Genomic DNA, 144,179 nt, shown 5'->3' on the forward strand with positions numbered 1-144,179 from the left:
TTTGCGAAAATGCCCGCGATGACGTCAGTTCTCGCGGGATCGCGACGTCTCGCGGTAATTCGCGATGACGTCGCGCAAATGACCGCGAGACTTCGCGATCCCGCGAGAACGGACGTCATCGCGAGCATTTTCGCAAAGGACTACTGGGAACGAGAGCATGAAGAGAAGCGGGAAGGCTGCGCGGGACGCCGGAGGGTGATAATAATAATATTTTTTATTTTTAAATTCTTTTTTTTACAGGGATATGGTACCCAAAGCCCGGAGGACAGTCTCCTCTCCTCCGGACCGTGGGTACCATCCGCAAATGTTCTGCTTACTTTCCGCATGGTGTGCACAGCCACATGCGGGAAATAAGCGGAACAATGCATTCCTATGGGTGCGGGATCGCCGCGATTCCGCAAATTAATGAGCATGCTGCGGTTTTTACCGCGAAGCGATTCCGCCGCGGTAAAAACCGCAGCATTAGCACAGCATTGCGGAATCCCATAGGAATGCATGGGATGCTTATATTTCGCGTTTTCGCGGCAAAATCGCGCGGTTAAAACCGCCGCGGAAACGCAAAAAAAACGCTACGTGTGAACTCAGCCTTACTCATCTCCATCAAATTGTGATCACAGGGAGAGATGTACCCATGGTCCTCACTGCCTATCATGATGTGTCTGGTCATTTTGGAGTGAAAAAGACAGAAGCCACAGGCCGTAGGCGATTCTATTGGATTGGCATGAGAGGAGACATTGAAAAATGGTGGCAGGAATGTCACACGTCTGTGACTATCACAACTGTGAAAGGTGATCATAAACCACCACTGCATCCGCTTGTAAGTTGATGTCCATTTGAAATGATAGCCACTGATCATCTGAAGGTAGAGGCCAGCAGGACAGGCCATAGCTACATCTTAACCATCATTGATCAATACACCAAATTTCTAGTGGTCGTCCCTTTGAAGGATTTAACTGCCCAGATTACACAGCGGTGGAGTAGGGAGAGGTAAGTAGTGCAACTTTCAAGTGCTGTGGCCATGACCAAGCAGGGGGGGGCACAATCGTGGTCGACGGTACTGGCACAGGGCCCCTCATAGTACGCTGGTGTGTCTGATGGCGAGTGGGCCCTCCCACAGTCTGAGACACTGTATTGTACTATGAGGGGCCCTGTGCCATTGCCGTCGGCCATCAGTGGGCCCATCCACCTGTTCAGAGCAACGGCACTTGCCCGGGTGCGCAAGGTCTTGACCCCAGCCATTGGGGGAGGGGTGAGCAGCCCAGTTATGGAGGTTTAAGAATTGGCATATGTAGATGTGTTGGCTGGACATACAGCTGCTGCAAAGGGCGTAATTGGGCAAGTCCAAGGAAGAGGAGGAAAAAACAGAGGCACTTTTCTGACCTATGTGTCATCAGGGGAAGGTGGGACAAAATCCTTTGAAACCCATGCATGGTTCATTTTAATGAAGGTTAGATGAACATTTTGGGTTGACAGATGGGTCCGTTTTTCTGTCAGGATTGATCCAGCAGCACAGTTGTCATGTCTTTCAGATTATCTAATGCACCTGCTGTGTTTCAACATTTTATGAATTATATTTTTTCTGATTGCATTGTAACATTTGAGGTGATTTACCGCGATGACATTCTAATTTTCTCACCAGACTTGGACACTCACCAGAAACATAAACGAAAAAATGGCTGACAGCAATTTCTTGATCCAAGAGAGGCACGTTCAAAGTCCAAAGACCCAGTTGGACACAAAATCCAAGTAATGAAGAAGAACAGCATCTCATCCAGGTGAAGAATATATAAACATTTATTGTGCCATGACAAAATGCGATGTTTCGACCATCACATGGTCTTTATCAAGCATAGCATATAGCAAGATATGGCAGTCTTAAATAGGCCAATGTGGCCAATCAGTAACAGATATCCGCCCACATTGTATGAAATAGAATTAAATAATACAAATAAGACATATAAAATACATTATACATACATAGTAATATGGTGCACAGATAGACATATAACATTAAACAAAAATTATACAATAAATTACCACATGGTGATGATAAAAATAAACGGCAACCAGAGGGATGTCCACCTTCCTGTATCGCCTAGCAACCCCCCACCAATAAACAACATTCATACATAGGGTGTTAGCAACCAACCACCTCAGCCAATGATTACAACTTTTTATCAGGCGCCAAAAATCAATAGCCTATCAAACTTATCAACAGACCTGAACACTGAACTTCACTTCACTAGCGTTCCATGTCATCGCCCCATGAGCAATCGGATGACGTCACCCGCTGTCGCATAGAGAATGGTATAACTCACCCACGTGATACCGCAACTGGGGATCGCGCATGCGCACCAGAGCTCCATAGTACCAAATGGTATATACTCAAGGTGCCCACAATCCACTGCAAACGGTCACGTGACAAGTCACATGATCATAACTCCACCAACCACATCATAGAGTGGTCTCATGGAGAGAACACATGACCGCAATCGCCGAATTTTAAACATATGCATCCACATAAATAAAGAAGTTATATCAAGCGGGTTTATAGCGATTCTGAAGGGCATACAGTGTACCTAATAAATGACTGGTGAGGGAAGCAATATATAAGAGACCCAAAACAATTTAGATATATAGTCAGTCAAGTTACCAAAATAATGGCAGCAACATAATTCTAAACAGGGAGGGACTAACAATCCCCATCTTCTAATAATGTCAATCAGTATTCCACAAAATAAGTGGGGACCGATATTGACTCATATAGCAATGTGTCCATAGCCACATATATATATTTTGGTACGTGACTCTCATAAAAGGAGATCTTATACTAGTGTCCACAAAGGGAGAGTTCAGCTACCATAGTCCAATGGTCTAAAACCCGGTCAATCATATATTGATACTTATAAAAAATACACTCAAGTGTCAGAGACCTATATAAAAAATATGTAAACAAAGCAACAGAAAAAAGAGGAAACTTTATTATAACACCACAGTGTACAGACAAGAGGGCACGGGGAATGAGCCAAAAAAGCGTATATGTCGATTCAATCAAAATCCACAGAATTTCAGGACTGTTCAGTCCCCATGTCCCCCGGTCATGTCAACGCACCAACCTAAAAAAGAAATAAAAAATCAAAAAATCAAAAACGCTATCAAAAAACCAAAAGAATGATGCTGTTGAGGCTACTATGGATTAGTTAATACAAATTTGCAAGTTATACTCAAGGTTCAAGCCCTTCGGCTGCAAAGTATCTAGAGTTGAAATCCACTTCAACTCCTTTCTTTTCAACAACAACGTCCTATCTCCACCTCGTCTCAACATAGGGACCCCATCGATCACCCTGAATCGCAACTGATTCACAGAATGTCTGAATTCTACAAAATGCTTTGGTATCGGTAAATCAAGAAGTTGAGTTCTAATTGTACTTTTATGTTTACTAATACGGGCTTTGACCTCCATAGTTGTCTCGCCCACATAAAACAATCCACATGGACAAGTGATCACATAAATAACAAAACTAGAGGTACAAGTGTAATATTCCTTTATTGAAAATCTCTTACCAGTATGCGGGTGATAAAAACTATCACCCTTGATCATATTACCGCAGCATGCACAACCAAGGCATGGAAAACTGCCACCCCTCAACGGGCCTAATGTCAACTGTCGTGGAATCTTACCAGGACCCACATCCGCTCTCACCAATTTGTCCTTCAAGTTAGCTCCACGTCTATAAGATAAAATAGGTCTATTAGTGAATTCAGAGACCTCTGGTAACCCTTTCTGTAATAGACCCCAGTGCTTATTCAAAATACCACCGATCTTATTACTAATGGGGCAAAAAGTTGATACAAACGGTACCCGTTTAGTAGCAGTTTTATCACTTTTACGGTAAAGATCCCCACCGGTCAAATTGATAGCCCTCTCCTTGAATTGTGTAACTTTTCCCACAGGATAGCCCCTATTAGTAAATCTATGGCACATTTCATCAAGTCTGCTAACCAATTTGTTCTCATCTTTAACTATCCTCCGCACTCTCAACATCTGACTACAGGGTAATGATTCCACCATCTTCCTGGGATGGTTGCTGTTGTATAGCAAAAGACTATTTCTGTCTGTTTCCTTCACATAAAGGTCTGTATTAAGCATATTTCCTTCTTTATATACCAATGTGTCTAAAAATTGAACTTGAGTTAAAGATTCCATTAAAGTAAATTTTTTGATAAACAACAGGTCTCGAGTATATTATCGGTGGTATTTTGAATAAGCACTGGGGTCTATTACAGAAAGGGTTACCAGAGGTCTCTGAATTCACTAATAGACCTATTTTATCTTATAGACGTGGAGCTAACTTGAAGGACAAATTGGTGAGAGCGGATGTGGGTCCTGGTAAGATTCCACGACAGTTGACATTAGGCCCGTTGAGGGGTGGCAGTTTTCCATGCCTTGGTTGTGCATGCTGCGGTAATATGATCAAGGGTGATAGTTTTTATCACCCGCATACTGGTAAGAGATTTTCAATAAAGGAATATTACACTTGTACCTCTAGTTTTGTTATTTATGTGATCACTTGTCCATGTGGATTGTTTTATGTGGGCGAGACAACTATGGAGGTCAAAGCCCGTATTAGTAAACATAAAAGTACAATTAGAACTCAACTTCTTGATTTACCGATACCAAAGCATTTTGTAGAATTCAGACATTCTGTGAATCAGTTGCGATTCAGGGTGATCGATGGGGTCCCTATGTTGAGACGAGGTGGAGATAGGACGTTGTTGTTGAAAAGAAAGGAGTTGAAGTGGATTTCAACTCTAGATACATTGCAGCCGAAGGGCTTGAACCTTGAGTATAACTTGCAAATTTGTATTAACTAATCCATAGTAGCCTCAACAGCATCATTCTTTTGGTTTTTTGATAGCGTTTTTGATTTTTTGATTTTTTATTTCTTTTTTAGGTTGGTGCGTTGACATGACCGGGGGACATGGGGACTGAACAGTCCTGAAATTCTGTGGATTTTGATTGAATCGACATATACGCTTTTTTGGCTCATTCCCCGTGCCCTCTTGTCTGTACACTGTGGTGTTATAATAAAGTTTCCTCTTTTTTCTGTTGCTTTGTTTACATATTTTTTATATAGGTCTCTGACACTTGAGTGTATTTTTTATAAGTATCAATATATGATTGACCGGATTTTAGACCATTGGACTATGGTAGCTGAACTCTCCCTTTGTGGACACTAGTATAAGATCTCCCTTTATGAGAGTCATGTACCAAAATATATATATGTGGCTATGGACACATTGCTATATGAGTCAATATCGGTCCCCACTTATTTTGTGGAATACTGATTGACATTATTAGAAGATGGGGATTGTTAGTCCCTCCCTGTTTAGAATTATGTTGCTGCCATTATTTTGGTAACTTGACTGACTATATATCTAAATTGTTTTGGGTCTCTTATATATTGCTTCCCTCACCAGTCATTTATTAGGTACACTGTATGCCCTTCTGAATCGCTATAAACCCGCTTGATATAACTTCTTTATTTATGTGGATGCATATGTTTAAAATTCGGCGATTGCGGTCATGTGTTCTCTCCATGAGACCACTCTATGATGTGGTTGGTGGAGTTATGATCATGTGACTTGTCACGTGACCGTTTGCAGTGGATTGTGGGCACCTTGAGTATATACCATTTGGTACTATGGAGCTCTGGTGCGCATGCACGATCCCCAGTTGCGGTATCACGTGGGTGAGTTATACCATTCTCTATGCGACAGCGGGTGACGTCATCCGATTGCTCATGGGGCGATGACATGGAACGCTAGTGAAGTGAAGTTCAGTGTTCAGGTCTGTTGATAAGTTTGATAGGCTATTGATTTTTGGCGCCTGATAAAAAGTTGTAATCATTGGCTGAGGTGGTTGGTTGCTAACACCCTATGTATGAATGTTGTTTATTGGTGGGGGGTTGCTAGGCGATACAGGAAGGTGGACATCCCTCTGGTTGCCGTTTATTTTTATCATCACCATGTGGTAATTTATTGTATAATTTTTGTTTAATGTTATATGTCTATCTGTGCACCATATTACTATGTATGTATAATGTATTTTATATGTCTTATTTGTATTATTTAATGCTATTTCATACAATGTGGGCGGATATCTGTTACTGATTGGCCACATTGGCCTATTTAAGACTGCCATATCTTGCTATATGCTATGCTTGATAAAGACCATGTGATGGTCGAAACGTCGCATTTTGTCATGGCACAATAAATGTTTATATATTCTTCACCTGGATGAGATGCTGTTCTTCTTCATTACTCACCAGAAACATGTCCGTGTTGTGTTACAGAGATTGAGGGAGAACTCTCTGTTTGCTAAATTAGAGAAACATGCTTTTTCTGCGCAGGAAATCTCTTTCTTCGGGTTTATCTTGTCAACAGAAGGGTTTAAGATGGACCCTGGAAAGGTGCAGGTCATAATTTATTGGGTTCAACCTCGTGATCTTAAGGCTTTGCAGCGTTTTCTGGGATTCACCAACTATCATAGAAAATTTATCAATGGTTTATCACTGTTTGGTAAACCGCTTACTGGCCTTACATATAAGGGGCGAATCTCAAAGTTTGGTCGCTGGGTGCTATCAGGGCTTTGAAAGATTAAAAGAGTGTTTAATGTCAGCACCCATTCTGATCCAACCTGATCTCCAAGAACCGTTCATTGTGGAAGTGGATGCTTCGGAGATCGAAGTGGAGGAAGTCTTATCGCAGGGACCAAAACTCTGACTAACCTGCATCCATGTGTTTTTCTTCCTAAAAATTTTCACCGCCAAAGAGAAATTATGGTGTTGGGAATCGGAAGTTACTTGCTGTCAAATTGGCCTTTGAGGAATGGAGGCATTTTTTTGGAGGGGGCGGTTTATCCAGTTACAGTGATCACGGATCACAAGAATTTAGCTTACATTGAATCGGCTAAAAGGTTAACTCCTAGACAGGCCAGATGGTCCTTGTTTTTCTCTTGGTTTCATTTTCTATTACATTCAGGCCAGAGTCTAAGAATGTGAAAGCTGATAGTTTATCTCATAGTCTAGATTCCATTTCTCCTCCAGAACCTCCATCCTCCATTATTCGTCAGGGTATTGTGTCTATGGTAACTTCGGAGCTGGAAGAGGAGATTCGTAAAGCCCAGTTGTTGGCTCCTTCCACTTCTACAGGGTCCAAATTATTTGTGCATGTTTTACATGAATTTCATAATTCGATTTTAAGTGGTTATCCTGGGGCTACTGCCACAAGGAAAGCCATTGCTAGAATTTTTCAAGGCCATCCATGTATAATGATATTAAAGATTTTTTATCTGCTTGTGAAGTCTGCGCACGTGCCAAAGTCAGTCATAGCCGGCAGAGGAACTGGCTTCATTGCCTATTCGAAAGACTATGGACTCATTTTTCCATGGATTTCATTACAGATTTGCCTCTGTCTGATGGGAAGACTACTATTTGGGTGGTAGTTTATCGATTCAGCAAGCAAGCTCATTTTGTTCCTTTGTCAGGATTACCTAATGCAGAGACACGCTCCAGATTGTTTATTTCTTATATTGTAAGGTTACATGGGATCCCTCTGAACATTGTTTCTTTTAGGGGAGTACAATTTGGCTCTAAATTTTGGTGAGATTTTTGCAGTAAACTAGGGATTGACTTGTCATTTTCAATTGCTTATCATCCTGAAACCAATGGACAGACTGAGAGGACAAATCAATCATTGGAACAAATTTTAAGGTGCTTTGTGGCAGCACGACAGGAGGACTGGTCTTCATTTTTATCTCTCACTGAGATTGCTTTTAACAATCGAGTAAATAAATCTACCAGAACCTCGCCATTCTTCTGTAATTATTGTTTTCATCCCCATTTTGGTGAATTTTCTAGAATTAGTTCTGAATGCCCTTGGGTGGAAGTCACCATGCAGAGACTTGGGAATGTCTGGAGGGAGGTTCAAAAGAATATTGGGACAGCCCAGATTCAACAAAAACAGCACATAGATGACCGAAATAGTGATGCTGATGATGGCTACACCAGCGCTAACCATCTATCCATTTGAACACTGTGCAGAAGGGTGTAGAGGTCCTTCACCTGTGCCCATTCTGCAAGCATGATTTGCACCATGTCCGGACTGCATTAGCCCAGGCTATGCAAAAGCACATACTGCACCAGGGCTTGTCGTTGCTGTCACAGCCACTGCAACATGTGCAGAGTGGAATTCCACCATGTCAGAACATCGCTAATCAAAATGTTATCCGGTAAGCCCACTGTAGCAATGCAAGTTGATGACCTGCGGGTTGCGATCGTCAGAAGTGAGAACACAGCGACCATGCTTTCTGCTGCAGTGCATCCAGACTGGGATAGAAATTGCTGTACCACCAGGTTGAGGACGTGAGCCATGCAAATCATGTGTGGGAGGTTGCCACTGCGTAGGACTGCCACCAGGTTTGTACTGTTATTGCACACGATCTTCCCTGGCTCCACGTTTAGGTTTAGTGGAGACAGCCTGAATACCTGTCCACAACTCTTGAGCTGTTTGACTGCGATCTACAAGGAATTTTAGTTTAAACACTGCCTGATTGTGTTGAGCCATGGCTGCACAGTATGGAGGTGGGGGAGATTCTACCTGCACTGTTAGAACACGTGTCTGATTTAGGGAGATGTTGAGGGCACAGGTGGAGGCCCTAGAGGAGATGGAGGGGGCAGAAGCAGTGGAGGAACTTTTAGATACAGAGGTTTGTCTTGCAAGCCTAGGGCATTCAAAACTTGTGGAGCAGCCCCTTGACCGCCTACCTCTACAGCCAACAGAGTCACCCAGTGCCCAGTCAGTGAGATGTAACGCCCATGCCCATTTTTTTTCGTCCAGGTGTCAGTGATGAAATGCACCCTGGCAGACAAAGATTTTTTCAGGGAATGGGTGATGTTGTCGGCAACATGCTGGTGTAGCGCAGGCATAGCTTTCTTAGCGATGTAATGGGGACTAGGCAACTGGTACTGGCGGACTGCGACAGCCATCAACTATTGGAAATCATCTGTATCCACCAGGCAGAAAGGCAGCATTTCTGTGGAAAACAGATTGGAGATGGTGGAGTTCAAGCTCTTAGCTTTGCCATGTGTAGGAGGAAACATTCTTTTTGATGTCCACCACTTCGGGATCGAGGGCAGGTTGCTGTGCTGAGAGAGGGCAGAGTATGAAGAACAGAACAAACTGCTGGACTGTGTGTGAGGTGCATGCGGAGATGTTAAGGCAGATTGAGAAAGATATGTTGTGCTAGGTGACACAAAAGCCATAGTAATGTCTACTTCCAAAACAGCTGCCTCGCTCTCACTATGACTGTGGTGGGTAAATAATTTTAGTTTCTGCGGCTGGAGTCCTGTGTGTGAGAAGACTTGGTTATGGAGGAGGAAGAAGCAGCAGATGGGGTTGATGGGATGGCCGGTGGATGGCAGGGCCAGCTAGTCCGCATTTAAGTACAGTAAGATTCCCACACTAAGGCATGTTGATCGTGCATGTGCTTCTTCATACACGTCGTTGTCAAATTATTGCAATTTTTGCCTCTACTAAGGTTTTCTTTTGCAAACTTGACAGATAACATGTGATGGGTCATCCTTTGCTGTCTCCAAAAGAGCCCAAGCTAGGCTACCCTTGCCACTCCTGTGAACTGCATACTCGCGACTTTGCTTGCCACAGCCAGAGTTGAGGTTGAGGATTCAGTATTTGTCGTGGTTGCATCACTTTGTGTCTGTGTGGGAAGCCGCAATGTAACCTCCTAATCTTCCTCCTCCTCCACCTCATCTGCTGAGCTACTCAGCTGTGTACCACTGGGTTGACACCAAGTGGGATCTATAACCACATTGTCATCATCTTTGTTCTCATATGCCTCACCCTGAGAGTCGCCCTCCCCTTCTTTTGCTCTGACACCTCAGTACAGTCTGCGTGCACCTCTGTTATCTGAGTCTCATCAGGATCACCTCCACCCTTAGTGGTTAACGTTTGGTGACGAGGGTCTGGATTCTGCTTGGACCCTACTTTGTCAGGCCCCGGATCCAACATGAAAAAGTGTTGGGCACTTGTGAAGATGCTTTCCTCCTCTGGATTCTGTGATTCTTCAGAGTAGACTTCTGATGCCCATGGAATAGAATGTGTGAACAGCTCTTCAGAATGACCCATCTTAGGTTCCCCACAGTCACGTGAGCATGTGGAAATTTTTGACACGGGGAGAAACGAGGGTGATTGGGTTGCCACCTCTGAGGACTGTACTATGTGATGTTAAGGTCGAGGAAGAGGTCACTTGATGTGGCGCTTGCCATTCACTGGAGCACATGCTCTTTCTGAGCCTCATCTACAAGGCGTAGAGCTGTGCGACTGCCAAAAAAAGGGAGTCGAGTAAGCCGGCCAGTAACAGATGTTGTCAGTGGTATTTAGATAGAATGAGATGGTGTTTGTTCAGTTGAGATTTCATTCACATTAATACCTAACTCATGTATACGTTGAACACCAAGCCTATTCCCCCTTACTCCACAACCTCACTTTTTCCCACTCATGTTGTAAGTAGCCTTCCCCTTGTGTACCCTGCTGTTTCACAAACTTAGGCCTACAACTGTCAGTCATCTATCACTAAATGAACAATCGCTATATATTTTCTTAGATAGTGCGCCTGAACAACACTGCTATGCCTAATGATTTTTCAGTGGAAATCTGGCCTTCTGATTTGCCACTGAAACACAGTTTTAGCACAAGCTATTTGGACCAGCTAATTTGGCCTGGTGGCTGCACCACTATATTAGGCCTAACCATTTTTAAGTGGAAATTTGGCCTTCTGATTTGCCACTGGAACATACATTTAGCACAAGCGATTTGGAGTAGGTAATTACGATACGATACACTTTATTGATCCCAAGGGAAATTATGGTATGACAGTAGCGTTACAACAGCATTACAACAAAACATTATGAACAGCATTAATACATTACATTACAAACAGCATTACATAGAGTAATTACTAGACACAGATCCTGTGCACGACTAACCACAATACGTAACAAACAAAGGTATACAAGTCTCTGATCCTTTACATTAGTGCGCCGGCCCTAGGTCATAGCCATCTTTCACCCTTAGTGAATTGTTATACATCCCCATAGCAGTAGGCACAAACAATTTCCTGAATTTCTCTTTCTTGCACCTTAGTAGGAATAGACGGCTGCTGAATGTGCTCTTCTGATTCAAGAACAGCCGTATAGTGGGTGTGTATTATTGTTCATTATAGCCCTGCACTTCTTTTCAGTCCTATCTTCCACTACCTCCTCAAAAGAGTCAAGATGGAGGCCAACAGCCAGACTTGCCTTCTTGATAAGTTTGTTGAGCTTATTGGCGTCAGCTACTCACACAGTACTGCCCCAGCAAATGATGGCAAAAAAGATGTCACTTGCTACAACGGACTGGTAGAACATTTCCAGCATTTTACTGCACACATTGAACGACCTGAGCTTCCGCAGAAAGTACAGTCTGCTCATTCCCGTCTTGTGAATCTTCTCTGTATGACACCTTCAATCAAGTTTGCTGTCAAGGTGAACCCCCAAATAATTGGACCTCATGGCTGCACCACTATATAAGGCCTAATGATTTTTAAGTGGAAATCTGACCTTCTAATTTGCCACTGAAACACAGTTTTAGTACAAACAATTTGGAGTAGCTAATTGGGTCTCATGGCTACAACCCAATATTAGTCATAATGATTTTTAGGTGGAAATCTGCATGCACAAACGATTTGGAGTAGCTAATTGGGCCTCGTGGCTGTATAAGGGGGTGAGATAGAATTACCTCCTTGCTTCCTTTCCTTTAATTTTCTTCCATCTGTTGATGTTTACATATGCTAATGTTGATAATATCTTTGATAAATATTTGTAATACTGCAACTATGATGCAGTGACCACTGTGACAGCTAGGGGGCGCTGTATGGGCTGCCTGGGAAATGCATGCAGGCTTTCCCTTTGTTGTGACGGGAAAATGGTGAGCGGCAGGATTATAAATGGGCGATATGTATCACAGGGGTGGGTGCCCTGTGATGGAAGCTTGAACATGTGTTGATCAGCAGTTCTACTGCTTAGCGTTTGTTACTGTGTATTAGGGAAGCTTCCAGGTGACTTTGTGAGATGGGTGGGACCAGTCACCTACAAACCCACCCAGGGGCACGTGTCTGAACGCCCAATGTAAAGCCTGTGTGTGTATGGCTGGGTTTGTTGAAAGGACCTGCAATGAGGTCATGAGCCATGTGATCCATACCTGACCTGTGGGTGTGGCTACGGACCATATAATGTGCCTGAGGTCTGGTCACAGGAGAGAGAGTGTGTACCTGAATGGTTCAGGGAGCAAGGTCCTGGAGGGTCAGTGTTGGGAGATTCTGGGAGAAGGATCGGATCCCTGGAGCATGTGCTGCAACCTTGGACCTGGTGAGGCGTGAGTGTTTGACAGTCTCAGGAGGGAACGGACGTCCTGAATAGCACCCGCTGAGGCCCTGGATCTGGTGTGGCCGGTGTGTTGGGAGACCAGGGGAGTAGGGTCGGATCCCTGAATAGCACCCGGTGAGGCCTGTGTGTTGGATGGCTCTGAAGTGGGGCGGACGTCCTGAATAGCACACAGACAGGCCATGTGTGTTTGCAGAGTCAGTGATGGCACTGCATTGGGGGAGCTACCGTCCGTCTGTGGACCTGGACTGTCAGGTGGCCTGGTGAGCAAGGCGTTGTCCAGGACGGTGATCCCAGTTCGGCAGCTTCCCTGGGAAAGAAAGGACTGACAAAGAGTCGGCATCTGGAGCCGGAGCTCCTGCGAGGTAACCCCAGACATGGGGATATAACTGTTGGTGCCCGTGATGTTCTATGGACACTAATGAACTGTTCGGTGTGCGGTCACCCATGGTAACTGGACAAAGAGGTCCAGCGTGTTTAGTGACAGCGTGATAAAGCTGTGTACCAAGGATTGTGATGGACTCTGTGCAAGCATATGACGTGTAACATGTTCCTCAGAGGTTTATGAAGGCATAATAAACTGCACTAGACTGTTTAAGTGGAAAGTGTTCCTATATGCATCAATATCACAGCCAAGTGTGTGTCCCCCTTGTTGCTAGGGGCAATGGATGAGGTCTACAAATTTGGTTGTTAGGGGCAACGGTCCAGGAGGCACGTGTGGGGTGTTTTGCTGTGACTCGGTGGGGTCACAAAGTTTTTTTTCTTCAAGTCAGCTTGCGGTGGCTCGGTGGGGTCACGAAGGTGACAAGCGTCTTGCTGTAACTCGGCGGGGTTACGAAAGTTGCTGTGGATCGGCGGGTCCACCAAGATGGCGCAGCAGAAGCATGCACGATCTTGTGGCAGCGGGAGCTGCAGTTGCAAGTTGCAGCAAGAGGTTCTGCAGCAGGAGCTACAGTGACACCAGCAGCTGCTTGTGAGCGGCAGCCGGAGGTGCCGGTGGTTTGTGGCTACAGCGGGAGCTGTGGCGGTGCCAGCAGGAGCTGGTGGGGTGTTATAAAAAGACATCAGAGGTTCAGACTGTGCAACCTCTTAAAGGGCCAGTACAAGCCCAAAAGACATAAACTGTACGGTGTGAACTTGGACCTGAGACTGCCGTGGGGGAGTCCACGGAGTGTACCCCGGAGAGGTAGTGTGCATCAATATCACAGCCAAGTGAGTTTCTCCCAATGCACTCAGTGAGCGCTACCTTACACTACATAGTCAGATGTATTATCGCTTACATTTATGGTATTGCCACATTTATACTTGTGTTACCATTCTTTAGAGAACTGTATTATATTGTGTTGTGTTCCTTTATTGTGATGTGTACTAATGTTCGTGTACATTTTATGGAAAGTAAGGTGCATCCTTTTGTGACATTAGAAGAGGGCACCTTAGTATATAGTTCTTATAGATAAGGGTAGATGTAGTTCCTTTTTGGGCCACTAGATGGAGGCATACTAGTGTGCACTGTAGAAAGCAAAAAGCAAAAAACACAAATATCCTGAACTAAAAAGTAAAAAATAAACTGCAAATAATGCATAAAGGTGATGATAATAATAAGGGTATTTAGTAAACATAATTTTGATCCAAATAATGTACAAGCCATCCCGTCACGTCACGGCAACCCTTGTGGGACAGTCCCTACTCTAGCATTTAAAACCTTTTCACTTGCCAAGTGACGTGAATATGAACAAGGATCGAGCGGCTGAACCACTAGTAAAAGCTTAGGCCAGACAGGATGGATTTCCCAGCTCAGAAAGAGGGCGGTCACACCCATATATGCACAGAATGCACAATAAAATGAATAAAAAACTGGAGTCTGAACTGAGAAAGTAAGTTAATATGTATGCACAATGTAAGTGCATATTAACACATGACCATTAACCAGAGAAAGCAAAAAACACAAATATCCTAAACTAAAAAGTAAAAAATAAACTGCAAATAATACATAAAGGTAATAATAATAATAAGAGTATTTAGTAAACATAATTTTGATCAAAACAATATACAAGCCATCCCGCCACGTCACGGCAACCCTTGTGGGACAGTCCTAACTACTCTATTATTTAAAACCTCGAGCGACTGAACCACTAGTAAAAGCTTAGGCCAGACAGGATGGTTTTTACTAAATACCCTTATTATTATTACCTTTATGCATTATTTGCAGTTTATTTTTTTACTTTTTGGTTCAGGATATTTGTCAAACCTGGTGACTGCTTATTTCAAGTCTGGGGCGAAACAGGCAGAAGGAATTGTCATCATGGCGAGGTTAGGCCAGGAAGGAACTGGGGAGCAGTCTAGTACAGTCCAGTCCGGGCATGTACTGCACAGAAGCAACAGCAAAGCAGGGAAAGATAAGGAAATAAGTGAATACCATGATGTGCCAACCGTGGATGTAATGTGTAAAGTATCAAGTAAAGAGAATGTTCAAATTATCCTGGACTGTATCTCCATTACTTGGGGTCACCTGAAAGAGAGACTGTCATCGCCTGGGAGGTGCCCAGGGAGATCTGAACCTGGAGATGTAAGTATGCTGAGAAGAAGAATACAGTTTTCTGTGAGGGAAGGTCGGGACACAGATGCTGCAGTATCTTGGGTCACAACTACAGTCCTGGCCTTCCCTTACAGTTGCATCACAATATTAAGCCTAACAATTTTTAAGTGGAAATCTGGCCTTCTGATTTGCCACTGAAACACAGTTGTAGCACAAACAATTTGAAGTAACAAATGCGGCTTCCAGAGACTGCCACACAGTTTTTGCACATACTTGATGCTGGAAGATCAATTTCACACAAGACAAGTTTGCTTTCAGCAGCACCAGCACTAGCGCAGGAGCACTGTGACATTGAGCAAATGGTGCCAGCAAAACAAGATGTCCGCTTTTGATATGGTCAAGGACATATGACTTCCGAAGCCAACACAGAAGACCTTGGGCCATGATGTTGTGGATGGGTTCTGAGCCCTGATTGGTTGCCAGAACCAACACACATAAAGTTAAGGGGAAAAAAGCACTGCCCAACCCCTCTCCACACACAATCCGCTCATCAAACACAAACCGATCATACAGCAGCACTATCATTGACAAAGTAATACAAAAGCATTAGTGAAACATGATGATTTACCGAACTGAGACCGACTTTTTTCCACTTTGAGTAAAAATGCTCATGAAAGCGAACACGAATCCGAATGTGCTACATTTGTGCGAATTTGAGGTTGCTGAAAGTTTTGTGAACACGTTCACTCATCTCTAGTGTGGTCTTCCCCATTTTTGGCAACCAGCCAAGCTAAAGTGGACAGCTTGTATTCTCTTGTTCTTTTTCTCAGATTATTATCTTCTCTGCGGATAGGTGAGGAATACTGTTGTTTATTATTTTAATTCTGTTACAAGAGATAAATTAAAAAAGTCTGTGTTACTCTTTCAATTAAAGGACTTTATTTTGGCTTTTGATTTTTTTTACACAATATGACTATGGGGTTAGTAATGTGGGCATTTTATAGATGCTTTATATTAATATCAGTTCACAGCTATATACTTAGCCTTTCCTGTTCATTAAAATGGGCCCCCCCCGCAAAAAATTATGTGTGGTCCCCCTTTATATAATAACCAGCAATAGCTAGTCAGACAGCTGTGGGCTGAAATTTATAGACTAGGAAAGGGCCATAGATATTGGCCCATGCCAGACTAAAAACATCAATTCTCAGCCGCCCCAGAAATGGTGTATCCACAAGATGTGCCAAATTTAGCACTTAGCCTCGCCCTTCCCACTTGTCATTGTGTGGTGGCAAGTGGGGTGACAGATGAGGGGTTGATGTCACCTTTGCATCGTAAATAGAGATGAGCAACTTTGCCTCCGGGAGGGTCGAGTCGAGTTTCGGACCACCCAACTTTACCAAAAGTCGAGTCGAACGAAATCGGCCGACTATCAGCAAAAGTCGGAGTTCCGACCGAAACCCGACGCCAATGCAAGTCAATGGGGAATAAAAGTCGGCAGTGAGTGGAGGACAGAAAACACACCTACAGTGCCCATTTCAATGGCAACGACATCAATTCTTATTACTTAAGCCTGTCAACCTTAATTTACTTCATAATAATAGTTACGCATTGAAAACTGGGAGTTATTTGGCTAAAGTTGTGGGGGGTACAGCCCAGTTAGCGAGGTGGAAAAACTGGCATAAGTTGAGGTGTAGGCTGGATGTTGAGCAGCTGCAAATGGAGGAATTGGAGAACAAAGCGAGCCATTTTGCTGGCAACCTATGTGTCATCAGGGGAAAGTGGTACAAAATCCTTTGAAACCCAGGCATGGTTCATTTTAATGAAGGTGAGATCACCTACATTTTGGGTCGACAGCCGTGTTCTTCTTTCTGTCATGATTGATCCAGCAGCGCTGAAGTCTTTTTCTGATAGCACACTACCAGTAGGGCAAGCGAGCTCCTGTAAGGCATATTGTGTCAATTCAGGACAGGTGTCCAATTTACAGGCTCAGTAGTCAAAGGGGAATGAACTGTGAGGGAGAACATCGATATGGGAGGAGATGTAATTTTGAACCATAGTTGACAACTGCTGTCTCCTGTCTGTTGCAATTGATTCAGTATTACCAGTCGTGTGAGTAGTACTCGAGAAATCAGTCCACAACATGGTCATGAAACCCCTGTCTCCAACGCCACTTTGGCTGTGTGCACCACGAACACCTCTTCCATGTTGCCCAGTACGGCTCGTGGTAGAACCTGCACCGCTGCTGTGTGCTGGGAATGCCTCTAACAAACTGTTTACCAGAGTTACTTGTTTGTTAGCCAATATTATCTCTAGGTTCTCCTGTGGCATGATGTTGTGTAATTTGCCATTATAGCGTGGATCAAGGATGCTGGCCAACCAATAGTCGTCATCCTTCATAATTTTGGCAATGCGGGGGTTCCTTTTTAGGATCCGCAAGAGATAATCACACATGTGGGCCAATGTTCCAGGTGTCAATGATGCACTGCCAGTGGTGGGTGGAGGAGCACTTTCTGCCAAATCCACATCCCTCCAGTCACATACAAACCCTGTACCTGACCTTGGAAAGCCAACATTTTCTCTTGCTCCCTGAGAAGCATCCTCCTCTCCAAAATATTCATCCTCCTCCTCCTCTTCCTCTTCTTCTGCCACCTCGTCCAGAACAGTTCCCTGAGCAGACAATGCCTGACTGTCATCAAGACTTCCCTCCTCCTCCGCCTGTTCCTTATGTGCGTCAAAGTTTGCATGAGCAGACGCATAAGTGGGATGCTCATGCTTATGATGGCGTCGTCTGCGCTTACCAGCCATGTGCATTCCTCAAAACACTGAAGGACTTTACAGAGGGCTTTCAGCTTTGACAACTGCACAGCCGACAACACTATGTCTGCCATCAAACTGCCAGCCCGTGTATCCTCCCACAAATGCATTATAGCCTGCCTCTGTTCGCACAGCCTCTCAACCATGTGCATGGTGGAGTTCCATCTTGTTGCAACGTCTATGATTAGGCAGTGCTTGGGGAGGTGGAGCGATCGCTGCAGCCTCTGCATGCGACTGGAGTAAACAGGCAAGCGACGGATGTGCGAGCACAGTCTTTGTACCTTATGGAGCAGGGCTGGTAACTCCGGATAATTATTTATGAATCACTGCACCACCAGGTTCAAGGTGTGTGTCTGAGTTTTGCCAGTGCTATGGCCGCCACAAAATTACGTCCGTTATCACTGACTACCTTGCCTGGCTCAAGATGTAGACTGCCCAGCCATGACTCAGTTTCTTGCTGCAATTAGTCGGCCAGTACCTCCGTGGTGTGTCTGTTATTGCCCAAAGACATCATCTTTAAAACAGCCTGCTGACGCTTACCACTAGCTGTTCGACAGCGGGACACCTCGTGTGCAACACTGGCAGCTGCGGATGGAGTGCTCGTGCGACTGCGCTCTGTCGACGAGCTTTCGCTTCTGGAGGAGGAGGCGGAGGGTCGAACGCCTACAGCCTACTGTTGCCTATACCATGGGCTAGGCAGCACTGTCCCACTGCCGCTGTCCCCTGTGGACCCTGCATCCACCACATTCACGCAGTGCGCAGTGATGGACACGTAACAGCCCTGGCCATGCTTACTGGCCCATGCATCTGTTGTGAGGTGTACCTTTCCACTCACTGATTGCTTGAGTGCATCGACAATGCGGTCTTTCACATGCAGGTGGAGGGCAGGGATGGCTTTTCTAGAAATGAAGTGCCGACTGGGTAGGTCATAGCGTGGGACAGCGTAGGCCATGAGCTCTCGGAACGCTGCGCTTTCAACCAAGCGGAAGGGCATCATCTCTAATGAGATCAGTTTGGCAATGTAGGCATTCAAAGCCAGTGTACGCGGATGAAAGGATGAGTACTTTCTTTTCCTACTCAGAGTCTCTGCTAGGGTGAGCTGGACTTGAGAGCTGCATATGGTGGAACTAGCAGTGGACATGGCAGACTGAGAGGGGGTTGGTGATGGTGATGGTGGTGGTGATGGCCTAGATGCAGTCTTTCGTTGGAAAAACATTGTGATTCCCTGACTGCTTTGGCTTTGCGACGACACCTCAACATTTCTTGCTGGTGGTGTGCTAACCGGTGGGCTTACAGTGGTGGAAGCGATGTAGCATTGCTCACTACCTTCAGTCGGGGCAGGTGCATGTGTGCTACCTGAGGTTTTGTAGTCCGTCCACGCTTGTAAGTGCATGGTGTTTACATGTCTAAGCATGCAACTGGTATTCAAATTTCGGAGATTTTTCCCTCGGCTAAAGGTCCTTCCGCACTTCTTACAAATAACCTTTGCCTCATCAATAGGATTTTGGTCAAAAAAGTGCCACAATGCACTCTTCCTACTATGGGAAAAATTTTCAGGGTTTGCACGCTGTGCTAATTTGACCATCTGGCCAAGCTGTCCTGCAACTCTTTTTGTTTTTTAAACACATTTTTGGACTGCTACGGGCCTGCCAGATAACCGCAGCTGCGATGTTGATGCCTGCTGCGGATCCTCCTCCTCTTCTGAGCTATTGCCAGCGGCACCCTCTTCCCCCAATGGATGCCAATCCAGCTCAACAACTGGGTCATCCATCACCTCCTCTTCAATTTCATCTGCACCTTCCTCTGTGTCACCGTGTAAGGTGGTATAGTATGTGGGTGTTAGGAGTGGCAGAAGGCACTAAATAAAAATATAAATAAAGTGCCTTTGCCACTCGGGGTCCACCATGCAGAGGATGTAATAACTGCTGCTAGGTGACGACAGAGCTGAGTCTGTTTAGGACACAGAACTACAGCGCTGCACCCGCGGTATCTGTTCACAGGAGTAGCACTAGATGGCGGTACTTACTCCATCTAGACCTACCGACAAGGATCGGGTGTAGTGCACATGCAGGGCTGCAACTTCAGCGTGGCAAGAACGGAGCCGCTGCAATGACACTGCTAACTAGCAGACGCAATGCTGACGCTAGGCTGCTGAGGCAATGGAGCAATAGCGCGGTGGCGCTGATACTGGCAATTACTCAGGCACTCTCACAGACGTAGTATCAGAGGGTAGGGGTTTCCAATGAGTCATTCACCAGTCCATGCATCCATCAACAAGCATACAGCAGCAGTATGGCTATACTAGCGCAAAGCGGAACAGCCATCTGCACTTTTTATAGCGAACAGGACCTTCCGGAAATCTCCAGGTCTCCAAGAGGAGCCAATGGGATCCGACACAGGACCTGAACACCTGACTACCGAACTCCAATGGGAGTTCGTCCCATGAGCATGCTCAGACGCAGGGGTAGAGGACTTAGCCTCTGGAGAGAGTTGCCGCAAGGCAATCTCCTCTGCAGTCTCCTCTACAGCAGATGAAGAGCAGGAGACTGCAGAATGTGAGGATCTAAATTTCAGCAAAGGAGTGGCAGAAATCTGACTCCTAACAGCGGGAAGGGGCACCTGAGTTTCATCAGGGTCAGAATCTGGCTCAGTAGACTGCGAGGGCAATGCAGTGCTCTGGGTGAATGTACCAGCAGAATCATATAGCACTGGCTGTGCATCAGTGCACTCCTTGTCATATTCATCTTGGACTGGGGAATTCAGGATTTCACTTGATAACTTAGGCATGGTATGTGAAAAGAGCTCCAGGGAGTAATCTGAAGTGTGGCCTGCCGCATCCTTCACTTTTGGTTTGGGTGAAGAACATAAGGAAAGGTGTTGTTCCTGACCAGGAGCCTACACTGACAACTCAGTGCTTGCAGTTTTGGAAACTTCAGAAGAGGAGGCGATAGAGCTGGAGGCTGTTTTGGCAATGTAAGCCAAAACCTGTTCCTGATGCTCCTGCTTTAAAAGTGGTTTACCTACTCCCAGAAAAGGGAGCCTTCCAGGCCTTCTGGAGCCAGATCATGGCACAGGCTCAACACCTCCTGCCTTTGGTGCTATTGTGCTTTTGGCACTACCAGCAGATGTACCACCACCACCACCATCAGTACCAGATGCCCTCCCGGCCACATCAGTGACCTCTTCCGCCATACTTCCTCATGTTTGGGAAAATGTACCAAAAATACCAGCAGATATATGGTACTGTATGAGGAGCGCACAGCTGTATATGGTGTAGGGAAAAATGTAAATCTCTGTATAAATTTCCAGAGTCACACACAGATGCTCACTCAGTATGGATTTGACCATAATACAAACAGCAGATATACGGTACTGTATGAGGAGCGTACAGCTGTATACGGTGTAGGGGAAAATTTAAATCTCCGTATTTATTTCCGGAGTCACACACAGACGCACTCTCAGTATGGATTTCACCGTAATACAAACAGCAGATGTACGGTACTGTATGAGAAGCATACAGCTGTAAACGGTGTAGGGAAAAATTTAAATCTATGGATATATTTCCGTAGTCACACACAGACGCTCACTCAGTATGTATTTGACCGTAATACAAACAGCAGATATATGGTACTGTATGATGAGTGTACAGCTGTATACGGTGTAGGGGAAAATTTAAATCTCCGTATTTATTTCCGGAGTCACACACAGATAGTCAGCATGTATCTGTCCGTGATACCAGCCGGTACACGGTAGTGTGTGAGGAGTGTACAGCTCTATACAGTGAGGGAAAAAATGAACAGTCGGTAACTGTGCAGAAAAAAAGAATAAAAGTATTAATGCTGTGTAAAAAGCAGTCTGCACAGCAGTGTGCACACAGCAATGCAGCAATCAGGCAGCCTAATAACCAGCGCTGCTGCACACAAGAAAATCCTCCCCTGTCACTGCACACTAACTGTACAGCACAATTGCTATCAGCACAAGCAAATAAAAACTTCTTATATCTTTACAGCCCTAACTCTCTCCCTACTGATAAACAGCAACCTCTCCCTACTGTTAAGATTGGCAGAAGTAAAATGGAGGTCTGTGGTCAGGGCTTTTATAGACACTATGACGCCCCCCAAAGCAAGCCAATCACTACAATGCCTTTATCTACGATGGTGGTGGACGCTGCACATGTCATCTCGTTGCCCACAGTGTACGTCCCTGCTCATTGGCTGAAAAAAAGGCACTTGCAAGCATTCTGAGAAATCCGACTTTGACGCTCATTTTGCCGACCGCATGGCCGACTTCATGCTATGGTCGGGTTTCGGTCGGCGAAACCCGACTTTGGCATAAGTCGGCGACTTATGAATCTGGCTGACCTGTTTCGCTCAACTCTAATCGTCAAGTGACATCTAGCCAAGAGGTTAGTAATGGAGAGGCATCTATCCAATTACTAACCCCACAGTCATATTGTATAAAAAAACACCCACCGAGAATAAATTCTTTTAAATTGAAAGAATGACAAAGACTCCGTTAATGAATATAAATTATACCATACTCATGTCATCACCCATTCCATTGGTCTCCTGTAATAAAACAAAAAATAAAAAATAACCATATCCCTCACCTGTTCATTGCTCTGTCCCACTCTATAATCCATGCCTGGGGATAAGATTTCAGCTTGGATGGTGCCAAGATGCGAACGTCCAGGATGAGAACCACTGGGGAATTAGCTGCTGTGAGTGCAGCATCAGTGACCAGCGGTGATGTCATCAAGGTTTCCACCAGTCACTGAGGATGCATTCCCAGCTGGGTCACTGAACTGCGGTGACCTCGGTGAAATCAGCGCTGCACAGTGAGACTTTTTCTTACTATGCTAATAGATTTACCTTTTCTGGGGTTGCTGCTGGCTGTTGTTTTTAGGCAGGGGTGACAATATCCATGGCCTTTTACCAGCCTGAGAATTCCAGCCCCTAGCTGGAAACTTTATCTTGGCAGGGTGTCAAAAGTGGGAGGGGCACCTCTATTCTTGATAGCCAGTCTTGCGAAAATTGACAGTACAAACAGAGAGCACAGAATGACAATTGTGCAGAAATATCCTGCAGTAAAACATATACCAGTAGTCAGCAAGTGCTGATAAAAAGATGGTAACAAATACAGGGTATTTAGTCGATACTTTTTTTGCAAAAAAAAATGTATACCAAGCTGCTCCACCGCGTCAAGGTAACCCCTATTGAAGCAGTCCCTATCTAATTTATTTAAAACCTGAACATGTGAACAGTGTCTAAATGAACAGGATGAAGACAGGCGCTTCCTGGTATGGGCATGTGGTGTAAGCCAGCTCTTTATGTGCATGTCACACAAGAGAGGGGTGGGGTCTCTCAAATCATGCATAGGCACGGAAAAAAACTGGATTAAAAACACATGTGACATGCACACATATGAACAAGTTGGTACGACACTGTTCATACCACCCACTGACTCAAACACAAACAGAGAGCACAGAGGATTGCAGCCTGCAACTGTCAACTTTGCCTGGCTGGTTACACTGTGTTACCAAGGTTTTGTCCCTCAGACAATTTTGAGTGTTCCTGATAGATTTTTTCATGCTGATTTCAGAAATGACCAGATGTTTCCTATCACGTAAGGTTTTCAAGAAATGATATGAAACATAATATTCTGTTATGATTCTAAAAACTCATATATGAACTTTTTCTGAAACAATATATTCTGAATTTTACACTGAAATAACATAAATCGCTGATCTACACCTATGCAAGCACTTATTATGTGAATTCCGCACAGGTGCAGTGAATCATCTCCTGGGCAGGGGAGAAATCAAAAGACAATACTGACATACTTAGAGCATGGCTGAATGGATCACGACTAGAGTTGAGCGAAACGGGTCGAACAATTTCAAAAGTCGCCGACTTTTGGCAAAGTCGGGTTTCATGAAACGAAACCCGACCCTAGGATGAGGTCGGCCACGAGGTCGGCGACTTACGCGCCAAAGTCGCGTTTCAAAAGTTTGTTTTGCACTCTTTTTCAGCCAATCAGGATCCACGGACACTGTGGGCAACGTGATGACATAGGCAGGGGTCACCACCATCTTTCAGAAGGGCATGCAAGTGATTGGCTTGCTTTGGTGGGCGTCACAGGGGGTATAAAAGGGCGTGCACGCCGACCGCCATCTTACTTCTGCCGATCTCAGTATAGGGAGAGGTTGCTGATTCTGTAGGGAGAGCGTTAGGCACTGTGTGTGCAGTGCAAGGGGAGGCTATATAGTGGTGTATCAGTGGTGTTGGTTGTTGGGCTGCCTTCTAAGGCTTCCTGACATTCCTGCATTGCTGTTTACCCACTGCTCCGCAAACTGCTTTTTTAAAAGCAATCCCAATTTTTTTTTTTTGTCCTGCTGAGAAGAAAAAAAAACTGCTTCTGCTGCTAGCAATTTGGCCTGCACAACACACCAGTCACTGTGTGTGCAGTGCAAGGGGAGGCTATATTGTGGTGTATCAGTGGTGCTGGTTGTTGGGCTGCCTTTTAAGGCTTCCTGACAGGCTGGCATTGCTGTTTACCCACTGCTCTGCAAACTGCTTTTTTAAAAGCAATCCAATCTCCCTTATCCTCTAGTCACTTTTGTCACAGCTGTGCCATCGAGCCTGTGACATAGCGCTCAGATATCAGTGGGCCTCACACAATCCAAAAGTGTCCAGTGTCCAAAAGTGTGTGCAGAGATTCAAAATCTCCCTTATCCTCTAGTCACTTTGGTCACAGCTGTGCCATCGAGCCTGTCATATAGCGCTCAGATATTCATTGGGCCTCACACAATCCAAAAGTGTCCAGTGTCCAAAAGTGTGTGCAGAGATTCAAAATCTCCCTTATCCTCTAGTCACTTTGGTCACAGCTGTGCCATCGAGCCTGTCACATAGCGCTCAGATATTCATTGGGCCTCACACAATCCAAAAGTGTCCAGTGTCCAAAAGTGTGTGCAGAGATTCAAAATCTCCCTTATCCTCTAGTCACTTTGGTCACAGCTGTGCCATCGAGCCTGTCACATAGCGCTCAGATATTCATTGGGCCTCACACAATCCAAAAGTGTCCAGTGTCCAAAAGTGTGTGCAGAGATTCAAAATCTCCCTTATCCTCTAGTCACTTTGGTCACAGCTGTGCCATCGAGCCTGTCACATAGTGCTCAGATATCAGTGGGCCTCACACAATCCAAAAGTGTCCAGTGTCCACAAGTGTCTGCAGAAATTCAAAATCTCCCCTGTCCTATAGACACCTTGTACCTTGTTTTACATTACTATATAGTTTGTTGGATTTTGTCTACATTTCTACCAAAAATGAGAAAGGCTGGTGGAAGAGGCCGTGGAATTGGGCGGGGGTTGGCAGCTGGTAATGATGGTGTTGGTGGTGGATCTGATGGTAGTGGCAAGAGCAAAATAGGACCGAATGCAGGAGGTGTTGAGCCTGCGTCATTGTCTGGCTACATAAGGCCTCGAACGCTTAGTTTTCTAGGAGTTGGCAAACCGCTTTTAAAGCCAGAGCATCAGGAAAAAGTTTTGTCTTACATTGCTGACTCAGCCTCCAGCTCTATCGCCTCCTCTTCTTCAGTTGTAAAAAGTAAAAGCACTGAGTCGTCATTGGAGGCTCATTTTCATGAACCACACCTTTCCTTGTGTCCTTCACCCCAACCAAGATTGAAAGATGACGCAGGCCATACTACTGATTACTCCATGGAGCTGTTTTCACATACCATGCCTGGATTATCAAGTCAAATGGTGAATTACCCAGGCCAAGATGAATCTGACATGGAGTGCACTGATGCACAGCCGCTGATGGATGATTCTGCTGGTACATTCACTCAGAGCACTACATTGTCCTCGCAGTGTACAGAGCCAGATTCTGACCCTGATGAGACTCAGGTGCCCCTTCCCGCACACTATACCACCATACACGGTGACACAGCGGAAGGTGCACATGACATAGAAGAGGAGGTGATGGATGACCCAGTTGTTGACCCAGATTGGCATCCATTGGGGGAAGAGGGTGCTGCTTCCAATAGCTCAGATGAGGAGCATCCACAGCAGACATCGACATCGCAACAGCTGTTATCTGGCAGGCCCGTAGCACTCCAAAGACAGGTTCCAAACATCAAAAGAGTTGCTGGACAGCTTGTCCAGAGGGTCAAAAGATCACAGCGTGCTAGGCCGCAAAATGTCTGCCAAAGTAGGAAGAGTGCAGTGTGGCACTTTTTTGAACAAAATTCTCATGATCAGGCCAAGGTTATCTGTAAGAAGTGCGCAAAGACCTTTAGCCGAGGGAAAAATCTGAAAAATTTGAATACCAGTTGCATGCTTAGACATTTAACCAGCATGCACTTGCAAGCGTGGACACAACACCAAACCTCAAGTGCCACATGTGCAACTGATCACAACGAAGGTAGTCAGCAGCGCTACATTGTTTCCCCCACTGTAAGCCCACCGGTTAGCACAGCAGCAAATGTTGAGGTGTCGTTGCAAGGCCACAGCAGTCAGGGAATCCCACTGTTATATCAACGAAAGACTGATTCTAGGCCATCAGAAAGAACACCAACTCCATCACCATCATCAACCCTCTCTCAGTCCGCCCTGTCCACCGCTACTTCCACCATATGCAGCTCTCAAGTCCAGCTCACCCTCCCAGACACTATGAGTAGGTCAAGAAAGTACTCAGTCTCTCATCCGCATACACTGGGTTTGAACGCCCACATTGCCAAACTAATCTCGTTTGAGATGATGCCCTTTCGGTTGGTGGAAAGCACAGCTTTCCGCGAACTCATGGCCTATGCAGTACCACGCTATGACCTACCCAGTCGCCACTTCTTCTCTCGCAAAGCCATCCCAGCCCTCCACCATCATGTGAAAGACCGCATTGTCCATGCACTCAAGCAGTCAGTGAGCGGAAAGGTGCACCTCACAACTGATGCATGGTCCAGTCGCCATGGCCAGGGCCGTTACGTGTCCATCACTGCGCACTGGGTTAATGTGGTGGATGCAGGGTCCACAGGGGACAGTGGTGGTGGGACAGTGCTGCCTAGCCCACGGTATAGGAAACAGTTGGCTGTAGGCGTTCGACCCTCCTCCTCCTCCTCCTCCAGAAGCGAAAGCTCGTCCACAGAGCGCAGTCGTATGAGCACTCCATCTGCAGCTGCCACTGTTGCACACGATGTGTCCCCCTATCGAGCAGCTAGTGGAAAGCGTCAGCAGGCTGTGTTGCAGATGATGTGTTTGGGCAACAGACACACCGCCGAGGTGCTGGCCGAGTACTTGAAGCGACAAACTGAGTCATGGCTGGGCAGTCTACATCTTGAAGCAGGCAAGGTAGTTAGTGATAACGGCCGTAATTTTGTGGCAGCCATAGCCCTTTCAAAACTCAGCCACATACCTTGCTTGGCTCACACCTTGAACCTGGTGGTGCAGTGCTTCCTCAAAAATTATCCGGAGTTAACAGCCCTGCTCCAGAAGGTGCGAAGACTGTGCGCGCACATCCGCCGGTCGCCTGTACACTCCGTTCGTATGCAGAAGCTGCAGCGATTGCTCCACCTTCCCAACCACCGCCTCATTATCGACATTGCAACAAGGTGGAACTCCACCCTGCACATGGTGGAGCGGCTGTGCGCGCAGAGGCAGGCCATAATGCATTTGTGGGAGGATACACGGCCAGGCACTTTGAGAGCAGACATGGAGTTGACAGGTGTGCAGTGGTCGAAGCTGAAAGACCTCTGTAAAGTCCTTCAGTGTTTTGAGGAATGCACACGGCTGGTAAGCGCAGACGACGCCATCCTAAGCATGAGCATCCCACTTATGCGTCTGCTCATGCAAACTTTGACGCACCTTAAGGAGCAGGCGTCTGCAGCCAATGTTGATGAGGAGGAAGAGGAGGAGGGAATCCCTGATGACATTCAGCCATTGTCTGCTCAGGGACCTCTCCTGGACGAGGTGGAGTAAGAAGAGGAGGAGGAGGATGATGATGGGGATGATTACTTAGGGGAGGAGGATGCATCTCGTGGGGCAAGTGAAAATGTTGGCGTGGCAAGGTCTGGTACAGGGTTTATGCGTGACTGGAGGGATTTGGATTTGCCAGAAAGTGCTCCTCCACCCAGCACTCGCAGTGCATCATTGACACCGGGAACATTGGCCCACATGTCAGATTATGCCTTGCAGATCCTAAAAAGGGACCCCCGCATTGCCAAAATGATGAACGATGACGACTACTGGTTGGCCAGCATCCTGGATCCACGCTATAAAGGCAAATTACAAAACATCATGCCACAGGAGAACCTTGACCTAATATTGGCTAATAAACAAGCAACTCTGGTAAATCGGTTGCTTGAGGCATTCCCAGCACACAGCAGCGGTGATGGTTCTCACACGAGCCGTACGGGCCGGGGGCAGCTTGGCAGAGGTGTTCGTGGTGCACACAGCAGAAGTGGCGTTGGAGACAGGGGTTTCATGACAATGTTGTGGACTGATTTTTCAAGTACCGCTCACACAACTGGTAATACTGCATCGATGGAAAGTGACAGGAGACAGCAGTTGTCAACTATGGTTACAAACTAGTTTTCCTCCCATATCGATGTTCTCCCACACAGGTCATTCCCCTTTGACTATTGGGCCGCTAAACTGGACACCTGGCCTGAATTGGACCAATATGCGTTACAGGAGCTCGCTTGCCCAGCTGCAAGTGTGCTATCAGAAAGAGTCTTCAGTGCAGCTGGATCAATCCTGACAGAAAAAAGGACCCGTCTGTCAACCCAAAATGTGGATGATCTAACCTTCATTAAAATGAACCATGCATGGGTTTCCAAGGATTTTGTCCCACCTTCCCCTGATGACACATAGGGTGACAGAAAAATGGCTTGCTTTGGTCCACCTCTTCCTGGGACTTCACCTATTTCGCCTTTTGCATCAGCTGAATGTCCAACATCAACATATGCCACTTTCTAAAACTCCCTAACTGTGCTGCCCCCCCCCCATGGCCGGGGTCACCACCTAGCGCACGACACCGTGCGAGTGCCGTTGCCCTGGACAGGTGGGTAGGCCGACTCTTGGGCGCGGGCACTGGCACAGGGTCCCTCATAGTGCAATCAAGTGTCTCTGACGGTGGTGGTGCACACCCGCCATCAGACACACCGCTGTACTATGAGGGGCCCAGTGCCAGTACCGACGCCCACGAGTGGGCCCCCCTTGCTTGGGCAGGGCCCCAGCATTTGCAATCTTTACCTCTCCCTGCTCCTCCGCTGTGTAATCTGGGCCGTCAAATCCATACTGTGCCTGACACCGTCTGAGCCTGCCTCCTGATGTATAGACATATATTTTGAATGTGTACGCTATCCATACATGTTATCTGGGGATACGGTACCCTTTCTAACCTTTGTGCAGTCACGTGCAATCCATACTGGGCCTAACACCGTCTGAGCCTGCCTCCTGAGACATATATTTTGAATGTGTACGCTATCCATACATGTTATCCGGGGATACGGTACCCTTTCTAACCTTTGTGCAATCACGTGCAATCCATACTGGGCCTAACACTGTCTGAGCCTGCCTCCTGAGACATATATTTTGAATGTGTACGCTATCCATACATGTTATCTGGGGATACGGTACCCTTTCTAACCTTTGTGCAATCACGTGCAATCCATACTGGGCCTAACACCGTCTGAGCCTGCCTCCTGAGACATATATTTTGAATGTGTACGCTATCCATACATGTTATCCGGGGATACGGTACCCTTTCTAACCTTTGTGCAATCACGTGCAATCCATACTGGGCCTAACACCATCTGAGCCTGCCTCCTGAGACATATATTTTGAATGTGTACGCTATCCATACATGTTATCCGGGGAAACGGTACCCTTTCTAACCTTTGTGCAATCACGTGCAATCCATACTGGGCCTAACACCGTCTGAGCCTGCCTCCTGAGACATATATTTTGAATGTGTACGCTATCCATACATGTTATCCGGGGATACGGTACCCTTTATAACCTTTGTGCAATCACGTGCAATCCATACTGGGCCTAACACCGTCTGAGCCTGCCTCCTGAGACATATATTTTGAATGTGTACGCTATCCATACATGTTATCTGGGGATACGGTACCCTTTCTAACCTTTGTGCAATCACGTGCAATCCATACTGGGCCTAACACCGTCTGAGCCTGCCTCCTGAGACATATATTTTGAATGTGTACGCTATCCATACATGTTATCCGGGGATACAGTACCCTTTCTAACCTTTGTGCAATCACGTGCAATCCATACTGGGCCTAACACCGTCTGAGCCTGCCTCCTGAGACATATATTTTGAATGTGTACGCTATCCATACATGTTATCCGGGGAAACGGTACCCTTTCTAACCTTTGTGCAATCGCGTGCAATCCATACTGGGCCTAACACCGTCTGAGCCTGCCTCCTGATGTATAGACATATATTTTGAATGTGTATGCTATCCATACATGTTATCCGGGGAAACGGTACCCTTTCTAACCTTTGTGCAATCACGTGCAATCCATACTGTGCCTGACACCGTCTGAGCCTGCCTCCTGATGTATAGACATATATTTTGAATGTGTACGCTATCCATACATGTTATCTGGGGATACGGTACCCTTTCTAACCTTAGTGCAATCACGTGCAATCCATACTGGGCCTAACACCGTCTGAGCCTGCCTCCTGAGACATATATTTTGAATGTGTACGCTATCCATACATGTTATCTGGGGATACGGTACCCTTTCTAACCTTTGTGCAATCACGTGCAATCCATACTGGGCCTAACACCGTCTGAGCCTGCCTCCTGAGACATATATTTTGAATGTGTACGCTATCCATACATGTTATCCGGGGATACGGTACCCTTTCTAACCTTTGTGCAATCACGTGCAATCCATACTGGGCCTAACACCATCTGAGCCTGCCTCCTGAGACATATATTTTGAATGTGTACGCTATCCATACATGTTATCCGGGGATACGGTACCCTTTCTAACCTTTGTGCAATCACGTGCAATCCATACTGGGCCTAACACCGTCTGAGCCTGCCTCCTGAGACATATATTTTGAATGTGTACGCTATCCATACATGTTATCTGGGGATACGGTACCCTTTCTAACCTTTGTGCAATCACGTGCAAACCATACTGGGCCTAACACCGTCTGAGCCTGCCTCCTGAGACATATATTTTGAATGTGTACGCTATCCATACATGTTATCTGGGGATACGGTACCCTTTCTAACCTTTGTGCAATCACGTGCAATCCATACTGGGCCTAACACTGTCTGAGCCTGCCTCCTGAGACATATATTTTGAATGTGTACGCTATCCATACATGTTATCTGGGATACGGTACCCTTTCTAACCTTTGTGCAATCACGTGCAATCCATACTGGGCCTAACACCGTCTGAGCCTGCCTCCTGAGACATATATTTTGAATGTGTACGCTATCCATACATGTTATCTGGGGATACGGTACCCTTTCTAACCTTTGTGCAATCACGTGCAATCCATACTGGGCCTAACACCGTCTGAGCCTGCCTCCTGAGACATATATTTTGAATGTGTACGCTATCCATACATGTTATCCGGGTAAACGGTACCCTTTCTAACCTTTGTGCAATCACGTGCAATCCATACTGGGCCTAACACCGTCTGAGCCTGCCTCCTGATGTATAGACATATATTTTGAATGTGTACGCTATCCATACATGTTATCTGGGGATACGGTACCCTTTCTAACCTTTGTGCAATCACGTGCAATCCATACTGGGCCTAACACCGTCTGAGCCTGCCTCCTGAGACATATATTTTGAATGTGTACGCTATCCATACATGTTATCCGGGGATACGGTACCCTTTCTCACCTTTGTGCAATCACGTGTAATCCATACTGGGCGTGAGAATGGCTGGCGAGCTGTTAAGCAAGCTACAGCACCTGTGGTTTGCACACGTAAGTTTTTCATTTTTTCAGGAATGACGGTTAGGCCTAATTCCGGAACTGCGGTTGACCTGCACTTACTGGGAAATCATTGTTCGCGGGTAATAATTGTAATCAGTGATCCCCATCACTAACGTTGTTCAGCGGGTTATCTGCACCTGTAAGCGACAAACGCTGGCCTTTTCAGTGTAGCGCACATGCAGCCACGGACATGTAAGGGCATGACACACCAGTTATTGGCCAATCTCATGTGCCAGAGCCTCACGTGTCCCTCTAGTAAGCCGGACTTGGACCGCGGGGCATGACGGAGTCTCGTTCGTTAATGGAATTAAGCTTGCAATGTGTGCATTTGTTCTGTAGCTGGCATGGTTGAGGTTTCCCAGGTGGAGTCGAATTTAACCGTAGGCTCCACTCCTGGTGGTGCCCTTCTGGACATTCCTTTAAGGTTCAGCTTTGCAACCATACTGCCCACGTAAAACAAACACTTTGCCTTCATGAACGCTGTTTGGAGGGTCATGACTCGTGGGAATAACGCCGCCCAATCAGTTAACCTGCTAGAGAGATCCTTCGTTGCTCCCAAGCATGACATCACACTCCCTAGGAAGAAGGTAATGCCACTGTGGCGACCGTACTCCTGGGGGCGACACAAGTGCACTGATGCCCAGCCACTGCTCGATGAATCTGCTGGTACATTGACCCAGACCACTACATTCCCCTCGCACGCTACTCGGCCTCAATCTGACCCTGATGAAACTCAGGTTACCCTTCCCATATACAGTTCCATCTTACACGGTGACAAAGAGGAAGCTGCAGATGAAAGTGCAGGTTCGGCCCACCCGCCATCAGACACACCACCGTACTATCAGGGGCCCTGTGCCAGTGCCGTCGCCAATGAGTGGGCCCCCCCTGCTTGCCCAGGATCACAGCACTTGCAAAGTTGAAATACTGTGCAGTGAGATGGAAGATGGGGACGACGAGGAGTCTAGACTAGTACAGGGATTCCCTAGCGAGGAGACTTATTTGATTGTTTTCAATGTTGGGACAGCAATTTTTGGGGAGCACTATACTCTGGAGAATGATAGATGGGGCCCACCATACACTGGAACATTCCAAAGGTGGACATCAGACACTGGAGCAGCATTTACAGGGTCCATTATACACTAGAGCATTAGAAATGGGGCCCATTATGTTTGGAGCATTATTTGGGCCCATAAGACAGTGGAGCTTCATCCATGGGGACCAACATATACTGTAGCATTATGTGGAGCTCATCATATACTGTTTCAAACATTATATGGGACCAATGATTCTGTATGGAGAAATAGATGGGCCTCGTCATGAGATGTAAAAAGTGAGGTATTTTTCATTGTACTATACCGCTATTTCTCTGCCGTATCGGAGCATGATGAGTTGTGGTATGTGTTAAAGGGGTGCTCTTTCGCCCAGGGCACATGAAAACGTGCAGCCAGCCCTCCCCCCCCACAACTTTAGCCAAATAACCCCCATTTTTCAGTGCGTAACTTGTATTATGAAGTTAATTAAGGTTGACAAGCTTAAGTAAGAAGAATTGATGCTTTTGGCATTCAAATGGGCACTGTAGGTGTGTTTCCTGTCCTCCTCTCACTGCCGACTTTTATTCCCCATTGACATACATTGGGTTTCGTGTTTCGGGACGACCCCGACTTTTCCCTATAATCGGACGATCTTGCTCGACCCGACTTTTGGAAAAGTCGGGTTTCACGAAACGAAACGCGACCCTAAAAAACCAAAAGTCGCTCAACTCTAATCACGACCTTCAATGCCATTCGCTGTCCCAATGATATGGAGAGAGCAGAGAGATCATGTAACAGATTGCTACTTCTGCCTTACAAATGTAACAGCATATTCAGCAAAGAACAAGAAATCAAAAGAATATCCTAATCTTCCTTCTGTAATAAGACCAGTGGCACACAATGAAAGTCTTCAGGTTCCAAAGCCGCCAAAACTATGGACAATGGAGGATGATGAAGATGAACTAAGGCTGGTTTCACATTAGCATTTTTTAGCGCAATGCACCGTGCATGTCCATGCACCCCTATGTTTAACATGGCGGGCGCATGGTCTAGCGTTTGCACGTATGCGTTTTCGTGTGCATGCTTTTTTTTGTAGTGTGCGCCTAGGTGCGCCCGACGCAACCTGTTGCATTTTTGGGTCCTTCCAACGGCGTCAAAAAAATGCATGCGCACGCTAGCGCACAGAATGCGCAAAAATAACACATTGCAGTCTATGGGAACACAGGCATGTGCATGGACATGCGCACGCCTGCGTTTGAAATCGCATGCGTTTTAAGCGTTAACATGGCTACAAACTGGTTAAAATGCATGCGCCTAAAAAACGCAAATGCATGCAAAACACATGATGCATTTTTTGCCTGCGTTTCGATTGCGCACGAAGCGCAGCGCTGAAAAATGCTGATGTGAAACTAGCCTTACAAGGTGAGTGGAAAATGAAACTGCTGCAGACCCAGACTTTGAGCCTTCTACATCTAATCCACATCTGTTCAGTCAAGCTGATCTAAGTGACTTGGTCAGAGGTTTGAAATTGTCAAAGAGGCAGGCAGAATTATTGGGATCAATGCTACAAGAACGGAAACTTTTATTACCAGGAACAAGAGTTTCTGTTTTTCGCAGTCGTCAAGAAGACCTTAATCAATTTTTCAACCATGTCGACAGTTTAACCTTTTGCAACGACGTCTTGGGGTTGTTTGGTGCTCTTGGATGCGAACATGACCCGAAGGAATAGTGATTGTTCATTGCATTGACTCGTCAGTTTTAAGTCTGAAGGCTGTTTTACTACACAACGGAAATATCTATCCTTCTATACCTATTGAATAAAAACGAATCTGAACTGAGAAAGTAAGTTAATGTGTATGCACAATGTAAGTGCATATTAACACATGACCAATAATGAGAGAAAACAAAAAGCAAAAAACACAAATATCCTGAACTAAAAAGTAAAAAATAAACTGTAAATAATGTCTAAAGGTAATAATAATAAGGGTATTTAGTAAACATAATTTTGATCAAAATAATGTACAAGCCATCCCGCCACATCATGGCAACCCTTGTGGGACAGTGCCTACTCTAGTATTTGCCAAGTGACAAGAATGTGAACAAGGATCGAGCAGCTGAACCACTAGTAAAAGCTTAGGCGAGACAGGATGGTTTTCCCAGCTCAGAAAGAGGGCGGTCACACCCATATATGCACTGAATGCACAATGAAATGAATAAAAAACAAATCTGAACTGAGAAAGTAAGTTAATGTGTATCCACAATGTACAGTAAGTGCATTTTAACACATGACCATTAATCAGAGAAAACAAATTATTATTATTACCTTTATGCATTATTTGCAGTTTATGTTTCACTTTTTAGTTCATGATATTTGTGTTTTTTGCTTTTTGTTTTCTCTGATTAATGGTCATGTGTTAATATGCACTTACATTGTGCATACACATTAACTTACTTTCTCAGTTCAGATTTGTTTTTTATTCATTTCATTGTGCATACAGTGCATATATGGGTGTGACCGCCCTCTTTCTGAGCTGGGAAAACCATCCTGTCTGGCCTAAGCTTTTACTAGTGGTTCAGCTGCTCAATCCTTGTTCACATTCACGTCACTTGGCAAGTGAAAAGGTTTTAAATACTAGAGTAGGGACTGTCCCACAAGGGTTGCCGTGACATGGCAGGATGGCTTGTACATTATTTTGATCAAAATTATGTTTACTAAATACCCTTATTATTATTATTATTACCATTATGCATTATTTGCAGTTTATTTTTTACTTTTTAGTTCAGGATATTTGTGTTTTTTGCTTTTTGTTTTTTCTATACCTATTGGACATGCCATATACATGAAAGAAACGTATAAGAATTTGGAGTTACTGTTGACCCACAATAATAGAAATTATAACTGGAACATATGTGGTGATCTAAAAGTTGTTGCATTTCTTCTTGGATTGCAGCTTTGATATACCAAGTATTGTTTTATTTGTGAGTGGGACAGTCGTGCACGAGAAATGCACTATTTCAGAAAGGACTGGCCACTCTGCAAAAACCTGTTTGCTGGACAGAAGAATGTTAAACATAATCCTCTCCTTGATCCAGCAAAGATATTTCTCCCTCCTTTGCATATTAAACTTGGGCTTTTGAAGAATTTTGTCAAAGCAATGAACAAAGAATCTGAAGCCTTTTCTTAAGGCCCCGTTACATTTAGCGATGCACCAGCGATCCAGACCAAGATATGACCCGGTCAGGATCGCTGGTGCATGGCTAAATGGTCGCTAGTGAGCTGCCAAACAGGCAGATCTCACCAGTGATGCAGCAGCGGTCGGCGGTTGTACTCACCTGTCAGAGGGTGACCGTCTTCCGCCTGCGTCCATGGCTCGCTCATCAGCGCCAGCAGGAAGCCAACGACTAGAAAAGGACCAGGCTGATATCGCGCGATCAGCGATATCCAGCGGAGGAGCCGGTCGGGGGTGAGTATCACATGTAGTGATATCGCTAGTGATCTCGCTGCTGCATCACAAAATCGGTGACGCTTTAGCGATATCGCTAGTGATATCGCTATGTGTAAAGGGCCCTTTACTTGTGACAGAAATTTCCAAGAATAAGTGATTAAGATAAGATTAAAGAAGGTTTTTTATTGGCCCACAGATCAGAGATATAAATGAATGAAAGTAGCTTTGATGGTTTTTTGCAAGGTGCTGAACAAGTGACATGGAGAGCCTTTAAAGATGTGACCTTCAACTTCCCTGGCAACAGCAGGGCTCTGAACTTTGAACAACTCCTGGACAACATGCTCACAATTTCACAACATATCACTTGATGAAATGCAATATGTCACTAAAAATGCATTTTCTACATTCTCACTTGGACTTTTTTCCAGCCAATCTTGGTGCTGTTAGCGATGAACACGGTGAAAGATTTCACCAACACATTGCGTTGATGGAGAAAAGGTACCAGGGAAAGTGGAGGACATCAATGCTGGCTGACTATTGCTGGAATCTTATTCAAGAAGCATATGACACGGATTATAAACGAAAGTCATCTCCAAAACACTTTTGAGCAATTGCTTTGCAACTGACATCGATGCACATGTACAGTGCCTTGCGAAAGTATTCGGCCCCCTGGAACTTTTCAACCTTTTTCGACATATCATGCATCAAGCATAAAGATACCAAATGTAAATTTTTTATGAAGAATCAACAAGTGGAACACAATTGTGAAGTTGAACGAAATGTATTGGTTATTTTACATTTTTCTGGAAAGTCAAAAACTGAAAAGTGGGGCGTGCAATATTATTCGGCCCCTTTACTTTCAGTGCAGCAAACTCAATCCAGAAGTTCATTGTGGATCTCTGAATGATCCAATATTGTCCTAAATGACTAATGATGATAAATATAATCCACCTGTGTGTAATCAAGTCTCTGTATAAATGCACCTGCTCTGTGATAGTCTCAGGGTTCTGTTTGAAGCACAGAGAGCATCATGAAGACCAAGGAACACAACAGGCAGGTTCGTGATACTGTTGTGGAGAAGTTTAAAGCCGGATTTGGATACAAAATGATTTCCAAAACTTTAAACATCCCAAGGAGCACTGTGCAAGTGATCATATTGAAATGGAAGGAGTTTCATACCACTGCAAATCTACCAAGACCCAGCCATCCCTCTAAACTTTCATCTCAAACAAGGACTAGACTGATCACGGATGCAGCCAAGAGGTCCATAATCACTCTGAATGAACTGCAGAGATCTAAAGCTGAGGTGGGACAGTCTGTTCATAGCACAACAATCAGTCATACACTGCACAAATCTGGCCTTTAAGGAAGAGTGGCAAGAAAAAAGCCATTTCTCAAAGATATCCATAAAAAGTGTCATTTAAAGTTTGCACCAAGCCACCTGGGAGACATACCAAACATGTGGAAGAAGGTGCTCTGGTCAGATGAAACCAAAATCGAACTTTTTGGCAACAATGCCAAACGATATGTTTGGCGTAAAGTCAACACAGCTCATCACCCTGAACACACCATCCACACTGTCAAACATGGTGTCACGTCAGTGGCGGTAGCCACCGCCCCAGCAGCAGCGGGGCCTGCCTCCGCCTATACTCACCGGCGCTCGCCTCCCCGCTCTGTGCCCGCCTCCTCCTTTTCCTCTGTCCGGTGTGTGCCTGCTTCCTGCGGGCGCCTTAGGCCGCGGGCGCGCGCTCTCCAGGTCTCTTAACCCTTGAGCGCCCGCCCAGAAGCCTAGGCATCCAACCAGCCAGCAGCACCGGGTATATCAGGCGTCTCCAACATGGTAGAGACGCCTGATTATCGTGTGCCTTTCCTACGGTATCCTGGCTCAGTGTTTAGGGGTTTCCCCTTCTCACTCTCTGTCTCTGTCCTGTACTCCATGTCTCTGTCCTGTACTCCAGTGCCCCGTCCAGTTCTCCATCCTGTACTCCAGTGCCCAGTCCTGTACTCCGTGTCGCTGTCCTGTACTCCAGTGCCCCGTCCAGTACTCCGTGTCTCCGTCCTGTACGCCAGTGCCCAGTCCTGTACTCTGTGTCTCTGTGCTGTACTCCAGTGCCCCGTCCAGTACTCCGTGTCTCCATCCTATACTCCAGTACCCAGTCCTGTACTCCGTGTCTCTGTCCTGTACTACAAGTGCCGCGTCCAGTACTCCGTGTCTCCGTCCTGTACTCCAGTACCCAGTCCTGTACTCCGTGTCTCTGTCCTGTACTCCTGTGCCCCGTCCAGTACTCCGTGTCTCCGTCCTGCACCCCAGTGCCCAGTCCTATACTCCGTGTTACCGTCCTGCGCCTACTCTGTGCTTCCTAATCCCTTCTTCATTCCGTGCTCAGTCCTGCACCCCTCACTCAGTCTTTTGAGCCACCCCTCTTGGGTCTAGCAGTCGCGGCATCTGTCTTCCGAGGGCCTGCCCCTAACGGCCCCTGTATAGGGGTCAGCACCACCTGGCACGCTTGCCCCTGGGAGCTCCAGTGCCGCGATCCAGAGGGTCCACTCTTGGACGTAGCCTACCCGTGGTCAGTATACGTCACAGTATAATCAGGCCATGGACCCTGCTAGCGCCTCGGCGGCCACCCAGAAAGAATTGCTCTTCTTGCGTGAAAATCAAACTAGGATAATGTCCTTTATGAAGTCCATGGACACCCGCCTTTCCGCCTTGCAAACTACCGATCTGGGGAACGCCCCGTTACTAGCAGGACTCCAGCAGGAGCTCGCGCAGCAGCGGGACGCCCAGTCCCATATTCTGAGCTACATGGCGTCCATGGACAACCGACTCCAATCCCTACAGTCCTCTGCGGCCGCCTCAGCCCTACCTCGGGACCCCCAATCCCATCCGCCACCACGCCTAGGGAAACCTCCCAGGTTTAGTGGTGACCCCAAGTTGTGTCGGGGGTTTTTAAACCAGTGTCGATTGCACTTTGAGCTCCTGCCTCAGCAATACCCCTCTGATCGGGCCAAGGTAGCTTTCATTGTGTCCCATCTTGAGGGGGAGGCCTTAGCGTGGGTGAATCCCCTGTGGGAGAGAGATGACCCAGTGGTATCAAGTATCCATAACTTCTTGGATACTTTCCGCAGGGTATTTGATGAGCCTGGCCGTGTGGCCTCTACCACTGAAGCTCTTTTCAATCTTCGCCAGGCTCCTTCACCGTGGGACAGTATGCTATTCGCTTCCGGACACTATCCTCTGAACTGGGGTGGAATAATGAGGCTTTGGTTGGGGCGTTTTGGAGGGGCCTCTCCGGTAAAATACAGGACGAGCTTGCCGGCCGAGACACTCCTACCACTCTGGAAGATCTCATATCTCTAGCTAACCATATAGATTTACGGTTTCAGGAACGCACCCGGGAGTCAGTTAGGGAGAAGAGGTCTTTTAGGCTATACCAAGCGCCCATCCCCCGCTCCCTGGCAACTTCTAGTAATTCCACCCCTGAGCCCATGCAAGTAGACCGAGTAAGGTTGTCTAAGCAAGAACGCAGGGAGAGAAGGACGCAGGGCCTATGCCTTTATTGTGGTGGGGCTAATCATTTTGTGCGTACTTGCCCAGTGCGGCCGGGAAACGCCTCCGCCTAGGCCAGGTAAGAGAGGCCTTCCTAGGTGACACTGATTCCTCTCTGCCCCTTACTATTTCGGCTCTAATTGTTTTAGGTCGGGAGCGCAGTTCTGTGGAGGCGTATGTGGACTCGGGTGCGGCTGGTAACTTCATCCGGCTCAAAGAAGTGGACCAGCTCCGAATTCCGGTTGTTACGTTAGAGAATCCACGCTCTATCGCCTCCGTGGATGGCAAACCACTACCTGAACCCATCACCATGGTCACTGCCGAGGTGGAGATACAAGTTGGAGCTCTTCACCGAGAAAAAATCGCCTTTTATGTTTTGCCCAGTTTGTCCCACGTCGTGCTCCTCGGCATACCCTGGCTTCGTCTTCATGAGCCCGTTCTAGATTGGTGGTCCAGGGAGATCCTCCGCTGGGGACGCTCTTGCCATGAACACTGCCTGTTGCCTGTATCTCGCCCAAGTCCGCAGCAAGCTCCTATCAATCTTCCTGGGCTTCCTATGGCTTACTACTTGTACGCCGACGTCTTCAGTAAGATAGAGGCTGAAACTCTATACCGCTGCATCGTGCCTACGACTGCCCAATTGAGCTTCTTCCAGGAGCGACTGCCCCCAGGGGAAGAATTTATCCTTTGTCTCCGGCAGAAACCGCGGCCATGTCCGAATATGTCCAGGAGAACTTGGCTCGGGGTTTTATTCGGAAGTCATCTTCGCCTGCTGGGGAAGGATTCTTTTTTGTCCAGAAGAAAGACGGGTCCCTTCAGCCATGTATTGACTACCGAGGCCTGAACAGCATCACGGTCAAAAATAGGTACCCCCTTCCGCTGATCCCAGAACTCTTTGACCGCTTGAGAGGGGCCCGGATCTTTAACGAATTGGATCTGCGAGGAACCTATAACTTGATCCGGTTCCGCGCCGGGGATGAGTGGAAGACGGCCTTCAATACTTGGGACGGCCATTATGAGTATTTGGTTATGCCTTTTGGTCTCTGTAATGCTCCGGCGGTTTTTCAGGAGTTCGTTAACGAGATCTTTCGAGACCTACTATACTCATGTGTCGTCGTATACCTAGATGACATTCTCATCTTTTCCCCTGACTTATCCACTCACAGAAGGAGTGTTCGTCTGGTTCTGCAACATCTACGAGAGAACAGACTCTACGCTAAACTAGAGAAATGTCTGTTCGAGCAAACCTCTTTGCCCTTCCTAGGGTATATCATCACGGACTCCGGAGTAAAGATGGACCCCGAAAAGTTGTCTGCTGTGCTCAAATGGCCACGTCCGGTTGGAGTCAAAGCCATCCAACGGTTCCTGGGGTTCGCGAATTACTACCGACAGTTCGTTCCCTTCTTCTCTTCGGTGGCTATGCCCATCTCTGCGTTGACCCGAAAAGGGACCAAACCAAATGCCTGGACTCCAGAGGCTGAAGAGGCCTTTCTCGCCTTGAAACAGTCCTTTGCTTCCGCTCCGATTTTACAACGGCCGTTAGTCAATAGGCCCTTCATCCTAGAGGTGGATGCCTCTTCTACTGGTGCAGGAGCGGTCCTTTCTCAGCGGACAACTTCGGGTCAAGTGGTACCTTGTGGGTACTTCTCTAAATCATTCTCTCCCGCAGAATGTAAATATGCAATTGGAGACAGGGAATTACTGGCCATTAAGATGGCTCTGGAGGAGTGGCGGTATCTTTTAGAAGGGGCAGTTCATCCCTTCTATGACGGTATCACTGATTGGGTGGATCAAGGAAATGCTGTAGATATAGTATATCTTGACTTCAGCAAAGCATTTGACAAAGTCTCTCATACAATCCTTATTGAAAAAATGACTAAGTATGGAATGGACAAGGCAACTGTTAGGTGGATTCATAACTGGCTTAGTGATCGGACCCAAAGATTGGTCGTAAATGGCTGCACATCCAGTTGGAAGAATGTCTCAAGTGGGGTACCACAGGGCTCTGTCCTGGGCCCTGTATTGTTCAACATCTTTATCAACGATTTAGATGAAGGAATTGAGGGTAAACTGATTAAATTTGCTGATGACACAAAGCTAGGAGGGATAGCTAATACTAGAGAAGAGAGAGAGAGGATTCAAAAAGATTTAAATAAACTGGAGAAGTGGGCAGCAACTAACAGAATGGTTTTTAACAGGGAGAAATGCAAAGTACTACATCTGGGCAATAAAAATGAAAAAAGCATATATAGAATGGGAGGAATAGGGCTAAGTGACAGCACATGTGAAAAAGACTTGGGTATACTAATAGATCACAGACTGAATATGAGTCAACAGTGTGATGCAGCAGCAAAAAAGGCAAATGCAATTCTAGGATGTATTAACAGAAGCATACAGTCTAGATCACGTGAAGTCATTATTTCCCTCTACTCCTCTTTGGTCAGACCTCATCTGGAATATTGTGTCCAGTTTTGGGCACCACATTTTAAAAAAGACATCAACAAACTGGAGCAAGTTCAGAAAAGAGCGACCAGAATGGTGACCGGTCTGCAAACCCTGTCTTATGAGGAAAGGTTGCAGGATTTGGGAATGTTTAGTTTGCAAAAGAGAAGACTGAGAGGAGACTTAATAGCTGTCTACAAATATCTAAAGGGCTGTCACATTGTAGAAGGATCAACTTTATTCTCATTTGCACAAGGAAAGACTAGAAGCAATGGGATGAAACTGAATGGGAGGAGACACAGATTAGATATTAGAAAAAACTTTTTGACAGTTAGAGTGATCAATGAGTGGAACAGGCTGCCACAAGAAGTTGTGAGTTCTCCTTCAATGGAAGTCTTTAAACAGAGGCTGGACAGACATCTGACTGGGATGATTTAGCGAATCCTGCTTTGAGCAGGGGGTTGGACCAGATGGCCCAGGAGGTCCCTTCCAACTCTACGATTCTATGATTCTATGATTCCTTCGTAATCTTCACGGACCACAAGAATTTGGCGTATCTTCAGTCCGCGCAAAGACTCAACTCCAGGAAAGCCAGGTGGTCACTATATTTCTCCCGGTTTGACTTCAAACTTCATTTTCGGCCTGGGGACAGAAACATCAAGGCAGACGCTCTGTCCAGATCCCTACAGTCACCTGAAGTTGAGGAGGGTTCGTCTCACATCATTGACCCTGCCAAAGTTATCACCGTGGCGCCCGTGACGCTCTCTCCCATTCCGCCAGGCAAAACCTTCGTCCCGCAGAATAAGAGGTCGGAGGTCCTGGATTGAGGGCATTCCTCCAAGGTTGCGGGTCACGTTGGGGGTCAAGAAAACCCTCAGCCTCCTTTCATGCTACTACTGGTGGCCATCCCTTCACCAAGATGTGACCGATTATATAGCCTCCTGCACGACTTGTGCCCTGAACAAGGTACCAAGAAGTCTGCCGTCCGGGCTGCTCCACCCTCTGCCTCTTCCTGAAGCCCCTTGGCGACAGATTGTTATGGATTTCATCACCGATCTACCATGCTCTTCCGGGTGCAATACCATCTTAGTAGTGGTCGATCGCTTCTCCAAGATGGCCCATTTCATCCCGCTGTCCGGGTTGCCTAGGGCCTCGGAGCTAGCCAAGGTCTTCATACACCAGATCTTTAGGCTTCACGGGCTTCCTCAACGAATTGTCTCCGATCGAGGGGTTCAATTTACCTCCCGCTTCTGGAGGGCACTCAGCAAGCTCATGGGTATATCTCTGGACTTCTCCTCCGCTTATCACCCTCAGTCCAATGGGCAAGTGGAACGGATCAATCAGGTATTAACAGCCTACCTGCGTCACTTCTCTAACGCCCATCACGACAACTGGGTGTCTCTTCTGCTATGGGCAGAGTTAGCCCACAACAATCATCCTAATCTGTCCACCACTAAAACGCCGTTCTTTGTGGTTTCTGGCCAGAAACCTGGTGTTCCACTACCTCTCTCTACGCCCTCTGGTGTTCCCGCAGCAGATTCCCTCGCTACTGAATTTTCTCAAGTCTGGAAGGAGACCAGAGAGGCACTTGAAAGATCCAGTATCCGGATTAAGAGACATGCAGATAAGAGGCGCAGGGATCTTCCGCCATACCAACCTGGCGACAAAGTTTGGCTGTCAACTAAGTATATCTGTTTGAAGATACCTTCTTACAAACTAGGTCCTCGGTACACCGGTCCGTTCGAGGTTTTGGGACGCATTAACAACGTGGCTTATAAATTGAAGTTGCCGGCTTCGCTTCGGGTCCCTAACGCCTTCCATGTCTCGCTCCTTAAGCCTGTTGTTCTGAATCGGTTTCACTCAGTCCCACCTCCTTCTCCTCAGCCAGTAGGGGCCGATGACGTCTTTGAGGTGAAAGAAATTCTTGCCGTGAAAAGAGTTCGGGGGCGCACTCCCTACCTCATTGTTTGTAAGGGTTTTGGTCCCGAAGAGAGATCCTGGCAACCCAGGAAGAATGTTAATGCTCCTCTTCTATTAAAGAAATTTTTATCTAACCTCAGGAGAGGGAGACGTAAAGGGGGGGTACTGTCACGTCGGTGGCAGCAGCGGGGCCTGCCGCCGCCTATACTCACCAGCGCTCGCCTCCCCGCTCTGTGCCCGCCTCCTCCTCCTTTTCCTCCATCCGGCGTGTGCCTGCTTCTTGCGGGGCCTTAGGCCGCGGGCGCGCGCTCTCCAGGTCTCTTAACCCTTGAGCGCACGCCCAGAAGCCTAGGCGTCCAATCAGCCGGCAGCACCGGGTATATCAGGCATCTCCAACATGGTGGAGACGCCTGATTATCCTGTGCCTTTCCTACGGTATCCTGGCCCAGTGTTTAGGGGTTTCCCCTTCTCACTCTCTGTCTCTGTCCTGTACTCTGTGTCTCTGTCCTGTACTCCAGTGCCCCGTCCAGTACTCCGTGTCTCCGTCCTGTACTCCAGTGCCCAGTCCTGTACTCCGTGTCTCTGTCCTGTACTCCAGTGCCCCGTCCAGTACTCCGTGTCTCCGTCCTGTACTCCAGTGCCCAGTCCTGTACTCCATGTCTCTGTGCTGTACTCCAGTGCCCCGTCCAGTACTCCGTGTCTCCGTCGTGTACTCCAGTACCCAGTCCTGTACTCCGTGTTACCGTCCTGCGCCTACTCTGTGCTTCCTACTCCCTTCTTCATTCCGTGCTCAGTCCTGCACCCCTCACTCAGTCTTTTGAGCTGCCCCTCTTGGGTCTAGTAGTCGCGGCATCTGTCTTCTGAGGGCCTGCCCCTAAAGGCCCCTGTATAGAGGTCGGCACCACCTGGCGCGCTCGCCCCTGGGAGCTCCAGTGCCGCGATCCAGAGGATCCACTCTCGGACGTAGCCTACCCGTGGTCAGTATACGTCACACATGGTGGCAGCAACATCATGGTTTGGGCCTGCTTTTTTTCAGCAGGGACAGGGAAGATGGTAAAAATTGATGGGAAGATGGATGGAGTCAAATACAGGACTATTCTTGAAGAAAACCTGTTGGAGTCTGCAAAAGACCTGATACTGGGACGGAGATTTGTCTTCCAACAAGACAATGATCCCAAACATAAAGCAAAATCTACAATAGAATGGTTCACAAATAAACATATCCAGGTGTTTGAATGGCCAAGTCAAAGTCGAGACCTGAATCCAATTGAGAATCTGTGGAAAGAGCTGAAAACTGCTGTTCACAAACGATCTCCATCAAACCTCACTGAGCTCGAGCTGTTTGCCAAGGAAGAATGGGCAAAAATTTCAGTCTCTCGATGTACAAAACTGATAGAGACATACCCCAAGCGACTTGCAGCTGTAATCGCAGCAAAAGGTGGCGCAACAAAGTATTAAGTTAAAGGGGCCGAATAATATTGCACGCCCCACTTTTCAGTTTTTGAATTTCCAAAAAATTTGAAATAACCAATAAATTTCGTTCAACTTCACAATTGTGTCCCACTTGTTGTTGATTCTTCACCAAAAATTTACATTTGGTATATTTATGTTTGAAGCATGATATGTGGCAAAAGGTTGAAAATTTCCAGGGGGCCGAATACTTTTGCAAGGCACTGTATGCAGTGTCTCGGACGTCATAATGTAGACTATAAACTGTTGTTTCTTAGCCCCTTACTGCCAGCTGACAAAGTAGTACGTCAGCTGGCAGTATCTCCCGCTTTAATGAGAGCTTCGGCAGGACATGTTTTCAACAGCTGGCATGTGTCGCCAATAGGCACAGGTGGAATCGCGATCCACCCATGCCAACTAACTAGTTAAGTCCCGCTGTCAAACACTGACAGTGGGATTTAACCAGCACTTCCGGCCGCCGGGCCGGAAATACGCACATTGCCGACCCCCGTCACGTGATCGGGGGTCAGCGATGCGTTGCCATCCCAACCAGAAGTCTCCTCGAGACCTCTATGGTTGTTGATGCGGGATTGCTATGAGCACCACCCGGTGGTCGGCGCTCATAGCAATGCTGTAATTCTGCTACACATAGGCGATCTGCTCATCGCCTATATGTAGCAGAGCCGATCAAGTAATGGATGCTTCTAACCTCCCATGGAGGCTATTGAAGGGTGCCAAAATAAATAAAAATGTTTTAAAAAATATGAAAAAAATAAAAGTTTAAATCACCCCCCTTTCAAAATAAAACAATAAAAAGCCCCACACATCCACATATTAGGTATCGCCACATACAGAATTGCCCGATCAATCAAAAAAAGGGTTACCCCGTAGCGGGAAAAAAATCAAAACGCCAGAATTACTTTTTTTGGTCGCAGCAACATTGCATTAAAATGCAATAACGGGCGATCAAAAGATTGTATGTGCACATAAATGGTATCCTTAAAAATCTCAACTCAGCACGCAAAAAATAACCTCTCGCCCAACCCCAGATCAAGAAATTTGGAGACGCTACGGGTGTCGGAAAATGGCACAATTTTTTTTTTTTTTTTAGCAAACTTTGGAATTTTTTTCACCACTTAGATAAAAAAGAACCTAGACATGTTCGGTGTCTATGAACTTGTAAGAAGAGAATCATAATGGCAGCTATGTTATAGCATTTAGTGAACCTAGCAAAATAGCCAAACAAAAAATAAGTGTGGGATTACACTTTTTTGCAATTTCACCGCACTTGGAATTTTTTTCCCGTTTTAAAGTACCCAATATGCTAAAACCAATGATGTCGTTCAAAAGTACAACTCGTTCCACAAAACCTAAGCCCTCACATGGCCATATTGATGGAAAAATAAAAAAGTTATGGCTCTGGGAAGAAGGGGAGCGAAAAATGAAAAAGAAAAACTGAAAAAAGCTCTGGTCATTAAGGGGTTAAAAATAGGGATGGGCGAATCCTGAAATACTCGGAATCGCTAGACTCTAACGAGTCCGACTCGGAAACTCGCTATTTGTTGCGAGTCTAGCGAGTCCAATGTTAATGAATGGGGATGCGAGTATTGCAGCGATTCCTGTGCTGCCATTTTTTTTACTCTTTAGGAATGCATTGTTCCGCTTACTTCCCGCATGTGGCTGTGCACACCATGCGGAAAGTAAGCAGAACAATTGCGGATGGTACCCACGGTCCGGAGGAGAGGAGGAGACTGTCCTCCGGGCTTTGGGTACCATATCCCTGTAAAAAATAGAATTTAAAAATAAAAAATATTGTTATTCTCACCCTCCGGCGTCCCACGCAGCCTTCCCGCCTCTCCACGCATCCGTTCCCAGTAGTCCTTTGCGAAAATGCCCGCGATGGCGTCCGTTCTCGCGGGATCGCGAAGTCTCGCGGTCATTCGCGCGACGTCATCGCGAATTACCGCAAGACATCGCGATCCCGTGAGAACGGACGTCATCGCGGGCATTTTCGCAAAGGATTACTGGGAACGGATGCGTGGAGAGGCGGGAAGGCTGCGCGGGACGTCGGAGGGTAAGAATAACACCATTTTTTATTTTTCTTTACATTTTATCTTTAACTACTGATGCCGCATAGGCAGCCTCAGTAGTAAAAAGTTGGTCACACTTGTCAAACACTATGTTTGACGAGTGTGACCAACCTGTCAATCAGTTCTCCAAGCGATGCTACAGATCGCTTGGAAAACGCTAGCATTTTGCAAGCTAATTACGCTTGCAAAATGCTAGTTTTTCCGGGGGGAAATCGCGGGAATTTAAAATGCGATTTTCCCGCGGAATGGAATTCCGGAATTCTCGCGGTAATTTCCGCGGGAGTTCCGGTACGTGTGCACTTAGCCTTATTTGCATTGGACTCGTTACTGTGCGAGTAATCGCTTGGAAACTCGCAGAGTACCGACTCCTGCGAGTCCCCTACTACTCGCAGAGTAACGAGTCCTAACGAGTAGATTCGCCCATCCCTAGTTAAAAACCATACGTGATACAGACTTTTGGAGCACATACTCATGTTGAGCATATCAAAATCTATAAGGCTAGTTTCACACTAGCGTATGGGGGAGCTGCGGAGGGATGCGGATGCAACATGTAGCATTTTGGTGCGGACGCCGCACGGTCAAAACAACGCATGCGGAGGCAAGCACATACATCGGCCCGGCCTGCGTACCTAATGCTAAAAGTAGGGTACGCAGGCCGCATGCCGATGGAGGCGGAGTTGACCAGAGTTGGTGAGGCCGTGGGTGTAGCTTCATGGAGGAAGTCCGCATCCCTCCGCAGCTCCTCCATATGCTAGTGTGAAACTAGCCTAAGATAAAATAAAATTTTCTCAGGGGACAAGAACTTCCCTGAAATTTGTGGTGCAGTGTTATCAAAAATACAGTGGAACCCATGTCAATTTTTTTTTCAATTATTTATTTATAGCGTAATTGATGGTTCAATTGATGACATTTTTCCTGGTGTCTGCCCCAACTTTAGCTCTTTTGGCAGCTTTTTGTCCCCATTAAATGTGTTGTCTACGTGTTTGGTTTTGCCTCCCATTGAAGTCAATGGTGTTTTGGTATGTTTGTTGAACCGTTCGGCGAACATAGGGATGTTCTGTGATCCAAACCGAAACGAACCTTGAGAAATTTGTTCACCTCTACTTAGGCTATGCGCACACGTTGCGGATTCTGCTGCGTTTCCAAAGCGTTTTTGGCCCTGTGGAAACGCAGCAGTTCCGCAGACATGGTACAGTACCATGTTAGCCTATGGCATTTCAAATCCGCTGTGCTCATGCTGCGTTTTTTTCCGCGCGGTTTTGCTGCGGTTTACAAACCGCAGCATGTCATTTGTTTGTGCGGATTCCGCAGCGGTTTCACACCTTTAACATAGTAGAGGTGAAGGTGGAGGTACTGCAATGGGTTGATAATATACTAAAGATAAGCTAGTTGGACTTTTTTGGGTTGATGGACTCAAAATAAAGTCTCAAACCTACTAACAATTTTTAGAAGAAATGTTTTGACACACTGCAGTCAGGATGATAATCTTAAATTAAAAGTAAAAGCTCTTGGATTCTTATGGAAATGCTAATTGTAATTAATAAACTATAATTAAATGCATGTTCTTGATGTTCTTGAAGCTCCCCACTAGGAGGCACTATTTTCAACCTCAATACCTAGCAGTATACGTTTTTAGGAATCAGAGTATATTTTAATGAATGCTTTGCCTTTAACCTCTTAATGAAAATCTGCTGTTTGAAATATATGATCCAAAAATCAAAATTAATATATTATATATAGAGTAGTTATTTCTTTTAACTTATTTCCATGCTTGGAGACTAAGACCCCTGGATGATTTTGCGTGTTGGGAAGGGCATAAATAGTACTTTTCCAAAGTCATTCTTTTTCCTTAAAATTTACAGAATATTTACAGAGATTAGAAAACAATGTTTGTTCTCTTTCAAAAACAATGCCAAACTTGTCCATGGCTGTGCTTGGTTTCGCATCTTATCCCTGTGCACATAAATTGGGTTTAACTGCAAGGACGCAGCCTATGGACAAGAGTGACCCTATTTCAGGAGCAAAAACAAACTTCATTTTATCTCAGACAACTTCCTTCCATTTTAGAAATCCAACAAAAGAGCCATCACCAGGGGTGTGCCACCCATTGCAGCAGACCAGCTCAGCATCTGCCTTCCCTTTCGCCAGTCACCATGATTTCAGCGGCATTCCCCAATTCCGGATGCAGATACCATTGAATAGAATGTTAGATCCGGGAGAAGAAGGCACAAACCAGAGCAGCACACTGGGAGACCAGAGCATGGTGAGTAGTGTTCTTTTATTTTCTTTTATGTCAGTAGCTCTGGGGACCTTCATATTGAGTAGCAGGTGGGCTCAGGAGTAGAGATGAGCAACTTTGCCTTTTTTCGGGTCGAGTCGGGTTTCGTGAAACCCGGTTTTCGCAAAAGTCGGGTCGAACAAAATCGGCCGATTATCGTGAAAAGTCGAAGGCCGACTGAAACACAAAACCCAATGTAAGTCAATGGGGAATAAAAGTCGGCAGTGAAAGGAGGACAGGAAACACACCTACAATGCCCATTTTAATGCCAAAAATATCAATAATAATAATAATAATAATAATAATCTTTATTTATATAGCGCCAACATATTCCGCAGCGCTTTACAGTTGAACAGTTTCAAACACAACAGTCATAAGTAACAACGTTAACAATACAATAATTAAAGCGAAATAAGATGACCCTGCTCGTGGGAGCTTACAATCTACAATGAGGTGGGGGAGATACAAAGCACAGGTTTATATTTACAATGATGTATTTACAATGATGGTCCAGCCATCTTCAGGGGGTGGGGGTTAGATAGAGATAGTGCATGGGCTACACACACACACACAAACATAACATGACTTTGATTACTGAATGTGATAGGCCGCTCTGAACAAATGTGTTTTGAGCGAGTGCCTAAAACTATGCAAATTGTGGATGGTCCTAATATCTTGGGGTAGAGCATTCCAGAGAATTGGAGCAGCACGGGAGAAGTCTTGGAGTCGGGAGTGGGAGGTACGGATTAGGGCAGAGGTTAGTCGAAAGTCATTTGCAGAGCGCAGCGGTCGGTTAGGCCGATAGACAGAAATGAGGGAGGAGATGTAAGGGGGTGCTGCACTGTGGAGAGCTTTGTGGGTGAGAACAAGTACTTTGAATTGTACCCTGTAATGAATTGGCAGCTAGTGTAATGACTGGCGAAGAGCGGACGCGTCTGAGTAACGATTAGCCAGATGGACAACCCTGGCTGCTGCATTAAGGATAGACTGGAGAGGGGAGAGTCGAGTGAGAGGGAGGCCAATTAATAGAGCATTACAGTAGTCCAGGCGGGAGTGGATCAGGGCGACAGTGAGAGTTTTTGTTGTTTCCATGGTGAGAAAAGGGCAGATTCTAGAGATGTTCTTTAGGTATAAGCGGCACGAGCGGGCAAGAGATTGTATATGGGAGGTGAAGGAGAGATCGGAGTCAAACATAACACCCAGACAGCGCGCCTGCTGTCGGGGTGTTATTATGGTGCCACCCACAGAGAGGGAAATGTCAGATTTAGGGAGGTTGGTAGATGGTGGGAGCAGAAGAAGTTCAGTTTTGGAGAGGTTGAGTTTCAGATAGAGAGCAGACATGATGTTGTAGACTGCAGACAGACAGTCAGTGGCGTTCTGTAGTACAGCGGAGGTAAGGTCAGGGGATGATGTGTACAGTTGTGTGTCATCAGCATAAAGATGGTACTGAAAGCCAAATCTGCTGATGGTCTGTCCAATTGGGGCCGTGTAGAGAGAGAAGAGAAGGGGGCCAAGGACTGAGCCCTGAGGTACCCCAACAGCGAGAGGAAGAGGAGATGAAGTGGAGCCAGAAAACAGAACACTGAAGGAGCGGTCGGAAAGATAGGAGGAGAACCAGGAAAGAGCAGTGTCCTTAATGCCTAGTGACTGGAGCCTAGAGAGTAGGAGAGGATGGTCAACAGTGTCGAAAGCTGCAGAAAGGTCGAGAAGAATGAGCAGAGAGTGGTCACCATTACGTTTTGCTGTCAGAAGGTCATTGGTCACTTTGATGAGCGCAGTTTCTGTCGAATGTAGGGGGCGGAAACCGGACTGTGAAGGGTCTAGGAGGGAGTGAGTGGAGAGGTAACGGGTAAGGCGGGAGTATATCAGGCGCTCCAAGAGTTTAGAGATGAAGGGGAGATTGGAGACTGGTCTGTAGTTGTTTGTGCAGGATGGGTCGAGGGTGGGTTTCTTTAGTAATGGAGTAATGATAGAGTGTTTGAAGGAGGAGGGGGAAGATGCCAGAGGAGAGGGAGAGATTAAAGATTGTAGTTAGGTGAGTTGTGACGACTGGAGAGAGAGACTGGAGGAGATGTGAGGGAATGGGGTCGGTTGTGCATGTAGTCATCAATTCTTATTACTTAAGCTTGACAACCTTAATTTACTTCCTAATAATAGTTAGGCATTGAAAACTGGGGGTTATTTGGCTAAAGTTGTGGGGGGGGTAGGGCTGGCTCCAGATTTTCGTGGGCCCTGGGCCAAAGAGTGTCAATGGGCTCCTTTAACACATGCCACAATTCATGATCCACTGATACGGCATAGAATTAGTGGTATAGTACAATGAAAAATACTTCACTTCTTACATCTTATGACTGATATCCATTTTAAATCCTCCAATAGCTCCAAAAACAGACTGTATATTCCTCCATACAGTATAATGGGCACCGCATAGTGCTCCATACAGAGTAATGAGGCCCATATACTGTATTTCTCCATACAGAATCATTGGTCTCATATAATGTTCAATACAGTATATGATGAGCTCCACATAATGCTACAGTATATGTTGGTCCCCATGGATGAAGCTCCACTGTCTTACGGGCCCAAATAATGCTCCATATATAATGGGCCCCATATCTAATGCTCCAGTTTATAATGGGCCGTGTCAATGCAGCTCCAGTGACTGATGTCTACCTTTCGAATGCTCCAGTGTATGTTGGGCCCCAGAGATCATTCTCCAGAGTATCATGCTCCCCAAAAATTGCTCCCAACCTTTAAAACAATAAAATAAGTCTCCTCGCTAGGGAATCCCTGTACTAGTTTGGACTCCTCGTCGTCCCCATCTTCCCTCTCTCTGCACTTGGACTGTTTAGGCAGAGGGCGTACAGACATGATGTTATCGCGCTCTTTGACCAGAATGTCACTGTCAGGAAACGCGCAAGACGTCACGGCGGAGGAGCAAGGAGAGGTAAGTATTTCAACTTTGTAAGTGTTGTGATCCTTACCAAGCAGGGGGGGCCCACTCGTTGGCGATGGCACTGGCACAGGGCCCCTCATAGTACGGTGGTGTGTCTGACGGCGGGTGGGCCGAACCTGCACTTTCATCTGCACCTTCCTCTTTGTCACCGTGTAAGGTGGTATAGTATGTGGGAAGGGTAACCTGAGTTTCATCAGGGTCAGATTCTGGCTGTGTAGAGTGCGAGGGGAATGTAGTGGTCTGGGTCAATGTTCCAGCAGAATCATCTAGCATTGGCTGGGCATCTGCACTTGTGGCGCCCCAAGGAGTACGTTTGCCACAGTGGCATTAGCTTCCTCCTAGGGAGTGCAATGTCATGCTTGTGAGCAACGAAGGATCTCTCTAGCAGGTAAACCGATTGGGCGGCGTTATTCCCACGAGTCATGACCCTCCAAACTGCGTCCATGAAGGCAAAGTGTTTGTTTTCCGGGGGCAGTATGGTTGCAAAGCTGAACCTTAAAGGAATGTCCAGAAGGGCACCACCAGGAGTGGAGCCTGCGGCTTAATTTGACTCAACACGGGCAACCTAAACCATCCAGCCCCAGAAAAGATGCCCATATTGCAAGCTTAATTCCGCTAACAAACGAGACTCCGTCATGCCCCCGCGGTCCGCGTCCAGCTTACTAGAGGGACACGCGAGGCTCTGGCACGCGAGATCGGCCAATAACAGGTCTGTCATGCCCTTACCTGTCTGTGGCTGCATGCGCGCTACACTGAAAGGACCAGCGTGTGTCACTTACAGGTGCAGATAACCCGCTGAACACCGTTAGTGATGGGGATCTGTGATTACAATTCTTCCCCACGAACGAGGATTTCCCAGTAAGTGCAGGTCAACCGGAATTCCAGAAAAAAGGAAAAAATTAAGTGTCCAAACCAGAGGTGCTGTAGCTTGCTTAACTGCTGGGCTCTTCTGCTGAGTAGCACACAGTTCTTACCTAAACAGGCGGCATAGCTTTGTGGCCAACTCTGCTGAGTAGCATACACAGTTACTAGGCCCAAAGTATTAAGTGGTGTAAATGCAGTCAAAAACTGGTTCTTTTATAAACAGGCGGCATAGCACAGTTCACGGGTGGGCTCCTCTGCTGAGTAGCAGACACAGTTACTACGCCAAAAAGGATTTTCATGACAATATGCGCTATAAAATTATTAGGAGCACACACGGTGTTGCTCCTTCACAGGTGTACTACACCTCTGGCTACCAGACACCGCTACTATGGCCTGAAACTGTCTTTTATCTTTGAAAACCATTATCAATGTGAACATATAGTTACGTGTTTGTTTGATGAAACTTTCTGGAACGGAAACTCAAACAGCGGAATTGTAATCAAAGTTTTGTTGTTCGACGAACGGATCTAACACCGCCCAAAACAGCTAGAATTTGAACTTGGCTAACAGTTCCACTCAAACACCACTCAGCTGTAATCAGGAGGCAGACTCAGATGGTCTCAGGCACAGTATGGATTCGACAAGATTGCAGTAAGGTAAGTAGAGAAAGGGTACAGTATCACCGGATTACAGGTATATATAGCATAGTTTACACATTGCAAATATATGCCTATAGATCAAGAGGCAGACTCAGACGTTCTCAGGCCCAGTATGGATTTGACCAGATAGTACAAAGTTGAGAAAGGGTACATTATCACTGGATAACATATATATGTAGCATAGTTTAAACATTTAAAATCTCTGTGTTCTCAGTATGGATTAGACAACAATCTAAAAAGTAGGAAAAAGGAAATGTATTTGAAGCGTACACCAGTATACACTTTTAGTGGTATTTTTAAATCTTCATATATATTTCTGTCTCAGTAAGACAGTCCAGACTCTCCGCAATAGGAAAATGAGATGCATAAAAGTACAGACATAAAGTCTAGTGATGGCAGAAATGTAGGAATTACTAATCACGGGAAAAACTTCTGGGAGAATTCTCATAGGCGATGCTGACCCTCAATTACTTTTTGTGTGTGGAGACAGCGAAAACAGTTCTTTGTGAAGAAAGGGTTGCTGTATCGCAGTACCGTTGATCCCATCACCGTTACTCATCTCCATCAAATTTTGATCACAGGGAGAGATGTAGACATGGTGCTAACTGCCTATCATGATCTGTCACTTAGCTTTGGAGTGCAAAAGACAGAAGCCACAGGCCATAGGCGATTCTAGTGGATTGGCATGAGAGGGCACATTTAATAATGTGCACAGGAATGTCACATGTCTGTGAGTAGGAAAACTGTGAAAGCTGATGATAAACCACCACTGCATCTCATTGTGAGTCGACGTCCATAAGAAATGGAAGCCATTGATCATCTGAAGCTAGAGCCCGGCCAGCAGGACAGGGCATTAGCTACGTCTTAACCATCATGTATCAGTTCACCAAATTTGTAGTGGCAGTCGCAGTGAAGGATTTGACAGCCCAGAATACACAGCGGAGGAGCAGGGAGAGGTAAACATTGCAAATGCTTGGGCCCTGCCCAAGCAAGGGGGGCCCACTCGTGGGCATCGGTACTGGCACTGGGCCCCTCATAGTACGGCGGTGTGTCTGACGGCGGGTGCGCACACCCACCGTCAGAGACACTTGATTGCACTATGAGGGACCCTGTGCCAGTGCCCGCGCCCAAGAGTCAGCCCACCCACCTGTCCAGGGCAACGGCACTCGCACGGTTGGGTGTGCTAGGTGGTGACCCCGGCCATGGGGGGGAGGCAGCCCAGTTAGGGAGGTTTACAAAATGGCATATGTTGATGTTGGACACTCAGCTGCTGGAAAAGGCGAAATTGGGCAAGTGCGAGGAAGAGGAGGACCAAAGCAAGTCATTTTTCTGGCAACCTAGGTGTCATCAGGGGAAGGTGGGACAAAATCCTTGGAAACCAATGCATGGTTCATTTTAATGAAGGTTAGATCATCCACATTTTGGGTCGAGAGACGGGTCCTTTTTTCTGTCAGGATTGATCCAGCAGCACTGAAGACTCTTTCCGATAGCACACTTGCAGCTGGGCAAGCGAGCTCCTGAAAGGCATATTGTGCCAATTCAAGCCAGGTGTCCAGTTTAGCGGCCCAATAGTCAAAGGGGAATGACCTGTGAGGGAGAACATCGATATGGGAGGAAAAGTAGTTTGTAACCATAGTTGACAACTGCTGTCTCCTGTCACTTTCAATCGATGCAGTATTACCAGTCGTGTGAGCGGGACTTAAAAAATCAGTCCACAACATGGTCATGAAACCCCTGTCTCCAACGCCACTTCTGATGTGTGCACCAACGAACACCTCTTCCAAGTTGCCCCCGGCCCCTACGGCTCGTGTGAGAACCATCACCGCTGCTGTGTGCTGGGAATGCCTCAACCAACCGGTTTACCAGAGTTATTAGGTCAAGGTTCTCCTGTGGCATGATGTTTTGGAATTTGCCTTTACAGTGTGGATCCAGGATGCTGGCCAACCAGTAGTCGTCATCGTTCATCATTTTGGCAATGCGGGGGTCCCTTTTTAGGATCTGCAAGGCATAATCTGACATGTAGGCCAATGTTCCCGGTGTCAATGATGCACTGCGAGTGCTGGGTGGAGAAGCACTTTCTGGCAAATCCACATCCCTCCAGTCACGCACAAAGCCTGTAACAGACTTTGCAATGCCAACATTTTCTCTTGCCCCACGAGAAGCATCCTCCTCCCCTAAATAATCATCCCCATCATCATCCTCCTCCTCTTCCTCTTCTTCCTCCACCTCGTCCAGGAGAGGTCACGGAGCAGATAATGGCTGGCTGTTATCAAGGCTTCCCTCCTCCTCTTCCTCATCATCCTCGGCTGCAGACGCCTGCTCCTTAATGTGCGTCAAAATTTGCATGAGCAGACGCATAAGTGGGATGCTCATGCTTAGGATGGCGTCATCTGCGCTTACCAGCTGTGTGCATTCCTCAAAACACTGAAGGACTTTACAGAGGTCTTTCAGCTTCGACCACTGCACACCTGACAACTCCATGTCTGCCCTCAAAGTGGCTGCCCGTGTATCCTCCCACAAATGCATTACAGCCTGCCTCTGTTCGCACAGCCGCTCAACCATGTGCAGGGTGGAGTTCCACCTTGTTGCAATGTCGATAATTAGGCGGTGCTTGGGAAGGTGGAGCAATCGCTGCAGCTTCTGCATACGACTGGAGTGTACGGGCGACTGGCGGATGTGCGAGCACAGTCTTCGAACCTTCTGGAGCAGCCCTGTTAACTCCAGATAATTATTGAGGAAGCACTGCACCACCAGGTTCAAGGTGTGAGCCAAGCAAAGTATGTGTCTGAGTTTTGAAAGGGCTACGGCTGCCACAAAATTCCGGCCATTATCACTAACTACCTTGCCTGCCTCAAGATGTAGACTGCCCAGCCATGACTCAGTTTGTTGCTGAAAGTAGTCGGCCAGTACCTCCGCGGTGTGTCTGTCACCCAAACACATCATCTTTAACACAGCCTGCTGACGCTTTCCACTAGCTGATCGATAGTGGGACACCTCGTGTGCAACACTGGCAGCTGCAGATGGAGTGCTCATGCGACTGCGCTCTGTGGACGAGCTTTCGCTTCTGGAGGAGGACAGGAGGAGGGTCGAACGCCTACAACCAACTGTTTCCTATACCGTGGGCTAGGCAGCACTGTCCCACCACCGCTGTCCCCTGTGGACCCTGCATCCACCACATTAACTCAGTGCGCAGTGATGGACACGTAACGGCCCTGGCCATGCCTACTGGACCATGCATCTGTGGTGAGGTGCACATTTCCACTCACTGATTGCTTGAGTGCATGGACAATGCGGTCTTTCACATGCACGTGGAGGGCTGGGATGGCTTTGCGAGAAATGAAGTGCCGACTGGGCAGGTCATAGCGTGGTACTGCGGAGGCCATGAGTTCGCGGAAAGCTGCGCTTTCAACCAACTGGTAGGGCATCATCTCTAACGAGATTAGTTTGGCAATGTGGGCGTTCAAACCCAGTGTACGCGGATGAGAGGATGAGTACTTTCTTGTCCTACTCATAGTCTCTGGTAGGGTGAGCTGGACTTGAGAGCTGCATACATTATGGTGGAACTAGCGGTGGACATGGTGGACTGAGAGAGGGTTGATGATGGTGATGGAGTTGGTGTTCTTTCTGATGGCCTAGATTCAGTCTTTCATAGCAATAACATTGTGTTACCCTGACTGCTTTGGCCTTGCGCCGACACCTCAACATTTGCTGCTGGTGGTGTGCTAACCGGTGGGCTTACAGTGGGGGAAACAATGTAGCGTTGCTGACTACCTTCATTGGGAGCAGTTGCACATGTGGTACGTGAGGTTTGGTAGTCCGTCCACGCTTGCAAGTGCATGGTGGTTAAATGTCTAAGCATGCAACTGGTATTCAAATTTCTCAGATTTTTCCCTTGGCTAAAGGTCTTTGCTCACTTCTTACAGATAACCTTTGCCTGATCATTAGGATTTTGTTCAAAAAAGTGCCACACTGCACTCTTCCTACTAGGGAAGACATTTTGAGGCCTTGCACGCTGTGCTAATTTGACCGTCTGGCCAAGCTGTCCAGCAACTCTTTTGGTTTTTGTAACCTGTTTTTGGACTGCTCCGGGCCTGCCAGATAACAGCTGTTGCTATGTCGATGCCTGCTGCGGATGCTCCTCCTCCTCTTCTGAGCTATTGGCAGCGGCACCCACTTCCCCAATGGATGCCAATCTGGGTCAACAACTGGGTCATCCATCACCTCCTCTTCAATGTCATGTGCACCTTCCTCTGTGTCACCGTGTATGGTGGTATAGTATGTGGGAAGGGGCACCTGAGTTTCATCAGGGTCATATTCTGCCTCAGTACACTGCGAGGACAATGTAGTGCTCTGAGTGAATGTACCAGCAGAATCATCTATCAGTGGCTGTGCATCAGTGCACTCCATGTCAGATTCATCTTGGCCTGGGTAATTCACGATTTGACTTGATAACCCAGGCATGGTATGTGAAAACAGCTCCATGAAGTAATCTGTAGTGTGGCCTGCCGCATCCTTCAATTTTGGTTGGGGTGAAGGACACAAGGAAAGGTGTGGTTCATGACCATGAGCCTCCAATGACAAAGTTCTTTTATCTTTTAAAACTTCAGAAGAGGAGGCGATAGAGCTGGAGGCTGAGTCAGCAATGTAAGCCAAAACTTGTTCTTGAAGCTCCGGCTTTAAAAGCGGTTTACCTACTCCCAGAAAAGGGAGCCTTCGAGGCCTTGTGGAGCCAGACGATGACACAGGCTCAACACCTCCTGCATTAGGTGCTATTTTGCTTTTGCCTCTACCAGCAGATCCACCGCCAACACCATCATTACCAACTGCCAACCCCCGACCACTTCCATGGACTCTTCCACCACACTTCCTCATTTTTGGGGAAAATGTACCCAAAAAATCACCAACTATATGGTACTGTAAAACAAGGTACAAGGTGTATATAGAAGTGGAGAGAATTTGAAACTCTCTAGACTTCAGGACACAGTTGGATTCTGTCAGGCCCTGTTTAAATTACACCGCAATGTGACAGGCAGATTCTGGATGGTGTAAGAAAGGTGTATAGAGGACTGTGGAGAATTTGAATCTCTCTAGACTTCAGGACACAGTTGGATTCTGTGAGGCCCTGTTTATATTACACCGCAATGTGACAGGCAGATTCTGGATGGTGTAAGAAAGGTGTATAGATGACTGTGTAGAATTTGAATCTCTGTAGACTTCAGGACACAGTTGGATTCTGTCAGGCCCTGTTTATATTACACCGCAATGTGACAGGCAGATTCTGAATGGTGTAAGAAAGGTGTATAGAGGACTGTGGAGAATTGGAATCTCTCTAGACTTCAGGACACAGTTGGATTCTGTCAGGCCCTGTTTATATTACACCACAATGTGACAGGCAGAAATTGCCTAGTGTATGACAAACTACAAGGTGTATATAGAATTGGGCAGAATTGGAATCTCCCTAGAGTGTAGGTCTGTAAGAATGGACAAACTCCTCGACTTTTCCTTACAGAGTCACACACGTAGATAGCTTCAATTTGGCTGTGATAACAGCCGTTACACGGTACTGAGAGAGGAGCGTGCACGTACACCGCTGTACGGTGTATGTAAAATTGTCAAGCTCCGTGTTTTTGTATACAGACTGACACACGCTGTCTCTCTCTAGTTTTGAATGTAATAAAATAGCAAATATACTAAACTGTTTGAAAAACGGACAAAACTATAAGGTGTAGGTCTGTAAGAACGGACAAACTCCTCGACTTTTCCTTACAGAGTCACACACGTAGATAGCTTCAATTTGGCCGTGATAACAGCCGTTACACGGTACTGTGTGAGGAGCGTACACCGCTGTATGGTGTCTGAAAAAATGAACGCTCACTACCTCATCAGGACAAAACAATACAATTTGGATTGCTTTTAAAAAAGCAGTTTGAACACCAGTGTGCACACAGCAATGCAGCTAGCCTTAAAAGGCAGGCTAATCACCACCAGCGCTGCTGCACAAAAGCAAAATCTTCACCTTTCACTGCACAGTAACTACTTTGAAAAGCGCTAGCAGCAGAAGCAGTTTTTTTTTTCTTTTTGCCCTCTTAACGCTCTCCCTACAGAATCAGCAGCTGCAGCAGCTCTCCCTATTCTGAGATCAGCATGAGTAACATGGCGGTCGGCGTCCCCGCCCTTTTATACACCCTGTGACGCCACCAATCACTTGCATGCCCTTCTCCAAGATGGTGGTGACCGCTGCCTATGTCATCACGTTGCCCACAGTGTCCGTTCTTCATGATTGGCTGAAAAAGGGCGCTAAAGCATCTTTTGAAACGCTACTTTGGTGCTAAAGTCGCCGACCTCGTGGCCGACCTCACGCTAAGGTCGGGTTTCATTTCATGAAACCAGACTTTGGTGAAAGTCGGCGACATTTGAATTTTTTCGACCCGTTTCGCTCAACTCTAGTTTTGATCTTAGTGCAGACCCTTACCTGCACACCTGGGACTTATTATGGTGGCCTCTCATTGGTTCTGGGAAAGCTTATTATAGCCTCAGGAAGCTCCCATCCCCGTCAGTTATACTTTCGCCCTTGGCATAGTGTGGTGACCCGAGTGTGTTTGTGCTGTGTTCTGGTTGCTTGATACTCTGTGTACGACTCGGTCTGTTCTCTGGATATTGCTTGTTGGATTCTGCTTGGTACCTTGTATGTCTGTTTGGTTTTGACCCCTGCTTGGCCCCGACTATCCATTCTGTCTCATCCCTGGTACTTTACTGCTATCTCTGTGTATGACCTCCGTTTTGCCTGACTCTGAGTATTTCTGTTTAGTGTCCTGCCATCTCTGGAAGCAGGACACTAAGCCCCGCCCCTTGCAGTCACATAACCGTAGGTCCTTCACTGCTTGCTAAACTTCAGCGTCCCCAGGTCCTGTTTGTACTTTTCGGCTGTACATGACCCCCGGGCCCTTCTACAGTGCGGGTGAGTCCCTGCTCAGCGGAGGCTACACGCCGGCGCTGACAGGACCCTGACATTATAACTGACCATTAAGTTTTTGGGTTTTTTTTGTGCAGAGAATTATCGCTCCCATACAGTCTCTGGCTGACCAGATGAAAAATCTGAGTCAGATGTTTCAGGATTTATCCCTGGAGCAGCAAGCTCTGGCTCGTTCTCAGCAGCAGGTTTCTGAGACAGTGCGGGGGGATTTATCTGCTTGGTCTCTGGGGCTGGGATGTTGTTCTGGTGTCCCCGAAACCACCTGTTAAAGTGCCTGACTTCTTTTCTGGGAACAAAAAGGGGTTCAGGATCTTCATGGAGGGTTGCAAACTTTTTTTTTAGTTTGAGACCACGTTCCTCTGGGGACGAAGACCAGAAGGTAGGGGTTATTATGTCCTTATTAAGAGGGTCCCCACAAGCTTGGGCTTTCTCCCTTCCTCCCACTGTCTGTGAATGCATTCTTTGAGGCCCTACGGGACATTTATGATGAGCCTGACCGAGTGCGATTGGCAGAGGACATGGTGATGAGCGTCTGTCAGGGGAAACACTTGGCTGAGTGGTTTTGTACTGAATTCTGCCACTGGGCTGCAGAGATCTCTTGGGGCGACGCTGTGCTTCGAGGTCTCTTTCGCAGAGGCTTGTCCGAGCGGCTGCAGGATGTCTTGGCATTACATCCCCCACCTAACTCTCTCGAGGATGCCATGACCCAGGCAGTCCGGATGGACTGCAGGCTGCGGGCCAGAGGGGTGATGCAGGTGGAGACTCCATTGTTCCCCAGTGGAAAAGAGAGTGCCCCTGAGCTCATGGATGTAGGCGTCCTATCCCTGAAGGATACGGAGAGGAAACGCCGGAAGGACAAGCAGTTATGCTTTTACTGCTGTAAAATGGGACATTGGAAAAGGGAGTGTCCTGATTGCCCGTCTTCGACCCGATTGGCGGGAAACAACTAGGTCTGGGTAGTCAGCGGGGAGACTACTCAGACCCTCAGGCACCCTTTTCCTCGTTTTCTAAGGTTTTGCTTCATGTGGAACTGTTTGTGGACTGTAGTTCTTTTCCCTCTACAGCCTTCGTGGACTGCGGATCATGGATTAATCTCATTGACTCCCAATTGGTCACACGCTGCAAGATAGGGACAGTTAGGCTCAAGGTTCCGATCAAGGTGGTGGCCATTGACTCTCCCCTCACTAAGGAATGAATTCTCTTTGTGTCTGACTTGTTTTCACTCAGAGTGGGCGCTACTCATGTGGAAAACCTAAGTTGTTTGGTTCTGGACAATCTACCTTCAGGGTTGGTGTTGGGCATGCCCTGGTTACAATGCCATAACCCAGTTATTAACTGGAAAACGGGGGAGATTGTTCAATGGGGGTTTAATGATTTTAAGTTGTGTGATAAATCTGCACTGCTGGTTGAACCTGTTAAATCTGTGTCTGTATCATCTGTCAAGCTGGAAGGTATTCCAGCATGCCTGAAGGACTTCGAAGATGTATTCTCTGAAAGCGAGGCTGAGACGTTACCGCCACATAGACCCTTTGACTGCGCTATCGAGCTGGTCCCGGGGGCTAAATTACCTAAAGCCCGCCTGTTTAATTTATCCAGCCCTGAGCGCTTGTCTATGAAGGACTACATTGCTGAAAGTCTGCGCAAGGGACACATGCGTCCTTCAGTCTCACCTGTGGCGTCAAGTTTCTTTTTTGTAAAGAAAAAAAGATGGCGGGTTACGTCCCTGGCTCGATTTATGGGAGCTTAATCAGATTACTGTACGGAATACATACCCCCTTCCGTTGATTCCCGATTTGTGCAACCAACAATCAGGGGCAAAATGGTACTCTAAACTGGATCTTCGGGGGGCATATAATTTGATAAGAGTCCGAGAGGGGGATGAATGGAAAACTGCGTTCCTCACGTCCGTGGGACTGTTTGAAAATTTAGTCATGCTGTTTGGTCTTACCAATGCCCCCGCCATATTTCAGAATTTCATCAACGTGCTATTCTCGGATCTCATTAGTCATTTTGTTGTTATCTACTTAGATAATATTTTGATATACTCCTCCGACAGGCATTCTCATCTGGAACATGTACAAACTGTTCTCCAAAGACTGAGAGAAAATCATCTGTTTGCCAAATTGGAGAAATGTGTATTTTGTGTTCAAGAATTGTCTTTTTTGGGATTAATTGTATCTTCTGAGGGTTTTCGCATGGACCCCAAGAAGGTGCAGGCCATTGCGGATTGGGTGCAACCCCAAGATCTTAAGAGTCTTCAGCGCTTCTTGTGGTTCACCAATTATTACCGCAAATTTAACCGGGGGTTTTCGCAGGTGGTCAAACCACTCACGGATCTAACATGCAAAGGTGCGGATGTGAGAAATTGGTCCTTGCTCGCAAAAGAGGCCTTTGCGACTCTGAAAAAATGTTTTATGTCTGCCCCTGTGTTGGTACAGCCAGATCCGTCCAAACAATTTGTGGTGGAGGTGGATGCCTCCGAGGTAGGGGTGGGGACAGTATTGTCCCAAGGGCCTGCCACTCTTTCCAACCTCAGGCCATGTGCTTTCTTTTCCAGGAGGTTCTCTGCAGCTGAAAGAAATTATGATGTAGGCAATAGAGAGCTTCTTGCGGTCAAGTTGGCATTTGAGGAGTGGAGGCACTTTTTGGAGGGGGCCAGTCACCCGGTTACTGTGATCACTGATCACAAAAATTTGTCATACATTGAGTCTGTTAAAAGACTAACACCCAGACAGGCCCGTTGGTCGTTTTTTTTTTCTCGTTTCCAGTTTACTATTACATTCCGTCCAGGGTCAAAGAATGTCAAGGCTGACGCCTTATGTCGCAGTTTTCATCCTGTGTCTGCCCCGGGAGTTGGAAGTTTCGCCCCCAGCAGTTCGCCCCCAGCATTTCGCCCCCAGCAGTTCGCCCCCACAGTTCGCCCCCAGGTACACTTCGCCCCCGAACATTTCGCCCCCAGGATTTCGCCCCCAGGTTGTTTCGCCCCCGCACATTTCGCCCCCGCACATTTCGCCCCCAGCAGTTCGCCCCCGCACATTTCGCTCCCGCACATTTCGCCCCCAGCAGTTCGCCCCCGGATGTTTCGCCCCCAGCAGTTCGCCCCCGGATGTTTCGCCCCCGGATGTTTCGCCCCCAGCAGTTCGCCCCGGATGTTTCGCCCCCGGATGTTTCGCCCCCAGCAGTTCGCCCCCGGATGTTTCGCCCCCAGCAGTTCGCCCCCGGATGTTTCACCCCCAGCAGTTCGCCCCCGGATGTTTCGCCCCCAGCAGTTCGCCCCCAGCAGTTCACCCCCGGATGTTTCGCCCCCAGCAGTTCGCCCCCGGATGTTTCACCCCCAGCAGTTCGCCTCCAGCAGTTCACCCCCGGATGTTTTGCCCCCAGCAGTTCGCCCCCAGCAGTTCGTACCCGGATGTTTCGCCCCCAGCAGTTCGCCCCCGGATGTTTCGCCCCCAGCAGTTCACCCCCGGATGTTTCGCCCCCAGCAGTTCGCCTCCAGCAGTTCACCCCCGGATGTTTCGCCCCCAGCAGTTCGCCCCCAGCAGTTCGTACCCGGATGTTTTGCCCCCAGCAGTTCGCCCCCGGATGTTTCGCCCCCAGCAGTTCGCCCCCGGATGTTTCACCCCCGGATGTTTCGCCCCCTGTCAGTTCGCCCCCAGCAGTTCATCCCTGCTGTTTTGATCTTAGTGCAGACCCTTACCTGCACACCTGGGACTTATTATGGTGGCCTCTCATTGGTTCTGGGAAAGCTTATTATAGCCTCAGGAAGCTCCCATCCCCGTCAGTTATACTTTCGCCCTTGGCATAGTGTGGTGACCCCTGAGTGTGTTTGTGCTGTGTTCTGGTTGCTTGATACTCTGTGTACGACTCGGTCTGTTCTCTGGATATTGCTTGTTGGATTCTGCTTGGTACCTTGTATGTCTGTTTGGTTTTGACCCCTGCTTGGCCCCGACTATCCATTCTGTCTCATCCCTGGTACTTTACTGCTATCTCTGTGTATGACCTCCGTTTTGCCTGACTCTGAGTATTTCTGTTTAGTGTCCTGCCATCTCTGGAAGCAGGACACTAAGCCCCACCCCTTGCAGTCACATAACCGTAGGTCCTTCACTGCTTGCTAAACTTCAGCGTCCCCAGGTCCTGTTTGTACTTTTCGGCTGTACATGACCCCCGGGCCCTTCTACAGTGCGGGTGAGTCCCTGCTCAGCGGAGGCTACACGCCGGCGCTGACAGGACCCTGACATTATAACTGACCATTAAGTTTTTGGGTTTTTTTTGTGCAGAGAATTATCGTTCCCATACAGTCTCTGGCTGACCAGATGAAAAATCTGAGTCAGATGTTTCAGGATTTATCCCTGGAGCAGCAAGCTCTGGCTCGTTCTCAGCAGCAGGTTTCTGAGACAGTGCGGGGGGATTTATCTGCTTGGTCTCTGGGGCTGGGATGTTGTTCTGGTGTCCCCGAAACCACCTGTTAAAGTGCCTGACTTCTTTTCTGGGAACAAAAAGGGGTTCAGGATCTTCATGGAGGGTTGCAAACTTTTTTTTTAGTTTGAGACCACGTTCCTCTGGGGACGAAGACCAGAAGGTAGGGGTTATTATGTCCTTATTAAGAGGGTCCCCACAAGCTTGGGCTTTCTCCCTTCCTCCCACTGTCTGTGAATGCATTCTTTGAGGCCCTACGGGACATTTATGATGAGCCTGACCGAGTGCGATTGGCAGAGGACATGGTGATGAGCGTCTGTCAGGGGAAACACTTGGCTGAGTGGTTTTGTACTGAATTCTGCCACTGGGCTGCAGAGATCTCTTGGGGCGACGCTGTGCTTCGAGGTCTCTTTCGCAGAGGCTTGTCCGAGCGGCTGCAGGATGTCTTGGCATTACATCCCCCACCTAACTCTCTCGAGGATGCCATGACCCAGGCAGTCCGGATGGACCGCAGGCTGCGGGCCAGAGGGGTGATGCAGGTGGAGACTCCATTGTTCCCCAGTGGAAAAGAGAGTGCCCCTGAGCTCATGGATGTAGGCGTCCTATCCCTGAAGGATACGGAGAGGAAACGCCGGAAGGACAAGCAGTTATGCTTTTACTGCTGTAAAATGGGACATTGGAAAAGGGAGTGTCCTGATTGCCCGTCTTCGACCCGATTGGCGGGAAACAACTAGGTCTGGGTAGTCAGCGGGGAGACTACTTAGACCCTCAGGCACCCTTTTCCTCGTTTTCTAAGGTTTTGCTTCATGTGGAACTGTTTGTGGACTGTAGTTCTTTTCCCTCTACAGCCTTCGTGGACTGCGGATCATGGATTAATCTCATTGACTCCCAATTGGTCACACGCTGCAAGATAGGGACAGTTAGGCTCAAGGTTCCGATCAAGGTGGTGGCCATTGACTCTCCCCTCACTAAGGAAGGAATTCTCTTTGTGTCTGACTTGTTTTCACTCAGAGTGGGCGCTACTCATGTGGAAAACCTAAGTTGTTTGGTTCTGGACAATCTACCTACAGGGTTGGTGTTGGGCATGCCCTGGTTACAATGCCATAACCCAGTTATTAACTGGAAAACGGGGGAGATTGTTCAATGGGGGATTAATGATTTTAAGTTGTGTGATAAATCTGCACTGCTGGTTGAACCTGTTAAATCTGTGTCTGTATCATCTGTCAAGCTGGAAGGTATTCCAGCATGCCTGAAGGACTTCGAAGATGTATTCTCTGAAAGCGAGGCCGAGATGTTACCGCCACATAGACCCTTTGACTGCGCTATCGAGCTGGTCCCGGGGGCTAAATTACCTAAAGCCCGCCTGTTTAATTTATCCAGCCCTGAGCGCTTGTCTATGAAGGACTACATTGCTGAAAGTCTGCGCAAGGGACACATGCGTCCTTCAGTCTCACCTGTGGCGGCAAGTTTCTTTTTTGTAAAGAAAAAAGATGGCGGGTTACGTCCCTGTCTCGATTTATGGGAGCTTAATCAGATTACTGTACGGAATACATACCCCCTTCCGTTGATTCCCGATTTGTGCAACCAACAATCAGGGGCAAAATGGTACTCTAAACTGGATCTTCGGGGGGCATATAATTTGATAAGAGTCCGAGAGGGGGATGAATGGAAAACTGCGTTCCTCACGTCCATGGGACTGTTTGAAAATTTAGTCATGCTGTTTGGTCTTACCAGCGCCCCCGCCATATTTCAGAATTTCATCAACGTGCTATTCTCGGATCTCATTAGTCATTTTGTTGTTATCTACTTAGATAATATTTTGATATACTCCTCCGACAGGCATTCTCATCTGGAACATGTACAAACTGTTCTCCAAAGACTGAGAGAAAATCATCTGTTTGCCAAATTGGAGAAATGTGTATTTTGTGTTCAAGAATTGTCTTTTTTGGGATTAATTGTATCTTCTGAGGGTTTTCGCATGGACCCCAAGAAGGTGCAGGCCATTGCGGATTGGGTGCAACCCCAAGATCTTAAGAGTCTTCAGCGCTTCTTGTGGTTCACCAATTATTACCGCAAATTTAACCGGGGGTTTTCGCAGGTGGTCAAACCACTCACGGATCTAACATGCAAAGGTGCGGATGTGAGAAATTGGTCCTTGCTCGCAAAAGAGGCCTTTGCGACTCTGAAAAAATGTTTTATGTCTGCCCCTGTGTTGGTACAGCCAGATCCGTCCAAACAATTTGTGGTGGAGGTGGATGCCTCCGAGGTAGGGGTGGGGACAGTATTGTCCCAAGGGCCTGCCACTCTTACCAACCTCAGGCCATGTGCTTTCTTTTCCAGGAGGTTCTCTGCAGCTGAAAGAAATTATGATGTAGGCAATAGAGAGCTTCTTGCGGTCAAGTTGGCATTTGAGGAGTGGAGGCACTTTTTGGAGGGGGCCAGTCACCCGGTTACTGTGATCACTGATCACAAAAATTTGTCATACATTGAGTCTGTTAAAAGACTAACACCCAGACAGGCCCGTTGGTCGTTTTTTTTTTCTCGTTTCCAGTTTACTATTACATTCCGTCCAGGGTCAAAGAATGTCAAGGCTGACGCCTTATGTCGCAGTTTTCATCCTGTGTCTGCCCCGGGAGTTGGAAGTTTCGCCCCCAGCAGTTCGCCCCCAGCATTTCGCCCCCAGCAGTTCGCCCCCAGCAGTTCGCCCCCAGGTACACTTCGCCCCCGAACATTTCGCCCCCAGCATTTCGCCCCCAGGTTGTTTCGCCCCCGCACATTTCGCCCCCAGCAGTTCGCCCCCGCACATTTCGCTCCCGCACATTTCGCCCCCAGCAGTTCGCCCCCGGATGTTTCGCCCCCGGATGTTTCGCCCCCAGCAGTTCGCCCCCGGATGTTTCGCCCCCGGATGTTTCGCCCCCAGCAGTTCGCCCCCGGATGTTTCGCCCCCGGATGTTTCGCCCCCAGCAGTTCGCCCCCGGATGTTTCGCCCCCAGCAGTTCGCCCCCGGATGTTTCACCCCCAGCAGTTCGCCCCCGGATGTTTCGCCCCCAGCAGTTCACCCCCAGCAGTTCACCCCCGGATGTTTCGCTCCCAGCAGTTCGCCCCTGGATGTTTCACCCCCAGCAGTTCGCCTCCAGCAGTTCACCCCTGGATGTTTCGCCCCCAGCAGTTCGCCCCCAGCAGTTCGTACCCGGATGTTTCGCCCCCAGAAGTTCGCCCCCGGATGTTTCGCCCCCGGATGTTTCGCCCCCAGCAGTTCGCCTCCAGCAGTTCACCCCCGGATGTTTCGCCCCCAGCAGTTCGCCCCCAGCAGTTCGTACCCGGATGTTTCGCCCCCAGCAGTTCGCCCCCGGATGTTTCGCCCCCAGCAGTTCGCCCCCGGATGTTTCACCCCCGGATGTTTCGCCCCCTGTCAGTTCGCCCCCAGCAGTTCATCCCTGAATGTTTTGCCTCTAGCAATTTGCTCCTGGATCTTTCGCATCCGGGAAAAACCTGCCTGAACTGAACATTGGCAGGTTTGCTTATCACTAATAATACACCATATGAGTCTAAGATATACAATTCTGATCAAATTAGTTTTTTTTATTCTCAAACTTTGTTTTCTAGATGAGTAATTTTACAAACAGACAGGAAAATAGTAGGATTTCATTGGTTACTAAGGAGGTCGTGCCCCCTTGGGAGCAGAACGGTTCCTGGCTCCCTATGATACATTCAGGGCTGCTTGTTCACAGCCCTCTGCAAAGCTTCCCTTCACCCTCCGCTCATGTGCTCTGTCCTGGACAAGAGGAGGGCTCCCCCCTGCCTGTGTAAAGCCGTTACAGGACGGAACACATAGGGGGGGCTTTGCAGAGGGCTGTAAACCAGCAGCCCTTTATACATCATAGGGAATATATTGTTAGCTGCATGCTCCTGTGCAGCCACGCCCTCTAGAATCCATCCACAAGTACTGCTACTAAGGAGAAACAACCTCCTTAGCAACCACTGAAATCCTGCAACACATGGAGCTTTAACTTGGATGAGACTTTTCACACAGAAGTGAAGCTGCTGGAAGGTCTCCTTTGGAAATGAATATCATGGGCACAGGTACTATAACATAACATGTTTTTTGCAGAGTTATGCTTTACCTGTATATATCAAAACTGTTTTAACAAGAAACATAAAAAGGTATAGAGGGGAAGGATTAGAGAAAAAGAGAAAATACAAATTGCAGGTTATAATGCTTGAATTATTTTACAGCTAAAAACACTGCTCTCAAAACATACAATATGTGACCATGAACTAAAAATCAAAGCTGTAGGCAATGCCTCTCAGATAATCCATCAAGCTTCTATTATCGAAATCTTGCACGATACGTTTAACCCTTGCTGAAATTGCAGCATACTTTTTGTTTCTTGCAGCGATGGGATTTCCTGCTATTATCTGAATAATTTCAAAACTATGGAGCTCTTGCTGATGTTTCAGACAGTTAATGAACCGGTATATATTTTGGAAAAGAGTACCACATGTTTCTCGAAAGCTACGGTGCCATCCTTCGACATCATTATTTGTTCGCTGTTGATCATTCAATGTTCGTTCATACACATTCCAGAATTGAACTGGAAACAAAGGTGCTTGACGTCCTCTGCGATTCATTCGACCGATATAGCTGTCTTCAAAATAGTTGGCAATAGGTATTGCTTCTTGTGGAAAGTCAGGATCTTCCACCAATTCTTCAAATGATTGCACAACATTCTGTGGTGGTAGAAAGGCCAGGGCAGGTATCATGCATATCCAACGGGCAAATTCATGGTCACCTTGGTATTGCATCTTGAGTCCTTCATTTTGAACTTTACGCCAAACCGACTGTGAAAGGTGGAAAAAGCAACCAGTCTTCAAAAGGTTGGGGAATTCACTTTCAAATGCCTGTATTGCAGCTAGTTCAAAATCCAACATCAGGTTGTCTGGCTGCAGTCCAGGCTGCAAGTTCTTCAGCTCTTGCAGCAACCTCTGGTATGTAGAACGGCTCTTGTCTGTCAGCAAGGTGTACACTACAGGAACAACAAGGCCGCTGTGGACTACATGGATTGTGTAAAGTTGCTTAAACAAGGCTGGTGTAGTGAAAAACATGCCATCAGCAAACCACTCTTTACTTTGTGCCAGTAGATGGAGATTGTCTCTTGTTCCAAATATCAACATACGGCTGTGTCCATTTCCTAATTTAAAATGAAAGTATTAGTAGAGGAAATAACAGAAAAAGTGTAACAAGCAGCAGACAGAGTTTTGGGATAAATTCACAAAAAAAATATCCTAATCAGAAGACTCTGTTCATATCTCACATTAAATACTCACATTTTGCTCCACATTTTCTGATTTCATAATAAAAAAACTGAAGCAAAATCTAGTGTGAAGGGGCCAACCAATAGTTTTTTACAACATATATTGTCCCAGTGGAAAATTATATATTTTTGTTTAAAATTAAAATTACTTCCAAACTTGAAATAGGTCACATTTTTAGGGTACCTTTAGACCCTTCAACTAGACGGCCGTTCAGCACGGCCGATCGCCACTATGCTGAACGGGCCGTCTAGTTGACAGCCGCATCCAGACGCGGCGTGCGGCTGGACGTCTGAATGAACGACTGGGCGGTCCGCCCGCCTGAATGGGGCATTCCATTCAGGCGGATGGGCACGCTAGTCGTCGGGTGGGCAGCGCGGACGTTCGTGACGTCCGCGCTGCCTATGCTGTCTCATTGAGAGGATTGTGCAGGACGCAAAAAACGCCAGTAAAATCACCAGTGTGCTTTTGGCCTAAGGCATAACTAAATGGTCCATTAGGCTGGGATCATATGCAGCATTAATGTGTAAATCCCATCCACATGCTGATGAAAAAATTTTGTTTACAAAAAAAAACATGCAGTGCAGCATGTCAATGTATGCTGCCATTATACAAACAAAATTCCAGCCATTCAGACAAGGGGCTGAAATCCTGCACTAAAACCTGCACCTAAATCCATAGAGTTAAGTGAAGATTTTGATACAGAATTAGGGTACCACAATAGTGGCCACAATTGCAGGCACAAATAGATTCCTGTGGGATCTCCAATTGCTACCGCAATTACAGCCGCTGCGGAGATGCCGCTCCACAATCCCCTTCCGTCAGTGGGCACGAGGCCTCAGGCTTTATCCAGACAAGCTGGATTTACAGGCGTATTCCGTGCTGTGTTTCCTGCCTGAAACCCGCCCTTTCATGTCTATGGTGCGGGTTACGGGCGGATTCCGGCCGGGGCCGGAAAACGCCCCACCGGAAAATAGCTTCAAAGCTATTTTCCGGCGGATCCCGGAAGGAATGGGAATGGGCAAGAGGGAAACCTCCCGAAAAATGCCTGCAAACCACGCCAAATACGATCGGTTTAGGCCATAGCAGGGCATGGCCACGCCCATAGCAGAGCTTGGCCACGTCCCCTATTTGCAGAAGCATTTTGCCAAAGTGCTTGCAAAGTGCTTAAAAAGTGCTTGGAAGCAGCAGGCAAAACGCATCTGCAAATCATGGCGTATCTCACCTGAGCTCCGGAGTTCAGCCCGACCTGTCCACGGATCTGCAGGACTGAACTACGAGAGCCGAGGAATCAGCCGGCGATGGCAGTTCAGTCCGTGCATGCCGCAGACAGGCGAGGCTGAACTCCGGGGCAGCATCCAGGACAGGTATGGCCAGTACAATGCTGCATATTTGGAATTAGTGTTGGCCGGTCCAATCACTGAAGATCGTAATTTATTACGATTTTCAGGCTGATCGTTATTTTAAATTACGATCCGATTTGTAGCCAGATCATGATGATGATCTGAATTAGAAATCGGAATCCTCCGTAATCTGAAAACACTGTCCGGGCATACACTCCCGAACAGTGTGCGCATATATATTTATATATACACACACACACACACACACTATACAGGTGTACAGCGTGTGTGCATATTTAGCTTTAGTAAATGGCTCCAGGCTGCGCTGTTAAAAAATAAACAAACCCAGTTACTCACCTCTTTCTCCAGTGTCCAGTACTGGCTCCGGCTCCTAGCCCAGCAGTGCAGGGAATCCCGAAATCCAGGCGGTGCATCGCCGCCTCTGTGCCTGCCGTACTATAACTACAGTGGAGAGTGATCCCAGGACCGCTCACTAGACGGTACTGGGAAAGCACCACATCACGTCACAGAACAGCCCGGCACATGTGCAGAGGTGGTGATGCACAACCCAGAATGCATAGCATTGGGATTTCGGAATTCCCTGCACCGCCGGAGACAGCGCTGGACACCGGAGAGAGAGTTGAATAACTGGGTTTGTTTATTTTTTAACAGCGCAGCTTGGGGCCATTATATATATGCAAGAAAGCTGGAAGAAGAGATTGTTGCTGAGGACTCAGTGTGCTGCTAGAGCAGGGGTTGGCTTTCGCCCGTACTTAACATGCATCCATGAAGAAAGACCTCCGCGCTCCTGAAGTCCTATACAAATCCTTTATTGCATTTCAAAGTTCCAAAAGTGCCAGACCACCATCACCCACCCACATATATACATATATATACACACACACTGTTCGGGCGTACAGTGTGCATATATACAGTATATATATATATATATATATATATATATATATATCTACATCTAGCTCTGGAGATTGGATCTGAATTAATTCCAATCTTTCGGTATGATCAGCCCGATCTGATCCTATCTTTCCAGTGATCGGCCAACACTAGTTGGAATCAGTAGGCCTCACTACATTATATTACCCTCAAAGTTTCCCTTGAAGGCAAAAATCACATAGTATTTTATATCAGCACCTTATAGTGTAGCATTTTTCACATTTGTGCAAAATAAACTTTGCAATAATTATGCATAATGGAATTGTTTTAATACAATGTTAAATGGTTAAGTAGCTTACCAGAGTCATGCAGAAGGAACTGCTGCTGGACACCATCAATACTGATCTCCTGGAACTCGAGGGGGATAACAAGTTGATCAAGGGTTTGAGGTAACCTTGGGATATTGCCAAGTTGCCTTGCTAATCGTATTGTCCTCTTCAGTGATGCTTTCCTTGGGAGAAGTGCTGCAACATTAGAATGGGCTCCTGAAACGACGTCTGTGAGAATCTGTTGTGGTGTCTCCTGTGTTGTCCTTGCCCTGGTCACAGCCTCATTAACAAGTCGGATTGCTTCAGGTCTTGCAGCTTGTGCTGCGTGATTGTGAAGATTGACTACTTTCACAACTTCGCCAGATTCTTCATTGGTCCAAACACGTCCCTTGCAAGTCGACCGTTTTTCACATACCCAGATGGAATGAACATCGTCAGCGGTTCGTTTGGAAAATAAGTAAATGTGATTCTCATGGACCAACTTGCTCCTTCCACGTTTGGACAGAACTGAATTCATAGTTGTAGAAAGTGAATTGCTGTGGAAGCTGACTGATTTTTGTGGCAGTACACTTCTCTCTTTGTGGAGATTTCAGACACTGCTATATTCTGATATACAGATGGAATAAAAGCTAGTCTAATGTAACTTGCAGGACATGTGACCTGCTACTTGTTACATCTGCAACAAAACTTGCAACAAAGCAGGTCAGTGCTGGGTCAGGTAAAAGTTCAAAATTGTTTAGATTTTAGGCCTCTTGCACACTGTAATTTTAGAGTGGTTTCACACTTGTGTTTGTGGCCGCCAGAGGTCGATCCGCTCTGGATCTGACATCCTGCTGACCCCAGGGCAATGCTGGCTGAATGCTGGCATTCCGCTTGCATTGCCCATAGAAGTGAACGGCTGGGTTCCGCGATCTGCAGACGCCCGTTCGCTTTCGTAATGCCGCATTCCGCTATCAGTGTCAGAACAAAAAGAAGAGCATTTTCTTCTTTTCGTTCCGCTGCAGGTTAGCAGAATGCGGCATTACAGAAGCGAACGGGCGGCCTGTAGTGCATATGTAGCGGAAGTGTGAAAGCACCCTTATGCTGCCACTGTTTTAGAACTCCAAAGCACGTGCTTTACTGGCATTTTTCAGAGCGCTTTTGTGAGCGCTCTCGGTAATGACCCATAAGATACAGGCTATTGATGAACGCTAAGTGCTCAAAAATAGCTCCTGTAATAAAATAAAAAGAGCTGGCCGAAATAACACCTCGCTTTTCTAGCCATTGACTTATCTACTATATAATTGTCTAAGGGTCACTTTCGTCTTTCTGTCTGTAACGTTTTATTCGTATATTCATTGGTCGCGGCGTCTGTTTGTCATGTAAATCCAATTCGCTGATTGGTCGTGGCAAAACGCCCACGACTAGAGTTGAGCGATACCGTCCGATACTTCATAGTATCGTATCGGATGGTATCGGCCGATCTTTTAAAAAAGTATCGGTATCGCCGATTCCGATACCGGAAGTCCCATTCAAGTCTATGGGACTTCCGGTATCGGAATAAGAAAAACCCTTTCCTGCCCTTGTACAGCCTCTCTGGGGTCTGTACGGGCCTTTCGGGGGGCTGTGCCGGCCTGCCAGGGGGTCTGTGCAGGCTCCGGTGGTCTGTGCCGGCCTGCCGGTGGTCTGTGCAGGCTCTGGGGGGCTGTGCCGGCCTGCTGGGGGGCTGTGCCGGCCTGCCGGGGGGCTGTGCCGGCCTGCCGGTGGTCTGTGCAGGCTCCGGGGGGCTGTGCCGGCCTGCCGGGGGGCTGTGCCGGCCTGCCGGGGGGCTGTGCAGGCTCCGGGGGTCTGTGCAGGCATCGTCCGATGGGACTACAAGTCCCTTGGGGCGATGCCTGCTACCATGACAGTGATTGACACATTAGCCAATGATGGGACAGTAGTAGTCCCATCATCCGGCTAATGTGTTAAATGTAAAAAAAAAAAAAAAAAATTACATGCTACATACATACAACATGCATACTACATACATGCTACATTCATACTACATACTACATACATGCTACATTCATACTACATAAATACTACATGCAACATACATACTACATGTATACTACATGCATGCTACATACATACTGCATGCTACATACATACCACATATATACTACATACATACTACATGCATGCTACATGCATGCTACATGCTACATACATAACACATATATACTACATGCATGCTACATACATACTACATGCTACATACTACATATATACTACATGCATGCTACATACATACTACATGCTACATACATACTACATATATACTACATGCATGCTACATACATACTACATGCTACATACATACTACATATATACTACATACATACTACATACATACTACATGCATGCTACATGCATGCTACATACATACCACATACATAACACATATATACTACATGCATGCTACATACATACTACATGCTACATACATACCATATACATACTACATGCATGCTACATACATACTACATGCTACATACATACTACATACATACTACATGCATGCTACATACATACTACATGCATGCTACATACTACATGCTACATACATACTACATATATACTACATGCATGCTACATACATACTACATGCTACATACATACCACATACATACTACATATATACTAACTGCATGCTACATACATACTGCATGCTACATGCATGCTACATACATACTACATACATACTACATGCTACATACATACCACATATATACTACATACATACAATACATTCATACAATACATACATAGACATACAGTACATATAACATAGAGTAACATACTTACCAATACTTGTCACATTGTTCCCCGAAGCCATTGTCTTTTCCGGAATAAATATTAACATAACAAACCACAAAAATACTCACCCACGATCCGAAGCAGTCCACGAGTGTGTCCCACGACGATCTTGGGTAGAGAACGGCAGCATCAGCTGTTGCTGCCGTTCTCTACGGGCTGCAGGAATCCAATGACGGAAGGTAGGTATCCTTCCGCACTGTATTCCTCCGCCACTTAAAAAAAAAAAAAGTCCCTAGTCTCACTTTATGCCATTGCTGTGTGGGAATTTCCCACGCAGCAATGGCATAAAGTGAGACTAGGGACTTTTTTTTTTTAAGTGGCGGAGGAATACAGTGCGGAAGGATACCTACCTTCCGTCATTGGATTCCTGCAGCCCGTAGAGAACGGCAGCATCATCTGATGCTGCAGTTCTCTACCCAAGATCGTCGTGGGACACACTCGTGGACTGCTTCGGATCGTGGGTGAGTATTTTTGTGGTTTGTTATGTTAATATTTATTCCGGAAAAGACAATGGCTTCGGGGAACAATGTGACAAGTATTGGTAAGTATGTTACTCTATGTTATATGTACTGTATGTCTATGTATGTATTGTATGAATGTATTGTATGTATGTAGTATATATGTGGTGTGTATGTAGCATGTAGTATGTATGTAGTATGTATGTAGCATGCATGTAGCATGCAGTATGTATGTAGCATGCATGTAGTATATATGTAGTATGAATGTAGCATGCATGTAGTATATATGTAGCATGTATGTAGTATGTATGTGGTATGTATGTAGCATGTAGTATGTATGTAGCATGCATGTAGTATATATGTAGTATGTATGTAGCATGTAGTATGTATGTAGTATGTATGTAGTATGTATGTGGTATGTATGTGGCATGTAGTATGTATGTAGCATGCATGTAGTATGTATGTAGCATGCATGTAGTATGTATGTAGTATGTATGTAGTATGTAGCATGTATGTAGTATGTATGTGGTATGTATGTAGCATGTAGTATGTATGTAGCATGCATGTAGTATATATGTAGTATGTAGTATGTATGTGGTATGTATGTAGCATGCATGTAGCATGCATGTAGCATGCATGTAGTATGTATGTAGCATGCATGTAGTATGTATGTAGCATGTAGTATGTATGTAGCATGCATGTAGTATGTATGTAGCATGTATGTAGTATGTATGTAGTATATATGTAGTATGTATGTAGCATGTAGTATGTATGTAGTATTTTTTTTTTTTTTTTTTTTTTTTTTTATTTAACATTTAACACATTAGCCGGATGATGGGACTACTACTGTCCCATCATTGGCTAATGTGTCAATCACTGTCATGGTAGCAGGCATCGCCCGATGGGACTTGTAGTCCCATCGGACGATGCCTGCACAGACCCCCGGAGCCTGCACAGCCCCCCGGCAGGCCGGCACAGCCCCCCGGCAGGCCGGTACAGACCCCCACAGGGTGCACAGACCACCGGCAGGCCGGCACAGCCCCCCGGCAGGCCGGTACAGACCCCGGGCAGTCCACACAGCCCCCCGGCAGGCCGGCACAGCCCCCCGGCAGGCCGGTACAGACCCCGGGCAGTCCACACAGCCCCCCGGCAGGCCGGCACAGCCCCCCGGCAGGCCGGCAGAGACCCCCGGAAGGCCCGAAATGACGGCGCATCATGATGCGCACACACCGCGCATCATGATGACGTCAGTCTGTCAATCAACTTTGAACTTCCGATTCCGATGCCGAATTCCGATATTGAAAAAATATCGGAAGTCGGTATCGGAATTCCGATACAGCAAGTATCGGCCGATACCCGATACTTGCGGTATCGGAATGCTCAACACTACCCACGACCAATCAGCGACGGTCACAGTCTGCCATAAAAATGGCCGCTGCTTCACTGCCCTGCACTCACCGCTGACCGCTCACACAGGGTTAATGCCAGCGTTAACGGATCGCTGTGTACCACACTCCGTTAACGCTGCTATTAACCCTGTGTGACCAACTTTTCGCTATTGATGGTGCCTATGCAGCATCAATAGTGAAAAGATGTAATGTTAAAAATAATAATGATAAAAAAAAAGTTATTCTCACCCCCTCCAACGTCGCGCTGTCCTCCGCGCCTCTCTCCAATGCACACCGTCCAGGACCTGCGATGATGTCACGGTCATGTGACCGCGACATCATCGCAGGTCCTACGCTCAGACCGGAAGCCACCGCCAGCACTGCAGAGAGGCGCGAGGACTTCAGGGCCCGTGGCTGAGGTGAGTATATCTTTATTATTTTTTTTTAAACACGAATATAGTGCCCACATTCCTAGACTACGTGGACAGTGCAATATACTACGTGACCAGTGCAATATACTACGTTGGCTGGCCAATATACTATGTGCGCTGTGTAATTTACTATGTGCGCTGTGCAATTTACTATGTGGACTGTGCAATTTACTACGTGCGCTGTCCAAAATACTACGTCGGCTGTCCTATATACTACGTGGCCTGTACAATGTACTACGTGGACTGTCCAATATACTACATAACCTGTGCAACATACCACGTGGCTGTGCCTTCTAGAATACCCGATACATTAGAATCGGGCCACCATGTAGTATATTCAAAATTGGCAATCTTCTTAGCGATTTTCCAGTGCTTAGCACTTGGGAAAGTGGCTACTGTGAAAGCGGTCTTAGGGCTAAAACACAAGGCCAAAATTCCCTGCCTAATTTGGGGCCGAAACATCTGGGGGCAAAAAGCAGGGGGCGAAACATCCGGGGGCGAACTGCTGTGGGCGAACTGCTGGGGACAAAACATCCGGGGGCGAACTGCTGGGGGCAAAACATCTGGGGGCGAACTGCTGGGGATGAAACATCCGGGGGCGAACTGCTGGAGGCGAACTGCTGGGGGCGAAACATCCGGGGGCGAACTGCTGGGGGCGAACTGCTGGGGGCGGCGAACTGCTGGGGGCGAAACATCCGGGGGCGAACTGCTGGGGGCGAAACATCCGGGGGCGAACTGCTGGGGGCGAAACATCCGGGGGCGAACTGCTGGGGGTGAATCATCCAGGGGCGAAACATCCGGGGGCGAACTGCTGGGGGCGAAACATCCGGGGGCGAACTGCTGGGGGCGAAACATCTGGGTACGAACTGCTGGGGGCGAACTGCTGGGGGCGAAACATCCGGGGGTGAACTGCTGGAGGCGAACTGCTGGGGGCGAAACATCCGGGGGCGAACTGCTGGGGGCGAAACATCCGGGGGCGAACTGCTGGGGGCAAAACATCCGGGGGTGAACTGCTGGGGGCGAAACATCCGGGGGCGAACTGCTGGGAGCGAAACATCCGGGGGCGAAACATCCGGGGGCGAACTGCTGGGGGCGAAACATCCGGGGGTGAACTGCTGGGGGCGAACTGCTGGGGGCAAAACATCCGGGGGTGAACTGCTGGAGGCGAACTGCTGGGGGCGAAACATCCGGGGGCGAACTGCTGGGGGCGAAACATCCGGGGGCGAACTGCTGGGGGCAAAACATCCGGGGGCGAACTGCTGGGGGCGAAACATCCGGGGGCGAACTGCTGGGGGCGAAACATCTGGGGGCGAAACATCCGGGGGCGAACTGCTGGGGGCGAAACATCCGGGGGCGAACTGCTGGGGGCGAAACATCCGGGGGCGAACTGCTGGGGGCGAAACATCCGGGGGCGAAACATCCGGGGGCGAACTGCTGGGGGCGAAACCTCCGGGGGCGAACTGCTGGGGGCGAAACATCCGGGGGCGAACTGCTGGGGGCGAAACATCCGGGGGCGAAACATCCGGGGACGAAATGCTGGGGGCGAAATGTGCGGGGGCGAAATGTGCGGGGGCGAAACAACCTGGGGGCGAAATGCTGGGGGCGAAATGTTCGGGGGCGAAGTGTACCTGGGGGCGAACTGCTGGGGGCGAACTGCTGGGGGCGAAATGCTGGGGGCGAACTGCTGGGGGCGAAACTTCCTAAAACCGTCTGCCCCTGAGCCTCCGTCCTCCATTCTGCACCCTGGGGTGGTGTTAGCAGGGATCTCATCTGAATTTGAACGGGAAATTGAGGGGGCCCTGTCGCTGACTCCTGCGGCCAAGCCAGGGGGCAAGTTGTTTGTCCCAGAGCAACTTCGCCTTAAACTCTTGCAAGAGTTCCATGAATCCAAGCTGTGTGCTCACCCTGGTATATCAGCCACGCGACAGGCAGTGGCTAGGATCTTCTGGTGGCCTACCCTTGGTTCTCATATAAAGAAATTCATTTCTGGTTGTGGGGTCTGCTCTCGTTCTAAAAGCTCTCATAGCCGGCTGGCGGGGGAGCTGATACCCTTGGCAGTTCCCGAAAGACGATGGACCCACCTGTCCATGGATTTTATTACCAATCTTCCCTCTTCCAGTGGTAATTCGGTGGTATGGGTAGTGGTGGACAGGTTTTCAAAGCAGGCTGATTTTGTACCCCTGTCCGCATTACCTTCTGCTGAGACCTCATCCAGGTTGTTTGTGCAGCATGTGGTCCGCTTGCATGGGGTACCCCTGAATGTGGTGTCTGATCGTGGTGTGCAGTTTGTGGCTAAGTTTTGGCGTGCTTTCTGCAAAAAATTAGGGGTATCTCTGTCCTTTTCGTCTGCATACCACCCCGAGAGTAATGGTGAGACGAAACGCACTAATCAGTCTCTGTAACAGATCCACAGATGTCTGACTTCTGCTAGACAGAATGACTGGTGTGATATACTGCCGTTGGCTGAATTTGCCTTCAATAGTCGGGTAACTCAATCCACTGGTATGTCCCCTTTCTTGATCAACTATGGGCTCAGTCCTCATTTTGGTGAGTTTTCTCATCTAGATTCGCAGTGTCCTGGGGCTGAGGACTCTGTTCAGCGGTTAAAAGACACATGGGCAGAAGTTCAGCGGCGTACATCTAGGTCTCAAGGCAGGTATAAGTTTTTCGCAGACAGGAAACGAACACCTGGTCCCATGTTTCAGGTTGGAGAATAAGTTTGGCTCTCCACGCGAAACATTAAGTTAAAGATTCCGTCAGCCAAGTTGGGCCCCAAATTCAATGGCCCGTACAAGATTTTGGAAAAAATCAACCCAGTGGTGTACAGGCTGTGCCTTCCACCCTCTTTCAAGATCCCTAACGTCTTCCATAGATCTCTACTGAAACCTTTTGAAGCAGTACGGGGAGAATCCGAGTCCGCTGCTCCTCCGGTTTCGGTTGAGGGACATGTGGAATATAAGATTGGTCACATCGTAGATTCCAGGTTGGTACAGCGGTCAGTGCAGTACCTAGTTCATTGGAAAGGGTATGGGCCGGAGGACAGGTCCTGGATGCCGGCCCGGTTGATGCATGCAGATCGCTTGGTTCAGGCTTTCCATGCTAGGTACCCGGGCAAGCCTGAGGGTCCAGAGGCCCCCCGTTGAGAGGGGGGTACTGACATGATACCAGTGCTGGTGGACCTGCACTTCTGGGATTAATGTTTTGATCTCAGTGCAGACTCTTACCTGCACACCTGGGACTTATTATGGTGGCCTCTCATTGGTTCTGGGAAAGCTTCTTATAGCCTCAGGAAGTGCCCATCCCCGTCAGTTATACTTTCGCCCTTGGCATAGTGTGATGATCCCTGAGTGTGTTTGTGCTGTGTTCTGGTTGCTTGATACTCTGTGTATGACTCGGTCTGTTCTCTGGATATTGCTTGTTGTATTCTGCTTGGTACCTTGTATGTCTATTTGGTTTTGACCCCTGCTTGACCCCGACTATCCGTTCTGTCTCATCCCTGGTACTTTACTGCTATCTCTGTGTATGACCTACGTTTTGCCTGACTTTGAGTATTTCTGTTTAGTGTCCTGCCATCTCTGGAAGCAGGACGCTAAGCCTCGCCCCTTGCAGTCACATGACGTAGGTCCTTCACTGCTTGCTAAACTTCAGCGTCCCCAGGTCCTGTTTGTACTTTCTGGCTGTACCTGACCCCCGGGCCCCCCTACAGTGCGGGTGAGTCCCTGCTCAGCGGAGGCTGCACGCCGGCGCTGACAGGACCCTGACACTCTCTCTTGCAATCTTGCCTTCCTCGGCCTCACAGAAACTTGGCTGACACCCTCTGACACCGCCTCCCCTGCTGCGCTGTGTTACGGCGGCCTCCACTTCACCCAAACTCCATGCCCTGGCAATAGACATGGTGGAGGAGTGGGTCTTCTCCTTTCTTCCAACTGCACCTTTAACTCAATCCATCCGTTTCCCTCCCTTATCCACTCTATCCGCATCTACTCTCCCTCCAACCTCCAAGTGGCCATCAAATACCGACCTCCAGGCTCGAACACTGCCTTCATTAACCAATTCTCTACCTGGCTTCTTCATTTTCTTTCAACTGACATCCCCACTGTCATCATGGGTGACTTCAACATCCCCACTGATACCCTTCAGTCAGAAGCCTCCAAACTCCTGTCCCTTACTTCACCCTTTGGACTTACTCAGTGGTCTTCCTCAGCCACCCACACAGACGGACACACATTAGACCTGGTCTTCACCTGCCTCTGCTCTCTTTCTAACTTCAACACCTCCCCTCTCCCTCTATCTGATCACCATCTACTCACTTTCTCATCCCTGTCCTCCTCACCTGTCACCCATGTCCAGCAACATGCGCACCCCCGCAGAAACCTTGCACACCTAGGCACCCACACGCTCTCTGACTCTGTTCTACCACTGGCATCCATATCAACACTCCACAACACAGACATTGCCACTGTTTTCTTCAATGCCACTCTCGCATCAGCTATTGACGCGGTTGCCCCTCTCGTTCATGGCAGAATGCGACATATCAACAGACATCCCTGGCACAATAACACCACCAAAAAGTTCCGACAAGTGTCCAGGATTACAGAGCGGCGCTGGAAGAAAACAAATTCACAAGATGGCTTCACCGCATTCAAACAGGCAACACTCGCTTTCAAATTTGCCCTCACCTCTGCTAAACAGGCCTACTTCACAACCCTCGTATCTTCCCTATCTTACAACCCCAAACAGTTATTCAAAACTTTTAACTGCCTCCTCCACCCACCACTGCCCCCTCCAACCTCCCTCATCTCTGCCGAGGACTTTGCCACACACTTCAAAAATAAGATTGACCAAACAAGGCAAGTCTTCATCGTTCAACCACCACAACCCCTTTGTATATCAGACCAATGCCCAAACCCCATAACCTCACTCTCCAACATCACTGAAGGGGAGCTTAATTGTCTCTTCTCCAAATTGCACCTCACAACCTGTGCACTTGACCCCATTCCATCCCACCTCCTCCCCAACCTCACCACCACTCTTATCCCATCCCTAACCCACCTCTTCAACCTACCGCTAATGTCCAGTACCTTCCCTTCTGCTTTCAAACATGCCACAATCACGCCTATCCTTAAAAAGCCAACCCTTGACCCAACCGCTATGTCCAGCTATCGCCCAATATCATTGCTCCCATTCGCTTCCAAACTCCTGGAGCAGCACATCCACGCTGAACTTTCCTCCCACCTATCATCTAACTTGCTCTTTGACAATCTACAATCTGGTTTCCGCCCACATCACTCCACTGAGACAGCCCTGACCAAAATTACTAACGACCTACTTACAGCCAAATCAAATGGACAATACTCTATACTCCTGCTTCTAGACCTGTCCTCTGCATTCGACACAGTTGACCACTGCCTCCTACTACAGATTGTCTCCTCTTTCCCCATCAATGACCTTGCCCTATCCTGGATCTCCTCATACCTTTCTAACCGCACATTCAGCATCTCCCACTCCCACACCACCTCCACATCCCACCCTCTCTCGGTTGGAGTCCCCCAAGGCTCTATATTTAGGACCCCTACTCTTCTCAATCTATACACTTGGTCTGGGGCAACTCATAAAGTCCCACAGATTCAAGTACCACCTTTATGCTGATGACACTCAGATCTACCTCTCTGGCCCAGACATCACCTCTCTGCTGTCCAGAATCTCAGAGTGTCTATCAGCCATATCCTCCTTCTTCTCCTCTCGCTTCCTCAAGCTCAATGTGGAAAAATCTGAACTCATCATCTTTCCTCCATCTCACAGATCTTCCTTACCCGACCTAGCTATAACAATTAATGACATCACGCTTTCCCCAGTACCGGAAGTCCGCTGCCTCGGAGTAACCTTTGACTCTGCACTGTCCTTCAAACCGCACATCCAAGCTCTTTCTACCGCCTGTCGCCTCCAGCTCAAAAATATTTCCAGAATCCGTCCTTTCCTCAACCCTCAATCTACTAAAATTCTTTTGTATGCCCTCATCATCTCCTGCCTCGACTAAGGCAACATCCTGCAACACCCTCGTACCTCTCCAGTCCATCCTCAACTCTCCTGCCTGGCTAATTCATCTCTCTCCTCGCTACTCCTCCGCTTCTCCCCTCTGCAGATCTCTTCACTGGCTCCCATTCCCTCAGTGTATCCAGTTCAAATTACTAATACTGACCTACAAGGCCATCTATAACCTGTCTCCCCCATAGGTCTCTGAACTAATCTCCCGATACCTTCCCTCACGTAATCTCCGGTCCTCCCAAGACCTCCTTCTCTCCTCCACACTTATTCGCTCCTCATCCAACCGCCTCCAAGACTTCTCCCGAATTGCCCGTCCTCTGGAATTCTTTGCCCCAACAAGTCCAACTATCAGCTACATTTGGATGCTTCAGATGGAACCTGAAAACCCACCTCTTCAAGAAAGTCTACAGCCTGCAATGACCCCGCTGCCTCCTTTTCTCTCACCACTACTGGAGATATCACCTCAACCAACACCGGGACTGCTGCAACCCACCAACCTACTGTCTCCTTCCCCACCACCCTGTAGCATGTAAACCCGAAAGGGCAGGGTCTTCTCCCCTCTGTATCAGTCTGTCATTGTTAGTTTGTTTACTGTAAGTGATATCTGTAATTTGTATGTAACCCCTTCTCATGTACAGCACCATGGAATAAATGGTGCTATATAAATAAATAATAATAACAATATTACGCCTGAGATTCACCAGTGCAAGTCTATGGGTGCGAGAAAAAAAAGATTACACACGGACCATGTGTGTGGCTTGCGAGAAATACACACCGGTGTCCTTTAGAAAAGCCGTCAATTCAGTGTGCTATACTGTAAAATCACACTGACAGGTTAAAACAGAAAAGATAGAATACATGTATACACATAGTATAGGTATATATATATATGTCATTGACACATATATATATTTCATAGAGATATAGATAGCAGAATAGGTAAAAATTCAATTGTCGGCATATGTAAAATCACTACAGAAACCGACAGGATATGAGACATGTTTTACGTACAGTAAACATCGCATATCAGTTAGATTTATATATGTCCCTCATTAATAATGTTAGTAGTATATGTTTGTAAAATTTTGGAGCTGTAGGTGTTAAATTAAACTATTAATTCTTGGAAAAAACTGGCGTGAGCTCCTGCGCAATATTCTCCTCCAGAGAGGGAAAGCCAGTGACTAAGAGCAGATATTAATAGACTAGAGAGGGACCATGGTTTTTAGGCCCCCCCTTGGCTAAAAAAATCTGTAAGATGCGCCAATTCCGGCACTTACCCGCTCTCTTCCTATTGCCCTGTAGCGGGTGGCATATGGGGTAATAAGGGGTTAATGTCACCTTGCTATTGTAAGGTGACATTAAGCCTGGTTAATAATGGAGAGGTGTCAATAAAACACCTATCCATTATCAATCCACTAGTCTGAAAAGGTTAAGAAACACACAGACATTAAGAAATATATATATATATATATACACACTAGATGTGCTCCCGATGCTATTGCATCGGGAGGGCAGTAATGATGGGGGCAGCTTTGTGGCGCTGGGGGTGGCAGCCTACCCACTTCCATGCAGTCACAACCGACAGGCTGTGACTGCACGGAGGTGGGTGTGCAGGCAGTGGCGGGATCTGGTGTGTGTAGTCAGGCAGTGGGTTCTGGCAGGGGTCCGGTGGCGGCATCCCACTCATTACTCCCCCCTGATTACACCCTCTTGTTACACCCCTCTCACTGCCGGCAGGAAAGACGGTGCTTTGCGGCCTGTGCTGGAGATGGTGTGCGGTGTCACCAGAGGGAGGCCGCACCCAATCTCCAGCACAGGCCTCAAGCCTTGGTCTTTCCTGCCGGCTGTGACTGCACAGAGGTGGGTGGGCAGGCAGTGGTGGGATCCGGCGTGTGTAGTCAGGCGGTGGGTCCTGGCGGGGGTCTGGCAGCGGCATCCCTCTCATTACTTCCCCCTCATTACACCCTCTCATTACACCCCTTCATTACACCCTCTCATTATACCCCCTTCATTACACCCTCTCATTATACCCCCTCGTTACACCCCTTTCACAGCCTCGTGATCACAGCGGCTGCCTGATTCCGAGCGGCAGCTGGGATCCGAGCGGCGGCTGGGATCCAAGCAGCGGCCGGGATCCCAGCAGTGGTCAGGATCGCAGCGGCGTTCGGGATTGCAGCGGCAGTCTGGGTCCCAGCGGCGGTTGGGATCGCAGCGGTGTCCTGGGTGGCGGTCGGTATCGCAATGGCATTCGGGATTGCAGCGGCAGCCTGGATCAGAGCGGCAGCTGGGATCCGAGCGGTGGCTGGGATCACAGCGGTGGCCTGGGTGGTGGTCAGTATCGCAGTGGCATTCGGGATTGCAGCGGCAGCCTGGATCCTAGTGGCAGCTGGGATCCGAGCGGCCGCTGGGATCACAGCGGTGGCCAGGGTGACAGTCGATATTGCAGCGGCATTTGGGATTACAGCAGCAGCCTGGATCCCAGCGGTAGGTGTGATCCCAGCAGCACTTGGGATCGCAGCAGTGGTCTGGATCCGAGCGGCATCACTTGGGTGTACCAAAATGGAGGTCCGCGTACTTCCGGTGCGGTGCAGTGGATTGTGGGATTCAGGGACAACCAGATGGAAGTGGGTGACAGATAATTTAAAGGCAATTATATATATATCCTATATATATATATATATATATATATATATATATATATTATACATACACTGCCCAAAAAAAATCAAAATAATAAAGGGAACACTCAAATAACACATCCTAGATCCGAATGAATGAAATAGTCTAATTGAATACTTTGTTCTGTACAAAGTTGAACGTGCTGGCCACAAAATCACACAAAAATCATTAATGGAAATCAAATTTATTAACCAATGGAGGCCTGGATCACGCACAAAACTAAAGCGTAATGTAATGTCCTTCAAACAAGTCAAAATGAGGCTCAATATTGTGTGTAACCTCCACGTGCCTGTATGACCTCCCTACTGTACCTCTCTGGGCATGTTCCTGATGAGGCAGTCGATGGTCTCCTGAGGGATCTCCTCCCAGATGTGGACTAAAGCACCAACAATTGGACAGTCTGTGGTGCAACGGGACATTGGTGGATGGAGAGAGACATGATGTCCCAGATGTGCTCAATCGGATTCAGGTCTGGGGAACGGGCAGGCAAGTCCAGAGCTCCAATGCCTTCTTCTTGCAGGAACTGCTAACACACTCCAGCCACATGAGGTCTGGCTTTGTCCTGCATTAGGAGGAACCCAGGGCCAACCGCATCAGCATATGGTCTCACAAGGGGTCTGAGGATCTCATCTCGGTACCTAGTGGCAGACAGGCTACCTTTGGCGTGCACATGGAGGGCTGTGCGGACCTCCAAAGAAATGCCACCCCACACCATTACTAACCCACTGCCAAACCGGTCATGCTGAAGGATGTTGCATGCAGCAGATCACTCTCCATGGCGTCTCCAGACTCTCATCTGTCACATGTGCTCAGTGTGAACCTGCTCTCATCTGTCAAGAGCACAGGGCGCCAGTGGCGAATTTGCCAATCCTGGTGTTCTGTGGCAAATGCCAAGCACCCTGCATGGTGTTGGACTGTGAGCACAATCCCCATCTGTGGAACGTCGGGCCTCAGACCATCCTCATGGAGTCGGTCTCTAACTGTTTGTGCAGACACATGCACATTTGTGGCCTGTTGGAGGTCATTTTGCAAGGCTCTCTCAGTGCTCCTCCTGTTCCTCCTTTCACAAGGGCAGAGGTAGCGGTACTGCTGCTGGGTTGTTGCCCTCCTATGGCCCCCTCTATGTCTCCTGGTGTACTGACCTGTCTCCTGGTAGCGCCTCAAGCCTCTGGACACTACGCTGACAGACACAGCAAACTTTCTTGCCACAGCTCGCATTGATGTGCCATCCTGGATGAGCTGCACTACCTGAGCCACTTGTGTGCGTTGTAGAGTCCATCTCATGCTACCACAAGTGAAAGCACAACCAAAATTCAAAAGTGACCAAAACATCAGCCAAAAAGCATTGGTACTGAGATGTGGTCTGTGGTCCTCACCTGAGAACCACTCCTTTATTGAGGGTGTCTTGATAATTGCCAGTAATTTCCATCTGCTGTCTATTCTATTTGCACAACAGCATGTGAAATTGATTGTCAATCAGTGTTGCTTCCCAAGTGGACAGTTTGATTTCACAGAAGTTTGATTTACTTGGAGTTATGTTCTGTGGTTTAAGTGTTCCCTTTATTTTTTTGAGCAGTGTATATAGACTGTATATATGTTTTCACGAATATTTGAGGCTATGGACCCATTATATGTCCATTTCGAAAGCCGGCGAGAAAATCTTACCGTACGGATGCCATATGGATGTCACACGGATGTTTAGATGCGAGAACATCGCATCCTCGCATTGCACTCGGATGACATACGGATCACTGTTCAGGGAACATTTCTGCGATTCTCATCTGTTCAAAATGGACAGTATTTTTATATGTTGTGTGTGACTCTAGCCTTAGTGTTACTCAGGTGTGTATTCCCCTCCATGTGTGACTCGGCTTGAACTCTAACTTTGCCTCCTGTCTCCCATCTTTGTTATTGCATGTCTGACCGGCTCTGACCTAGTGGCCTAACTATGACATTGCTCTCTGTCTCACGTCTCTTGTTATAAGATGCTGCTATTAATAAAGGGGCACACAACACCACAACAGGATGTCCTGACTAAGGGCATTACATATGGACCAAATATTAACTGTCTAGCGTGCATAATAACACATATTAGCCAGGCATTACACTAACACCATATGCCCAAGTAAAGAGCCACCACAACAATGTATTGTATAAATAAATAGGTGATTACTTTAGATAGTGGGCACAAGGGGCGGCTCAGAGGACCAATCCAGAGGGTTGTGTGTGCCCACCCCAACGTACGTTTTGGTCACGCCTTCGTCAGGACTATCTGTTGTGGTGTTGTGTGCCCCTTTATTAATAGCAGCATCTTATAACAATATGTGATATATTATCCCATATTACCTTTTCTATGTAGTGATCTGATGTTTTTTAATAATAAAGGTTATGAATTTTTTCATGTATAGTTTGGACGTGTACATCTCTTTCTCGGTTCGGTTGTTATACCTGCAAAGCAGCTGCATTACATTATCACTGACCCTAACATTTAAACAAGAGTTTGCACTTTTTTCTCTTTGGTCATGACACAGATGATACAGGCATTATCCGTGGAGCATAGGACCTTGGCTACCTCTCAGAAGCAGGTGAAGGGGGAGCTTGCGGAGACAGTTAAGATAGCCCGGGGTGCTTCCTCTGTTAGTAAATCTGGTGAGGTGACTGATGTTTCTCTGCACCCTCCTGAACCTTCTGTTAGGCTGGCGTCACACTAGAGAGAAATGCAGACGAGCGAGAGGTGTAAAAACAACGCATTACACTCGGACCAATGTTTCTCTATGGGCCAGCTCCCATCATCCATATATTTCTCGCCTGTATTTTATGGGCTGCGATTGTCAGAGTATTATGGCCAACATATGCCAATTAGAGTTGAGTGAAACGGGTCGGTCATATTCAAAAGTCAGCGACTTTCGCTGAAGTCGGGTTTCATGAAACAAAACTCGACCATAGCGTGAGGTCGGCCACGAGGTCAGCGACCAGCGCGCCAAAGTTGCGTTTCAAAAGATGCTTCCAGCGCCCTTTTTCAGCCAATGATGAAGGACGCATACTGTGGGCAACGCAATGACATAGGCATCGGTCACCACCATCTTTGAGAAAGGCATGCAAGTGATTGGCTGGCTTTGTGTGGCGTCACAGGGGCTATAAAAGGGCGTGAAAGCCGACCGCCATCTTACTTCTGCCGATCTTAGCATTAGGGAGAGGTTGCTGGCTGCTGCTGATTCAGAATAAGGGAGAGCGTTAGGCAGGGAAGAAGAACCAAAAAACTTCTTCTGCTGTTAGCGATTTCCACTTACAACACAACACTTTGTGCGCAGTGACAGGGGAGGCTCTATTTTTGTGCATCAGCTCCGTTGGTTATTAGGCTGCCTTATAAGGCTCCCTGATAGCTGCATTGCTGTTTGCACACTGCTGTGCAAACTGCTTTTTTAAAAGCAAAAATACTTTTCTTCCTCTTTTCTGCATAGTTACCAAGCATTCATTTTTCCACCCTTTTGTGTGTGCAGCAGTCCTGCTTATTAGGCTGCCTGCGTCCATACTTGGACTGAGAGCATCATTGTCAGCGTCCTCAAATCTCTAGCGAGATCCAAATTCTCACCAATCCTATAGACACCCTCCACCTTGTCATACACCATCCAATTTCAGCCTGTTACATTGAGGTGTAATCTCTACTGGGCCTGAGACAATAGTTCTGCGTCCTCAAATCTATAGTGAGATTCAAATTCTCACCAATCCTATAGACACCCTCCACCTTGTCATACACCATCCAATTTCAGCCTGTTACATTGAGGTGTAATCTCTACTGGGCCTGAGACAATAGTTTAGCGTCCTCAAATCTATAGTGAGATTCAAATTCTCACCAATCCTATAGACACCCTACACCTTGTCATACACCATCCAATTTCAGCCTGTTACATTGAGGTGTAATCTCTACTGGGCCTGAGACAATAGTTCAGCATCCTCAAATCTATAGTGAGATTCAAATTCTCACCAATCCTATAGACACCCTCCACCTTGTCATACACCATCCAATTTCAGCCTGTTACATTGAGGTGTAATCTCTACTGGGCCTGAGACAATAGTTTAGCGTCCTCAAATCTCTAGTGAGATTCAAATTCTCACCAATCCTATAGACACCCTACACCTTGTCATACACCATCCAATTTCAGCCTGTTACATTGAGGTGTAATCTCTACTGGGCCTGAGACAATAGTTCAGGGTCCTCAAATCTATAGTGAGATTCAAATTCTCAGCAATCCTATAGACACCCTCCACCTTGTCATACACCATCCAATTTCAGCCTGTTACATTGAGGTGTAATCTCTACTGGGCCTGAGACAATAGTTCAGCGTCCTCAAATCTATAGTGAGATTCAAATTCTCACCAATCCTATAGACACCCTCCACCTTGTCATACACCATCCAATTTCAGCCTGTTACATTGAGGTGTAATCTCTACTGGGCCTGAGACAATAGTTTAGCGTCCTCAAATCTCTAGTGAGATTCAAATTCTCACCAATCCTATAGACACCCTACACCTTGTCATACACCATCCAATTTCAGCCTGTTACATTGAGGTGTAATCTCTACTGGGCCTGAGACAATAGTTCAGGGTCCTCAAATCTATAGTGAGATTCAAATTCTCAGCAATCCTATAGACACCCTCCACCTTGTCATACACCATCCAATTTCAGCCTGTTACATTGAGGTGTAATCTCTACTGGGCCTGAGACAATAGTTCAGCGTCCTCAAATCTATAGTGAGATTCAAATTCTCAGCAATCCTATAGACACCCTCCACCTTGTCATACACCATCCAATTTCAGCCTGTTACATTGAGGTGTAATCTCTACTGGGCCTGAGACAGTAGTGCAGCATCCTCAAATCTATAGTGAGATTCAAATTCTCACCAATCCTATAGACACCCTCCACCTTGTCATACACCATCCAATTTCAGCCTGTTACATTGAGGTGTAATCTCTACTGGGCCTGAGACAATAGTTCAGCGTCCTCAAATCTATAGTGAGATTCAAATTCTCACCAATCCTATAGACACCCTCCACCTTGTCATACACCATCCAATTTCAGCCTGTTACATTGAGGTGTAATCTCTACTGGGCCTGAGGCAATAGTTTAGCGTCCTCAAATCTATAGTGAGATTCAAATTCTCACCAATCCTATAGACACCCTACACCTTGTCATACACCATCCAATTTCAGCCTGTTACATTGAGGTGTAATCTCTACTGGGCCTGAGACAATAGTTCAGCATCCTCAAATCTATAGTGAGATTCAAATTCTCACCAATCCTATAGACACCTTCCACCTTGTCATACACCATCCAATTTCAGCCTGTTACATTGAGGTGTAGTCTCTACTGGGCCTGAGACAATAGTTTAGCGTCCTCAAATCTCTAGTGAGATTCAAATTCTCACCAATCCTATAGACACCCTACACCTTGTCATACACCATCCAATTTCAGCCTGTTACATTGAGGTGTAATCTCTACTGGGCCTGAGACAATAGTTCAGCGTCCTCAAATCTATAGTGAGATTCAAATTCTCACCAATCCTATAGACACCCTCCACCTTGTCATACACCATCCAATTTCAGCCTGTTACATTGAGGTGTAATCTCTACTGGGCCTGAGACAATAGTTTAGCGTCCTCAAATCTATAGTGAGATTCAAATTCTCACCAATCCTATAGACACCCTCCACCTTGTCATACACCATCCAATTTCAGCCTGTTACATTGAGGTGTAATCTCTACTGGGCCTGAGACAATAGTTCTGTGTCCTCAAATCTATAGTGAGATTCAAATTCTGACCAATCCTATAGACACCCTCCACCTTGTCATACACCATCCAATTTCAGCCTGTTACATTGAGGTGTAATCTCTACTGGGCCTGAGACAATAGTTCAGCGTCCTCAAATCTATAGTGAGATTCAAATTCTCACCAATCCTATAGACACCCTCCACCTTGTCATACACCATCCAATTTCAGCCTGTTACATTGAGGTGTAATCTCTACTGGGCCTGAGACAATAGTTTAGCGTCCTCAAATCTCTAGTGAGATTCAAATTCTCACCAATCCTATAGACACCCTACACCTTGTCATACACCATCCAATTTCAGCCTGTTACATTGAGGTGTAATCTCTACTGGGCCTGAGACAATAGTTCAGGGTCCTCAAATCTATAGTGAGATTCAAATTCTCAGCAATCCTATAGACACCCTCCACCTTGTCATACACCATCCAATTTCAGCCTGTTACATTGAGGTGTAATCTCTACTGGGCCTGAGACAGTAGTGCAGCATCCTCAAATCTATAGTGAGATTCAAATTCTCACCAATCCTATAGACACCCTCCACCTTGTCATACACCATCCAATTTCAGCCTGTTACATTGAGGTGTAATCTCTACTGGGCCTGAGACAATAGTTCAGCGTCCTCAAATCTATAGTGAGATTCAAATTCTCACCATTACTATAGACACCCTCCACCTTGTCATACACCATCCAATTTCAGCCTGTTACATTGAGGTGTAATCTCTACTGGGCCTGAGACAATAGTTCAGCATCCTCAAATCTATAGTGAGATTCAAATTCTTACCAATAGTAGATACACCTTCTACCTTCTTTTACAGTACCATATAGCTGGTGGTATTTTGGGTACATTTTCACAAAAATGAGGAAGTATGGTGGTAGGTTGCCAGCTGGTCCCCATGGTGGTGGTGTTGCATCTGTTGGTAGTGGCAAAAGCACCATAGCACCTAAGGCAGGAGGTGGTGAGCCTGCGTCATTGTCTGACTCCACAAGGCCTCGAAGGCTTTCTTTTCTGGGAGTAGGTAAACCACTTTTAAAGCCGGAGCTTCAGGAACAAGTTTTGGCTTACATTGCTGACACAGCCTCCAGCTCTCTCGCCTCCTCTTCTGAAGTTTCAAAAAATAAAAGCACTGAGTCGTCAGTGGAGGCTCCTGGTCAGGAACAACACCTTTCCTTGTGTCCTTCACCCCTACCAAAAGTGAAGGATGTGGCAGGCCACACTACCGATTAATCCATGGAGCTCTTTTCACATACCATACCTGGGTTAGCAAGTCAAATCGTGAATTACCCAGGCCAAGATGAATCTGACATGGAGTGCACTGATGCACAGCCACTGCTAGATTTTTCTGCTGGTACATTCACTCAGAGCACTACATTGTCCTCGCAGTGTACTGAGGCAGAATCAGACCCTGATGAAGCTCAGGTGTCCCTTCCCGCATACTATACCACCTTACACGGTGACACAGAGGAAGGTGCACATGAAATTGAAGAGGAGGTGATTGATGACCCAGTTGTTGACCCAGATTGGCATCCATTGGGGGAAGAGGGTGCCGCTGCCAATAGCTCAGAAGAGGAGGAGGATCCGCAGCAGGCAACGATATCGCAACAGCTGGTATCTGGCATGACCGTAGCAGTCCAAAAACGTGTTGCAAAAACCAAAAGAGTTGCAGGACAGCTTGGCCAGATGGTCAAATTAGTACAGCGTGCAAGGTCTCAAAATATTTTTCCATAGTAGGAAGAGTGCAGTGTGGCACTTTTTTGATCAAAATCCTAAAGATTAGGCAAAAGTTATCTGTAAGAAGTGTGCAAAGACTTTAGCCGAGGGAAAAATCTGAGAAATTTGAATACCAGTTGCATGCTTAGACATTTAACCACCATGCACTTGCAAGCGTGGACGGACTACCAAACCTCACGTACCACATGTGCACCTGCTCCGAATAAAGGTAGTCAGCAATGCTACATCGCTTCCCTCACTATAAGCCCACCGGTTAGCACACCACTAGCAGCAAATGTCGAGGTGTCGTTGCAAGGGCAAAGCAGTCATGGAATCACAATGTTATTGCTATGAAAGACTGAATCTAGGCCATCAGCAACACCACCAACACCATCACCATCACCAACCCTCTCTCAGTCCACCATGTCCACCGCTAGTTCCAGCATATGCAGCTCTCAAGTCCAGCTCACCCTACCAGAGACTCTGCGTAGAACAAGAAAGTACTCATCCTCTCATCCGCGTACACTGGCTTTGAACGCCCACATTGCCAAACTAATCTCGTTAGAGATGATGCCCTACTGGTTGGTTGAAAGCACAGCTTTCCGCGAGCTCATGACCTACTCAGTCGGCACTTCTTTTCGCGAAAAGCCATCCCAGCCCTCCACGTGCATGTGAAAGACCGCATTGTCCATGCACTCAAGCAATCAGTGAATGGAAAGGTGCACCTCACAACAGATGCATGGTCCAGTAGGCATGGCCAGGGCCGTTACGTGTCCATCACTGCGCACTGGGTTAATGTGGTGGATACAGGGTCCAAAGGGGACAGCGGTGGTGGGACACTGCTGCCTAGCCCACGGTATAGGAAACAGTTGGCTGTAGGCGTTCGACCCTCCTCCTCCAGAAGCGAAAGCTCGTCCACAGAGCGCAGTTGCACAAGCACTACATCCGCAGCTGCCAGTGTTGCATATGAGTTGTCCCACTATCGAACAGCTAGTGGTAAGCGTCAGCAGGCTATGTTGAAGATGATGTGTTTGGGAGACAACAGACACACCGCGGAGGTACTGGCCGACTACTTGCAGCAGCAAACTGAGTCATGACTGGGCAGTCTATATCTTGAGGCAGGCAAGGTAGTTAGTGATAACGGACGGAATTTTGTGGCAGCCATAGCCCTTTCAAAACTCTGACACATACCTTGCCTGGCTCACACCTTGAACCTGGTGGTGCAGTGCTTCCTCAATAATTATCCGGAGTTAACACCCCTGCTCCATAAGGTGCGAAGACTGTGCTCGCAAATCCGCCGGTCGCCCGTACACTCCAGTCGTATGCAGAAGCTGCAGCGATTGCTCCACCTTCCCAAGCACCGCCTAATTATCGACGTTGCAACAAGGTGGAACTCCACCCTACAAATGGTTCAGAGGCTGTGCGAACAGAGGAAGGCTGTAATTCATTTGTGGGAGGATACACGGGCAGGCAGTTTGCAGGCAGACATGGAGTTGTCTGGTGTGCAGTGGTCGAAGCTGAAAGACTTCTGTAAAGTCCTTCAGTGTTTTGAGGAATGCACATGGCTGGTAAGCGCAGACGACGCCATCATAAGCGTGAGCATCCCACTTATGCATCTGCTCATGCAAACTTTGATGCACATTAAGGAGCAGGCGTCTGCAGCCGAGGAGGAAGAGGAGGAGGGACAGTCAGCCATTGTCTTCTCAGGGAAGTCTCGTGGACGAGGTGGAGTAAGAAGAGGAAGAGGAGGAGGATGATGGGGATGATTATTTTGGGGAGGAGAATGCTTCTCAGGGGGCAAGAAAAAATGTTGGCGTGGCAAGGTCAGGTACAGGGTTTGTACGTGACTGGAGGGATGTTGATTTGCCAGAAAGTGCTCCTCCACCCAGCACTCGCAGTGCATCATTGACACCTGGAACATTGGCCCACGTCTGGTTATGCCTTGCAGAACCTAAAAAGGGACCCCCGCATTGCCAAATGATGAACGATGACGACTACTGGTTGGCCAGCATCCTGGATCCACGCTATAAAGGCAAATTCCAAAACATCATGCCACAGGAGAACCTAGAGCTAATATTGGCTAACAAACAAGCAACTCTGGTAAACCATTTGTTTGAGGCATTCCCAGCACACAGCAGCGGTGATGTTTTTCAAACGAGCCGTAGGGGGCAATGTTGTGAGTTCATTTTCCCCTTCGTCACTGAGGTCTGGTGAACTCCCTATTCTGGTAAAGGAAGGTAACGAGCCTGATTATCAGGCACCTGAGCCTAATGATGATGATTGGCTGAGTGGAGTCGCGGACTGGATATAAGGCTGCCGACGCCCTTCTGCCCTGCGGGTGATTTCTCTGTGGACTTCTAGGAAACCAGTCTGATTCCTGCTCCTCTAAAGCTAAGTTTTCTGCTTTGCCTTTTAGCATTTGTGTTTTGTTTTTGTTTGCCTTGCTTTTCTGGATTCTGCCATTCCCTGCTGGGGTGAGCTGATTCTCCTTTTGCCGGTTGCTCTGTCTTCAGAATATTCCTGAGTACTGACATAGTCTTTTTGAAGCCCAGCGTCTTCAGGGCCTTTTTCACTGTCAGTCTGTTGGCTCTTATTTTCATAGGGTTTTTCACGGATTGCAGACAGCAGCCTTCCTGTCCTTTCCTATCTAGTTAGCTTGGGCCCCGTCTTTGCTCAGTCTATCTTTCTGTCTGTGTTGTTCTTTCTTCTTGCTTCACCGTCATTATATGTGGGGTGCTGCCTTTTGCTTTGGGGTCTGCTCTTGGGCAGTTTAGATTTCCCTTTCTGTCTTTAGGCTATTTAATTCTCCGGCTGTGATCGAGGGGTCTAGGGCATCGTAGGAACCCCCCACGGCTACTGCTAGTTGTGTTGATAGGCTCATGGGCCTGCAATCCGATAGCTGCCAACCTCTCTGGTTTTCTGGACTTAGCTAGCATTTCTGTTTTTGTCTCCTACGGTGACTCAATCATAACAGAATCACCCGCCATACCGCAGATCCTAGGGTACTCAATAGCAGGAAAGAATTGTGTTTAAAAAAAAAAAAAAAAAAAGAAGTGTGTATATTCTTTCCTCTATATCTCTGAGGACATAGGGGGAATTTTTTTTTTTCTCTCAATGGAGATAAAGCAATTGTCTGATCGTGTGGAGCAGCTCACTGCGGAAGTGCGGGGAATTTCCGCCTACCTTGCTCGTTCGCATGCTGTTGAACCAAAGATCCCTACACCTGATGTATTTTTTGGGGATCGATCTAAATTTTTGAGTTTCAAAAATAATTGTAAATTATTTTTTGCCTTGAAGCCTAACTCGTCAGGGAGCTCCGCGCAGGAGAAATGCAACATCAACTGTTATTCACTGTCCTATTAAGGGAATAGAAGAATCCAGGATATCTATAAACAGAAAGATAGTGAGGAAACACTTAGCTAACCTAAATGAATTCAAGTCTCCAGGTCCAGATGAATTACACCCCAGAGTACTGAAGGAGATAGCAGAAGAAATTTTTGAACCCCTCTCCATAATCTTTGAAAATTCTTGGAGAACAGGAGAAGTGCCAGAAGACTGGAGAAGAGCAAATGTTGTTCCTATCTTCAAAAAGGGGAAGAAGGTGGACCCAGGCAACTATAGGCCGGTGAGTCTGACTTCTATACCAGGAAAGATCTTTGAACAAATTATTAAACAACATGTATGTCAATACCTGGATAAGAATGAAGTGATTAAACAGAGTCAGCATGGGTTTCTAACTAATAAGTCATGTCAGACTAACTTAATTTCCTTCTATGACGGAATCACTGATTGGGTGGATCAAGGAAATGCTGTAGATATAGTATATCTTGACTTCAGCAAAGCATTTGACAAAGTCTCTCATACAATCCTTATTGAAAAAATGACTAAGTATGGAATGGACAAGGCAACTGTTAGGTGGATTCATAACTGGCTTAGTGATCGGACCCAAAGAGTGGTCGTAAATGGCTGTACATCCAGTTGGAAGAATGTCTCAAGTGGGGTACCACAGGGCTCTGTCCTGGGCCCTGTATTGTTCAACATCTTTATCAACGATTTAGATGAAGGAATTGAGGGTAAACTGATTAAATTTGCTGATGACACAATGCTAGGAGGGATAGCTAATACTAGAGAAGAGAGAGAGAGGATTCAAAAAGATTTAAATAAACTGGAGAAGTGGGCAGCAACTAACAGAATGGTTTTTAACAGGGAGAAATGCAAAGTACTACATCTGGGCAATAAAAATGAAAAAAGCATATATAGAATGGGAGGAATAGGGCTAAGTGACAGCACATGTGAAAAAGACTTGGGTATACTAATAGATCACAGACTGAATATGAGTCAACAGTGTGATGCAGCAGCAAAAAAGGCAAATGCAATTCTAGGATGTATTAACAGAAGCATACAGTCTAGATCACGTGAAGTCATTATTTCCCTCTACTCCTCTTTGGTCAGACCTCATCTGGAATATTGTGTCCAGTTTTGGGCACCACATTTTAAAAAAGACATCAACAAACTGGAGCAAGTTCAGAAAAGAGCGACCAGAATGGTGACCGGTCTGCAAACCCTGTCTTATGAGGAAAGGTTGCAGGATTTGGGAATGTTTAGTTTGCAAAAGAGAAGACTGAGAGGAGACTTAATAGCTGTCTACAAATATCTCAAGGGCTGTCACATTGTAGAAGGATCAACTTTATTCTCATTTGCACAAGGAAAGACTAGAAGCAATGGGATGAAACTGAATGGGAAGAGACACAGATTAGATATTAGAAAAAACTTTTTGACAGTTAGAGTGATCAATGAGTGGAACAGGCTGCCACGAGAAGTGGTGAGTTCTCCTTCAATGGAAGTCTTCAAACAGAGGCTGGACAGACATCTGACTGGGATGATTTAGCGAATCCTGCTTTGAGCAGGGGGTTGGACCAGATGGCCCAGGAGGTCCCTTCCAACTCTACGATTCTATGATTGTCATCTCTTTGCTGCGTGGCGATCCTCAGGATTGGGCGTTTTCTTTGAAACCAGATGATCCTATTCTGACTAATGTGAACGCATTCTTTCAAGCCTTGGGGTTGTTGTATGACGAACCTAATGCTATTGATCAGGCTGAAAAGACCCTGTTGGCATTGAACCAGGGTCGAGATTCTGCAGAGTTGTACTGTCAAAAGTTCTGAAAGTGGGCGGTCCTTACTACCTGGAATGATAATGCCTTGGCTGCTCTCTTTCGGAAGGGTTTGTCAGAAGCCGTAAAAGATACTATGGTGGGATTTCCTGTTCCCTCTGGTCTGGTCGATTCTATGTCATTAGCCATTCAGGTTGATCGGCGTTTATGTGAACGCAGGATTGCACGAGAGGTGTTGCCACCGGTAGAACAGACGTCTGAACCTATGCAATGTGATAGAGTTTTGTCTAAGGCGCAACGTCAGGAGTTCAGAAGGCGTAATAAGCTGTGTTTTTTCTGTGGAGATGCCTCGCATATTATTTCTGTTTGTCCTAAACGAGAGAAACGCTTTGCACACACGTTTTCTGCTGGTGGTGTTCAACCTAAGTTTCTTCTGGCAATTACTCTGATCTGCTCCCTGTCCACATTTTTCGCCAAGGCTTTTGTGGATTCGGGAGCAGCGCTAAACCTAATGGACTTGGATTTTGCTAAACGTTGTGGATTTCCGATGACACCTTTGCAGACGCCTATCCCTTTGAGGGGGATTGATGCTACTCCTTTGGCGAAAAATAAACCTCAGTTTTGGACCCAGGTGGTCATGCGGGTCGCCCCAGACCATCAGGAAAATTGCAAATTTTTGGTGTTACATGGTCTGCATGATGCCGTTGTTCTGGGGTTTCCCTGGTTGCAAATTCATAATAAAGTCTTGGATTTGAAATCTGTGTCTGTGGTGAGTTGGGGTTGTCGGTGTGCCTGTAGTGAGGCTCCGGTTTTTTCCACCTCTCCTCAGTCGCATGATGTTCCTGACTATTTGGCGGACTTTTATGATGTATTTAGTGAGAATGAGTCTGCGTCCTTGCCTCCTCATAGGAGTTATGACTGTGCAATTGAACTGAGCCCGGGGTGTAAATTTCCCAAGGGTCGGCTCTTCAATTTATCTGTACCCGAGCACGAGGCTATGCGGTCCTATATTAAGGAGACGTTGGAGAAGGGTCATATTAGACCATCCTCTTCACCCTTAGGTGCCTTTTTTTTTTGTGGCCAAAAAGGATGGTTCTTTAAGGCCTTGTATTGATTATCGTGCCCTCAACAAAATTACTATTAAATATCAGTATCCGTTACCCCTGATTTCGGATCTATTCTCTAGAGTTAGAGGTGCTTGCTGGTTTACCAAGCTTGACCTCAGGGGGCGTATAATCTTATCCGCATTAAGCAGGGGGATGAATGAAAGACGGCGTTTAATACTCCGGAGGGACATTTTGAGTACCTGGTGATGCCTTTTGGGCTCACTAATGCCCCTTCTGTCTTCCAGTGCTTCATGAACGATATTTTCCGAGACTTTGTCGATAAATTTTTGATTATCTATCTGGATGATATTTTGATCTTCTCCAAGGATTGGGATTCTCATGTGGAACATATTCGGACTGTGTTCCAGATCTTGAGGGAGAATTCCCTGTATGTCAAAGGATCGAAATGCCTTTTTGGAGTACAGAGGATTTCATTTTTGGGATTTATTTTGTCTCCATTAACTATTGAAATGGACCCGGCCAAGGTACAGGCCATTTATGATTGGATTCAGCCCACTTCTTTGAAGGCCCTCCAGAAGTTTTTGGGTTTTGCTAATTTTTATCGGAAATTTATATCAAAATTTTCTAGTATTGCCAAGCCATTGACTGATCTGACTAAGAAGGGTGCTGATGTGTTGAATTGGTCTCCGGAAGCTGTTGCTTCCTTTCAGGAGCTGAAGCGAAGATTTACCTCTGCCCCGGTTTTGCAGCAACCTGATGTCTCACTCCCGTTCCAGGTAGAGGTGGATGCTTCTGAGATTGGTGCAGGAGCTGTTTTGTCCCAAAAGGATCCTGTAACATCTAAAATGAATCCCTGTGCTTTCTTTTCCCGAAAGTTCTCTCCATCTGAACGTAACTATGATGTGGGGAATCGGGAACTGTTGGCCATGAAATGGGCATTTGGCTCTGCAAGAGTTCCAGGAGGACAAACCTGAGCGTTGTCCCAGTGGAAAGCTGTATGTTCCTGACCAGTGGAAGAAGAGAGTGATGTCTGAAGTTCATTGCTCTGCATTGGCTGGTCACCCAGGTATTTTTGGTACTAGAGATCTGGTGAGTCGCTCTTTTTGGTGGCCCACCTTGTCTCATGATGTCAGGAATTTTGTGCAGTCCTGTGGGACTTGCTCCCGGTCTAAATCTTGTTCTCGCTCTAGTGGGTTGTTGATGCCTTTGCCGGTCCCCAGGAGGCCATGGACCCATATTTCATTGGATTTCATCTTTGATATGCCAGTCTCTCAAAGAATGACTGTTATTTGGGTGATTTGTGATAGGTTCTCTAAGATGGTTCATCTTGTACCACTCCCTAAGTTGCCGTCTTCCTCTGAGTTGGTGCCCCTGTTTTTGCAACAGGTGGTTCGCTTGCACGGGATTCCAGAGAACATTGTATCTGACAGAGGAGTTCAGTTTGTGTCTAGATTTTGAAGGACTTTCTGTTCCAAGCTGGGAATTCAGTTGTCCTTCTCGTCTGCTTTTCACCCTCAGACCAATGGGCAGACAGAGAGAACAAACCAGACCTTGGAGTCGTATTTGAGATGTTTTATTTCCGCTGATCAGGATGATTGGGTTTCAGTTTTGCCCTTGGCCGAATTTGCTTTAAATAATAGAGCTAGTTCTGCCACTTTGATGTCACTTTTTTTTGTAACTTTGGGTTTCATCCTCGATTTTCTTCAGGGCAGGTGGAGCCTTCTGCCTGCCCAGGTGTTGACACTGTGGTGGAGAGAATGCACCAAATCTGGGACCAAGTGGTGGATAAGTTATCTCTCTCCCAGGAAAAGGCCCAGCGGTTTTCCAATCGACATAGGACCATTGGTCCCCAGTAGAGTTGAGCGAAACGGGTCGAAAAATTTCAAAAGTCGCCGACTTTTGGCAAAGTCGGGTTTCATGAAACGAAACTCGACCCTAGGATGAGGTCGGCCACGAGGTCGGCGACTTACGCGCCAAAGTCGCGTTTCAAAAGTTTGTTTTGCACTCTTTTTCAGCCAATCAGGATCCACGGACACTGTGGGCAACGTGATGACATAGGCACGGGTCACCACCATCTTTCAGAAGGGCATGCAAGTGATTGGCTTGCTTTGGTGGGCGTCACAGGGGGTATAAAAGGGCGCGCACGCCGACCGCCATCTTACTTCTGCCGATCTCAGTATAGGGAGAGGTTGCTGCTGATTCTGTAGGGAGAGCGTTAGGCAGGGAAGAAGACAAAAAAACTGCTTCTGCTGCTAGCGATTTGGCCTGCACAACACACCAGTCACTGTGTGTGCAGTGCAAGGGGAGGCTATATTGTGGTGTATCAGTGGTGTTGGTTGTTGGGCTGCCTTTTAAGGCTTCCTGACAGGCTGGCATTGCTGTTTACCCACTGCTCTGCAAACTGCTTTTTTAAAAGCAATCCAATCTCCCTTATCCTCTAGTCACTTTTGTCACAGCTGTGCCATCGAGCCTGTGACATAGCGCTCAGATATCAGTGGGCCTCACACAATCCAAAAGTGTCCAGTGTCCACTAGTGTGAGAAGAAATTCAAAATCTCACTTATCCTCTAGTCACTTTGGTCACATCGAGCCTGTCACATAGCGCTCAGATATTCATTGGGCCTCACACAATCCAAAAGTGTCCAGTGTCCACAAGTGTCTCCAGAAATTCAAAATCTCCCTTATCTTCTAGTCACTTTGGTCACAGCTGTGCCATCGAGCCTGTCACATAGAGCTCAGATATTCATTGGGCCTCACACAATCCAAAAGTGTCCAGTGTCCACTAGTGTGAGAAGAAATTCAAAATCTCACTTATCCTCTAGTCACTTTGGTCACATCGAGCCTGTCACATAGCGCTCAGATATTCATTGGGCCTCACACAATCCAAAAGTGTCCAGTGTCCACAAGTGTCTGCTGAAATTCAAAATCTCACTTATCCTCTAGTCACTTTGGTCACAGCAGTGCCATCGAGCCTGTCACATAGCGCTCAGATATTCATTGGGCCTCACACAATCCAAAAGTGTCCAGTGTCCACTAGTGTGAGAAGAAATTCAAAATCTCACTTATCCTCTAGTCACTTTGGTCACAGCAGTGCCATCGAGCCTGTCACATAGCGCTCAGATATTCATTGGGCCTCACACAATCCAAAAGTGTCCAGTGTCCACAAGTGTGAGAAGAAATTCAAAATCTCACTTATCCTCTAGTCACTTTGGTCACAGCAGTGCCATCGAGCCTGTCACATAGCGCTCAGATATTCACTGGGCCTCACACAATCCAAAAGTGTCCAGTGTCCACTAGTGTGAGAAGAAATTCAAAATCTCACTTATCCTCTAGTCACTTTGGTCACAGCAGTGCCATCGAGCCTGTCACATAGCGCTCAGATATTCATTGGGCCTCACACAATCCAAAAGTGTCCAGTGTCCACAAGTGTGAGAAGAAATTCAAAATCTCACTTATCCTCTAGTCACTTTGGTCACAGCAGTGCCATCGAGCCTGTCACATAGCGCTCAGATATTCATTGGGCCTCACACAATCCAAAAGTGTCCAGTGTCCACAAGTGTCTGCTGAAATTCAAAATCTCACTTATCCTCTAGTCACTTTGGTCACAGCTGTGCCATCGAGCCTGCCACATAGCGCTCAGATATTCATTGGGCCTCACACAATCCAAAAGTGTCCAGTGTCCACAAGTGTCTGCTGAAATTCAAAATCTCACTTATCCTCTAGTCACTTTGGTCACAGCAGTGCCATCGAGCCTGTCACATAGCGCTCAGATATTCATTGGGCCTCACACAATCCAAAAGTGTCCAGTGTCCACAAGTGTGAGAAGAAATTCAAAATCTCACTTATCCTCTAGTCACTTTGGTCACAGCAGTGCCATCGAGCCTGTCACATAGCGCTCAGATATTCATTGGGCCTCACACAATCCAAAAGTGTCCAGTGTCCACAAGTGTGAGAAGAAATTCAAAATCTCACTTATCCTCTAGTCACTTTGGTCACAGCAGTGCCATCGAGCCTGTCACATAGCGCTCAGATATTCATTGGGCCTCACACAATCCAAAAGTGTCCAGTGTCCACTAGTGTGAGAAGAAATTCAAAATCTCACTTATCCTTTAGTCACTTTGGTCACAGCAGTGCCATCGAGCCTGTCACATAGCGCTCAGATATTCATTGGGCCTCACACAATCCAAAAGTGTCCAGTGTCCACAAGTGTGAGAAGAAATTCAAAATCTCACTTATCCTCTAGTCACTTTGGTCACAGCAGTGCCATCGAGCCTGTCACATAGCGCTCAGATATTCATTGGGCCTCACACAATCCAAAAGTGTCCAGTGTCCACTAGTGTGAGAAGAAATTCAAAATCTCACTTATCCTCTAGTCACTTTGCTCACAGCAGTGCCATCGAGCCTGTCACATAGCGCTCAGATATTCATTGGGCCTCACACAATTCAAAAGTGTCCAGTGTCCACTAGTGTGAGAAGAAATTCAAAATCTCACTTATCCTCTAGTCACTTTGGTCACAGCAGTGCCATCGAGCCTGTCACATAGCGCTCAGATATTCATTGGGCCTCACACAATCTAAAACTGTCCAGTGTCCACAAGTGTGAGAAGAAATTCAAAATCTCACTTATCCTCTAGTCACTTTGGTCACAGCAATGCCATCGAGCCTGTCACATAGCGCTCAGATATTCATTGGGCCTCACACAATCCAAAAGTGTCCAGTGTCCACTAGTGTGAGAAGAAATTCAAAATCTCACTTATCCTCTAGTCACTTTGGTCACAGCAGTGCCATCGAGCCTGTCACATAGCGCTCAGATATTCATTGGGCCTCACACAATCCAAAAGTGTCCAGTGTCCACTAGTGTGAGAAGAAATTCAAAATCTCCCCTGTCCTATAGACAGCTTGTACCTTGTTTTACATTGCAATATAGTTTGTTGGATTTTGTCTACATTTTTACCAAAAATGAGGAAGGCTGGTGGAAGAGGCCGTGGAATTGGGCGGGGGTTGCCAGCTGGTAATGATGGTGTTGGTGGTGGATCTGATGGTAGTGGAAAGAGCAAAATAGGACCGAATGCAGGAGGTGTTGAGCCTGCGTCATCGTCTGGCTCCATAAGGCTTCGAAGGCTTAGTTTTCTAGGAGTTGGCAAACCGCTTTTAAAGCCAGAGCATCAGGAAAAAGTTTTGTCTTACATTGCTGACTCAGCCTCCAGCTCTATCGCCTCCTCTTCTTCAGTTGTAAAAAGTAAAAGCACTGAGTCGTCATTGGAGGCTCATGTTCATGAACCACACCTTTCCTTGTGTCCTTCACCCCAACCAAGATTGAAGGATGACGCAGGCCATACTACTGATTACTCCATGGAGCTGTTTTCACATACCATGCCTGGATTATCAAGTGAAATGGTGAATTACCCAGGCCAAGATGAATCTGACATGGAGTGCACTGATGCACAGCCGCTGATGGATGATTCTGCTGGTACATTCACTCAGAGCACTACATTGTCCTCGCAGTGTACAGAGCCAGATTCTGACCCTGATGAGACTCAGGTGCCCCTTCCCGCACACTATACCACCATAGACGGTGACACAGAGGAAGGTGCACATGACATTGAAGAGGAGGTGATGGATGACCCAGTTGTTGACCCAGATTGGCATCCATTGGGGGAAGAGGGTGCTGCTTCCAATAGCTCAGATGAGGAGCATCCACAGCAGACATCGACATTGCAACAGCTGTTATCCGGCAAGCCCGGAGCACTCCAAAGACAGGTTCCAAAAATCAAAAGAGTTGCTGGACAGCTTGTCCAGAGGGTCAAAACATCACAGCGTGCTAGGCCGCAAAATGTCTGCCAAAGTAGGAAGAGTGCAGTGTGGCACTTTTTTGAACAAAATCCTCATGATCAGGCCAAGGTTATCTGTAAGAAGTGCGCAAAGACCTTTAGCCGAGGGAAAAATCTGAAAAATTTGAATACCAGTTGCATGGTTAGACATTTAACCAGCATGCACTTGCAAGCGTGGACACAACACCAAACCTCAAGTGCCACATGTGCAACTGATCACAACGAAGGTAGTCAGCAACGCTACATTGTTTTTTTACACTGTAAGCCCACCGGTTAGCACAGCAGCAAATGTTGAGGTGTCGTTGCAAGGCCACAGCAGTCAGGGATTCCCACTGTTATATCAACGAAAGACTGATTCTAGGCCATCAGAAAGAACACCAACTCCATCACCATCATCTACCCTCTCTCAGTCCGCCCTGTCCACCGCTACTTCCACCATATGCAGCTCTCAAGTCCAGCTCACCCTCCCAGACACTATGAGTAGGTCAAGAAAGTACTCAGTCTCTCATCCGCGTACACTGGGTTTGAACGCCCACATTGCCAAACTAATCTCGTTTGAGATGATGCCCTTTCGGTTGGTGGAAAGCGCAGCTTTCCGCGAACTCATGGCCTATGCAGTACCATGCTATGACCTACCCAGTCGCCACTTCTTCTCTCGCAAAGCCATCCCAGCCCTCCACCATCATGTGAAAGACCGCATTGTCCATGCACTCAAGCAGTCAGTGAGCGGAAAGGTGCACCTCACAACTGATGCATGGTCCAGTCGCCATGGCCAGGGCCGTTACGTGTCCATCACTGCGCACTGGGTTACTGTGGTGGATGCAGGGTCCACAGGGGACAGCGGTGGTGGGACAGTGCTGCCTAGCCCACGGTATAGTAAACAGTTGGCTGTAGGCGTTCGACCCTCCTCCTCCTCCTCCTCCTCCAGAAGCGAAAGCTCGTCCACAGAGCGCAGTCGTACGAGCACTCCATCTGCAGCTGCCACTGTTGCACATGAGGTGTCCCCCTATCGAGCAGCTAGTGGAAAGCGTCAGCAGGCTGTGTTGCAGATGATGTGTTTGGGCGACATACACACCGCCGAGGTGCTGGCCGAGTACTTTCAGCGACAAACTGAGTCATGGCTGGGCAGTGTACATCTTGAGGCAGGCAAGGTAGTTAGTGATAACGGCCGTAATTTTGTGGCAGCCATAGCTCTTTCAAAACTCAGACACATACAGTGGGGCAAAAAAGTATTTAGTCAGTCAGCAATAGTGCAAGTTCCACCACTTAAAAAGATGAGAGGCGTCTGTAATTTACATCATAGGTAGACCTCAACTATGGGAGACAAACTGAGAAAAAAAAATCCAGAAAATCACATTGTCTGTTTTTTTTTCATTTTATTTGCATATTATGGTGGAAAATAAGTATTTGGTCAGAAACAAAACTTCATCTCAATACTTTGTGACATATCCTTTGTTGGCAAAGACAGAGGTCAAACGTTTTCTGTAAGTCTTCACAAGGTTGCCACACACTGTTGTTGGTATGTTGGCCCATTCCTCCATGCAGATCTCCTCTAGAGCAGTGATGTTTTTGGCTTTTCGCTTGGCAACACGGACTTTCAACTCCCTCCAAAGGTTTTCTATAGGGTTGAGATCTGGAGACTGGCTAGGCCACTCCAGGACCTTGAAATGCTTCTTACGAAGCCACTCCTTCGTTGCCCTGGCGGTGTGCTTTGGATCATTGTCATGTTGAAAGACCCAGCCAAGTTTCATCTTCAATGCCCTTGCAGATGGAAGGAGGTTTGCACTCAAAATCTCACGATACATGGCCCCATTCATTCTTTCATGTACCCGGATCAGTCGTCCTGGCCCCTTTGCAGAGAAACAGCCCCAAAGCATGATGTTTCCACCACCATGCTTTACAGTAGGTATGGTGTTTGATGGATGCAACTCAGTATTCTTTTTCCTCCAAACACGACAAGTTGTGTTTCTACCAAACAGTTCCAGTTTGGTTTCATCAGACCATAGGACATTCTCCCAAAACTCCTCTGGATCATCCAAATGCTCTCTAGCAAACTTCAGACGGGCCCGGACATGTACAGGCTTAAGCAGTGGGACACGTCTGGCACTGCAGGATCTGAGTCCATGGTGGCGTAGTGTGTTACTTATGGTAGGCCTTGTTACATTGGTCCCAGCTCTCTGCAGTTCATTCACTAGGTCCCCCAGCATGGTTCTGGGATTTTTGCTCACCGTTCTTGTGATCATTCTGACCCCACGGGGTGGGATTTTGTGTGGCGCACCAGATCGAGGGAGATTATCAGTGGTCTTGTATGTCTTCCATTTTCTAATTATTGCTCCCACAGTTGATTTCTTCACTCCAAGCTGGTTGGCTATTGCAGATTCAGTCTTCCCAGCCTGGTGCAGGGCTACAATTTTGTTTCTGGTGTCCTTTGACAGCTCTTTGGTCTTCACCATAGTGGAGTTTGGAGTCAGACTGTTTGAGGGTGTGCACAGGTGTCTTTTTATACTGATAACAAGTTTAAACAGGTGCCATTACTACAGGTAATGAGTGGAGGAAAGAGGAGACTCTTAAAGAAGAAGTTACAGGTCTGTAAGAGCCAGAAATCTTGATTGCTTGTTTCTGACCAAATACTTATTTTCCACCATAATATGCAAATAAAATGAAAAAAAACAGACAATGTGATTTTCTGGATTTTTTTTTCTCAGTTTGTCTCCCATAGTTGAGGTCTACCTATGATGTAAATTACAGACGCCTCTCATCTTTTTAAGTGGTGGAACTTGCACTATTGCTGACTGACTAAATACTTTTTTGCCCCACTGTACCTTGCTTGGCTCACACCTTGAACCTGGTGGTGCAGTGCTTCCTCAAAAATTATCCGGAGTTAACAGCCCTGCTCCAGAAGATGCGAAGACTGTGCGCGCACATCCGCCGGTCGCCTGTACACTCCGTTCGTATGCAGAAGCTGCAGCGATTGCTCCACCTTCCCAACCACCGCCTCATTATCGACATTGCAACAAGGTGGAACTCCACCCTGCACATGGTGGAGCGGCTGTGCGAGCAGAGGCAGGCCATAATGCATTTGTGGGAGGATACACGGCCAGGCACTTTGAGAGCAGACATGGAGTTGACCGGTGTGCAGTGGTCGAAGCTGAAAGACCTCTGTAAAGTCCTTCAGTGTTTTGAGGAATGCACACGGCTGGTAAGTGCAGACGACGCCATCCTAAGCATGAGCATCCCACTTATGCGTCTGCTGATGCAAACTTTGACGCACCTTAAGGAGCAGGCTTCTGCAGCCAATGTTGATGAGGAGGAAGAGGAGGAGGGAATCCTTGATGACATTCAGCCATTGTCTGCTCAGGGACCTCTCCTGGACGAGGTGGAGGAAGAAGAGGAGGAGGAGGAGGATGATGATGGGGATGATTACTTAGGGGAGGAGGATGCATCTCGTGGGGCAAGTGAAAATGTTGGCGTGGCAAGGTCTGGTACAGGGTTTGTGCGTGACTGGAGGGATGTGCATTTGCCAGAAAGTGCTCCTCCAACCAGCACTCGCAGTGCATCATTGACACCGGGAACATTGGCCCACATGTCAGATTATGCCTTGCAGATCCTAAAAAGGGACCCCCGCATTGCCAAAATGATGAACGATGACGACTACTGGTTGGCCAGCATCCTGGATCCACGCTATAAAGGCAAATTACAAAACATCATGCCACAGGAGAACCTTGACCTAATATTGGCTAATAAACAAGCAACTCTGGTAAATCGGTTGCTTGAGGCATTCCCAGCACACAGCAGCGGTGATGGTTCTCACACGAGCCGTACGGCCCGGGGTCAGCTTGGCAGAGGTGTTCGTGGTGCACACAGCAGAAGTGGCGTTGGAGACAGGGGTTTCATGACAATGTTGTGGACTGATTTTTCAAGTACCGCTCACACAACTGGTAATACTGCATCGACGGAAAGTGACAGGAGACAGCAGTTGTCAACTATGGTTACAAACTACTTTTCCTCCCATATCGATGCTCTCCCACACAGGTCATTCCCCTTTGACTATTGGGCCGCTAAACTGGACACCTGGCCTGAATTGGCACAATATGCCTTACAGGAGCTCGCTTGCCCAGCTGCAAGTGTGCTATCGGAAAGAGTCTTCAGTGCAGCTGGATCAATCCTGACAGAAAAAAGGACCCGTCTGTCAACCCAAAATGTGGATGATCTAACCTTCATTAAAATGAACCACGCATGGGTTTCCAAGGATTTTGTCCCACCTTCCCCTGATGACACATAGGGTGACAGAAAAATGGCTTGCTTTGGTCCACCTCTTTCTGGGACTTGACCTATTTCACCTTTTGCATCAGCTGAATGTCCAACATCAACATATGCCACTTTCTAAAACTCCCTAACTGTGCTGCCTCCACCCCCCCATGGCCGGGGTCACCACCTAGGGCACGACACCGTGCGAGTGCCGTTGCCCTGGACAGGTGGGTAGGCCGACTCTTGGGCGCTGGCACTGGCACAGGGTCCCTCATAGTGCAATCACGTGTCTCTGACGGTGGTGGTGCACACCCGCCGTCAGACACACCGCCGTACTATGAGGGGCCCAGTGCCAGTACCGACGCCCACGAGTGGGCCCCCCTTGCTTGGGCAGGGCCCCAGCATTTGCAATCTTTACCTCTCCCTGCTCCTCCGCTGTGTAGTCTGGGCCGTCAAATCCATACTGGGCCTGACACCGTTTGAGCCTGCCTCCTGATGTATAGACATATATTTTGAATGTGTACGCTATCCATACATGTTATCTGGGGATACGGAACCCTTTCTCACCTTTGTGCAATCACGTGCAATCCATACTGGGCCTAACACCGTCTGAGCCTGCCTCCTGATGTATAGACATATATTTTGAATGTGTACGCTATCCATACATGTTATCTGGGGATACAGAACCCTTTCTCACCTTTGTGCAATCACGTGCAATCCATACTGGGCCTGACACCGTCTGAGCCTGCCTCCTGATGTATAGACATATATTTTGAATGTGTACGCTATCCATACATGTTATCTGGGGATACGGAACCCTTTCTCACCTTTGTGCAATCACGTGCAATCCATACTGGGCCTGACACCGTCTGAGCCTGCCTCCTGATGTATAGATATATATTTTGAATGTGTACGCTATCCATACATGTTATCTGGAGATACGGAACCCTTTCTCACCTTTGTGCAATCACGTGCAATCCATACTTGCCTTCATGAACGCTGTTTGGAGGGTCATGACTCATGGGAATAACGCCGCCCAATCAGTTAACCTGCTAGAGAGATCCTTCGTTGCTCCCAAGCATGACATCACACTCCCTAGGAGGAAGGTAATGCCACTGTGGCGACCGTACTCCTGGGGGCGACACAAGTGCACTGATGCCCAGCCACTGCTCGATGAATCTGCTTGGACATTGACCCAGACCACTACATTCCCCTCGCACGCTACACGGCCTGAATCTGACCCTGATGAAACTCAGGTTACCCTTCCCATATACAGTTCCATCTTACTCGGTGACAAAGAGGAAGCTGCAGATGAAAGTGCAGGTTCGGCCCACCCGCCATCAGACACACCACCATACTATCAGGGGCCCTGTGCCAGTGCCGTCGCCAACGAGTGGGCCCCCCTGCTTGCTCAGGATCACAGCACTTGCAAGGTTGAAATACTGTGCAGTGAGATGGAAGATGGGAATGACGAGGAGTCTAGACTAGTACAGGGATTCCCTAGCGAGGAGACTTATTTGATTGTTTTCAATGTTGGGACAGCAATTTTTGGGGAGCACTATACTCTGGAGAATGATAGATGGGGCCCACCATACACTGGAACATTCCAAAGGTGGACATCAGACACTGGAGCAGCATTTACAGGGCCCATTATACACTAGAGCATTAGAAATGGGGCCCATTATGTTTGGAGCATTATTTGGGCCCATAAGACAGTGGAGCTTCATCCATGGGGACCAACATATACTGTAACATTATGTGGAGCTCATCATATACTGTTTCAAACATTATATGGGACCAATGATTCTGTATGGAGAAATAGATGGGCCTTGTCATGAGATGTAAAAAGTGAAGTATTTTTTATTGTACTATACCGCTATTTCTCTGCCGTATCGGAGCATGATGAGTTGTGGTATGTGTTAAAGGGGCGCTCTTTCGCCCAGGGCACATGAAAACCTGGAGCCAGCCCTCCCCCCCCCACAACTTTAGCCAAATAACCCCCATTTTTCAGTGCGTAACTTGTATTATGAAGTTAATTAAGGTTGACAAGCTTAAGTAAGAAGAATTGATGCTTTTGGCATTCAAATGGGCACTGTTGGTGTGTTTCCTGTCCTCCTCTCACTGCCGACTTTTATTCCCCATTGACTTACATTGGGTTTCGTGTTTCGGGACGACCCCGACTTTTCCCTATAATCGGACGATCTTGCTCGACCCGACTTTTGGAAAAGTCGGGTTTCACGAAACGAAACGCGACCCTAAAAAACCAAAAGTCGCTCAACTCTAGTCCCCAGTTTAAGATTGGTGATATGGTGTGTTATCATCAAAAAATATTGCTATGAAGGTGGCTTCTCCTAAGTTTAAGCCTAGATTTATTGGACCTTACAAGATTTTGGAGATTATTAATCCGGTCTCTTTTCGTTTGGCTCTCCCTGTCACATTTAAAATCCATAATGTGTTCCATAAGTCCTTGTTGAAGAGGTTTGTTGAACCAGTTGTTCCTGGGGTGGCACCTCCGGACCCTGTATTGGTTGAAGGTAACATGGAATATGAGGTAGAGAAAATACTGGATTCCTGTCTGGCTAGACGGAGACTCCAGTATTTGGTTAAGTGGAAGGGTTATGGTCAGGAGGATAATTCCTGGGTCTCTGCCTCTGATATTCATGCCAAAAGATTGGTGCGTGCCTTTCATCGGGCTCACTCTGATCGCCCTGGTGGCGTGGTTGAGGGTTCGGTGACCCCTCAAGGGGGAGGTACTGTTGTGAGTTCATTTTCCCCTTCGTCACTGAGGTCTGGTGAACTCCCTATTCTGGTAAAGGAAGGTAATGAGCCTGATTATCAGGCACCTGAGCCTAATGATGATGACTGGCTGAGTGGAGTCACGGACTGGATATAAGGCTGCCGACGCCCTTCTGCCCTGCGGGTGATTTCACTGTGGACTTCTAGGAAACCAGTCTGATTCCTGCTCCTCTAAAGCTAAGTTTTCTGCTTTGCCTTTTAGCATTTGTGTTTTGTTTTTGTTTGCCTTGCTTTTCTGGATTCTGCCATTCCCTGCTGGGGTGAGCTGATTCTCCTTTTGCCGGTTGCTCTGTCTTCAGAATATTCCTGAGTACTGACATAGTCTTTTTGAAGCCCAGCGTCTTCAGGGCCTTTTTCACTGTCAGTCTGTTGGCTCTTATTTTCATAGGGTTTTTCACGGATTGCAGACAGCAGCCTTCCTGTCCTTTCCTAACTAGTTAGCTTGGGCCCCGTCTTTGCTCAGTCTATCTTTCTGTCTGTGTTGTGTTCTTTCTTCTTGCTTCACCGTCATTATATGTGGGGGGCTGCCTTTTGCTTTGGGGTCTGCTCTGGGGCAGTTTAGATTTCCCTTTTTGTCTTTAGGCTATTTAATTCTCCGGCTGTGATCGAGGGGTCTAGGGCATCGTAGGAACCCCCCACGGCTACTGCTAGTTGTGTTGATAGGTTCAGGGGTCTGCAATCCGATAGCTGCCAACCTCTCTGGTTTTCTGGACTTAGCTAGCATTTCTGTTTTTGCCTCCTACGGTGACTCAATCATAACAGAGCAACATGGAAAAGGTGTTCGTGGTGCACACAGCCGAAGTGGCGTTGGACACAGGGGTTTCATGACCATGTTGTGGACTGATTTTTCAAGTACCGCTCACACGACTGGTAATACTGCATCGATCGAAAGTGACAGGAGACAGCAGTTGTCAACTATGGTAACAAACTACTTCTCCTCCCATATCGATGTTCTCCCTCACCGGTCACTCCCCTTTGACTATTGGGCTAGTAAACTTGACACCTGGCCTGAATTGGCACAATATGCCTTACAGGAGCTTGCTTGCCCTGCTGCTAGTGTGTTATCTGAATGAGTCTTCAGTGCTGCTGGATCAATCCTGACAGAAAAAAGGACCCATCTGTCGACCCAAAATGTTGATGATTTAACCTTCATTAAAATGAACCATGCATGGGTTTCAAAGGATTTTGTCCCACCCTCCCCTGCTGACACGTAGGTTGCCAGAAAAATGGCTTAATTTGGCCTCCTCTTCCGCGGACTTCTCCAATTACTCTATTTGCAGCTGCTGAATGTCCAACATCAACATAAGCTATTTTTTCCACCTCCCTAACTGGGCTGCCTCCCCCCACAGGGCCGGGGTCACCACCTGGCACACGCACCCATGCGAGTGCCGTTGCCCTGGACAGGTGGGTGGGCGCACTCTTTGGCAACGGCACTGGCACAAGGTCCCTCATAGTAGAATCAAGTGTCTCTGACGGTGGGGGTGCAAACCCGCCATCAGACACACCGGTGTACTATGAGGGGCCCTGTGCCAGTACCGCCGCCCACGAGTGGGGCCCCCCCTGCTTGCTCAGGGCACCAGCACTTGCAATACTTACCTCTCCCTGCTCCACCACTGTGTAGTCTGGCCTGTTAAATACTTCACTGGGACTGCCAATACAAATTTGGTGAAATGATAGATGATGGTTAAGACGTAGCTATGCCCTGTCCTGCTGGGCTCTATCTTCAGATGATCAATGGCTTCCATTTGTTATGGACGTCGACTCACAATGAGATGCAGTGGTGGTTTATCATCAACTTTCACGGTTTTCCGACTCACAGACGTGTGACATTCCTGCCCACATTTTTAAATGTGTGCTCTCATGCCAATCCAATAGAATCGCCTACGGCCTGTGGCTTGTGTCTTTTGCACTCCAAAGTTACCTGACAGATCATGATAGGCAGTGAGGACAATATCTACATCTGTCCCTGTGATCAAAATTTGATGGAGATGAGTAATGGTGATGGGTTCCACGGTACTGCGATAAAGCAAACCTTTCTTCACAAGAACTGTTTTTGCTGTCTCCACAGACAAAGTAATTGAGGGTCAGCATCGCCTCTGAGAATTCTCCCTGGAGTTTTTACCGTGATTAGTAATTCTAAAATTTCTGCAATCAGTCGACTTTCCGTCTGTACTTGTATCCATCTCGTTTCCTCTTGCGTAGAGTCTGGACTGTCTTACTGAGACTGAAATATATATGAAGATTGAAAAATACCCCAACAGTGTATACTGGTGTATGCTTCGAATACATAACCCTTTTTCTACTTTTTAGATTCTTGTCTAATCCATACTGAGGCTGTGAGTGTCTTTATCGGACTCCGGAAATATACACGCAGATTTTTAATGTTTAAACTATGCTATATATACTGTACCTGCTATCCAGTGATACTGTACCCTTTCTCAACTTTGTACAATCACGTCAAATCCATACTGAGCCTGAGACCCTCTGAGTCTTCCTCCTGATATATAGACATAGGGTTTTCATGTGTAAACTATGCTACACAGTAGCGTAGCTACTGGGGGGGCAGAGGGGGCAGTCGCCCCGGGCCCCGTCCCATGAAGGGGCCCCCCAATCCATGATCGTTTCTGTCATAAGGCTGCCTGCCTGAGAATCTGCACACAGGCTAGCAGCCTGGCAGAGTCCTCAGTGCAGCGGTAACAGGGAGCTGACCTGATAACTTTCTGACAGGCTGGGGTTAGCTCTGCTCCTTGCCCTGGCTCATGCAGGCTGGGGCTCCCCTGGGTCCTAGTGCTCACCCTTGAGTTTCCTCTGACACTGCCTGGGCCTGACCTCATCGCATGTTCCATACTCTTCACCTGCAGCACTGGATGAGAAATTGCCAGAGCCCCTGCAAACTTCGTCTGAAGGCGGCCAGAATGTATTATGCTAAGTAAATTCAGGTAATGATCACTGTGGGTTGTATGTGATAAGATGGGGGTAGTGTGGGCGCTGAAGGGGAGGTGGAGGGAGGACAGGGCAGGGGTCTTATTATTAGTGTTAACTTACTATTTTGCACTACACCACAGCACATGTGCTGTTTGGGGGGCTGAAAGGGAGGTAGGGGGCTTATTTTTCTTAGGCCTCTTTCACACTTCAGTTATTTGCAATCAGTCACAATCCGCCAGGTTTTGAAAAAAAACGGATCCTCAATTTTGTTTTGAGGATCCGTTTTTTTCCCCATTGACTTCCATTAATGGCGGATTGTGACGGATTGCCGTCCGTTGCATCCGTTTTTTTTGAGGCTCCGCCAAAAGTTTCTGTCCGTCACCATCCTCAAAGATTTGAAAACGGAGCTTGCAATGTTTTTTTCTCTGGCGGATCCTCCAGACACTCATTTAACCCGAAATTCTTTCTGGGTGCCGGACAAAAACATTCTCTCTCTCTCTCTCTCTTTCCTCTCTCTCTCTCTCTCTTCTCCAGGCTGCGATTCCTTTAAAATTCTTCATTTTGCGGATCCGTCAAAAAAACGGATGGGTTGCATCCGTTGTCATCAGTTCTAAAACGGATCCAGCATCCGTCCTTTTGGCGGATTTTGACTGATGCAAAAAACTGAAGTGTGAAAGAGGCCTTACAGTCAGGGGTCTTATACGCCCAGCCTGTGAGTATAACAAGCCCCCATACAGTAACCGCGGCATGAGCTGCATTATATGTAATACTGTTATAGTAAATGACTTATTATAATAATAAAGTTATTAAAGCTCTCCTGACCAGTGATACAGGACGCTCATGGGTTGTGCAGCGGCTGTAGTGTCCCAGCCGGGTATGTTCCCACGATCAGTAAGCGCTGCGGGTTGGACTGTGTGTACATCCACAGTGCCTAACCCACAGCGTCCAGATGTTACAGCATAGTGGATGGGATTTCTAGAAATCCTATGTCCACTATGCGTGCACCGACATCCACAGCTCACCTGCAGAGATGGACATGTGCTACATCGAAAGCGCTGCCAATTCCTGAACTTCTGCGCATACCCAAAAGCTGCGGCGTTTCAGAGAAAAACATACTAATAGCTGCTGCGGAGCTAGCGGCGCTGTGCACTAGTCCTACAGACAGGTCCCTGGCGGCTTCTCCCCAGCTGCTGATGGTTACTGACAAGTCTCTGCTTTACGCACAAGTAGGATGACACGTTTCAGTCACTGTCAGCGGGCGGGAAGAGGTCGCCAGGGACCTGTCTGTAGGACTAGTGCACAGCGCCGCTAGCTCGCCAGCAGCTATTAGTATGTTTTTCACTGAAACGCTGCAGCTTTTGGGTATGTGCACACGTGGATTGCTGTGCGGATCCGCAAGAGATTACAGTACAATGTTTTCCTATGGAAAAAAAGTACCCTGTGCACATACTGCAGAAAAATCCGCTTGGAAACAGCGGTTTATTTTCTGTGGCATGTCAATTCTTTGTGCGGATTCTGCAGCGTTTTTACACCCATTTCATTATAGGAATCCACAGGTGTAAAAACGCATGCTAAATCCACACAAAATCCGCAGGAAATCCACAGGAAATCTGCAGGTAAAACGCTCTGATTTTTCCCTGCGGATTCTACCAAAAATAGCAGATTCTGCTCAGAAAATTCCAAACACGAATCCGCAACGTGTGCACATACCCTTACAGAGACATTCATACCTGGTGAGAGACTACAGCCGGTGTTGATACACGCTGCATATAGTTTGAGCAGCCTGTATCACCTGTCAGGCTCCCTGTAAAGGGGTAGTCCAGGCTTCGGATAAAAGTTTGCAGTCAATCTATGTGACTACAGACTGCCATATGACAAGGTGCATTGTGCCTGCTGCCATGAGTCCGATCAGGTGCGATCAGGTGGTCATGCAAGCTCATGTGTGCTATTTACACATGCTGACTAGACACGTTGGGCGTCTTTCAATAAAAAAGAATTGCGAGAAGCCAAAAGAGTGTAGTCGACACATGGCTGCAAGTTGTATACCTGCCATCACATGACCACCTGCTCACATCACTGATACTGGAGCCATTATTACTGTACATGGGGAGACTCGGGGGACTTTATTAAATGTTAATATAAGTAGAACTCAGCACTCAGGAGAGGTATGTAACAAGAATTACATTATATTCACAATCCATTTAGTCCAATATGAACACAATTTCAGGGGGCCATCATATGGTGTGGGGGCCATTATACAGTGTGAGGACTACTGTTGGGGCCATTATACAGTTTGGGCGCTAATGAGAGGGCCATTATACAGCTTGTGGGACTAATATGGGAACTACTGTGAGAGGCCCTCATACAGTGTGGGAGTCAATATAAAGTATGGGGGACTACTGTAGGGCCATTGTACAATGTGAGAGCTAATATGGGGGCCATTTTACAGTTAAGGGGCCATCATATAGTGTGGAGACTAATGTAGAGGCTAATATAAAGTGTGAGGGCCAATATATAGTATTGGGGTTACTGTGGGAGCCATGACAGTGTGGAGGCCATTATATAGTGCGGTGTTACTGTGGGGGCCTTTATCCACTGTGATGACTACTGTGGAGTTCATTATATTGTGTTTGAGAGCAGAGGGCCCATCATATCGTGTATAGGAGAGCTGTGGACCCCTCATACCGTGTATAAGAGAGCTGTGGACCCACCCTGCTATGTAGAGGGAAGCTGTAGGCTCTTCATATTGTGCATAGAGGAGCTGTGGACCCACCTTACTGTGTATAGGGAACATGTGGGCCCATAATACTGTATATATGGAAGCTGTGGGCCACCCATACTTTATTTGGGGGAGCTGTAGGGGAAATATACTGTGTAGAGTGGATCTGTGAGTCCCTTAGACTGTGTATAGGGGAGCTGTACATTTTGGGACTCTGGACAATATTAAATGTTAAGTGGGCTCTTAAGAAACATTATTGTTATAGGGGCACTCAGAGTTTTGTGACTGTCAAAGGTGGCAGTATCAGTAGGATGAGGAGTTTGTGCAGGCAGGGAATAGATGGGAACGATGCTGGAAAAGTGAGAAATCATATGTGTCTTTGTTTTAACCTCTGCAGCTGAGACCTGGCTGGAGAAGTTGTCATGATGGTCTGGGTCAGAAGGAAAAGACAGGAAAAGTGAATGTTTACATCAGAAAGAGCGTCACCTGTAAGTCACTATTTATACCTGTAATGTAAACTCCTGTATGTTCTGCAGTAGAGATATCTAGCACCATATGGCGGTAATAAGTGTTTTTTATAGAGATTTATTTTCAGTAATACCATGCTCATCAGCAAGTTCCCCTATGCTGACAATTAGGGTGTGCCACTATAGTTGTAATCAGGGTTACCTGGTTAGGGGCCCACTCAGATGTTTCACCCCCCCTGAGCTAAACCCTAGCTACGCCTCTGATGCTACATATATACCTGTTATCGGGTGATACTGTACCCTTTCTCAACTTTGTACTATCTTGTCAAATCCATACTGGGCCTGAGAACGTCTGAGTCTGCCTCCTGATTAGAGATGAGCGGTGTTCGAGTCGACCTGTTCGCCAAGTTAAAATTCCAGCTGTTTTGGGCGGTGTTCGAGCCGTTCGTCGAACTCGAACACTTTGCTTAAAATTCGGCTGTTCGAGATTCCATTCAAGAACGGTTCGTTCACCAAAAGTGTAACTTCATTTTCACATTAATAATGGTTTTCAATGTTAATAGACAGTTTCATGGCATAGTAGCGGTGTGTGATAGCAAGCGGTGTAGTACACCTGTCAAGGAGCTACACCGTGTGTGTTTCTAATTATTTTTTAACGCATCTTGTCCAGAAAATCCTTTTGGGCCTTGTACCACTGTCTGCTACTCAGCAGAGGAGCCCACCAGTGAACCAAGCTATGCCGCCTGTTTATGTAAGAACTGCGTGCAACTCAGCATAGGAGCCCAGCTGTTAAGCAAGCTACAGCACCTGTGGTTTGGACACTTATTTTTTTCATTTTTTCTGGAATGCCGGTTAGGCCTAATTCCGGTTGACCTACACTTACTGGGAAATCCTCGTTCGCGGGGAAGAATTGTAATCCCAGATCCCATCACTAACGGGGTTCAGCGGGTTATCTGCACCTGTAAGCGACACACGCTGGACCTTTCAGTGTAGCGCGGTGGGGAGGGGTTAACTTAGTGTCTCCAGCCATGTCCGATGCTATTTCAGCATCGGCCATGGCTGGATTGTAATAGTTCATCAAATTTCATTGATGAACTATTACTATCCCTCTGATTGGCTGTTGAAAGTGAAACAGCCAATCAGAGCGATCGTAACCACGGGGGGGGCTAAGCCACCCCCCTGTGGTGAAGCACAGAGTCCTGTCACTGCGGGTCGGGTGACCTTTCCGTGACCCCGGTCACCCGACCCGCAGGGGGGCTTTGAAGTCATGACACAGCATATGCGTCATGGGTCGGATTGGCACCGACTTTCATGACGCATACGCTGTGTCACAGGTCGGTAAGGGGTCAAAGGAAAAAATTATATTTATATAGACACACATAAGAATATTGCAACTTAGATACAGCCTGATCTTGCCAGGGAGTAGCACCCTGAGGTGAAAAAAAATACTGTGTAAACACATCACAGACTTTGAGTCCTGAGATTGGACGACATAAAGGGATCACATGTGGGCTAGGCCTATCCCCATTGTCCACCACACCTTCACCAACATCAGATGAGGAACAATCATGCATTCTAGTGAAGTTATGGAGGACCACACAAGCTGTGATCACCTCATTGACGTTGGCTTCACTCTGCTGAATGACTGACTAGAGGACCCGTCATTTGGCACAAAGAATGCCAAAGGCGCACTCCACCAGTCGTGATAGGTGCAAGTTAAAGATCCTGCGCCGGTGGTCAAGGTTTCTGCACGGATATAACCTCATTACATGCCTGGTCAATTGAAAGGCCTCATCCTCCACTAGGACATAAGGCACAGATTCTTGATTGGAGCCTGGAAGCTGACGAGGTGGTGGTAGGTCCAACTGGTTATTGCGCAGCCGCCGACCCACAATGGAAGAATTGAAAACTCGAAAGTCTCCAGTTCTTCCATAAGCCCCTATGTCTACAATTATAAACCTGTAGTTAATGTCAACCAGAGCCAACAAAACTACAGATAAATATTGTTTATAATTACAGAATTGGGACCCTGAGTTTGGCGGCTTATGCACACAGATGTGCTTCCCATCCAGTGCTACAATACAATTGGGAAATTGGCAGTGCTCCTCAAATCTCCTGACAATCCTCAACCAGTCTACCATCTTGGGCTCAGGCATGACCACTTGATGAAGTCTGATCCAGATTTGAGAACATGTAGCCCGGACTATGCCAGATATGGTAGATCTCCAAATCGAAAATTCAAGATGGAGTGCGGCATATGAAAGACCAGTTGTGAGGAGCCTACAATTCAACAAATGTAGAGAAATAAAACATTACAAAATGCGAAAGGTTTCAGAAATTACATATAGATCACCCGAACAGTGTGTAACTAACAATCAAGGCAAACACTACATAAAGACAAGTGTTGTGAGTTCATTCTCGGGTTCACCAGTTGTGAGTTCCCCTTCTGGACTCCCTCTGGTGGTGACGGGAGGTGGTGTGGCTGGTTTGATCGGTGGAGATCTGCCACCTGAGAATGAGGATGACGATTGGATCTCAGGATTCTCAGATTGGATTTACGACAGCCGACGCCCTATTCAGTTGCTGGTGATTCCTTCTGGCTTGTCAGCTCTTGGTTTTCAGCTCTGTTCCAGTCATCTAAAGCTAAGCTAAGTTTTTCTGCTAATGTTCACACTTGATTTTGTTGGTCTATTCAGTTTTTTGTGTGGTCTGCCAGCCCCGGCTAGGGGCTGAGCTGAATTTCCACTCTTAGTTATCAGTATTTTGCCAATTGGCTATTTGTCCCTTACTAGTTCGGTCTCTTTTTGCTCTGTCTCAGAATATTTCAGAGTGCTGATATAGTGGGAAAAGTCTAGTGACTTCAGGGTTAATTTTGCTATCAGAAGTGTTGGACACTATTTTTGTAGGGTTTTTTGCAGGTTGCAGACTGTGTCTTCCCTTTCCTTTCCTGTCTAGTTAGTTTGGGCCCCATCATTTGCTCAGCCTATTTTCCTGCCTGTGTTTGTGCCTTCATCTTGTTTCACCATCAATACCTGTGTGGGGGCTATCTATTCCTTTGGGGCCTGCTCTGGGGCAGTTAGTTTTCCCTTTTCTTGCTTTAGGCTTATGTAGTCCTCCGGCCATGATGAGGCATCTAGGTTCATCGCAGGCACGCTCCACGGCTACTGCTAGTTGTGTGGTAAGATCAGGGATCTGCAATCTGCATAGTTACCAACCACTCTGGTTTTCTGTGGCTTAGCTTGTTTTGCTTTTTCCTCCTCGGTGACCCATTCATAACAGAATCACCAGCCATACTGCAGATTCTAGGGTACTCAAAAGCAGGAAAAAATTGTAAAAAAAAGAAAAAAGGGTCAGAATTTTATTTTTTATATGTATATTTTTTCCTCTTTTTCATTGGTGCCGTAGGATTTTTTTTTTTTTTAATGGAGATTAAGCAATTGTCTGATCGTGTGCAGCAACTCACTGCTGAAGTGCGGGGGATTTCCGCCTATCCCGCTCATTCACATGCTGCTGAACCAAGGATCCCTACTCCTGATGTGTTTTTTGGGGATTGGTCTAAATTTTTGAATTTTAAGAATAATTGTAAATTATTTCTTGCCTTGAAGCCTAATTCATCAGGGAGCTCTGCGCAGCTGGTTAAAATTGTCATCTCTTTGCTGCGCGGCGATCGCCAGGATTGGGCGTTTTCTTTGACACCTGAAGATCCTATTCTGACTAATGTGGATGCATTTTTTCAAGCCTTGGGGTTGTTGTATGATGAACCTAATGCTATTGATCAAGCTGAGAAAGCCCTATTGGCATTGAACCAGGGTCAGGATTCTGCAGAGTTTTACTGTCAAAAATTCCGAAAGTGGGCGGTCCTTACTACCTGGAATGATGGTGCCTTGGCAGCTCTCTTTCAGAAGGGTTTGTCAGAAACCATAAAAGATACTATGGTGGGATTTCCTGTTCCCTCTGGTCTTGATGATTCTATGTCATTAGCCATTCAAATTGATCGGCATTTACATGAACGCAAAACTACACTAGAGGAGTTGCCACCTTTTGGACAAATGTCTGAACCTATGTAATGTGACAGAGTTTTGTCTAGGGCACAACGTCAGGAGTTTAGAAGGCATAATAAGCTGTGTTTTTTCTGTGGAGACGCCTCTCATTATTTCTGTCTGCCCAAAACGAGAGAAACGTTTTGCACACACATTTGCTGTGGGCAGTATACAACCTAAGTTTCTTTTGGCAATTACTCTGATCTGCTCCTTATCCACATTTTCCACGAAGGCTTTTGTGGATTCAGGAGCAGCGTTGAATCTGATGGATTTGGACTTTGCTAAACGTTGTTGTTTTTCCATGACGCCTCTGCGGATGCCTATTCCTTTGAGGGGTATTGATGCTACTCCTTTGGCGGAGAATAAACCTCAGTTTTGAACTCAGGTGACGATGGGGGTTGCCACAGACCACCAAGAATATTGTAAATTTTTGGTGCTGCATAATTTGCATGATACTATTGTTCTGGGTTTTCCTTGGTTGCAAACGCATAATCCAGGATAGGATTGGAAATCTGGGTCTGTGGTGAGTTGGGGTTGTCAGTGTGTTCTTAGGGACGCTTCTGTTTTCTCCACCTCTCCTCAGTCTCATGATATTCCTGATTATCTAGCCGATTTTTCTGATGTATTTAGTGAGAGCAAGTCTGCGGCTTTGCCTCCTCATAGGAGTTATGACTGTGCAATTGAGTTGATTCCTGGGTGTAAATTTCCCAAAGGTCGGCTTTTCAACTTATCAGTACCCGAACATGATGCTATGCGATCCTATATTAAGGAGTCATTGGAGAAGGGTCATATTAGACCATCCTCGTCACCTTTAGGTGCTGTTTTTTTTGTGGCCAAGAAAGATGGTTCATTAAGACCATGTATTGACTATCGTTCCCTTAACAAGATGACGGTTAAATATCAGTACCCGTTACCTCTGATGTCTGATTTATTCTCCAGAGTTAAGAGTGCCTGCTGGTTTACTAAGCTTGACCTCAGGGGGGCGTATAATCTTATTCGCATTAAGCACGGGGATGAATGGAAGACAGCGTTTAATACTCCGGAAGGACATTTTGAGTACCTGGTGATGCCTTTTGGGCTCACTAATGCCCCTTCTGTCTTCCAGTCCTTTATGAATGATATTTTCCGTGACTTTGTGGATACGTTTTTGATCATCTGTCTGGATGATATTTTGATCTTTTCTAGTGATTGGGATTCTCATGTGGAACACGTCCAGACTGTGTTCTGGATTTTGAGGGAGAATTCCCTGTTTGTTAAGGGATCGAAATGCCTCTTTACAGTGTACAGAGGATTTCATTTTTGGGATTTATCTTATCTCCATCGACTATTGAAATGGACCCAGCCAAGGTACAGGCCATTTAAGATTGGGTTCAGCCTACTTCTTTGAAGGCCCTCCAGAAGTTTTTGGGTTTTGCTAATTTCTATCGTAAATTTATAGGTAATTTTTCTGGCATTGTCAAACCACTGACTGATCTGACCAAGAAGGGCGCTGATGTGCTGAATTGGTCTCCTGAGGCTATCTCAGCATTTCAGGAGCTTAAGCAGAGATTTACTTCAGCTCCAGTTTTATGGCAACCTGATGTCTCACTTCCATTTCAGGTGGAGGTAGATGCTTCTGAGATTGGTGCAGGAGCTGTTTTGTCCCAAAAATACCCTGTGACTTCTAAGATGAATCCCTGTGCCTTCTTTTCTCGAAAGTGATGTCTGAAATTCATTGCTCCGCATTGGCTGGTCATCCAGGTATTTTTGGTACCAGGGATTTGGTGAGTCGGTCCTTTTGGTGGCCTGCCTTATCTCGTGACATCAGGAAATTTGTACAGTCCTGTGGGACTTGTTCTCGGTCTAAACCCTGTTCTCGTTCTAGTGGGTTGCTGATGCCCTTGCCGGTGCCCAAGAGGCCATGGACCCATATCTCAATGGATTTTATTTCTGATCTTCCTGTCTCTCAGAGAATGATTGTTATCTGGGTGATTTGTGATAGATTTTTGAAGATGGTCCATCTTGTACCACTCCCAAAGTTGCCATCTTCTGCTGAGTTGGTGCCCTTGTTTTTACAACAGGTGGTTCGGTTACATGGTATTCCTGAGAACATTGTGTCCGACAGAGGAGTCCAGTTTGTTTCCAGATTCTGGAAAGCCTTTTGTTCCAATCTGGGAGTTCAGTTATCCTTCTCCGCTGCGTTTCATCCACAGACCAATGGACAGATTGAAAGAACAAACCAGACCTTGGAGTCTTATTTGAGATGTTTTATATCTGCTGATCATGATGATTAGGTCTCATTTTTGCCCTTGGCCGAATTCGCACTGAACAATAGAGCTAGTTCTGCCACTTTGATGTCACCCTTTTTCTGTAATTTTGGGTTTCTTCCTCGATTCTCTTCAGGGCAAGTGGAATCTTCGTCCAGCCCAGGTGTGGACACTGTGGTAAAGAGAATGCAGCAGATATGGGACCAAGTGGTGGATAAGTTGTCACTCTCTCAGGAAAAGGCCCAGCGATTTTCCAACGGGCATAGGACCATTGGTCCCCGGTTTAAAGTGGGTGATATGGTTTGGTTGTCGTCTAAGAATATTCCTATGAAGGTTGCATCTCCTAAATTTAAGCCAAGATTTATTGGTCCTTATAAGATTTTGGAAATTCTTAATCCTGTTTCGTTTCGATTGGCTCTTCCAGTTACGTTTAAGATCCATAACGTATTTCACAAATCTCTGTTGAAGAGGTTTGTTGAGCCAGTGGGTCCTATGGCAGCACCTCCTGACCCTGTGTTGGTCGAAGGCAATGTGGAATATGAGGTAGAGAAAATATTGGATTCTCGTTTGGTTAGACGGAGACTCCAGTATTTGGTCAAATGGAAGGGTTATGGTCAGGAGGATAATTCTTGGGTCTCTGCCTCCAATATTCATGCCAATAGATTGGTTCGTGCTTTTCACCGGGCCCATCCTGATCGGCCTGGTGGCGTGGATGAGGGTTCGGTGACCCCTCCTCAAGGGGGGGTACTGTTGTGAGTTCATTCTTGGGTTCACCAGTTGTGAGTTCCCCTTCTGGACTCCCTCTGGTGGTGACAGGAGGTGGTGCGGCTGGTTTGATCGGTGGAGATCTGCCACCTGAGAATGAGGATGACGATTGGATCTCAGGATTCTCAGATTGGATTTAAGACAGCTGACGCCCTATTCATTTGCTGGTGATTCCTTCTGGCTTGTCAGCTCTTGGTTTTCAGCTCTGTTCCAGTCATCTAAAGCTAAGTTTTTCTGCTAATGTTCACACTTGATTTTGTTGATCTATTCAGTTTTTTGTGTGGTCTGCCAGCCCCGACTGGGGGCTGAGCAGAATTTCCACTCTTATTTATCAGTATTTTGCCAATTGGCATTTTGTCCCTTACTAGTTCAGTCTCTTTTTGCTCTGTCTCAGAATATTTCAGAGTGCTGATATAGTGGGAGAAGTCTAGTGACTTCAGGGTTAATTTTGCTATCAGAAGTGTTGGACATTATTTTTGTAGGGTTTTTTGCAGGTTGCAGACAGTGTCTTCCCTTTCCTTTCCTGTCTAGTTAGTTTGGGCCCCATCATTTGCTCAGCCTATTTTCCTGCCTGTGTTTGTACCTTCATCTTGTTTCACCATCAATACATGTGTGGGGGCTATCTATTCCTTTGGGGTCTGCTCTGGGGCAGTTAGTTTTCCCTTTTCTTGCTTTAGGCTTATGTAGTCCTCCGACCGTGATAAGGCGTCTAGGTTCATCATAGGCACGCTCCACGGCTACTGCTAGTTGTGTGGTAAGATCAGGGATCTGCAATCTGCATAGTTACCAACCACTCTGGTTTTCTGTGGCTTAGCTTGTTTTGCTTTTTCCTCCTCAGTGACCCATTCATAACAGACAAGCCACATGGCTATGTGAATTTAACATAAACATCATAGTATTCTTACTTAGAGCAGAGATTTGGGATATATTAAGAAGATAGTTCAGCAAAAGGGGTCACTGACAAAGAGAATTCTTGGGAATACGCATCATCAACATACAGTATGTAGTTTAGGAATACATAAAGTAACGTAAGGAGAAGGCGCTCCTCAGCAGAGATACATTTGAGCATCCTGGTGTCCTGGAAGGTGATCCCTGGGCACAAAACATCAAAGGTGGCAATGCTCATACACCAATATAGGAAAAACTTGTCGGGATGTGTTCGAAGAGATGCATAAAGCCGGTGAAAATGGCCTTTATTGAGGGTTTGCCTCAAATGCGGATGTACCCACATTCGTCTCCTCCTCAGATCCACAATCACTGGGTATGGCGGGCCAATGCGATGGGACAAAACCCAGTTGTATAGAACACGGTCAGTTGGGGTGAACTGAAGTGTGTCTGACATGTTGGCAACCAACCACCAATACTCTACCACAAACACAGCACCAAAATGGCCAGATTGGGGGCTGCCACCTGTTGTAGAGGTAATAAATAGGGTTGTTGATGATGATTTAAATTATTTTCAGGCTTCAAAACCATTAAATGTCCATTTTGCAAGGTTGCGAGAAAAAACACTATACAGATGCCATACGGATTACATACGGATGCTTACATGCGCAAAATACGTGGCCACACCTTGCCAACGGATGACATACGGATCACTGTTCAGGGAACATTTCTGCATATTATGACCGTTTAATACGTTCCGTGTTTTTATACGTTAAGTGTGACTCCAGCCTTAAACAACAAAAAGATTTCCCCTACATATAAACACGGAGGACCATGAGAACAAAAGGAACCTACAGAAAAGAAAGTCCTCCAACAAATTCGTATAAAATGTAAATTTTATTGAACCATGTTTAAAAATTATTTGTTAAAAAGAGATGAAATCACACAAGACAAAAAATTGAAAAGACAATCTAACATTGAGCAGAAGGATGAATTGTGTCCAGCATTTGTTACAAATACATAGAAACTTGCAATGAAGTCACTGAATTAATAAATGAGAGCACAATGCTCAAGTAGGCCAGGGAAAAATGCACAATGAGAATAAGGACATAAGCACATCCAACAGGACTACACTGGGTTATTTTTGTCTCAATAAGAAGACTCCAAGAAATTCATGGGAAAAAGAGAGCAGAAAGGTCTTTTGCACATTATAGCTGATCATAAAATTAAACATAGTAAATAATAATACCAGCAAAAAGAAGGTACAAGATGTATATTGATTATAAGGTGCACATAATTACCCTGTGCTTTCTTCTCTAGGAAATTCTCTTCCGCAGAAAGGAATAATGATGTGGGAAACCGAGAATTGTTTTCCATTAAATTGGCTTTTGAAGAATGGAGGCATTTTGTTGGAGGGGGTGGTCCATAGAATCACTGTAATTACAGACCATAAGAATCTGGCTTATATTGAGTCAGCCAAAAGACTGACTCCGAGACAGGCAAGATGGTCACTCTCGGTTTCAGTTCTCTATCACCTTTCTGCCATGTCCTAAAAATATTAAGGCAGATGCCTTGTCTCGTAGTCTGGACCCGATGTCATCTCCTGAACCTCCTTCCTCCATTCTTCAGCAGAGGTGTGGTGTGGGTTGGGGTTTCCTCGATGTGGGAGTGGGAAATTCGTGAGGCCCAGTCTCTTGCTCCTCCATCTATGCCTGTGGATAAGCTCTTTGTGCTTGTCCAACACCCTGGGATTGCGGCCACCCATAGAGCGATCGCTAGGTTGTTTTGGTGGTTCTCATTGGCCTTGGATGTGGTGAAGTTTGTGTCCTCCTGTTTTGTAAGTGCCTATGCTAAAAACTTGCATAACTTGCCGGCTGGGGAACTGGTGCCATTGCCAATTCCTGATAGACCATGGACTCATCTGCCCATGGATTTTGTCACCAATCTTCCACCTTCTAAGGGTCATTTGGGTGGTGGTGGACAGGTTTAGTAAGCAGTCACATTTTGTGCCCTTGTCAGGTTTGCCTAATGCTGAAACGCTTGCTAAGTTGTTTGTCGAACATGAGGCGCAGTCGCATGGTGTGCCTTTGAATCTGGTTTCGGAGAGAGGGGTGCAGTTTTTGTCAAAGTTCAGGAGGGCTTTCTGTAAAAGATTGGGCATCTGTTTAGCCTTTTCTTCTGCTTACCATCCTGAGACCAATGGTCAGACAGAAAGGACCAATCAGTCTCTGCAACAAATTTTGTGATGTCTGGCCACTGCTCGGCAGGACGACTGGTGTGCCTCTTTACCTATTGCTGAGTTTGCTTTTAATAACCACATTAATCAGTTCATGGGCACCTCCCCTTTCTTCTGCAATTATGGGTGTCACCCTCATTTTGGGTAATTTTCCCGACTTGATTCGGGATGTCTTGGGGCTGATTTTATGGTGCAACGGTTGGGGGAGATGTGGCAGGAGGTTCAGAGGAATATTGGTGGGGCTCAGGAGAAATATAAATTCTTTGGTGGCAAAAAGCAATCTGAAGGGCCAGAATTCCAGATTGGGGATAAGGTATGGTTGTCTACCCGGAATATAAACTTGAGATTCCTTCAGCTAAGTTGGGGTTTAAATTCATTGCCCCGTACAAGAGAATGGAGGTGGTCGACCTGGTGTCTTTCCTCTTGCAGCTTCCTCTGTCGCTCCATATCCCCAATGTGTTCCATAAAGCTTTTTTGAAACCATTGGTTTCTTCCTCGGGGGAGTCTCCTTCTCCTCCACCACTGGTGTCAGTGGAGGGCCAGGATGAATTTGAGGTGGAATGGATTGTGGACTCCAGCATGGTCCGACGTTCCCTTCAGTACCTTACTTATTGGAGGGGTTATGGTCCTGAGGACCGGTCCTGGGTACCGGCGCGGTCGGTCCATGCTGATAGATTGGTCCGGGCCTTTCACATGCGATATCTTGGGAAACCTGGGGATCTGGTGGCCCCCTCTTGAGAAGAGAGTACAGTCATGACCCAGGTCGGGGTTTGCATTCTGCTTTTCCTTTTCTGGCCTGGTCATGGCGGGGTTAACTATTTCTGCCTCTCTTTGGTTTGGGGGTGGCTATTTCTTGGTGCTCTTGCAGGAAGCCTGTGTCAGTGATAGCTTTGGTCCTTGGCTTGAGCACCTGACCCTTTATACCCCAGTGTTCCTTCTGCCTCTGCCTTCCTGTACTTGTGTCTGACCTGTTCCCTGTACCTGACTTAGTATTACTCTGGTGTGTATTCCCCTCCGTGTATGACTCGGCTTGAACTCTGACTTCGTCTCCTGTCTCCCGTCTTTGTTACCGCACATCTGACCGACTCTGACCTACTGGCCTAACTCTGATATCGCTGTCTGTCTCACGTCTCTGGTACTTCTGCTCCAGTCTGGTTCAGACCCTCAAGAGTAATGAGTTTTTGGTGCACAGCTAATGACTCAATAAGCTAATGCAGGGGTGCAGATCAGTGGTCATAAACAGTAATCAAAAAGAAAAGAGAAAGCAAGACCACTAAATAATGGTCTTGCTTTCTCTTTTCTTTTTGGTTCAGACCCTCGGCTTGTATTTGACCACGAGTTCTGTTTTTCCCTTTAAACATTACGCTTACTGACCATTACTGACTTATCTTGTTTTAACCACTCTCTATCGCCACCTAGTGGCACTGTGCTGCTGGGCTGCAGGTGCGACCTCTCTTCTCTCACCAACATTGTAATCCATGCAGAGTCCTATCATGAAAGCAGCACAGGTGTGCATGCATGGCCTCGACTCCATTCATTGGCTATTTGTCATGCATGGTGTGGGAAGATTAAATGCAACAAGAGGGGAAGGAAGCACAAACACAAGGGAAAGTGGGAGTGGAGACCCCTAGGCAGATCTAATAGCACCCGGCCTCCCCTACCATCACTATATTGGTTCCACACCAATCGCCGAGCAGAAACCTAAGCCCTGTATATCCCTAGAGCTAGACCATGAATAGGGAAGGGGGATGAGCACTGGTCAGTCCCCACTGAACAGTAAAGATAAGAAAGGAGACAAACAAAGGGGCAGCAACTTAGCTTAAACAGACTCCAATGAGATAACACCAAATGTCTTCCAACAGCACCAGAGAGTAAGTATGCCAACTGCAATAGTGCCAAGCCTTCACAAGGGAAAATGTGAATATTACTGGCAACACCCTGAAGAAGGCTGAGAGTCTATAAACACCGAGGTCCAGGTGTGTCAAATAGAGCCGGAGGGAGGTTGCCACTGGGTCCCAAAGTCAGAAAGATTAACAGGGAGTTTGCAGTGCCAAATGCAGAGACCTTCTGTAGCCAGATGCAGAGCGACTGTAGCATCTGACACACCAGTGACACTATTGGACTTCTGAGTACAGTATTCAGCTATTTACAGCAGTTCCACACTCAATGAATGTAGTAACTGTTGAATTTTGTGGTACTTTGTAATGTTTATATTGTCTGTACATATCCCCCTCAATTGTAAAGTGCTGCAGAATATATTGGAGCTATATAAATGAAATTATTATTCTTATTATTGTTATTATTAAGCATGGATAGCTGTGATTTATTCAAGACCTGGATCTACAAATCCTGATTCCCAGGTTCCAAAACCTCCAGGTTCCATAGATTAGACATCCAATGAAGAGCTATGAAACCCTTAGGGGATAACTTGCCATTTTGGGAATAACCCTGTAATGATTTTCAGGAATGTTATTGTTATACAAATGAAGGAAGGAAGAAGAGACAATGTTTGACTTTGTGGAGTATTGGCTTGATGAAGATTGATTACCATGTCATTTGCACACCAGACTGTCTCTTGGGTGAACAATGAGGGTCTTAGGAAATGCTGCTTGCATTACAATACAGGGACCTGATTAGGCCCTAATAAATCAAATAATCTTTGTGGCGGTACATTAATGATGGGTTCTCCCTAACATCTTAATGAATTATGTCACAGAAATTAGTATTAGCATAGTAGAGTTTCTTTGTGTGTCAGAAGTCTACTACTCTGTCTGCAGGCACAGTGATTCTGTATTGTGATTGTGGAGATGACGAAGCCAGCCCAGGTAAAGACTGAATAGCTATGTACACCGTTTGTGCTATTAGTATAGTCTAAGCTGATTAAGGTATTATTGCAATGCTATTCTTACTCCATCTATGCTACTGACCTTCAAAGAGGATATTCCAGATCCCGGAGTCTGTATACAGTTTATATAGAAATCACAGACCGGACAGTCAGTTTCCTGAAAAGTAGGTAACATTTCTGAAATATACCAGCCCCTGTTGCTAACTATGTCTGATGAAACAAACAATACCAAGCAGTAGACATCCTTTTAGGATTTTTTTGTTTGTTTGTTTGTTTTAGGAACTTTGCTTTGCAAATAATTTTCTGGAAGCAGATCAATACTCATGGAAGTGACCTGAACAATCTTACAAAGGGGCGGTTCATAGCAGCACAGAAGCCAAGCTCTTGATTTATGAAGATTGAAATAATATATGTGCCATAGTATTTACAGTGAGTGAAATAAGTATTGAACACCAATTTTCTATGTAAATATATTTCTAAAGGCGCTATTGACATGAAATTTTCACCAGATTTTGTTAATAAGCCATTCAAATCACACAGGCAAAAATATCAAAGCATAGATATCCATAAATTAAGTTATGTGGAATAGTGAGAAATTGCACAAGGAAAAAGTACTGAACACATGAAGAAAGAGAGGTGCAAAAAGCCATGGAAAGTCATGACACCAGTTGAAATCTATCAGTAATTAGAAAGCAATCCTGCCACTTAGTGAAAAATAATAACTGGTTCAATTGAATATAAAAAGGTATCTCATTACGGAGGTGCCACACAAGAACCATCTCATGATAATTAACCCCAGTGAGCTGTCTTAGGACCTTTGGAACCTTATTGTTGCAAAACATACTTATGGCATTGGTTACAGAAGAATTTCTAAACTATTGAAGTTTCCAGTGAGCACAGTTAAGACTGTAATCTAGAAGTGGAAATATAATTTCACCATAAACCGATAACTACCAGGTGCTTATCACAGTATGTCAGACAGAGGAGATAAAAGAATTATCAGAAGATTAATAAAGAGCCAAGGACCACCTGTAGAGAGCTACAGAAAGAAACTATAAGCTGAAAAGGATCTAAGGATATGGTACTTCCACCAGTAAAGTTGAAAGGAAAATAGGAGTGGCAAAGTGATTTTTCTATGATTTATGTCTTACTATTCTGCAAAATAGTGAGCTGTAAAATCACAAGAAAAATGCATTGCACTCCAATTTTCACTTCATCTTTTGAAGGGCAAGTGCCATTTCCTTGGATCCTTTTAGGCTACCACTGAATGTTGGAGTTCCATTGGAGGAACTTCCTATTGCTCACCAAGTCTGCTGCTGCCCACTGCTCATGCAGCTAAATTGTATCTAACGTTGTGTCTCAGAAAGCACTTGCTAACCAGGTAAGCATTGCCTATCATTTTTCACCTGACTCACTCATTTCTTATTTACTACACTTAGATAGCGCTACATTTTTCTCCTTTCCCAAGGGAATTTCATTTTCTATGAAGAAAACTATAAGTAATGCACTCAACCTCCACAGCCTGTATGTGTGCTCACCACACCAGACTCTATTGCTGAACAAAAAGTATGTTCAAGTGCATTTAAACTTTGCTCCAAAACATGTAGACAAGCCTATGAAATTCTATGGGTGAGTATAGTTTGAGCGCCCCGCCAGGGCAGTGGGGATACTCGGTACCGGGCCACTTCTTAAATGGGCAGTGTCACGGCAGCAGTGACCCGGTCCATGGCCCTGGGTGTCCAATAAAAGGGGATATTTAAAGGGGAAAAATAAAGAGTTTGTAAAGTGTTCATGACGCCACCTGTGGTTTCTGGTCAGAGAAGACTAGCACTGCAGTGCAGGTCCTCTGGGACTGATGGTGATGCAGCAGAGTTGGTATAGCTCTCCACAGACAGAGCTTTGTCCCAGGGCAGTGGTGGTAGAAAAGATGTTGTATTTGATGATGATAGATGTAGCAGAGTAGGATAGGTGATGCAGGAATAATTAGAGGACACAACAGAGTGAAGTTTCCTTTACCTTTTACTGAGCTGTGTAGGTACAGTCCAGGGCTCAGGTTACAGATGGTTCTGGAGACGGTCAGCCTGAAAGCAATTTGGGAATCTCCTTATTAAGGTGGGTTGTGAGGCCTCCTCTCTAGCGCTATTCTATGAGGTATTTGCTGCTGTAAACTCTATTCAAGTTCCTCTCTCTATCTGCTACTTAGGTAGAACTCCACTCGCATGACAGGCAGCTGTAGCCTGCTTCAGGGATCGCTCCTATATGGCGTCTCTGGCTCACACGTGCTGCTGTGTCGTCGAGTCTAAGTTGGGGACAGAGGATCTGTGGTCTTCTGTCCTCCAGATTCTGCTGCTGGGGCTTTAGTACCCACACAGCCTCGGACTTCGGTGTCCGGTCTCTGGCACTCAAGCCTGGGGATGAGCTCTGCTATGGCTCCTGTCCCCAGCTTCTCTCCCCACATCCTCTCTTCACCCTGCTCAGGCACTAACTAACTATTAACTTCCTGCTCCTGACCAGAGAGAGCAGCTCCCCTGAAGTCGGGTTTAGAGCTCCCTCTGCTGGCCTGGAGCAGCAACTGCGTTGTTTGCTGGAACTACCTGATAAGAGGATCCCTTCCTTGCTTCCAGGCATAACATCACTCCCCCTGGAGGGAAGCAAGGTCACTGTGGCAACCAAACTCCTGGGGTGCCACATTAGTAGGATCATGTCAGGGTCCTGTCAGCGCCGGCGTGCAGCCTCTGCAGAGCAGGGACTCATCCACACTGCAGGGGGGCCCGGAGTCAGGTATGGCCGGGAAGCTCAAACAGGACCTGGGGATGCTGAAGTTTAGCAAGCAGTGAAGGAACAATGGTCATGTGACTGCAAGGGGCGGGGCTTAGTGTCCTGCTGCCAGAGATTGGCAGGACACAACTACAGGAATGCTCAAAGTCAGGCAAACGAGGGTCATACACAGAGATAGCAGTACAGTACCAGGGATGAGACAGAACGGATAGTCAGGGCCAAGCAGAGGTCAAAACCAAACCGACATAGAAGGTACCAAGCAGAATCCAACAAGCAGTATCCAGAGAACAGACTGAGTCAAAACCAAAGTATCAGGCAACCAGAACACAGCACAAACACACTCGGGGGTCAACACACTCTGACAAGGGCGAAAGTATAATAACGGGATTGGAGCTTCCTGAGGCTTTAAGAAGCCTTCCCAGAACCAAGGAGAGGCCACAATAATAAGCCCCAGGTGTGCAGGTAAGAGTCTGCACTGAGATCAAAACATTAACCCCAGAAGTGCAGGTCCACCAGCACTGGTTCCAGACATTAACCCCAAGCATGTGGGTCCAACCGCACTGGGATCATGACAGATCAGATGAGATCAAAATTGACCTTTTTGGATGCCATAATACACAAAATGTTTTGAGGTCAAAAGTTACTGCATATTGTGCAAAAAACAGCATACCAACAGTAACATTTGGAGGTGGAAGCATCATGGTGTAGGGCTGTTTTTCAGAGTATGGCACTGGCAAACTTCACATAATTGTTCTTGATAAAAAAAATCTGCCTTCTACCAAGATAATGAAGATGAAATGAGGATGGATATTTCAGCAAGATAATGATCCCAAATACACAGATAAGGAAGCTATCAATTCATTTCAGACAAAGAAAATAAACTGTTGGAATGGCCCAGCCAATGACCTAACCTGAATACAATAGAACATTTATGGAAGGAATTAAGCTCAGTTCATAGAACGAGCTCATAGAACTTTCAGGATTTTAAGCGGGTCTGTGTTAAAGAATCGGCCAAAATCACACCTGAGCAATACTTGCGACTAGATCCTCCATACAGGAGCCGTTTCAAAGCTGTAATCACTAGGAATAAGTGAGCAGTTTGATGCTCAGATGCTTGTTACTTGAACCGAGCAATTCCTGATGAGAATTCCTGAAGAGAGTCAATGGGATATCCAAGCATTTTTATGGCAGATCTTACAAGGAGATCTTGTGGGCAGTTAAAATATTAAAATAGATGGAAAAAATGCTGAATGGCAGGAGAAAAGCATGGGGAAGACCCCTGGAAGCATTTCTGACTCACAGATTGCTACTGAGAACAATGGTGTCACACTTTTACTCCACTTTAAGGACTGACAATAAAACAGTCAAAATCAACGAGAAATTTGAGTTTACATTAAAAAAGTTGTGAAACATTCTTTCCTGTATAATGATGTGTATATAAGGCAACATTTAAAAAGGGTTTTAAAAAAAATATTAATTTAAGTGAACCAAACTTGAAATCTTTATTAAAAAATTGGAAATTTCAGTGTAATTTTTGAAGGAAGCAAGAACTTCCAAAAATTTGATGAAAGAGGGACTTGGATACACCCTGTAATAGACATAAATGAGGGCCTCATTCACATTCTGTTCAAATTGTCATGTAGTGGTACTTCTAGACTCATAAAGGCTAAGCACTAAGTGGAAAGGCTGGCAAAAATTACAAGCAGGATCATCCATACACATTTGAAGGCACCAACTGTAGTACCTGATTCAAATATTGCGAATAAAGTGTAGTAGTGGGACTCCCACGCTCATAAAAGTTCAAGAGTAAGTGCAAAGCCTGCCAATAATTACAAACAGGATCATCCATACACCCTTCAAGGCACCAACTGCAGTATCTCATTCAAATATGAATAAAGTGTAGTTGTGGTACTCTAACACACATAAGAGGTCTGCACTAAGTTCAGAGCTGGCCAAAAATTACAAGCAGGGTCATTCATACACCCTTGAAAACACCAACTTTAGTGCTTCATTAAAATATTGTGAACAAAGTGTAGATATTTTACTTTTACACTTATAAAAGCAGTGTCATCCATACACCCTTGAAGGCACCAAATGTAGTGCATTATTCAAATATTAAGAAACTGTATGTAACACTAGTCACTTCTCATGGCCAAGCTGTGAGTTAGAGTGGTCAAGGAATCCAAGGTCAGAAGCCAGGAGGGTAAGTCATAAACAGAAGGAAGAGACAAAAGCAAACTCAGGTAAAGTTCCAAGGTCAGAGTACCGGGAGGATAAACGATCAGAGCTGAAGGAGTTAAGCAGGCGGATGGTCAGAACGAAGTACAAAGTCAGGCAACAGATCAAGCATATAGAGCTCAAGACACAGGAAGCACAAACCTCACATGCTGAATGAAGATCTGGCAGAGTTCTGGGAGAGACAGCTCAGTTAAGAAGCATGGCCATTAACCAGAATAATGAACACATGGTGACAGCTGATACCTCACAGTCTCAGATTGGATAGTTGCACTATCAATCAACACATTGATAGCTCAGCACACCCATGTACCAGATTGGATGACCAATTGTCAGTCAAAGGACTAACAGCTTCAGCACATCTCTATATCAGATTTGACGGCTGAGCTGTCAGCAACTACATCCCAGACACCCTGAGGGCTGGAACCGTGACAGTGTAGTTGTCAAACTTCTACACTCATAAAAGCCTTGCACACAGTGTAAAGCCAAGAAAAAGTTATAAGGAGGGTAATACAGTCATCTATAGACCCTTGAAGGCAACAACTTGCGGGCCTCATTACATTATTTTGATAGTGTAGTCGATATACTCCTACACTCATAGAGGCTTTGTACAAAGTGCAAAGCCAGAAAAAAATGATAAGGGAGATAATACAGTCATTCATAGACCCTTCAGGGCAGCAACTGGAGGGCCTCGTGAAAATATTTTGACAGTGTAGTTGATGAACTCCTACACTCATAAAGGCTTTGAACAAAGTGGAAAGCCATGAAAAAATGGGCTAAAAACACTTTATGTGCTGCTGTCATCTGGTGGTGAGGAAAGGTCAGAGCTAATCCAGGCTTTGCTCATTTTTATGAGTGTAAAGGGCCTGTCACACTAAGCGATATCGCTAGCAATATCGTTATAACGTCACTGGTTTTTGTGACGTTACAGCGATATCACTAGCGATATCGCTATGTCTGATACTTACCTCCGACCGCTCCCCTGCTGGTTATCGCTGATCGCGCGAGAATGTCCTGGACCATTTCTCGTCATCAGCTTCCTGTTGGGCTTCCTGCTGTGACGACGAGCGACGCATGGACGCGGGTGGGAGGACGTCAGGATCGCCTCGTCTGACAGGTAAGTAGCGACCCCCGACCCCTGCGATGTCGCTGGTGAGATCTGCCTGTGTCGCAGCTTACTAGCGACCACTTAGCCATGTACCAGCGATCCTGACTGCGTCATATCGCTGGTCGGGATCGCTGGTGCATCGCTAAGTGTGACAGTACCTTAAGACTGTCATCTTTTTCTCTCTGCCTCAATCGATGTTGAGAGCTTCTATACGAAAAAGCGATGTTGAGAGCTTCTATACGAAGATTTGTAATGAAGCAGTTCGCAACATTCTTTCATAAAGTGATAAAAGTTCTAATTACATTAACTTTGCTTGTTATTCTATTGTGTTCATTCTTACTCATAAATAGTGATGATCGAATAGTGAAATATTCGGATTCGTGAAAATCGGCACAAAAAATTTAGAATATCTGTGTATTCGTACCGAATAACGAATCCAATGCAAGTCAATGGGAAAGCCGAATATTTTTCTGTTGGACCCAACAAATGGTGTGTGCCTTTAGCATATATTCACATGGAGCGTTTTTGCTTTTAGTTTTTGCTTTAACATTTGTGAGCGCTCTCACTCCTACATTTGAGAGGTCCCTCCCTCATGCCAAATAGTAAGCAAGATAGTGGAATACATATGCCCCATCCCTTTACAATGCCATTTGAAACATGCCCATTTTAATTTTGGGCTTCGCCCACCACCACCACTACCATGCTCACTGCCATGTCATTTTGCAGCCCTCACTTAAAATTTCCAGAATGCCAACAGGTACCGTGAAACTTGAGTTTGTAATGGCCATCAGTTGGCCCTGTATGATACATTTTGGAGAGCTCTCAGTCCTGCATTTGAGAGGTCCCTCCCTCATGTCAAATAGTTAGCAAGATAGTGGAATACATATTCCCCATCCCTTTACAATGCCATTTCAAACATGCCCATGTGAATTTTGGGCTCTTCCCACCACCATCACCATGTCCACCGCCATGTCATTATGCGGCCCTCACTTTTAATTTTCAGAGGGCCACCAGGTGCTGTGAAACCTGCGTATTGTAAGGTCCACGGTTCATTTTTGCCACCGGATCCCAATGGAGTCACTGTCACAGAGGGTGAAGCCGCTGTAAGGTGAATATAATTGTATGATCAATGTCAATCAAGCTGTATGATCAATGTGTATTTATCTAGTAGCTGTGCGATTGGTGCAAAGCAAGCGTGACTCTCTAATCTTCGTGAGTCTTCTCTTACCATGTGTAATAAAGGTGATATCTTAAAAAACAATAGTCACACATTGCTAGATATATTGAATTAGTACATAACACCTCTGTGTGAAGGTATTTGTCAAAAATAAAGCCAGGAATTTTTTTTTTTCATAAGCTTAAAACATTCAATATGAGAAAGGGTAACTTTAAGGGACGTGGATGTAGTGGTGTCCGCCAAGGCCGTGTTACAGATCAGAAGGTGACTGGATCTCCTTCTAGGTTCCTGTCAAAATTTGGTCAGTGTGTTACACCACTAACGAACCCAGACAAGTGGAGCATGTTGTGGTTTGATTGGCAGAAAAAGGCTACAGTGTGTTGACAAGCAGCATCACAAAGTCTTTCACATGGTCCAGTCTCAGTAGCCAAGAGGCTGGGCCTCTGAACAGAGATGAGCAACTTTGCCTTTTTTAGGGTCGAGTCGGGTTTCATGAAACCAGACTTTCGCAAAAGTCGGGGTGGAACGAAATCGGACGACTATAGGGAAAAGTCGGAGGCCGACTGAAACACGAAACCCAATGCAAGTCAATGGGGAAGCAAAGTCGGCAGGGAGTGGAGGACAGTAAACACACCTACAGTGCCAATTTCAATGCCAAAAACATCAATTCTTATTACTGAAGCTTGTCAACCTTAATTTACTTCATAATAATAGTTACGCATTGAAAACTGGGGGTTATTTGGCTAAAGTTGTGGGGGGGTAGTGCTGGCTCCAGGTTTTCGTGTGCCCTGGGCCAAAGAGTGTCAGTGTGCCCCTTTAACACATACCACAACTCATGATGCTCCGCTACGGCACAGAAATATAGGTATAGTACAATGACAAATACTTCAATGCTTACATGACATGAGTGATCTATTTTAAATTGTACAATAGCTCAAAAAAAGGACAGTATATTACTCCATACAGTATTATAGCCATCACATTGTGCGCCATACAGAATAATGAGCCCCATATATTTTTCCATACAGAATAATTGGTCACATATAATGTTCCATACAGTATATGATGAGCTCCACATAATGCTACAGTATATGATGGTCTCCATGCATGATGCTCCAGTGTGTTATGGGCCCAAATAATGCTCCATATATAATGGGCCCCATTTCTAATGCTCCAGTGTATAATGGGCCCCGTAAATGCTGCTCCAGTGTCTGATGTCCCCCATTTGGAATACTCCAGTATATGATGGGCCTCATTGATTTTGCTCCAGTGTATGATGGGCCCTAATAATGCTCCATATATAATGGGCTCCATATCTAATGCTCCAGTGTATAATGGACCCCGTAAATGCTGCTCCAGTGTCTGATATCCCCCATTTGGAATGCTCCAGTATATGATGGGCCCCCTTTTTAATGAACCCAGGCATGGTATGTGAAAAGAGCTCCATGGAGTAATCTGATGCGTGTGCTGCCACATCCTTCGCTTTTGGTGTGGGTGAAGGACACAGGGAAAGGGGTTGTGTTGTGAGCTCATTTTCGGGTTTGCCTCTGGCTTCTGGTGAGGGTTATGGAGCTGGCTGTCCTGACAGAGGAGTAGTGAGTTCTTTATCTGGACTCCCTCTGTTGGTGAAGGGAGGTAATGAAGCTGATCTAAATGGCAGAGACCGGCCACCTGAGGAAGAGGACTGTGATTGGACATCAGGAATTTCTGATTGGATTTAAGATAGCCAACTCCCTAGTTTCTTGCTGGTGATTTCTCCTGACTGTGGCTTCTGGTTTCCAGTTTGGTTCCTGCCTTCTTAAAGCTAAGTTTTCTCTGCTATTGTTCATATGAGTTTTCGTCTGGTTTACTTAGTTTTTGTGTTCAGCCAGCCCTGGCTGGGACTGGGCTGAATCCCTATTTTGTCTCTGATCAGTTGATCTCTTTTGCTCTGTCTTCAGAATATACCTGAGTGCTGATATAGGGAATTGAAGTCTAACGACTTCAGGGCCTTTTTCTATCAGACGTGTTGGACATTTTTTGGCAGGGTTTTTTGCGTGATTGCAGACAGCAGCTTTTCTTTCCTGTCCTTTCTAGTTAGTGAGGGCTCCATCGTTTGCTCAGCCTATCTTTCTACCTGTGTCTGTGTTTTCATCTTGTTTCACCGACAATACATGTTGGGGGCTGTCTATTGCTTTGGGGTCTGCTCTGGGGCAGTTTAGATTTTCCCTTTCTTTCTTTAGGCTTATTTAGTTCTCCGGCCGTGACGAGGCATCTAGGACCACCGTAGGGACGCTCCACGGCTACTGCTAGTTGTTGTGGATAGGATCAGGGGTCTGCAATCCGCTAGTTACCAACCTCTCCGGTTTTCTGGGCTTAGCTTGCTTTATTGTTTTTTCCTCCTCGGTGACTAATTCATAACAGGGTTGCTCCTGACCAGAAGCCTGCACTGACGACTCAGTGCTTGCATTTTTTGAAACTTCAGAAGAGGAGGCGATAGAGCTGGAGGCTGTTTCAGCAATGTAAGCCAAAAACAGTTCCTGATGCTCCGGCTTTAAAGGCAGTCTACCTACTCCCAGTAAAGGGAGCCTTACAGGCCTTCCGGAGCTACACCATGATGCAGGCTCAACACCTCCTGCCTTAGCTGCTATTGTGTTTTTGGCACTACCAGCAGATGCACCACCACTACCATCAGTACCAGGTGGCCCCCCACACCCACGTCCACGTCCTCTTCCACCATACTTCCTGATGTTTTGGAAAATGGACCCAAAATACCAGCAGATATATGGTACTGTATCAGAAGTGTACAGCTCTATACAGTCTAGGGATAACAGTAAATCTCCGTATATATTTCATGAGTCATACACAGACGCTCACAGGCTCAGTATGGATTACACAATAAAAAGTTAAAAAAAGGGTACAGTATCACCAGATACAAGGTATATATAGTATAGTGTAAACATTATGAATCTCCGTATATATTTCAGGAGGCAGACACAAACGTTCTCAGGTCCAGTATGGATTACACAAGAATATGAAAAGCTGTAAATGGGTAATGTAACACAAGTGTACAGCTGTATACAGTGTAATCTTAAAGCTCCAAATATATTTCTGGAATAACAGACAGACGTTCACAAGCTCATTATGGATTACACCAGAATCTAAATAGCAAAAAAGGTTACTGTATCAGAAGCGTAAAGCTGTATACAGTGTTCGCCAAATTTGAAATCTCGGTATATATTTCCAGAGTCACCCTCAGACGCTCACTCAGTCTGGGTTTGACCATAATAAAAAATGTTATAAAAAAGGTACTGGACAACAAGATAGCAAGTATATATATTATAGGGTACAAATGAAATCTACGTATACATAGTCCCGTAGTCACTCTCAGACGCTTACTCAGTATGGATTTGACCGTAATACTAAATGTTGAACAAAGGTACTGTTTAAAATGATACAAGCTGTATCGAGTATAGGGTAAAAATTGGTATCTTCGATTCACGGTATATATAGAAGGCGTAAACCACACATGCTCACTCACTATGGATGATACCGTA

The sequence above is a fragment of the Dendrobates tinctorius genome, unplaced genomic scaffold (genome assembly GCF_039654945.1).
Source record: "Dendrobates tinctorius isolate UK_male_01 unplaced genomic scaffold, ASM3965494v1 ptg000241l, whole genome shotgun sequence".
Taxonomy (NCBI): domain Eukaryota; kingdom Metazoa; phylum Chordata; class Amphibia; order Anura; family Dendrobatidae; genus Dendrobates; species Dendrobates tinctorius.